The sequence below is a fragment of the Mustelus asterias genome, chromosome 4, assembly GCF_964213995.1.
Source record: "Mustelus asterias chromosome 4, sMusAst1.hap1.1, whole genome shotgun sequence".
Lineage (NCBI taxonomy): Eukaryota > Metazoa > Chordata > Chondrichthyes > Carcharhiniformes > Triakidae > Mustelus > Mustelus asterias.
In genome coordinates, this window is record NC_135804.1 from 89,986,479 (window position 1) to 90,130,657 (window position 144,179).

The window sequence follows — 144,179 nt, forward strand, 5'->3', positions numbered from 1 at the left end:
TTGTTTGATTTCAAGAAGAAATTAGATATAGCTCTTGGGGCTAAAGGGTCAAAGGATATGGGAGGAAGGCAGCATCAGGATATTGAATTTGATGATCAGCCATGATCAAAATGAATAGCGGAGCAGGCTTGAGGGGCCAAATGGCCGACACTTGCTCTATTTTCTATGCTAGCTGGCTGAAGCCGATGCAGAGTAATCCACTTTTCCAGTAGCCCTGACTTCCACGATGGGACATTAGTTTTTCAGCGGCATTGCTACAGAAATTCAGACATTCCAATAGAGAACAGTATAGACATGAGGAGCAGACAACTTAAACCTAGACAGAGCTCTGATTCTGCTGTGCTTTTGATGGAAGATGACAGACCGCCTTTACTCAGCTCCACAAGGCAATATTACAAGTGTGTGTGTGTATGTGTGGGAGGTGGGGAGGTTCTTGAGACATAACTCCTACTTCTTCCCCATGGTTTGGGAAAATAATGTATATACCTGGTCTGGATTCTTGAGATAGCTATTGTTGCATCCATTAATACATTCCAGAGGTTTCAAGGCCCCTTCGTCCTCACACATATATCAGGTGATATCTTACCAAAAAATGGCAGAATGGGGTGGTCACCTCATGTACACATGTACACAGCAGGAGGAGGCAGTGATAGCCAAGGTCTCTGGCACTAGGAAGATTACTAGTGACTACTAGAGAAGAGACTTCTGCTAAATCAATGTTAGATAACAGGCTTCTGGAAGTGGCCACAGAAAACATGTTGGAGATTCAGACAGGTGCACAGGAACGTGAGTCTGAGGTATCAGAGGTCATCAACAGAGCATCACAAGAGATTGAGGAGTCCATCCACGTCCTCTCTGATGTTGTGGCTCAGGCATGCAAACACGTAGATGTCTCCACTGGGATGATAGTGGACGCCATGGAAATCCAGGTCCAGCAGGACGCACAGTTTCTTTTGGATACGTGCTCAGACCTGCACTCCATTGCCATAGCCAAGGGTGCATTTCAGCAGAGGCTAGGCGAGAGGGGAATGAGACCCTCAATTTCCCTCCAGGTGCCTCTTCCCCTAACGGATGCAGAGAGGGCCCCTGGGCATCCAAAGGAAGGAGAAGCATCAGGCAGACACCCCGGGCATATCCACCTGTCATGGAAGTCAGGAGAACATTCTGGATTGACCTCCTGACATCAGGGGACTGATTTTTGGACTCTGGCCACATCCTCCATGATTTCCGTCATTGGCAGAAGGGCAAGATTCCACCCAATGACTTCAGTCTTCCGAATATTTTATTTGAGGAAATCACTGTTTAACCTATACAGAAGATTAGACAAGTAGTGCGCCACATTATAACCACATGCTGGTATCCAGAAAGGTGGTGCTAAGATAGGGATTTCTGTGTTACCACATCTAAAATCTGATGGGCTAATCCGATCACTGAGGACTAAGATTCTTCTTACTGAACTCTCCATAACACTTACATAAGTTTCATAGTAGTTAGGGTTGATCTGGTTGCAGGGATGGACAAAAAATGCTGGCATGGTCAGTGATGTCCACTCCCCATGGAATAATGATTTAAAAAAGGAAGCTCCATTGATCTGGAGTAGACCAATGGCTTAATTAGATTTGTTCTGCTATTTGTGAACAAGATACACCTGGACAATTTTCCACACTATTGGAATAACCAATGTTGTAGCTGAACAGGAATGGCTGGTCTCAGGGCATGATCTGAAGTTCAAGTCTTCAGCACTGTAGCTGAGATGTGGCCAGAGGCCCATCACCTTGGCAGTATCCAGTGCCTTCAGCCATTTCTTAATATCAAGCGGAGTGAATTGAATTGGCTGAGGACTGGCATCTACGGTCCCAGGGACCTCTGGGGGAGACCGAGATGGATCATCCACTGGGCAGTTCTCCCTGAAGATGGATACAAATACTTTAGCTTTTTGATTTTCCACTGTCTTGTCAGACTCCCCCATCACTGAGGATGGGGAAGTTTGTGGAGTCTGCCACCATTCACAACTGGATATGGCAGGAGTGCAGAGTTTTGATCTGATCCGTTGATAATGGGATCACCTGGTTCTATCTGCAGCTTGCTGTTTCAGCAGATTGGGATGGATACAGTCCTGTGTTGTAACTCCACAAGGTTGGCGCCTCATTTTTAGATACAGCTGCCCCTGTCATGCCCTCCAGGACTCTTTATTGAACAGGGATTGATCCCTGGCTTGGTGGTAACATTAGAATTAGAGTTGGGGATATGCCAGGCCATAAGGTTACAGGTTGTGGTTTATTACAATTCTGCTGCTGCTGATAGCCACAGCACCTCATGGATGCTCAATTTTGAACTGATTCACCCCTTATGAATCTATTCCATTCAGCACGGTGTTACTGCCACACAACATGATGAACAGTATCCTCAGTGTTCAGAGCGGACTTCACCTCCAAAAGGACCGTGCGGTGGTCACTCCTACCAACACTGTCAGCACAAATACATCTATGCAGGTAGATTGCCAAGGGTTAGATAGTGTAGGTTTTTCCCTCTTGTTGGTTTCCTCACACCCAATGTTCTCAAGGACTTGGTCAGTAGTGGTGCTACCAAACTATACCTGGTGAGGGACACTGAAGTCCCCACGCAATGCTTCTTCCAAATGGTGATCAGGATGGAGGAACATTGATTCATTAGCTGAGGGAAGGTGGCAGATAGGAATCAGCAGGAGATTTCCTTATCCATGTTTGGCTTGATAGCTTGAGACTTCACGGGGTCCAAAGTCAACATTGAGGTCTTTCATGGCAACTTCCTCTTGACTGTAAGCTACTAGAGGAATAGGGAGAGAGAGCAGTTGAACACGTGGTTACAGGGATGGTGCAGGAGGGAGGGTTTCAGATACCTGGACAATTGGGGCTCTTTCTGGGGTAGGTGGGACCTCTACAAACAGGATGGACTGCACCTGAACCAGAGGGGTACCAATATCTTGGGGGGGAAATTTGCTAATGCTCTTCGGGAGGGTTTAAACTAATTCAGCAGGGGGGTGGGTACCTGAATTGTAGCTCTGGTGTACAGGAGGTTGAGAGTAGTGAGGTCATGGATGAGGTTTCAGGGTCGCAGGAGTGTACTGGCAGGCAGGAAGGTGGTTTGAAGTGTGTCTACTTCAACGCCAGGAGCATCCGGAATAAGGTGGGTGAACTTGCAGCATGGGTTGGTACATGGGATTTCGATGTTGTGGCCATCTCGGAGACATAGAGCAGGGACAGGAATGGTTGTTGCAGGTTCCAGGGTTTAGGTGTTTCAGTAAGTGCAGGGAAGGTGGTAAAAAAGGGGGAGGTGTGGCATTGTTAGGCAAGGACAGCATTACGGTGGCAGAAAGGACATTTGATGAGGACTCGTCTACTGAGGTTGTTAGGGCTGAGGTTAGAAACAGGAAAGGAGAGGTCACCCTGTTGGGAGTTTTTTATAGACCTCTGAAAAGTTCCAGAGATGTAGAGGAAAAGATTGCAAAGATGATTCTGGATAGGAGCGAAAGTAACAGGGTAGTTGTTCTGGGGGACTTTAACTTTACAAATATTGACTGGAAAAGCTATCGTTCGAGTACTTTGGAGGGGTCAGTTTTTGTCCAATGTGTGCAGGAAGGCTTCCTGATGCAGTATGTAGATAGACCAACAAGAGGCGAGGCCACATTGGATTTGGTACTGGGTAATGAACCAGGCCAGGTGTTAGATTTGGAGGTAGGTGAGCACTTTGGTGACAGTGACCACAATTCGATTATGTTTACCTTAGCAAAGGAAAGGGAGAGGTATATACCAAAGGGCAAGAGTTATAGCTGGGGGAAAGGAAATTATGATGCGATTAGGCGAGATTTAGCTGGCATAGGTTGGGGAAGGAAACTGCAGGGGATGGGCACAATTGTAATGTGGAACTTGTTCAAGGAACAGCTACTACGCGTCCTTGATAAATATGTACCTGTCAGGCAGGGAGGAAGCAGACGTGTGAGGGAACCGTGGTTTACTAAGGAGGTTGAATCTCTTGTGAAGAGGATGAAGGAGATTTATGTTAAGATGAGACGTGAAGGCTCAGTTAGGACACTTGAGAGTTACAAGTTAGCCAGGAAGGACCTAAAGAAAGAGTTAAGAAGAGCCAGGAGGGGACATGAGAAGTCTTTGGCAGGTAGGATCAAGGAAAACCCCAAAGCTTTCTATAGGTATGTCAGGAGTAAAAGAATGACGAGGGTAAGATTAGGGCCAGTCAAGGACAGTAGTGGGAAGTTGTGCGTGGAGTCTGAAGAGATAGGAGAGGCACTAAATGAATATTTTTCATCGGTATTCACACAGGAGAGGGATAGTGTTGTCGAAGGGAGTACTGAGATGCAGGCTGTTGGACTGGACGGGATTGAGGTTCATAAGGAGGAGGTGTTAGCAATTCTGGAAAGGGTAAAAATAGATAAGTCCCCTGGGCCGGATGGGATTTATCCTAGGATTCTCTGGGAGGCTAGAGAGGAGATTGCAGAGCCTTTGGCTTTGATCTTTGTGTCGTCATTGTCTACAGGAACAGTGCCAGAAGACTGGAGGATAGCAAATGTTGTCCCCTTGTTCAAGAAGGGGAGTAGGGACAACCCTGGTAATTATAGACCGGTGAGCCTTACTTCTGTTGTGGACAAAGTTTTGGAAAGGATTATAAGAGATAGGATTTATAATCACCTAGAAAGGAATAATTTGATTAGGGATAGTCAGCATGGTTTTGTGGAGGGTAGGTCATGCCTCACAAACCTTATTGAGTTCTTTGAGAAGGTGACCAAAGAGGTGGATGATGGTAAAGCGGTTGATGTGGTGTATATGGATTTCAGCAAAGCATTTGATAAGGTTCCTCATGGTAAGCTTTTGCAGAAAATACGGACCATGGGATTGAGGGTGATTTAGTGGTTTGGATCAGGAATTGGCTAGCTGTAAGAAAACAGAGGGTGGTGGTTGATGGGAAATATTCATCCTGGAGTTCAGTTACTAGTGGTGTACCGTAAGGATCTGTTTTGGGGCCATTGCTGTTTGTCATTTTTATTAATGACCTGGATGAGGGCATAGAAGGATGGATTAGTAAATTTGCGGATGACACTAAAGTCGGTGGAGTTGTAGACAGTGCGGAGGGAAATGGCAGGTTACAGAGGGACATAGATAAGCTGCAGAGCTGGGCTGAGAGGTGGCAAATGGAGTTTAATGCGGAAAAGTGTGAGGTGATTCACTTTGGAAGGAGTAACAGGAATACAGAGTACTGGGCTAATTGTAAGATACTTGGCAGTGTGGATAAACAGAGGGATCTGGGTGTCCATGTGCATAGATCCCTGAAAGTTGGCACCCAGGTTGATAGGGTTGTTAAGAAGGCGTACGGTATGTTAGCTTTTATTGGTAGAGGGATTGAGTTTCGGAGCCAGGAGGTCATGCTGCAACTGTACAAAACTCTGGTGCGGCCGCACTTGGAGTATTGCGTACCGTTCTGGTCGCCGCATTCTAGGAAAGATGTGGAAGTGTTGGAAAGGGTACAGAGGAGATTTACCAGGATGTTGCCTGGTATGGTGGGAAGATCGTATGAGGAAAGGCTGAGGGACTTGAGGTTGTTTTCGTTAGAGAGAAGAAGGTTAAGAGGTGACTTAATAGAGGCATACAAGATGATCAGAGGATTAGATAGGGTGGATAGTGAGAGCCTTTTTCCTCGGATGGTGATGGCTAACACGAGGAGACATGGCTTTAAATTGAGGGGTAATAGATATAGGACAGATGTTAGAGGTAGGTTCTTTACACAGAGAGTAGTAAGGGCGTGGAATGCCCTGCCTGCAGCAGTAGTGGACTCGCCAACATTAAGTGCATTCAAATGGTTATTGGATAAACATATGGATGATATTGGAATAGTGTCGGTTAGAGGGGCTTTAGATTGGTTTCATTGGTCGGCGCAACATCGAGGGACGAAGGGCCGGTACTGCGCTGTAATGTTCTATGTTCTATGTTCTACCTCTGGTGTCTGTAACATTGTCTGTAAGATATGGGCCGGGATTCTCCCAAAAAAATTCTAACTCCCCAATTCGTGTGAAAATGGGAGTAACTCCCGCTGGTTTTTATTAGCAGGATTTTCAGAATGAACCTCCCACACTCTGAGCACTGCAGAGAGCCCTAGCATGATTCCCTCTGAAAATCCGTGTGTGGGGCTTATTCCCTCCTGACAGGCCGGCAGCGCAGCGTTGAGCGGGCCACTGAGTGTGCGCCGATCTGTCATCGCCCGCATTGCCGGCCTCCCGATCGCTGGCCAGCTGATCACAGGCCTCCTGGACGTCCCTGGGCCAGCCCCGATGTCTCCCCACCAGCCAGACCTTATCTCCCCGACAACCCCCCACCCCCACCCCCAGCTGTCCTGAACCCCACCACCAGCAGGCCCTCCACCCTACCCCCACTGACAGCCTCGACCTTTCCCAGCAGCCCCGACAGCCCTGGCAACCCCAACTTGCACCCACCGCCACCCGGATGGCCAGCTCTATCCTCTTCATCCTCCCTTCCTCTGTCACGATCCCTGTGCAGAGTGGCAGCCCCCACCAATCGCCCCCTAAAGGCCCCGCCATCAATAGTCCCCATCCCAATTGGCCCCACCCCTTGGCACTGCCCAATGCCCAGTGGGCAGTGCCAAGGTGCCCCTTGGGCATTGCCAGTTTGTGCCCATGAACAGTGCCAGAGGGCCAGGCTGGCACTGCCTGGCTGACACTATATAGGGGACACCCCTCCTTACCCCCGACATCCTGGGGGCCTCCCTGGCCTCTGTTCCCTCCAGCAGGGTCAGGCCGCCTGTTCCCCATTGTAAACCCCACTGGGGAACCAGTCCTGGCAGTGTGGTGAGGTGCGGGGGAGGGGGGGGGTGTTGGTACGGGAGAAACGGACGCTCCGATGCTAATCCGCATTTAAATATTGAAATTAGCTTCGCACCAATTACTGACATGGAGCTGATGACTCTAAAAATATTTTCCCCCGAGCCACGTGAAAGCCGAGTCGCCCAGTGGGGGCTAGCGAAATGGCCTCTCCTGATGTCTCCTGGCTCTCAGCGCGACAGGCTGGGAGAAATGCCCCCCATAATTTGGTGAGTGCGATTATGTCAGGTTGTTCTCGGCTAGTGTGTATAGCAGCTTTTCCAATGTTGGCGCAATCATCATAGAAATCATAGAAACCCTACAGTACAGAAAGAGGCCATTCGGCCCATCGAGTCTGCACCGACCACAATCCCACCCAGGCCCTACCCCCATATCCCTACATATTTTACCCACTAATCCCTCTAATCTACGCATCCCAGGAAACTAAGGGGCAATTTTAGCATGGCCAATCAGCCTAACCCGCACATCTTTGGACTGTGGGAGGAAACCGGAGCACCCGGAGGAAACCCACGCAGACACGAGGAGAATGTGCAAACTCCACACAGACAGTGACCCAAGCTGGGAATCGAACCCAGGTCCCTGGAGCTGTGAAGCAGCAGTGCTAACCACTGTGTTACCGTGCCGCCCAATCCCCAAATGTGATTGAGGAGGAATTTTGAGGGTTTACTAGGCATGGTGTGTCAGCGTAGTTTTTGGTGCCTAGGTTGAGGTTGGATGCTCTGTCTGGTTTTATCCCTTTTTCACTCTTCTGCGATGGCTTGCTACAGCTGAGTGGCATTCAGAGGGCAGGTAAGGGCCAATCACATTGCGTGGGCCCTGACTCAAGTAGGCCAGACCAGAAAAGGATGGCAGATATCCTCCCTGAAAGACTAATAGTGAGGCAGAAGGGATTTTACAACAATTCAATAGTTTTGTAGTCAACTATTATAGAGACTGGCTTTTAATTACAGATATATTAACAAATTCAACTGAAGTTTCACCCAAATGCCATGGTGGGATTTAAACCCATAACAGCAGAGCACTAGCCTAGGTCACTGAAATACTGATCCATTAGCATTACCACTAAACCACCCTTTGTCCTCATTGCTATTGACAGAATCAAAGAAGCCAGTATCAAGGTAAAATGCTTCATATTTGTCAAACTTGTTATATCATAGATTGTACTATCAAAACAATCTCAAGTTCAGACAGTTTTTGCTCGTCACTTAACACTTCATGTATACAGATATAGATATCTTATTTTAGATTTGCTACCTCATTTAACTTGGAGTCTGCCTGCTGCGAGCAGTGGTTAGCACTGTTGCCTCACAGCACCAAGGACCCGGATTTGATTCCTGTCTTGGGTCACTGTGTGTGTGGAATCCATAAGTTCTCCCCGTGTCTGCATGGGTTTCCTCCGGGGGCACCGGTTTCCTCCCACAGTCTGAAAGACGTGCTGGTTAGGTGCATTGACCTTGCTAATTTCTCCCTCAGTGTACCCAAACAGGCGACAGAGTGTGGTGACTGGGGGATTTTCACAGTAACTTCATTGCAGTGTTAATGTAAGCCTACTTGTGACCAATAAATAAATCAACTAATAAACAAACTAAGCTTTACACTCCCGAGGAAGAAGGTTTCATTTAATGGATGCAAGTAAATTGCATTGTTTCAATAAATTCAAGGAAAAACAAAAAACATGAATCTTTCAAACATGTTGCCAAACCACAGCATCCTGGTTTTGTTTTTTTCTACCTCTGCTGCAGAGAAAAATGAATTCAACCACAATGGTTTTATGTACATGAAGTTATCAACATCATCTGACCTGTTGAGTGACATTTAAGCTGAATCAACTGTTTAAACATTTGTGCAAAAAGTAAATATTTAGCCTGCAAATAGTGGTTCATATATATATTATATAGACATACATGAAATCAAATCTATTTAACTTTAAAATAAATCTTGTTATATTTTACGTAGACTCCAATATAACCTAAAAGCTTGGTTAATCAAAATAAAAAGGTTGTTCTTTGATTTGATAATTGAGTTCGGTTGCTGATTTGAATTGATGGGATTGTTGGGTCTGGGATATGTATTTGTGGAGGGATTGCTTGTAGTAATGTGTCTAACTAGAAATAGATCCCAAACTTGACAAGAGAGCATGTTAGAGTCCTACCAAATGTTGAAATGAATTAGTTCAGTGAATATTACTTTTAAATTACATGCCCAAAGCAACTACAGCATTCCATAGCTTATTCTACTGTCACTGTACGAATGGAGATTGCAGACAAATGGCATTGCCATTACTGAATCTGCCACGATCAACATCGTGGACATTACCATTGACCAAAAACTGAATAAGGCTGGCTACACGAGCAGTCATGATGTGGAGATGCCAGCGTTGGACTGGGGTAAACACAGTAAGGAGTCTAACAACACCAGGTTAAAGTCCAACAGGTTTATTTGGTAGCAAATGCCACTAGCTTTCGGAGCGCTGCTCCTTCATCAGGTGAGTGGAAGATCTGCTCATAAACAGCAAACAGGGCATATAAAGACACAAACTCAATTTACCGAATAATGAATAATGATTGGAATGCGAGTGAAGACTCGCATTCCAGTCATTATTCATTATTCTGTAAACCTGGGTCCTTCGCCGCTGTTCACCCTAATCTTTGTACAATGTCATGTCTCTTCTTCTTCATTGCATGCACCAGGTGAATACCTAACATTCATTCGCTCACTCACTATTTTTTTTTTCACCCCTTGTTGGTGAAAAGTGCACACAATGGAAGGCAGAGAGACAGGACTAGAGGCCAACAACCACAAATAATCCAGCTAACAATGCACAAGAGGATGCTGCAAAGATAAATGGCACAGTCAGAGATGGAGAAACAAGAAGTGCAAGGTTAGCTGCCGACAGAATTGTGCACAAGCTGGCTTTATTTGCAGCAACAAACTATGAGAAGACTGAATGTGCTGATTTTTACGATTGTGACTTTGCCACAACCAAACCATATCAGGTGGAATTCTCTCAGAAAAATTCTAAGGGCAGAATTTTAGGACCTCATCACGCCCGCTTTGCGATGGGAAAATGGTAAAATCGGGCATGATGCGACAAGCGGGGATGGCGCCCATTTTCATGCCACTTCCCATTTTACCAATAACAAAAAATTGGCACGATTGGGAGCTCGCCCAAAATGGGTGAAACGTCATTTGTATTTTTTTGCATTACCGCAATGTTATTAATGAGCTTCACTTCCAATCACCGCCCAATTTTTCCCACTAAGCTAGTCCCAATTTCCTGCATTTGGCCCATATCCCCCTATATCCATTTCACCCATGTAACTGTCTAACTGCTTTTTAAAAGACAAAATTGTACCAGTGTCTACTACTGCCTCTGGCATCTTGTTCCAGACACTCACCACCCTCGGAATGAAAAAATTGCTCCTCTGGACCCTTTTGTATCTCTCCCCTCTCACCTTAAACCTATGCCCTTTAGTTTTAGACTCCTCTACCTTTGGGAAAAGATGCTGACTATCTACCTTGACATATTCTCCTATTTTAGATTTTACTTGTAAACTGGGAAGCTAGATATGAGAGATAGAGGAATAAATGATACGTTGATATGGTTCAATGAAGTAGGGAAGAGGAGGATCATGTGGAGCACAACACTGGCATGGACCAGTTGGATCAAATAATCTATTCTTCATTGTACAATCTAAATAATTCTATGTAATATAGAATTCTCAAGCTATTGAGTTCATGAGGTACAAATGTCCAGTCCTGGACTGATAAGAACAACAGATCCATTTGTCTATGAATCCTAGTTTAAAAATCGACTTTGTATAAATAATGCTAATTATAGGACCTCGGGAATAAGAATTTATTTTACACCTGTGATTGAATTAGACAACATAAATTTTATAAATAACAGATAATAACAGTCTAGATTCTTTGGTATATCCTACTTATTTTCTCAGCATTTATGATGTTGAAACACGCAAAACGCACAGGGGCACATCACCAGCAAGTCTGCAAATTCACCAGCAAAACCAGCAAATTCACTGTAGTTCCTGAGGAAATGTAGAATAACCAAATACAGAATTGAACAGTCAGCCCAAAGAAAATTGAAATCGGAAGTGTAATGAGTCATAGAGTTGTAGAGTCATAGGGGTTTTCAGCATGGAAACAGGCCCTTTGGCCAAACATGTCCATGCCGCCCTTTTATCAACCCTTGTCAGCTTAAACCTATGCCCTCTAGTTTTAGACTCCCCTACCTTTGGGAAAAGATATTGACTAGTTAGCTGATCTATGATCATTATTTTATAGACCTCTATAAGATCAACCTTAAGCCTCCTATGCTCCAGCGAAAAAAGTCCCAGTCTATCCAGCCTCTCCTTATAACTCAAACCATTAAGTCCCGGTAGCATCTTGGTAATTTTTTTCTGCACTCTTTCTAGTTTAATAATAGGATGACCAGAACAGTGTTCCGAGTATAGCCTCACAAATGTCCTGTACAACTTCAACAAGACGTCCCAACTCCTATATTCAATGTTCTGACCAATGAAACTTCTTGTATAAAAGTTGGATTCAGGTGCTTGAGCAGGGAGAGTGAGAGAGAAGGTAAGTCTCTGCGTTAAAAGTGCTCCGTGCTGCTCAGAGGGGGTTGTTTCGTGGTGGCCATGTTGGGATTCGGACCAGGGGGGCTGCGAATATGTAGGGGGGTGGGGGCTGTTGTCGCTCATGGGGTCCAACCTCGGACTCTCAGCATGGACCCAGGTCAGAGCGGTGACCTCGGGTTTAAGCGCTGACTCTGGGTCCTAGTGCAGGAAGTAGCAAGCACAGTTGCACATGGGGGATGGGTTGGAAACACTCTGAAGTGACAGTGCTGCAGCCTCAGGACTTGTCAAGCAGCACTGTCTGTGGCCACTACTGCATGAGTTCTGGGTGTGTGTTTGTGAGAGTGGGGGGGGGCGAAATGGCGGGGGGCTGTGTTGTCATTCTGGGATCTGTGGGGTGGGTATGGGGAATGTGTGTTGCTGGGAGTCTGTGGGGGACTTTGGGGAGTGTGTGTTGCTGGGCTAGGGATGAGTAGAGCTCTTTAACCTCTCCTCTGTCTCTCCCCTTCCCCAAATTCCGCCCCCCCTCAGATTGACGAGATGGCTTTTGCAATGCAACCCATCAATCTTGCTGTTCATTTGGTTGCTGCTGGAGCTGAGGAGAAGGAGCAAGAGGAAGAATTGCGGGTACAGGAGGCCCAGGCCTTACCATTCGCAGGAGTACAGGCAGACAGCTTCGGAGGAAGGATGTGGCCACCATTCGCCTCGAAGGGGGGAGACAGCAGAAGGAGGGAGTAGAGACCCCGGCAGTTCTGCATGCAAGTGTCCTTCGAGCAACTGTCGGATATCGCGTGCTGTCAACATCTCCGGTTCCAGCTCCGAGAGGAGACAGTGCGATACCTGTGCCATTTGTTACAGGAGCTGACACCTCGGGGTATGGGGGAGGGTGGGGGGAGGGGGGCACCCACTCCCAGTGGCTGTCAAGGTGACAGCTGCCTTAAGCGCTTATGCCACCAGGTCCTGCCAGACTGCCAGTGGAGACCTTTCTGGCATTTGCCTACCATCCATCCATAAGTGTGTAAAGGAGGTTACAGATGCCCTGTATGCCCAGGCTGGTCAGTATATCAAATTTGGCCAGGACCATACGCAGGAAGCCTGGGCTGCAGGATTCGTGGCCATCGTGGGGATGCCAAATGTGCAGGGAGTTATAGACTGCACCCATGTCACCCTCAAGGTCCCAGTGAAGAATCCAGAGAGATTCATGAATGGAAAGGGCTTCCATTCAATAAATGTGATGCCCTATATGATGATGTCCTGGTGCAAACTAGTGACCATCAGCTAAACATCATGCATGTCTGCGCCAGACATCCCAGCAGCATGCATGACAGCTTCATATTGAGGAGTTCTGATGTCCTGGAGGTCTTTGAGGAGGAGCCCAGGGTGCAAGAATGGCTCGTGGGGGACATGGGGTACCCATGGACTTGGCTGATGATACCTGTGCGGAGACCCAATATAAAGAGGCCCACGTTGCCACCTATCCAATAGTGGAGTGGTGCATAGGGCTTCTCAAAATGTGGTTCAGGTGCCTGGGCCACTCTGGCGGGGCCCTCCAATATCGTCTGATATTGTCCTGCATTGTGGTGGTGTGCTGTGCCCTACATAACCCGGCGCAGCAGTGAGGAGAACTTTTTGAGGAGGAGGATGTTTGAGCCAACCAACCGGGCTTCGCTGGGTAGGAGGCTGCCCAGCAGGAGGAGGACATGGAAGAGGAAGAGGAAGAGGAGGATGATGACGATGAGCAACACCATCCAGGGGTTGATGGGTTGGCAGTAGCAAGGATCAGGCATGCGAGGACGGTGAGGGAGGCCCTGATCACCATGTGCTTTGGTCACTAGAGGCCTGTGTTGCTGCACTTGGGCTGCATCTCTGCGCTCCCCCCCCGGCTCCTCCCACCTTAGAGTCCTACAATCTCCTGCAACATCAGAGTGGTGGGCCTAGGTACGCTGTGTTAGTGAGTTTCTGTGGCTTGCAGGAGGGTGATGATGACTCGCTATGTGATGCCCGATGTGATGATGTCCTGGTGCAAACTAGTCTTGACTCCTACCTGTAATGTTGGGGACGGGGTCTCCAATGTCTGGGGGGAGGGCGGGGGGTGGGGGTGGGGGGAGGCTGTATCTGGCTCGGGGGAGGGTTCTGCCAGGAGAACTGCTTCATTTTTCGTTTTTTCTGCAATTTGTGGCTCCAATCTGAGTTGCTGGAATAGCAAATTGCTGCGAGGGACTGCCCACTGTGAAAGCTGCCAGTGCACACATGGCATGCCCACACTAGCGACCTACCCAACATGAGGAGCTGCACGGGCCACACCACATGTGGCGAGGCATGTTGCACGCTGTATGTACCATTTTCTCACTTCAGAACTTGCAGAGCACCAGAATCCAATTTTGTAGCCTTCACAGGAAGACAGAAAAAAGGTGACACACAAAAATAATTGCAGAGATTTTACTCAAAATAATTGTCATCATTTTACCAAAAATAGACTATTTCTATCATGAACCAAAAATAGATTATTCCTAACCTGAACCAGTAAGTTTACTAAAACTGTGCAAGAACACTGGAAAATAAAGAACCTTACAGCAGCAGGATTCCACAACACGCTCGCATACCAGGCTTCTTGGTTATGTGGTTTGACCTAACGTTCACCATCCTTTCTCGATTTACTTTCATAGAAGAAAGTGAAGATAATTTGACGTGGGCTTCAATCACAGTTTTCAGTGCGCTGAGCATTGTTTAGACATTCCAGGTAAAATAAGAGGACCCTTTAGTCTTTATACACATTCATTCAAATGTGAACCTATCACATCCAAATGATGTTGACACAGACACACTGTGCAGAGTGACCTACTTTAATTGCTCTTTTTCCTTTGCCAAAAACATATGCAGTCGTACCAACCTCAGAAAAGTGCTCCTGTCTGCACTATTTAAGTATTTCAATTTCTCCTAACAACCATGCTTGTGGCAAGTCTGATTTCCAGATTATTCCAAAATAATGCCTAATTATGGACTAAAAACACAATCCAGGAGTTCAAACTCATTTCAGTTTGGAAGGTTGACCAACAATTTATTTTGGCATAGAACGGTTCCCTAAGCATTCAATATGATGGCGCGCATGTGCATGTGTATTCTCCATTGGAATTGAGCCACCTGCTTTCTTGTATCGAGCTCCTTCAACAGCTTCCAGAGCTGGACGTACATTAAATGGTAGTTAAAATATTTAAATAAGGAAGGGGTCCGATGATTTTTGTAGGACCCTTTTGTAATGTTGGGTTGACATAATTCCTGAGTCGTTACATAAGTCGTTCAGTGACTGATGGCAACAGTAGCAAGGATCCTTCGACAGTGCTATTTGAAGGGTCAACTCACCATATACAGACTATTGGCTAGTTCATCGATCTTCGCTGCTAGTTAATGTCTGGGCAGCTTTCTTACTTCCAACGTTTATTTTGGATGCTTTAGTCTATTTCCCAAACAGTTTTGTGTAGTTATAGTGGTCCTATAGGGCCACCTCTGGGCTGGAGGGCAAGGCAGAGTAATTAAAGGATAAGAGAAGACAAGAGCAACTGGAAGGATACAGAAAGGAGGTTCTAGCTCAGCAGGCACTGAAGACATAAAGACATTTTAGAACAAAGGACAATCTATCTTCTTTAATTACTGTTAAGGACTAGATCAGAGTATAATAAATCAATTCAATTCAATTCAACAAGACCACTAAGCTGAAACTGCTTCCCTGCACTGCTCCAATTCTGTGCAATTACTGATTGCTGGAGTAAAATAACACTCTGGAAACCTTTGTAAATAAGGCCTCCAGAACCAAGAGGGAAGCAATGTGAGCTTCCATGGCAACAGTGTGAGCTCACTTGTCAGAGGTGTAAGGGAGAGGTGGGTGCTATGCTGCCATTGACATGTCATGGATCTGACCCCTTATTTCATTTTTGACACATTGGCCCCCTTGCTCTGCTCAAAGCCATGGCACAAATTGGAGTTGGACTTCTAGAGGCCCTGAGCCACTGTCTGCAAGTTCATTGGCATGCTGCTGAGTGCAGGTGGGAATTCCTTTTTATACGCCCCTTAGCCTTCTTTAGCCTGGATCCTCGAAGCTATCATCTGAGGAATTTGAGGCAGTACTGCAGAAGGGAAGCTGTTGCAGCAGCAGAAGAGAAAGTGAAGGGTGCTTAATGTGGGGAAGAGCCTTGAAGAAGGCCAAAAATGGAGCTCGATCAATCTCAGCAGAGAGGAGGGATAACAAAAGTAAATGGATGGCAGCAAGACTGGACCCAAAGGAGGCCTCTCCGAGGCTTGCTTTTTCCATTCGCATATCAGTACCTTCCATCAAAATCGGGTAAAATGAGAGAAATGACAATGTGGAGGCACAATTTCTCGAAACACATTTCAGGATGTTTCTCAAAAAGGAAGAGACAAAAAGACATTGCCAAACTTAGAATCATAGAATCATAGAAACCCGACAATGCAGAAGCAGACCATTCAGTCCATCAAGTCTACACCGACTCTCTGACGGAGCATCCATCCTACTCCTGTAACCCCACGTATTTACCCCGATAATCCCTCCTAACCTACACATCTTGGGACCCTAAGGGGCAATTTAATTTGATTTGATTGTCACATGTATTAACGTACAGTGAAAAGTATTGTTTTTGCGCATTATACATAGAGAAGGAAAAGAGAGAATGCAGAATTTAGTGTTAAAATCATAGCTAGGGTCTAGAGAAAGATCAACTTAATGTAAGGTAAGTCCATTCAAAAGTCTGACGGCAGCAGGGAAGAAACTGTTCTTGAGTCTGGTGCAGAAGGTGAAGTCGCATGGGATCAGAGGTGAGCTGGCAAGGTGGATACAAAACTGGCTGGGTCAAAGAAGACAGAGGGTAGCAGTGGAAGGGTGCATTTCTGAATGGAGGGCTGTGACAAGTGGCGTTCCTCAGGGATCAGTGCTGGGACCTTTGCTGCTTGTAATATATATAAATGATTTGGAGGAAAATGTAACTGGTTTGATTAGTAAGTTTGCGGATGACACAAAGGTTGGTGGATTTGCGGACAGTGATGAGGGCCTTCAGAGGATACAGCAGGATATAGATCGGTTGGAGACTTGGGCAGAAAGATGGCAGATGGAGTTTAATCCGGACAAATGTGAGATAATGCATTTTGGAAGGTCTAATACAGATAGGAAATATACAGTAAATGGCAGAACCCATAAGAGTATTGATAGGCAGAGGGATTTGGGAGTACAGGTACACAGGTCACTGAAAGTGGCAATGCAGGTGGAGAAGGTAGTCCAGAAGGCATACGGCATACTTGCCTTCATCGGCCGGGGCATTGAGTTTAAAAATTGGCAAGTCATGTTGCAGTTTTATAGAACCTTAGTTAGGCTGCACTTGGAATATAGTGTTCAATTCTGATCGCCATACTACCAGAAGGATGTGGAGGCTTTGGAGAGGGTACAGAAAAGATTTACCAGAATGTTGCCTGGTATGGAGGCATTAGCTATGAGGAGAGGTTGGAGAAACTTGGTTTGTTCTCACTGGAACAACAGAGGTTGAGGGGAGACCTGAGAGAAGTCTACAAGATTATGAGAGGCATGGGCAGAGTGGATAGTCAGAAGGTTTTTCCCAGAGTGGAAGAGTCAATTACTAGGGGACACAGGTTTAAGGTGCAAAGGAAAAGATTTAAAGGAGATGTATGAGGCAGATTATTTATACAGAGGGTGGTGGGTGCCTGGAACTTGTTGCTGGGGGAGGTAATGGAAGCGGATATGGTAGTGACTTTTAAGGGGCATCTTGACAAATGCATGAATAGGATGGGAATAGAGGGATATGGTCCCCAGAAGGGTAGGGGGTTTTATTTAAGTCAGGCAGCATGGTTGGTGCAGGCTTGGAGGGCTAAAGGGCCTCAAAATTTTGTATCTTTTTCTCAAAGGAAGAAGGTGGGAGAGGGAATGTCTGGCGTGCGTGGGGTCCTTAATTATGCTGGCTGCTTTGCCGAGGCAGCGGGAAGTGTAAACAGAGTCAATGGATGGAGGCTGTTTTGTGTGATGGATTGGGCTACATTCACAACCTTTTGTAGTTCCTTGCGGTCTTGGGCAGAGCAGGAGCCATACCAAGCTGTGATACAACCAGAAAGAATGCTTTCTATGATGCATCTGTAAAGTTGGCAAGGGTTTTAGCTGACATACCAAATTTCCTTCGTTTACTGAGAAAATAGAGGTGTTGGTGGGCTTTCTTAACTATAGTGTCGGCATGGAGGGGGGGGGGGGCTTGTGCAGGACAGGTTGTTGGTGATCTGAACACCTAGAAACTTGAAGCTTTCTACTTTGTCCCCGTTTAAGTCAACAGAGGCATGTTCTCCTTTACGCTTCCTGAAGTCAAAGACAATGTCCTTCGTTTTGTTGACATTGAGGGAGAGATTATTGTTGCCGCAACAGTTCACCAGATTCTCTCTCTCATTCCTGTACTCTGTCTCATCATTGTTTGAGATCCGACCCACTATGGTGGTGTCGTCAGCAAACTTGAAATCGAATTGGAAGGGAATTTGGCCACACAGTCAGAGGTGTATATGGTGTGTAGGGGGCTGAGAACACAGCCTTGTGAGGCAACGGTGTTGAGAAGGTGTTGTTGCCTATCCTTAATGATTGTGGTCTGTGAGTTAGGAAGTTCAGGATCCAGACGCAGAGGGAAGTGCTGAGGCCCAGGCCACGGAATTTAGAGATGAGCTTCGTGGGGATATTGGTGTTGAAGGCTGAGCTGTAGTCAATAAATAGAAGTCTGACATAGGTGTTCTTGTTATCTAGGTGTTCCAGGGTTGAGTGCAGGGCCAGGGAAATGGTGTCTGCTGTGGACCTGTTGCAGTGTTAGGCAAATTGTAGTGGATCCAGGTAGCCCGGGAGGCTGGAATTGACTCGTGCCATGACTAGCCTTTCGAAGCACTTCACAATGATGGATGTCAGAACCACTGGATGATAGTCATTAAGGCACGCTGCTTGGCTTTTCTTAGGTACCGGGATGATGGTCATCTTCTTGAAGCAGATAGGGACCTCAGATTGTTGTAAAGATAGGTTGGACATGTCTGTGAATACCTCCGCCAACTGATACCACGCGCAGGATCAATTTTAACATGACCAATCAACTCAACCTGCACATTTTTGGACTGTGGACTTTAAAATTAATGGTATCCCTTTAAAATAATGCTGAGTTTTTCATTTATTGTAACTGACAGTTTTGTCAAATTTAGTCAGATAGTATGAAAGTGGTAATATGCTGGTTACAGGAAAGAAGGAAAAAATTATATATGCTTTATAACCAGTGAAATATTTTTGAAGTCGAATCACTGTTGTAATGTAGTGACACTGAAGTGGCAGCCAATATGCACACAGCAAGCTCCCATAACCAGCAATGTGATAATGACCAGACACTCTGCTTGTTGTGCTGTTGAATGTCTAGGCCATTGGGAATAACTCCTCCACTCTTTGAAATAGTGCCATTGGTTCTTTTATATCCACTCCAGCTGACAGAGGAAGCTTTAGTTTCATGCCTCATCTGAAAGAGAGCACCTCCCACATTGCAGAACTCCCTCAGTACTGACATTTTATTAGACATTTTTACCAACAGCTTCAGAGATTTGTTGGGCTAACACCTCCCCACCCATTAGAAATGACATTGTCCAGCGTTCAATTGCATGAAACCTTCAAACTATAATTAAAAGCTAATTACTGCGGATGCTGGATATCTAAAATGCAAACAAAAATTACTAGATAAACTAAGCAGGTCTGGCAGCATCTGTGGATGGTTTCATGCATAGCCTCTCCATAGGTTCAGGCCTGATCATCTGGACTGCAAAGGATTTTCCTTGAAAGGGGCCATGTTACCAATACAGAGATGATAGTGAATGGTGCTTGGCGCAAATTGTGGTCACTCCTTCAGCAAGACAATGTCCTAGACACCTCCATCACCATCCCAAGGTATGTCCTGTACAACCAGAAGAAGAGAGCCATCAGAGGTGGCAGCACAGCGGTATACAGTCAGAGTTTTGCTGGGATTACTCAACATTAACTCCAGACCCCATGGCATCAGCTCAAACATGGGTAAGTAAATGTCCTGCTGATTATCCCCCCCTCACCTTATGAATCCATACTCCTCCATGTTAAATATTAATTAGAAAAAACACCGAGGGTGGCAAGGGCACAGAATGTACTCAAGAGTTTGGTAGCACCAGTGTTGACTGAGCCGGCTGAGTGCTAAAGGAGATAATTACTCGACTGCGTTGGTGAGGGTATCAACAAAAGGGAAGAACCTACTTGACCTCATCCTCACCAATCTACTTGTTGCAGATTAATCTGCCCACGACAGTTTCGGTAGAAGCGACAACCACACAGTCCCATCTTCAATACCAGCCTCCCAGACTACCTGGATCCACGACAGTTTGTCTACCGCCACAAGAGGTCCACAGCAGGCACCAGCTCCCTGACCCTGCACTCAACCCTGGAACATCTAGATAACAAGGACACCTATGTCAGGCTCCTATTTATTGACTGTAGCTCAGCCTTCAACACCATAATTCCCACGAAACTCATCTGCAAACTCCGTGATCGGAGCGTAGGCTTCTCCCTCTGCGACTGGATCCTGAACTTCCTAACTCACAGACCACAATAAGTAAGGATAGGCAACAACACCTCCTCCACGATCATCCTCAACACCGGTGCCCCTCAAGGCTGTGTTCTCAGCCCCCTACTATAGTCCTTACACACCTATGACTGTGTGGCCAAATTCCCCTCCAATTCGACTTCCAAGTTTGCTGATGACACCACCGTAGTGGGTTGGATCTCAAACGATGATGAGACAGGTACAGGAATGAGATAGAGAATATGGTGAACCAGTGCGGCAACAATAATTTGTCCCTCAATGTCAACAAAATGAAGGAGATTATCATCGACTTCAGGAAGCATAGAGGAGAACATGCCCCTGTCTACATCAACGGGGACGAAGTAGAAAGGGTCGAGAGCTTCAGGTTTTTAGGTGTCCAGATCACCAACAACCTGTCCTGGTCCCCCGATGCTGACACTATAGTTAAGAAAACCCACCAATCCCTCTACTTTTTCAGAAGACTAAGGAAATTTGCCATGTCATCTACGACTCTCACCAACTTTTACAGATGCACCATAGAAAGCATTCTTTCTGGTTGTATCACAGCTTGGTATGGCTCCTGCTCTGCGCAATACCGCAAGAAACTACAAAAGGTCATGAATGTAGCCCAATCCATCACGCAAACCAGCCTCCCATCCATTGACTCTGTCTACACTTCATGCTGCCTCGGCAAAGCAGCCAGCATAATTAAGGACCCCACGCATCCTGGACATTCTCTCTTCCACCTCTTCCATTGGGAAAACGATACAGAAGTCTGAGGTCATGTACCAACTGACACAAGAACAGCTTCTTCCCTGCTGCCATCAGACTTTTGAATGGACCTACCTTGCATTAAGTTGATCTTTCTCTACACCCCAGCTATAACTGTGATATTACATTCTGCACTGTTTCATTTCCTTCTCTGTTAACAGTATGCTTTGGCTGTATAGCGAGCAAGAAACAATACTTTTCACTGTATGCTAATACTAGACAATAATAAATTAAATCAAATCAAATCACTCCACATGATTTTAAGAAATGGTTGAAGGCACTAGATACTGCAAAGGGGAGTGGCTTGGTGGTAATGTCACTGGGTGAGTGATCCAGAGGCCCAGGCTCATACCCTGGGGTTCAATTTCTACCATGGCAGCTGATGGAATTTAAATTCAATAAAATCTGGAATAACGTTAGTCTTAGAAATGGTGAAACTATTATCATGATGAGGTGAGAGTGATTGCCCTTGATACGAAGGCAACATTTGGCCGATTGTAGCATCAAGCAGCCCGAGCAAAACTGATGTCAATGGGAATTGGGGGAAGCTCTACACTGATAGGGGTCATAACTAGCACAATGGAAGATGGTTGTGGTTGTTAGAGGTCAATCATCTCAATGCCAGGACATCCTTCCAGGAGTTCATCAGGGTAGTGTCCTAAGCCCAACCATCTTTTACAGTCAGAAGCTTTTACAGTCAGTTTTTATGTCCCCGCATGCTTATTCTTGTACACTCTTAACCAATCCCTTTGTCCTCCTTTGTTGAATTCTAAACTGCTCCCAATCCTCACATCTACTGTTTTTCTGCCCAATGTGTATGCCTTTTCCTTGGATCTTATACTACCTCTAATTTCCCTTGTAAGACGTGGTTTGGCCACTTTTCCCAATTTATTTTTGCGTCAGATAGGAATGAACAATTGTTGCAGTTCACCCAGGCGCTATTGCCAATTGCCTATCCACTGTCATCCCTTTAAGTAACATTTCCTAATCCATCATAGGACGGCACGGTAGCACAGTGGTTAGCACTGCTGCTTCACAGCTCCAGGGTCCTGGGTTCGATTCCCGGCTCGGGTCACTGTCTGTGTGGAGTTTGCACATTCTCCTCGTGTCTGCGTGGGTTTCCTCCGGGTGCTCCGGTTTCCTCCCACAGTCCAAAGATGTGCGGGTTAGGTTGATTGGCCAGGTTAAAAATTGCCCCTTAGAGTCCTGAGATGCGTAGGTTAGAGGGACTAGCGGGTAAATATGTGGGGGTAGGGCCTGGGTGGGATTGTGGTTGGTGCAGACTCGATGGGCTGAATGGCCTCCTTCTGCACTGTAGGGTTTCTATGGTTTCTATCGCCAGCTCACTAAAGTTTCCTTTATTTAGATTCAGGGCCCTTGTTTCAGAATCAACGAGTCACTCTCCACATTTATGAAGAATTCTAGCATATTATGATTGCTCATCCTAGCGGGCCTCACACAACTAGATTGTTTTCTCATTACATAATATCCAATCTAGGTGGCTTGTCCTCTAGTTGGTTCCTCAATGCATTGGCCCAGAAAACCACCCCGTATACACTCCAGGAATTCCACCTCTCTGGTATTGTTACCAATTTGATTTGCTCGATCTATCTGCAGATTAAAGTCACCCATAATTACAGATGTTCCTTTATTGCATTGGTCTCTAATTTCCTGTTTAATGTCATGCCAACATCGCCACTACAGTTTGGGGGTCTATATTCAACCCCACCAATGTTTTTTGCCCCTTGGTTTCAGCTCTACCCATACAGATTCCACATCGTCAGAGCTAATATCTTTCCTCACTATTGTGTTCACTTCCCCTTTAACCAGCAATGCAACCCCATTGTCTTTTTCTTTTCATCTGTTCTTCCGACATAATGAATACCCCTTGACACCCTGCAACCATGTCTCCGTAAGCCCAGTTAAATCATACCCTATTGCATCTATCTGTGCAACTAATTTAACCACTTTATTGCAAATGCTCCGTGTATTAAGGTACAAAGCCTTAAGGATTGTCTTTTTAACATTCCTTGTCCCATTCCCATTATTTTTCACCATGGCCCTGTTTGATTACAGCAACTCACCAAGGCTCCTTTGACAGAATCTTTCAAATACCTGACCCATACCACCTAGAAGGACAAGGGCAGTAGATGCATGGAAACACCATCACCTGTGTTATATATTTGAGGTTGTTGCGTTGTTGCATATTCACTTTGTGGTGAACCATTGTTGGTTACCACCAGGAGTGCTGAGCCATGGTCTGGCCAGTACTATGAGTCTGTAGATATGTTACTGTTAGGGTTAGGGTTGGGCTGTTCTACCTGTTAATATAGTCCTATGGTAAACCCCAGTTGGCTCCGCCTCCTGGGAGAGGTATAAAGGTCACTGCTCTGCCTGGTGACCCTTTAGTCTGGGATTGTATATTGTATATAGTAGCTCCGTTATTGTTGGCAATAAAAGCCTTTATTTCCTGGGTACATCCTGCCTCCCGTGTGATTTATCGCGCATCAATTATATTGCCAACAAGTAAATTCTTTTTTTTGGAAAAAAACCCAAAAGAAAACATGGAGCAAATGCTTAAACCCAAACGGCTTACGTTGGACCCACGTGCGGTGGGAGCATCAAACACTTTCGACCACTGGTTGAAGTGTTTCCAAGATTACCTCGACGCCTCCACAGCGGTCACCGACGACGCCGACAGACTCCGGGTCCTCCACGCGAGGGTAAGCGACGCTGTATACTTAACGATCCGTGAGGCCCCCGACTACAAAGGGGCCCTCGAGCTTCTCAAAAAGCGATACAACAAACCGCCGAATGAGATCCATGCTCGACACCTTCTAGCCACTCGACGGCGGCAGCCCGGCGAAACGACGGAACAGTACGCGTGTGAACTTCAGCAGCTAGCCAGAGCCTGCAACTGCAAGTCAGTGTCGACAGCCCAGTACATGAGCGACTTAGTTCGAGATGCGTTTGTGGCGGGAATCGGCTCGTCGTACATCCGCCTTCGGCTGTTGGAGCAAGGTAACCTCGATCTCACTAAAACCATAGAGTTAGCTGACGCTCTAGAAACGGCCTCCAAAAGTCTGGAGATGTACCCCGACGACCGCGTGGAGACATTGTGGCAGGGGCAGCCGCAGACTCCACTTTATTCAGCGGGACTGAAAAACTGCGCGATTGCGTTTCCAGCCTCGGACCTGACGACGGCAGCAGCTCCAGGTGGCCCGCGGTGTTACTTCTGTGGGGGGGGTGAAACACCCTCGGCAGCGATGTCCAGCTAAAGCGGTGTTGTGCTCCGCCTGCGGCAAGAAGGGACATTATTCCAAAGTATGCCGGACCAAACCTCCATCCAAAAACAGCAGTGCGGCGTGTGACTCCCCGGAGCCAGCCTCCTTGTCTTCTGCGTCTTCAAGGTCTTCCACCACGTGCGATTCCAGGACGTCACCATTCCGAACGATGGAGTCGCAAGACACGTGCGACCTGCAGGGGCCGCAGGTTTTGGCGCCATCGTCCACGTGCGACCTATGGGGGCAGCCATTTTGGTCAGCACCGACCGCGAATGACCAGCAGGGGTCATCATCAACCATCTCAGCTGCCTGCAGTTGCACCCATGAACCAACGGTGGCGTCGATCATCCTGGACCAGGCCAAGCCTCACAGACTCGACAAGTCCCTGATGGACATACAGGCAAACAGACGCCAGATTTATTGTTTGTTCGACAGCGGGAGCACGGAGAGCTTCATTCACTCTGACACCATGAAGCGGTGTGGTCTCCAGATTAGGACTGTCAAGCAGACAATTTCGATGGCGTCAAGGTCCTGATCTGTCACCGTGCTAGGGAGCTGCGTGGTAAATCTGACGGTGCAGGGCACGGTTTACGAGAACTTCAGGCTCCTTGTGTTACCGCACCTTTGCGCGCCGATACTCCTAGGACTAGATTTTATGATCCACCTGAAGAGTGTAACCCTGCAGTACGATGGGCCACTCCCTCCGCTTTCAGTGGGAGATCCGCAGCCTCTAAATTGCCCAACGCGCTCCACATGTAGTCTCTCAACGCTCAGGATTACCACACCCTCCCTATTCCAGAATCTCGTGCCAGGCTGCAAGCCCATCGCAACAAAGAGCAGGCGTTACAGCGCTGAGGATCGGATCTTCATTCGATCTGAAGTTCAGCGGCTCCTCAAGGAAGGGATCATCCAACCTAGCGCTAGTCCTTGGAGAGCGCAAGTCGTGGTGGTTAAGAATGGGAACAAACCCCGGATGGTCATAGACTATAGTCAGACCATTAACAGATACACGCAGCTGGATGCGTATCCCCTCCCGCGCATATCTGACATGGTCAACCAGATTGCGCAGTACCGGGTGTTCTCCACCATCGACTTAAAATCTGCTTACCACCAGCTCCCCATTCGCCCAGAGGACCGACAATACACGGCCTTTGAGGCGGATGGTCGCTTGTACCATTTTTTAAGGGTTCGTTTTGGTGTCACAAATGGGATCACGGTCTTCCAGCGTGCTATGGACCGAATGGTGGACCAGAACGGGCTGCGGGCTACCTTCCCGTACCTGGATAACGTCACCATCTGCGGCCATGACCAGCAGGACCACGATGCCAACCTTCTTAGATTCTTACGCACTGCATCTCGCCTGAATCTGACCTACAACAGGGAGAAGTGTGTATTTCGCACGCGCCGCCTAGCTATCCTCGGATACGTGGTGGAAAACGGGGTCCTTGGCCCTGATTCAGACCGTATGCATCCTCTCCTCGAACTCCCCCTGCCCACTAGCATCAAAGCACTGAGAAGATGTTTAGGCTTCTTCTCATATTATGCACAGTGTGTTCCCAATTACGCGGACAAAGCCCGTCCGCTCATCAAGTCTACCTCCTTTCCCCTAACAACAGAGGCTCGCTTAGCCTTTGCAAGAATAAAAGCTGACATCGCGAAAGCCACGATGCACGCTATCGATGAGTCCATCCCCTTCCAGGTGGAGAGTGATGCATCTGATTTCGCCCTGGCCACCACACTTAACCAGGCGGGCAGGTCCGTCGCCTTTTTCTCTCGCACCCTCCAAGGCCCTGAAATTCGACATTCGGCGGTGGAAAAGGAGGCCCAGGCCATTGTGGAGGCCGTTCGGCATTGGCGCCATTACTTGGCGGGAAAACGGTTCACTCTGCTCACGGACCAGCGGTCCGTGGCGTTCATGTTCAATAACACGTTACGGGGTAAGATCAAGAATGATAAAATTTTGAGGTGGAGAATCAAACTCTCCACCTACAATTATGATATCATGTACCGTCCAGGGAAGCTCAACGAGCCCTCGGATGCCCTGTCGCGTGGAACATGCGCTAGTGTGCAGGAGAATCGATTACAGGCTCTCCACAATGACCTCTGCCATCCGGGGGTCACTCGGCTCTTCCACTTCATAAAGGCCCGGAATCTACCCTACTCGGTGGAGGATGTCAGGTCCATAACCAGAAGCTGCCGGGTATGCGCGGAATGCAAACCGCACTTCTACCGACCTGACAGGGCACACCTCATTAAGGCCACTCGTCCTTTCGAAAGACTGAGTGTGGACTTTAAGGGCCCCCTTCCCTCGACAGGTCGGAACGTGTACTTCCTCAATGTGATTGATGAGTACTCACGATTCCCTTTTGTCATTCCCTGTTCTGATATGACCGCTGCCACGGTTATCAAGGCATTACGTGATCTTTTCACCCTGTTCGGTTACCCCTGTTATATCCACAGCGATAGGGGCTCGTCGTTCATGAGCGACGACTTGAGGCAATACCTGCTCTCATATGGGATTGCCTCGAGTAGAACCACGAGCTACAACCCAAGGGGTAACGGACAGGTTGAACGAGAGAATGCTACAGTCTGGAAGGCTGTCTTACTGGCGTTGCGGTCTAAAGGTCTTCCAGTCTCCCGTTGGCAAGAGGTACTCCCTGATGCGCTCCACTCCATACGCTCACTCCTGTGTACGGCAACCAACGCTACTCCTCATGAGAGAATGTTTTCATTCCCTAGGAAGTCCTCTGGGACCTCATTACCGTCTTGGTTGACGTACTCAGGACCTGTCCTCCTGCGGCGGCATGTTAGGACCCGCAAGTCCGACCCTTTGGTTGAACAGGTCCATCTCCTCCACGCCAACCCTCAGTATGCCTACGTGGCATATCCTGACGGGCGAGAGGACACGGTCTCGATTCGAGATCTGGCGCCAGCAGGGGGCTTGGAAACCCCTGTCGCGCCCACACCCCCAGTTAGGGACCCCCCAACCATTATCTCCCCTCCTGACACGGCGCGGGCAGTATCGGGACCACCACTTAACCCTCTTACTCCCGTGTACAGCTTGCCTGAGTCCAGGATATTGTCGCCACTTCGAGGCGTGCCCGAGTCCAGCGGATTGTCACCACCTCGGGGTCTACCGGCCCGTGAGAAACTGGAGGAGTCACTGGTCACCGCCTTGGAGAGAAGGTCACCGCGATTGCCTGAACCGGTGTCATCGCCGGTGTTGAGGAGGTCACAGCGACGGTGCGGTCCCCCAGACCGTTTGAACTTATAGACAGATGAACAATTGTTCTGTGTTTTGTACCCCGCCGGCCTTTGTTTTCAAAGGAGGGGTGAATGTGGTGAACCATTGTTGGTTACCACCAGGAGTGCTGAGCCATGGTCTGGCCAGTACTATGAGTCTGTAGATATGTTACTGTTGGGGTTAGGGTTGGGCTGTTCTACCTGTTAATATAGTCCTATGGTACACCCCAGTTGGCTCCGCCTCCTGGGAGAGGTATAAAGGCCACTGCTCTGCCTGGTGACCCTTTAGTCTGGGATTGTATATTGTATATGGTAGCTCCGTTATTGTTGGCAATAAAAGCCTTTATTTCCCGGGTACATCCTGCCTCCCGTGTGATTTATCGCGCATCACACTTGAAGAATCTAATCACATGTATAGTCATCAGCTGCTTTTTGGGCTTTGCCTCAGTCGAGATAGAACATAGAACATAGAACAGTACAGCACAGAACAGGCCCTTCGGCCTACGATGTTGTGCCGAGCTTTATCTGAAACCAAGATCAAGCTATCCCACTCCCTATCATCCTGGTGTGCTCCATGTGCCTATCCAATAACCACTTAAATGTTCCTAAAGTGTCTGACTCCACTATCACTGCAGGCAGTCCATTCCACACCCCAACCACTCTCTGCGTAAAGAACCTACCTCTGATATCCTTCCTGTATCTCCCATCACGAACCCTATAGTTATGCCCCCTTGTAATAGCTCCATCCACCCGAGGAAATAGTCTTTGAACGTTCACTCTATCTATCCCCTTCATCATTTTATAAACCTCTATTAAATCTCCCCGCAGCCTCCTCCGCTCCAGAGAGAACAGCCCTAGCTCCCGCAACCTTTCCTCATAAGACCTACCCTCCAAACCAGGCAGCATCCTGGTAAATCTCCTCTGCACTCTTTCCAGCGCTTCCACATCCTTCCTATAGTGAGGTGACCAGAACTGCACACAATACTCCAAATGTGGTCTCACCAAGGTCCTGTACAGTTGCAGCATAACCCCACGGCTCTTAAACTCCAACCCCCTGTTAATAAAAGCTAACACACGATAGGCCTTCTTCACAGCTCTATCCACTTGAGTGGCAACCTTTAGAGATCTGTGGATTTGAACCCCACGATCTCTCTGTTCCTCCACGGTCTTCAGAACCCTACCTTTGACCCTGTAATCCACATTTAAATTAGTCCTACCAAAATGAATCACCTTACATTTATCAGGGTTAAACGCCATTTGCCATTTTTCAGCCCAGCTTTGCATCCTATCTATGTCTCTTTGCAGCCTACAACAGCCCTCCACCTCATCCACTACTCCACCAATCTTGGTGTCATCAGCAAATTTACTGATCCACCCTTCAGCCCCCTCCTCTAAGTCATTAATAAAAATCACAAAGAGCAGAGGACCAAGCACTGATCCCTGCGGCACTCCGCTAGCAACCTGCCTCCAACCCGAAAATTTTCCATCGACCACCACCCTCTGTCTTCGATCAGACAGCCAGTTACCTATCCAATCGGCCAACTTTCCCTCTATCCCACACCTCCTCACTTTCATCATAAGCCGACCATGGGGGACCTTATCAAACGCCTTACTAAAATCCATGCATATGACATCAACTGCCCTATCTTCATCAACGCACTTAGTTACCTCCTCAAAAAATTCTATCAAATTTGTGAGGCACGACTTGCCCTTCACGAATCCGTGCTGACTATCCCGGATTAATCCGCATCTTTCTAAATGGTCGTGAATCCCATCTCTAAGGACCTTTTCCATCAATTTACCAACCACCGAAGTAAGACTAACCGGTCTATAATTACCAGGGTCATTTCTATTCCCTTTCTTAAACAGAGGAACAACATTCGCCATTCTCCAGTCCTCTGGCACCATCCCCGTGGACAGCGAGGACCCAAAGATCAAAGCCAAAGGCTCTGCAATCTCATCCCTTGCCTCCCAAAGAATCCTAGGATACATTTCATCAGGCCCAGGGGACTTATCGACCTTCAGTTTATTCAAAACTGCCAGGACATCCTCCCTCCGAACATCTATTTCCTCCAGCCTATTAGCCTGTAACACCTTCTCTTCCTCAAAAACATGGCCCCTCTCCTTGGTGAACACTGAAGAAAAGTACTCATTCATCACCTCGCCTATCTCTACTGACTCCATACACAAGTTCCCACTACTGTCCTTGACCGGCCCTAACCTCACCCTGGTCATTCTTTTATTCCTCACATAAGAGTAAAAAGCCTTGGGGTTTTCCTTGATCCGACCCGCCAAGGACTTCTCGTGTCCCCTCCTAGCTCTCCTAAGCCCCTTTTTCAGCTCATTCCTTGCTAACTTGTAACCCTCAATCGAGCCATCTGAACCTTGTTTCCTCATCCCTACATAAGCTTCCCTCTTCCTTTTCACAAGACATTCCACCTCTTTCGTGAACCATGGTTCCCTCACTCGGCCATTTCCTCCCTGCCTGACAGGGACATACCTATCAAGGACATCCAGTATTTTTTCCTTGAAAAAGTTCCACTTTTCATTAGTTCCTTTCCCTGACAGTTTCTGTTCCCAACCTATGCCCCCTAATTCTTGCCTAATCGCATCATAATTACCTCTCCCCCAATTGTAAACCTTGCCCTGCCATACAGCCCTATCCCTCTCCATTGCAATAACAAAAGACACCGAATTGTGGTCACTATCTCCAAAGTGCTCTCCCGCAACCAAATCTAACACTTGGCCCAGTTCATTTCCCAGTACCAAATCCAATGTGGCCTCACCTCTTGTCGGCCTATCCACATATTGTGTCAGGAAACCCTCCTGCACATACTGCACAAAAACTGCCCCATCCGAACTATTTGACCTACAAAGGTTCCAATCAATATTTGGAAAGTTAAAGTCCCCCATGACAACTACCCTGTGACCCCCACACACATCCATAATCTGCTTAGCAATTTCTTCCTCCACATCTCTATTACTATTTGGGGGCCTATAGTAAACTCCTAACAACGTGACCGCTCCTTTCCTATTTCTAACCTCAGCCCATATTACCTCAGTGTGCAGATCCCCCTCGAAGTGCCTTTCCGCAGCCGTTAAACTATCCTTGATTAACAATGCCACTCCTCCACCTCTTTTACCAGCTTCCCTACACTTAGTGAAACATCTGTACCCCGGAACGTCCAACAACCATTCCTGTCCTTGTTCTACCCACGTCTCCGTAATGGCCACAACATCGTAGTCCCAAGCACCAATCCACGCCCCAAGTTCATCTACCTTGTTCCGGATGCTCCTTGCATTGAAGTAGACACACTTCAACCCACCTTCCTGTCTACCGGTACCCACCCTTGACCCTGATACCTTCCCCAATACCTCACCACCCTCACTGACTTCTGGACTACAACTCCTTTTCCCACTCCCCTGACAAATTAGTTTAAACCCCCCAGAAGAGCCGTAACAAATTTCCCTCCTAAGATATTGGTGCCCCTCTGGTTCAGGTGCACTCCGTCCTGTTTGTACAGGTCCCACCTTCCCCAGAATGTGTTCCAATTATCCACGTATCTGAAACCCTCCCTCCTACACCATCCCTGCAACCATATGTTTAACTGCACTCTCTCCCTGTTTCTCAACTCGCTATCACGTGGCACCGGCAACGTACCAGAGATGACCACATTTTTTGTCTTGGCTCTCAGCTTCCAGCCCAGCTCCAGAAATTCCTGCTTTAAATCCCCATCCCTTCTCTTACCTATGTTATTGGTACCAATGTGTACCACGACTTGTGACTGTTTCCCCTCCCCCTTCAGAATCCGGAAAACACGGTCTGAGACGTCACGAACCTTGGCATCCGGTAGGCAACATACCATCCGTGAGTCTCTTTTGCTGCCACAGAACCTCCTATCTATCCCTCTAACTAACGAGTCCCCAATTACTATTGCCCTCCCGCTCTGCCCCTTACCCTCCCGAGCCACAGAGACAGACACAGTGCTGGAGATCCTCTCACTGCGGCTCACCACTGGTATGTCATCCCCCTCAACCGTATCCAAAGCGGAATACTTGTTGCTAAGGGGAACGACCACTGGGGATCCCTGCACGGACTGCTTCCTCCCAGCCCCTCTCACCGTCACCCATCTGTTTTCATTCCTCGGAGTAACTGTATCCCTAAAGCTTCTGTCTATGGCCACCTCTGCGTCCCTAATGATCCTAAGTTCATCCAACTCCAGCTCCAGTTCCCTAACACGGTTTTGGAGGAGCTGCAGATGGGTGCACTTCCCACATATGTAATCAGCAGGGACACTGTCGTCGTCCCTCACATCAAACATAGTGCAAGAGGAACATAGCACTGCCTGCACACCCATCCCCTCTAGATACCTTGCCAGTACCAGGTAGAAACAGCAAAAATGAATTTAAACTCACCCCTGCTCGCCCTTACTGCCTAAGCCCTGTGAGCCAAAGCCTTATAGCTCACACTCTGCTTCCCACACACTCCACTGCCCGCTCCCGACGCTGCCCGCTGTATACTGCAGCCTACCTTTTATACTTCACGCGCTTAAAAAACCCTTCCCAGACTCCTCAGCAGCCCACTACCAGTTTTCACTTTAAACTTAAAGTACAACTGCAAAAGTAAAGGCGAAAAAAAAAACACACACTAGCTGACTAATTAAATAAATAAACAATTCAATTAATCTCTCACCAGCACTGCTGCCTCCAATCACTCCCTCTCAGCTTGCTCCAGTGGAACAATCTACTGGAGCAGTGGAACTGCTCCAGTAGATCAAGAGGCTTTGTAGAGTTACCAGTTATAAACTTGCATTGTTGTTTGCATCCAACCCCATGTACTCCAACTTCACATTCTATTGTCCTGAGAGTACAGTCCATTAAAAGCTGCAAGTTCCCTTTCATGTCCCACACCATCCTGACATTGCTATTCCTTCACTGCTGTTGGCTCAAAATCCTCAAACTCCCTTCAAAGCAGCACTCTGGGTGAACTTACACTATATAGTCTGCAGCGGCTCAAGAAGACGGCTCACCATAACCTTGACAAGTGGAATTAGGAATGGGCAGGCCTAACAAGCAACGGCCACATCCTGTGAAGTAATTTTAAAAATGCATTAAATTTAAAGTGAGCCAACCTTGAAGGTCAAGTATGGTAAAGGGATTCTGTCAGTAGTCAAGTGTCATAAACGGACCAAATTTCATATCCCAGGACCAAAGACACTTTTAACTGAATTTAAACAAAAATAAGCTGGGAGCTGAAATTACATTATTTTAAATAGAGACACAAAGATGATGAAATTACTTCATGAATATGTTAACCACAAAATAGTTGTTGCAATTGGACCACAAAATGACACATCTTTGTCCAGACGTGGCTGTCTTGACCCATGCACCCTCATGGCCAAGCTATAAACAGCATTTACAAGGTGACGTCAGTGATTCCATTACATTCAAGTATGCACCAAGATCCCTTGTACATGCTAATTCCAAAATGTATTCACCAATCTGATGATGCTGACAAACCCAGAATATGGCCCACTGAAACATCTATAAATGTTAACAGGATATTCACAAACCCATGGTGTGGATTTGATGCAAGGTTTAAGTTGTTCGAATCAAAAATAGGGGTTTGTGCCAAGTGTTAAGACAGAGTATGATGTTTTTTTGTACTCTAAGAAGTATGTGTTTAGGGACAAGTGAATAATTTGCAACTGCGGATGGGTTTGATCATTTGCACTTGTGATCGTCAGGATGGGGTGAGCACAGTTCAATCATGAGAAGGGTGAAAGAGAACAGTGGGTTTTGATTGAAATTGAAGAGAGTAGGGTACTGACTTTTGTATGTTATCAGTGATACAGTAAACAATTAAAAAGAGTATCGAGCTGTACTGATTTGTGAGATTTAACAATTTTGTGCCATCCAGACAGATTCAGGCTGGATTCTGGAACTGGGCTCTGGAAGAGGAGAGGTGCTGGTTTACCTACTGACAGATTTAAGACACAGGTTGCAGAGTGTTGGATGACCTCAAATTTATAAATGGTTGAATGTGGATGGCCAACCATGACTGTCTTGAAGTAGTCAAGCCAACAAAGGCATGAATGAGGGTTTCCATAGCAGATGAACTGAGATGAGACAAAGTTAGGCAATGTTATGGACGTAGAAATAGGCAGTCATAGCGATTCTGAGTCCAAACCTTATCTTGGGGTCAAATGTTGTGAACAGACTGGCTTAAGCACAGACTTTTGCCAAGGAGAGGTGAAATCAGTAACAAGGCAATGGCGTTTGGACTGGGGACTGAAATCAATGACTTTAGATTTCATGATACTTAATTGGACGTAACTTCTGCTCATCCAGTGCTGGGTGGATAAGCAGTCTGACAGTTTAGCAACAGTGAGGGAATTGAGGGATGTTGTACTGAGGTAGAACTGGGTGTTGCCATCGTACATGTGAAAACTAATTTGGATGGTGTCACCAAGGAATAGTGCCAGGGTGGCCAACTCTTGAGGAAATAAGGAACATTTTGACCTGAAAATGGGGCTGTTGTTGGTGCTGATGAGTTCAGATATCCCAGATACCTGGGGCGAATGGGTTGCTGGCCGGTGAGAGGAGACCTGGCTTGGGGGGAATTCATAAAATGCTCAACTACAAAACCATGGCTGGAATCTTACCACAGTTCACGCTGGTGGGATTTTCCCCCTGCCACAGTGAACGGAGATGTGGCTGGCCACCAAATTCTCCAACATCGTTGCAGCAGGAGCATGGCGTGAACGGCAGGTAAAATCGCACCTTATGCCCTTGTAACATTCCACATAAAATATGCTTTACTATTAATCGGTCTCCTCAACCCCATGGCACGCTGCACACTGCTCCCTCGATGCTCCACACTCGAAATTTCTCCCCACCACACAACTCCACTCCCTTGACAGGCTCACAAAACAGCCCCTCTCCCCAACACCCATCCCACATGCAGCAGCTCTGCTTCCCAAACCTCCTTCCTCCCTCTCACTCATTAGTCTGCAGCCACCTAGCTACTGCGCCTTCTACTGCCATCCCTCTCCATAGAATAGAATAATAGAATCCCTACAGTGCAGAAGGAGGCCATCTGGCCCATCAAGTCTGCACCGACCACAATCCCACACAGGCCCTATTCCCGTAACCTCACATATTTACCCTGTTAGTCCCCCTGAAACTAGGGTTAATTTAGCATGGCCAATCAACCTAACCCAGTCTTTGGACTGTGGGAGGAAACTGGAGCACCAGGAGGAAACCCATGTAGACACGGGGAGAATGTGCAAACTCCACACAGACAGTGACCGAGGTTGGAGTTGAATCCGGGTCCCTGGCACTGTGCCACCGGGCCGCCCCCTCCCCCACCCATCCACCTGCGGGGGCTGCTACTTTGTATACAAGCCCAGAGCATCAGCATGCTAATTGAATGAATGAGCATCATAACTGACTCAACCCTAACCAAAACAAGTTTTTGCACAAAAAGAATCAGAACTTTGGTGATTTTTCTCTTCCTTTTCAGAGGCTTGTTGAAGCTAACTGTGGCTCAACAGCTTGCGTCATTGTTGAGATCAGATAATGTAACCCAAGCTGGTGATAGAACCTGAAATCATCAAGTGTATGTATCAGAGTCTTGGCAAAACAGACTGCACTTCAGTGTGTTACATATAACCACTCTGACATAAGAGGGCACATACAATGGTAATAATGTACCATATCTCTTTCCTTACTGTGATACACTTGTGGTCATCCAGGCCCCTTTATGCAAGTCTTCCTTCTACTGTTTCAGTGTTTCACTGCCTCTATACTTAACTTCCCAGTGTATTTTTAGGTGAAAATTGAGCAGCCTTAGAATCATAGAGTCTGAGAATTATGCAGTGCAGAAGAGGCCCTTCTGCCCATCAAGTCTGCTTTGGCATGCTAGAAACACCTGAACTCCCACCTAATCCCATTTACCAGCACTTGGCCCATAGTCCTGAGTGTTATCATGTGCTCATCCAGGTACTTTTTAAAGGATGTGAGGCAACGCACCTCTACTACCCTCCCAGGCAGTGCATTCCAGATCCTCACCACCCTCTGGGTAGAAGAATTTTTCCTCACATCTGCCCTAAACCTCCTGCCCCTCACCTTGAACCTATGTCCCTTTATGATTGACCCTTCAACTAAGGGGAACAGCTGCTCCCTATCCACTCTGTCCGTACCCTATTGGATCCCATCCGGATGCTCGGGCCTCCTCACACCCCAACCACTCCAGGCAGCCAGAGGCACTGCCTTAGGACAGCTGGAACCCCACCCTAGCACTGCAGGAAATGTCACCTAAGCATGTTGAGTCCCCCTCTGGGTCTCCTGGAAAACCCCTTCAACCCCACTGACCTTATCCTAGTCCCCCCACCCCCCCCCCCCCCCCCCGTGCTGGACCTGCCTGAACCACCTCCTCAGGGCCTCTGGCCTCACACCCTGGGATGCTGGATCCACAAGTGAGACTTTAATCTGCTGCACTCCCGTCTGAGACTCGTGCCTGCCAGTCCCACCTGTCCCTGGATCCTGTCAAACATCTCAACCTCCTCTCCACCACCTCCCCCAACCCCCCACCTTGTCTGCTGATCCCTCCTCCCAACCCCAGACCTGCAGGACAACATTACCCCCCCCTCCCCCCCCCCCACCCTCCTAAACTTTCGGGCCTGTCAAACCTCCTGGCTTTCTGGATCTCCCCAACCCCCACCTGGTGGGCCCCCGCTGGCCTGCTGGTCTGGTTCCCCAAGGCTAGTGCACAACTTCACCACCCCCCCACCGCCCCCCCCCCCCGCCCCCCCATCCCCTCTCTATTCGGCCATTCACTTGTAGATGAGAAGAGAAATGGGGGGGTGGAGGAAGCAAGGATTGATTGTTGGAGGTGGGGGGGGGAGAAGATGGGGATGCACTAGAAGTAATGGTACGAGAGCAAGGAGGAGAGTCATAGCAGATAATTCTCTGGCTACAGTGATAGAGGGGCCTGGGTTCGAATCACGCCATGGTAGATGGCGGAATCTGAGTTCATTAAAAAATGTGGAATTAAGAATTTACTGATGACCATGAAACCATTGTCAATTGTTAGAAAAAAACCATCTGGTTCGCTAATGTCCTTTAGGGAAGGAAATCTGCTGTCCTTACCTGGTCTAGCCTACATGTGACTCCAGTGCCACAGAAATGTGGGTGACTCTTAAATGTCCTCTGAAATGGATGAATGAACCACTCAGTTCAAGAGCAACCAGGGATGGGCAATAAATTTGATTTGAATTATTATTGTCACATACATTGGGATACAGGGAAAAGTATCGTTTCTTGCACCCTATACAAACAAAGCATACCATTCATAGAGGATAGAGGGTGCAGAATGTAGTGTTGCAGTTACAGATAGGGTGAATGCTGGCCAGTATTTGAATAATAATAGAAAAAGGTAAGGATGGAACAAGGCGTGAGGCAGTCCCACCCAGCTGGGGAGTGGAGAGGCTTTGTAGGAGAGTGAGGGGATATGGTCAACAGTGTGTGAAAGACAGGGCCATGATGTGGAGATGCCGGCGTTGGACTGGGATAAATACAGTAAGAAGTTTAACAACACCAGGTTAAAGTCCAACAGGTTTATTTGGTAGCAAACGCCACAAGCCTTAAGGCTCCGAAAGCTTGTGGCTTTTGCTACCAAATAAACCTGTTGGACTTTAACCTGGTGTTGTTAAACTTCTTACTGTGAAAGACAGGGTGACAGGGAGTAGGACTCTGTGTGTGTGTGTATGTGTTCCAGCGACATGCAGGAGATTCTGAACGTGATTCATGTCATTTTCGCCTTCAACGTCACTTCTTGTTGTGAGCTGTCAACTCAAAACCCGAGCTTCTCGCTTCGATCGCAGAGGGAGCCTCGCAAAAGCCAGGCTGAATCCAGCCAAAACCTAAACCGAATCCAGTCACCTTGGAGGGAAAGGAAATGGACCATCCGATTTATCACGGGAAAATCAACCGGGAGCTGGGGGAGAAGCTGCTGTGCAGGAACGGCAAAGACGGCAGCTACTTGATCCGAGACAGCGAGTCTCTGCCGGGGGTTTACTGCCTGTGTGTTCTGTAAGTAGCAGCGCCCTGAAAGCGGGGATGCTCTCTCTCGCTCACTTAAACGTGGCCACTCACCAGACAACATTCCCACTGTCTGAATCCCCATCGTGTCAACTCAACTCGCTCTCCAACACCACCCAGTGCTCTCTCCCACGGGATTCTCTCCTTAGATCAACGCGTGACAATTTAATGCAATATGTTTCTTTTGCTAATTTGTTTTCTTCAATAAGAGGAATAGGCTGCCGAATCACCGCATTATGCCAGAGTTGAGCGGTGTGTTCCTTACACTTCTGCACTTACTGATTTGATTTGATTTATTATTTTCACCATGTATTAGTATACAATGAAAAGTATTGTTTCTTGCACTCTATTGAGACAAAGCATACCGTACATAGAAAGAGGAAGGAGCCGGTGCAGAATGTAGTGCTATAGTCATAGCTAGGGTGCAGAAAAAGGTCAACTTAACATAAGGTACAGTATGAAGTCTCACAACACCAGGTTAAAGTCCAAGGAGTTTATTTGGAATCAAGACCGCTGCTCCTTCATCAGGTGGGTCACTCACTTGGACTTTACCTGGTGTTGTGAGACTTCTTACTGTGCCCACCCCAGTCTACGCCGGCACCTCCACATCATAATATAAGGTAGGTCCATTTAAAAGTCTGATGGCAGCAGGGAAGAAGCTGTTCTTGAGTCGGTTGGTGTGTGACCTCAGACTTCTGTATCACCTTCATAGAAATCATAGAAATCATAGAAACCCTACAGTGCAGAAGGAGGCCATTCGGCCCATCGAGTCTGCACCGACCACAATCCCACCCAGGCCCTACCCTCACATATTTTACCCGCTAATTCCTCTAACCTACTCATCCCAGGACTCTAAGGGGCAATTTTTTTTTTTTTTTTAGCATAGCCAATCTACCTAACCCGCACATCTTTGGACTGTGGGAGGAAACCGGAGCACCCGGAGGAAACCCACGCAGACACGAGGAGAATGTGCAAACTCCACACAGACAGTGACCCGAGCCGGGAATCGAACCCGGGACCCTGGAGCTGTGAAGCAGCAGTGCTCACCACTGTGCTACCGTGCCGCCCTTCCTGACGGTAGAAGGTGGAAGAGAGAATGTCCAGGGTGTGCGGGGTCCTTAATTATACTGGCTGCTTTTCCGAAGCAGCGGGAAGTGTAGACAGTGACAATGGATGGGAGGCTGGTTTGCATGTTGGACTAGGCTTCATTCACAACCCTTTGTAGTTTCTTGCACTCCTGGACAGAGCAGGGGCCATACCAAGCTGTGATACAACCAGAAAGAATGCTTTCTATGGTGCATCTGTAAAAGTTGATGAGAGTCGTAGTGCAAATGCCAAATTTTCTTGGCCTCCTGATTTATTATTGTCACATGTATTGGGATACAGTGAAAAGTATTGTTTCTTGTGTGCTATAAAGATAAAACATACAGTTTGGAGAGTATACAGGGAGAAGGAACAGATCGGGTGCAGAATAATGGGTGCGATCTTACCAGCCATTCATGCCACACTACAGCTGCAGCAAGGTCGGAGAATTTGGCGGCCAGGCAAGTCTCCGTTCAGCGAGATGGGATCGGAAAATCCTCTGGCATGAATGGTAGTAAGACTCCGGCCCAAGTGTTGCAGTTACAGATAGGGCAAAGAGAAAGATCAACTTTCTGCTGCTGCTCTGTGTTTGATCACACCGGCGTAGTTAGATGGACCACTTTGACTCTGCTCTTGCTAGACTGTGCAATCCAACCTGTGCAGGGATGCACTTTGTCATGTGGGATTTGTCCCTTGTGCTAAATTTAAGGTTTTTTTTGCTTCTTTTCAAAGTTATTCCTCAGAACAGCTGCCATTCAAATGTGTTTCAAAAAAACAATAGCAAACTGTTTTTTGGTGTTGCCCACCGGGGTGCCCCCCCCCACTCTTGTTGGGGGATTGGGTATTCTATGCATACGCTGAGAAGATCCTCATAGGCAATCGGAACTGAGCAGACATAGCATGACAAGAGATGAAATGCTGAAAAACTGAAACTAAACAGCCAGTGTTTTTGACTTTGGAGTATGCAGTAAAAAGTAGTTAAGAGGGAATTGGATTACTCTCTGAAAAGAAAGAATGCGCAAGTTACGGGGATAAGACAGGGGAGTGGGACTAGGTAGTTGGCTCGTTCAGTGAGCCAGAGCAGACTTGATGGGCTGAATGGCCTCCATCTGGACTGTAACGATTCTGTAATCGATTTTGTGAACCCAGCAGAATTTTCCTTGCAGGATTTATTATTTAAACTAACAGTTTAAACATTGAAATTGCCATTAAAACTAATGCGGGGGGAAACTCTGCATTGGCCAAACTCTTAAGCGCCCAAACACCCAGTAGGTGAAATTCTGTGGTAGAAGGGCAATTTCATAGCATCCATCCACAAAGCAGCTTATGCTTTTTGAAATGTATCGAAATAGGTCACATTTTAAATCACTGTGAATAACCTATGCCTCAAAACCATAAAAATGATTATTGCTACTTCTCACAGGTAGGGAGAGTGAAGGAAAAGAAAACTTGCTAGTTAAATTGCTGACTATTGGTGGGATTTAATAACTTGGTTAATCATTGCACAGCAAAGCATTTTTTGGAATACAGAGTAATGTTTTCTCAGATTGTGAACAACTGCTGATTTTGGTGGATGCTGGCTGAACCCCACCCCCCGCTTGTATTTTCCCCAACGATACGAGTAAATTTGCACAATCATGAATATGAATTTTGAAAGTGGGCCAGAGGTTCACTTCTCATTGTTTAAAGAAGTATTGTAGTTCACTTCATGTCAAGGACAAACATAATACTACTCCACCATCAAAATAATTTTACTGTCAGAAACTGCATGGGAGCGCGATTCATACAAATCCCACAAATGCTTCTAATAGAATGAAACATGTCAGTTGGTTGTATTGGGTTTTTTCCTACTGAAGAAATGCAATGTCTGATTTTTTTTTTCTGTCATGTGAAATACTAATCATGTTAAAGCTCAAGATGATGAATTGTGGCAATTGATGAAAAGAGAAACCATTTTAGTTTCACTTCTGCCAACAATAAAGGAATATTTTGTCTGTTTTGATTGCGTTCCTCTGGCCCACTTTCAAAATTCATATTCATGATTGTGCAAATTTACTCGTATCGTTGGGGAAAATACAAGGGGGGGGTGGGGGGTGTCAGCCAGCATCCAGCAAAATCAGCAGATGTTCACAATTTGAGAAAACATTACTCTGTATTCCAAAAAATGCTTTGCTGTGCAATGATTAACCAAGTTATTAAATCCTACCAATAGTCAGCAGCTTTCTGCCGCATCCCTGTATATGGAATTGATAATTTAATGGTTTAATTGATTATAAAAAATTACTCAACTACCTATTTATTAAAGATGTACATCTGTACCGCCACAGAGCAGCCCTCTGAGAAATGAGGATATAAACCATTATGATTGATTTTGTGGAACAGAAATGACCCAATCTCAAACTGGTGAAACAGAAAAATTGTGAATTTAATCCTCCCCTATGAAACACAACTGTTCTGCTATGCACCAAAATACCCTATTAATGGAGGTGGCAGCAAGCATTTGCTCGGTTTACAAATCAATCCGTAGTTTCACTAATTAAAGCCTACCTTTTTTCTATTAAGTTGAAAGCACACTGATGGTTCAAATCTATTTCAATCATTGCTTTCTTTCCCCCATTCAATTGCTCACATAGCTACCATAATGAACAATTTCAAATATTACCCTATAATCACTATGGACTGAATAGTTGTAAAGGAAAGATTATCGTAGAAAACGCTGAACAGAACAAAAGAAAGCCAGAGATCAGCACTCACTACGCTAGAAAAATCAGTAGACTTTCGGCATTTTGTAGGGACTTTTTCGTGTTGAACATCAAAAGAATGTTTTCCACTTTCGTTTGCAAGCTTCAATCTCGTTGCTTTGCCTGAAGTTATCCTTTTATGTGTAACATTCTACATATCCCCCCAAACATAAACCTGACCATTTTCAAATTTTGTTCTTAAAATTTATCTCGATATAAATATCAGACAGGCAATTATTTTCAAAGCAGTTTGCTTATACTTTTGATGTATTTTCAATCACATGATTGTTTCCATTATAAATGTACTTCATCTTTCGTCAGACTGGTTAAAACATACAACTTGCCCTGAAATTTACAGAAAGCTTCATATTTAATACTAGTCAGCCCACCTGAAACTGTAATTTCTGATTGAGCATCGTTTACGCCAGATTTAGCTTTGTATTTGTATCCCTTCCAACTGATCGATGGATGGATGGTACTTGGCTTTTTCAGAGCTTTGGAGAATTAATCTACAATATTTGTTTGTTGTGGCAGTTGAGTTGGAGGCGTCCATCATTAGAGAAATCCACCTCAGGAAAACATTAGGATTGCGAAAGATGTATGATGCAAAATAGTAAGAGTATGCCGAGCCATGTTTATTAGTAGAAGTGACATATATTTTAAAGTAACTTAAGTTTTAAGGCAAAAATGAAAAAAAAACATCAGCTATTTGTAGAGGAACGGAGTTTCATTGTGAATCTAACTCAACTCCAAATGGGAAGCAAATATACTCTGATACATACAGTTTTGGTGCATATACCTTCTAAGATTGGAGAAAGATTCGGTTTTATAAAATTGTAAAATTTAGCAACCCATGTTCTCTTGCCATATCTCAAATTACATAAGTAACATTTTAATGTTAAATTAATAATTTTTGAATTCTAGGCAGTAGTAGATTGTATGATGGGTTTGAGTTACATTTGTTTACAGTTACTTAATCAACAACTTAAATTTATAAGTGTTTCACAGGAGCATTATCAAACAAAATTTGAACCACATCAGGAGAGATTAAGACATGTGACTTGATCAAAGAGGGAGTTTCTAAGTATTGTCTTAAAGGAGGAGTGAGAGACCTAGAGAGGCGGGAAGATTTAGGGAGGGAATTCAAGAACTTTGGGGCTAGACATGTGAAGGCATGGAGGCATGGTCACCAACGGGTGTATCAATTAAAAGTAGCTACACACAATTGGCCAGAATTGCTAAAATTGCATTAAAGAAATGAGAAACTTACGTAAGCAGAAAAGCACTAATCTCACAAGGTAAGATGGGGAGAAAATCAATAAATTGCATAAGTCAGTCAGGCTATTTAACAGTGATAACTATTGAATAGTTCTTGCTGCAGAGTGCGTGTGTTTAATGTCCAGTGAAAACTGGACTGGGCTCATAGACTACTCCTATGGGGAGTAGTCTTAGCCTCACAAATGAAGATTGGCCACTTGGATCAATCATTAGTGAGTTGTTGTTGTCCATCTTGCACTAGGAATTAGTATTTTAAGGAGAGAGAAAATTGTTCAAAGAGTCAGCAGAGCAACTCTTTTAAAAGAACTCTGAAATCTCTGTTTTAGAGGAGTACAGGCTACTGAGGCTTTGACCCACTTTCAGATTTTATTAGCATTTATTTAGCTGTGCCCATTGATTATACTGCAGTGTTTCTTGTGCCTTTTCCTATTTTATTTTGTTCCCAAATTTTCTGCTGGCTATTTTAGGTTGGATTGCAATTCCATTGTCATTAGTGATCCTCTCGTACCTTATCGAATTGGTCATTTTGCATATGGTCACCAAGATAATTGGTTGACCAGTGGAATATGAATGCATCACAACCAGGCCTGTTCCTGTCCTTGTTTGATCAGACAGATGCACGATGCTGCAAGAGTCGCTGAATAGTGATCACAGAATCACAGAATTGTTCCAGCGCAGAAGGAGGCCATTTGGCCCGTCATATCTGCATCAGCTTTATGCCATTTCCCTGTCTTTTCCCTGACCCCCTGCATATTCTTTCTATTTAAGAGGGGAAACAGCTTCTCCCTATCTATTCTGTCCAGCCCCCTCATGACTTTGAACATCTCTATCAAATCTGCTCTCAATCTTCTCCTCTCCAAGGAGAACAGTCTGGAACTTGTAGTCTCAGAACATGTTCAATTTGCAGTTAGTCTGGAACCATTCTTGTGTATCTCTCCCAATGCGTTTATATCCTTCCAATAGCGTGGTGCCCAGAACTATACACAATACTCCAGTTGTGATCTATGATTTATTAACTGCTCTCTCCACTGTTCCGCCACCTTCAATCATCTATGCACATATACACCCAGGCCCCTCTGCTCCTGCACCCCTTTTAGAATTTTACCCCTTATTTTTTATTGTCTCTCCTCATTCTTCCTGCTAAAATGCATCATCTCACACTTCTTTGCATTGAACTTCATCTGCCACCTGCCTGCTCACTCCACCAACTTGTCTATGTCCTTTTGAAGTCCGACACTGTCCTTTTCACACTTTACAATACTTCCAAATTCTGCAAACTTTGAAACTGTCCTCTACACACAGGGGCCACATCAATAATATATATTAGGAAAAGCAAGGGTTCCAAAACTTCCTCCTGGGGAATACACTACAAACTTTTCTCCAGCCTGAAAAATATCCAGTGGCCGTTACTGTCAGCTTCCTATTATTCAGCCAATTTTGCATCCACAAATTCAAAGATAGGCACCCTGACTACTTTTCCCGTTGCCTATTATATATTGAGGCTAATTGAGTTTCTGCCACTATTAATCTGGCTCAGCTCGGCTGCTAAGAGTAGAGCACAAGTTCATTTTGGGACTTTTACAGTCTATTTCTTACACTTCTCAATCTGCCCTTTTCTTTTCTATATTGCTCTTTGTTTCTCTCTTTCCTTGTAGTCTCAGAACCTGTTCAATTTGCAGTTAGTGGTCTCCATAGCCCAGTTATTGCCTTCATGATTGCCTGAGACTTAATTCTTGGGAGAATAATGGCTCTGCAACCATTTGAGTATTACACCTTTCCTGTGAGAAGGTGTTGTCTCATTCATATATAAAAAGATTTTCAGACGTGTCAAGAGACAGAGAATTGCTGCTTTTACGTAGTTCATCTCCCAAAGTATTAGTAAAATTAAATTTAGCTTAGACCTACAATTTACATGTTGCTGGAGATGTATGGAAGTACTATTTGCTTAATACCTAGGATTGCCAATGTTTTTTTCTTAAAACAGAGAGCGGAGGTAGAGCTTTTTAACACAGCGATTTGCTCATCTGTGGATAAGGCAAAGTAGGTGTCAGGCTTTAAGGTGAGTATTGTTGAAGGGAGATACACACCCCAGCAAATAATTTCTAATTTAAATATTTGAAAAATTGAAGTGTCAACTGTTTTTGAGGACTGTGTTAAAAGTTCAGCTGGAAAATTTAAAAAATAACCAAGGTCTTACAGTAAAAAAATGTTCTATGGATAATTACTTTTCTCTTAAGAAATTCACACACTTTAGAGGTATTTTTAATCTAATTAGTCTAGTGGGTTCAGTGCTGGTTTTATGGAGAGTAAACTCGGCTGATGGTGGTGTATAACCAGTATTGAACTGAATTTTGTCAGTTTTCTGATGAACAAATTAACTTAAAATTGTCCCCTTAATATTTATTAACTTAGACAATGTCACAAGGATTCTGCATTCATGTAAAAATAATATTTCATGATAAATAATGAATTCAAATTCACTGATTGATAAAATGCAACAAACCTATTTAGATAAGACGCTTCCTCAAGATATTTTCTTATCATACTTAATCTCTAGTTTGGTATTATTGTACTTTAATTATCTTTAACACATAAAAGGCACACATCCGAATTCTATCAATGTGCGACAAATATGGAGATATTCTCTAGAAATTGGAAAATCTGTTAGTACAGACCTATTTATTATAATATTATATTTGAGTTGTAGGTCAGATTTGTAAACAATAAAAAAGGAGCAATAAAGACTATAGCAAAACCTCAATAAAAGTTTAAGCAGTATTCCATGGCGAGTAGAACTTAGGATGCATGATAGGAGTATTTGTGGAAATATCAATTTTTTAAACAAAATAAAACTAGTGAACATGCTTTAAAACAAATGTATAGAAATTATGCACCTAATTTCACAATCTTGTATGTTTTATCTTGAGAATGGTAGCAATGCTGATTTAGGAGATAATGGCATTTAGTGACATAGTAAAGGAATAATGAATTTTAGTCCTGGAGCACTGTTAATGGCTGCATCTAATGGTTCAAAATCTTGCTCTGCAATATTAGCACACAGCACTTTAACTCGCTCCTCTGAAATGTTTGTCCGCTGTTTCATGGGTGACATTCTTCTTCACGTGCTATGTTTTGCAACATTGGTGATCGTGTCTCTCCAACTTTCGCAGTCTTTGAGAATGCAAACAGCTTGGTGTTGTTCTCGAATCTTGTAGGAAAGGCGATATTAGCTCATGTATTTTCAACAAGGTAGCACCTCAGTTCAAGTGGAATTCACATGAATACTTGAAACATTGGTCTGCTACTATTCAAAATTTCAAGACATTTAAACTTTGTGTCCGGACAAAGTACTTTGTGCTATCTATATAGAAATGGACCAGCAAGTCACTAGCGTGTGGCGGATATGAAGAACAATTTTGGAAGACACGTTAAAAGTGTTACAGACAACATACAAGCACATTGTCATACCAAGTGCGAATTTTTCACTTGTGTAATGGTACATGCAAAATAAGTTGAGTCGTGGCACCATCAAGTCTCTATCAACGTTGCTACTCAATGGTTTCACTGCACTTTAAGAAGGGAGTAATTAATCATTTGGCTCTTCACTAAGTATATTTTACAATTTTTTTGACTCAGGAACCAGACCTTTCGGAAGGGTTGTGTGAAGAAATCCTTTAAAACTACAGAAAAAAGAATTTTCATTATGACCTCCGGATGCGTCAAAACATTTGGGAGAGGGGACAGCCTCATAGTATTATTGCGAAACTATTAATCCAGAAAATCAGCTCATGTTCTGGGGGTTCAAATCCCACCATGGAAGATGGTGGAATTTGAATTCAATAAAAAATATCTGGAATTAACTGATTGTCAGAAAAACTGATCTGTTTCATCTGTAAAAGTTGATGAGAGTCATAGCGGACAAATTAGCCTTCTGAGAAAGTAGAGGCGTTGGTGGGCTTTCTTAACTATAGCGTCGGCATAGAGGGACCACGACAGGTTGATGGCGATCTGGACACCTAGAAACTTGAAGATCTCAACCACTTCCACTTCATCTCCATTGATGCAAACATGATGTAGCATGTCCTCCACTATGCTTCCTGAAGTCAATGACTATCTCCTTCATTTTGTTGACATTGAAAGAGATATTATTGTCGTCGCACCAGTGCACCAGATTCTCCATCTCTTTTTTGTACTCTGTCTCATCATTGTTTGAGATCCGACCCACTATGTTGGTGTCATCAGCAAACTTGAAAATCGAGTTGGAGGGGAATTTGGTCACACAGTCATAGGTGTATAAGGAGTATAGTAAGAGGCGGAGGACACAGCCTTGTGGGGCACCAATGTTGAGGATGAGTGTGGAGGAGGTATTGTTGCCTATTCTTACTGATTGCTGTCTGTGGCTTCGGAAGTTCAGGAGCCAGTCGCAGAGGGAGGAGCTGAGCCCCAGGCCAAGGAGTTTGGAGATGAGTTTCGTGGGAATAATGGTGTTGAAGGCTGAGCTGTAGTCAATAAATAGGAGTCTGACATGGGTGTTTTTATATCTAGGTGTTCCAGGATTGAGTGTAGAGTCAGAGAGATGGTGTCTGCTGTGCAGCTGTTGCGGTGGTAGGCAAACTGTAGTGGATCCAGGCAATCTGGGAGCCTCGTTGATTCATGCGAAGACCTTTCGAAGCGCTTCATAATAATGTATGCCAGAGCCACTGGGTGATAATCATTAAGGCACGCTGCTTGGCTTTTCTTTGGTACCGGGATGATGGTCATCTTGTTAAAGCAGATAGGGACCTCAGATTATTGTAAAGAGAGGTTGACGATGTCTGCGAATACCCCGCCAGCTGCTCCGCGCAGGATCTGAGTGCTCATCCGGGTACCCCATCCAGGTCAGTCGCTTTCCATGGGTTGACCTTTGTTCTAACATCTGCAAATGGTGACCTCGGATACAGGTTCATCAGAGACTTCCGGGGTGGAGGGAGTGCTCTTGCTGACCTCTTGCTCAAAACAGGCATAGAATGCATTGAGTTCATCAGGGAGGGGTGCATTGGAGCCGGCAATTTTACATGCCTTCATTTTCTAGCCTGTTATGTCCTGCAGACCTTGCCATTGTCGGCGGGGTCCGTGTGGCTAGCCTGGGACTCTAGCTTGGTCTGGTGCTGCCTTTTGGCATTTTTGATGGATCTCCTTTGATCATATCTGGCTTTCTTTGATAACCATGATGTGGAGATGCCGGCATTGGACTGGAGTAAGCACAGTAAGAAGTCTCACAACACCAGGTTAAAGTCCAACAGGTTTATTTGGTAGCACAAGCTTTCGGAGTCTCGCTCCTTCTTCACCTGAAGAAGGAGCGAGACTCAGAAAGCTTGTGCTACCAAATAAACCTGTTGGACTTTAACCTGGTGTTGTGAGACTTCTTACTTTCTTTTATAGGTCAGGGTCACCTGACTTGGACGCCTCAGACCTAGACTTCAGCAAGCAGTGGATGTCCCTGTCCATGCATGGTTTCTGGTTGGGAATCATGCGTATTTGATTCTTTGACACACAGACTTCTACACACTTACAAATGAAGTCTGTTACTGTAGTGGCATACATGTTCAGGCTGGTCACAGAGTTTTTAAATACTGACCAGTCTACTGACCCTGTGCAGTCCCGTAGGAGGTCATCTGATTCCTCAGACCAACATTGAATGACTTTCTTTGACAGATTCTCCTGTTTTGGTTTTTACTTGTAAACGGGGAAGCTAGATGTGAGAGACAGAGGAATAAATGATATGTTGACATGATTCAATGAAATAGGGTAAGAAGAGGCTCATGTGGATCACAACATTGGCATGGACCAGTTGGATCAAATAATCTATTCTTCATTGTACAATCTAAATAATTCTATGTAATATAGAATTCTCAAGCTATTGAATTCATGAGATACAAATGCCCAGTCCTGGACTGATAAAAACAACAGATCCATTTGTCTATGAATCCTAGTTTAAAAATCGACTTTGTATGAATTATGCTAATTATAGGACCTCGGGAATAAGAATTTATTTTACACCTGTGATTGAATTAGACAGCATAAATTTTATAAATAACAGATAATAGCAATCTAGACTCTTTGGTATTTCCTACTTGACTTATTTTCTCAGCATTTATGATGTTGAAACACGCAAAACGCACAGGGGCACATCACCAGCAAATCTGCAAATTCACCAGCAAAACCAGCAAATTCATTGCAGTTCTTGAGGTAATGTTGAATAACCAAATACAGAATTGAACAGTCTGCCCAAAGAAAATTGAAACAGAAGGTGTGAATAAGTCACAGAGTCATAGAGTCATAGAGGTTTACCGTATGGAAACAGGCCCTTCGGCCCAACTTGTCCATGCTTCCCTTTTTTTAACCACTAAGCTTGTCCCAATTGCCCGCATTTGGCCCATATCCCTCTATAGCCATCTTACCCATGTAACTCTCTAAACGTTTTTTGAAAGACAAAATTATTCCCGCCTCTACTACTATCTCTGGCAGCTTGTTCCAGACACGCACCACCTTCTGTGTGAAAAAATTGCCCCTCTGGACCCTTTTATATCTCTCCCCTCTCACCTTAAACCTACGCCCTCTAGTTTTAGACTCCCCTACCTTTAGGAAAAGATATTGACTATCTAGCTGATCTATGTCCCTCATTATTTTATAGACCTCTATAAGATCACTCCTAAGTCTCCTATGCTCCAGGGAAAATAGTCCCAGTCTATCCAGCCTGTCCTTATATCTCAAACCATCAAGTCCCGGTAGCATCTCTTGTGATGCTTGTAAATCTTGTAAATCTCTTGTGCACTCTTTCTAGTTTAATAATATCCTTTCTATAATAGGGTGACCAGAACTGTACACAGTATTCCAAGTGTGGCCTCAGCAACTTCTTGTACAACTTCAACAAGACGTCCCAACTCCTGTTTTCAATGTTCTGATCAATGAAACCAAGCATGCCGAATGCCTTCTTCACCACTCTGTCCTCCTGTGACTCCACTTTCAAGGAGCTATGAACCTGTACGCCTTGATCGCTTTGTTCTCTAACTCTCCCCAATGCCCTACCATTAACTGAATAGGTCCTGCCCTGGTTCAATCTACCGAATTGCATCACCTCGCATTTGTCTAAATTAAACTCCATCTGTCCTTCATCGGTCCACTGGCCCAGTTGATCAAGATCCCTTGCAATCCTAAATAAGCTTCTTCACTCTCCACTGTGCCACCAATCTTGGTGTCATCTGCAAACTTACTAACAATGGGCCTGATTTTACCATCACGTTGCGCCTGTTTTCAGGTGCGCAAACTTGGTAAAGTTGGGCGTGAGATGAGTAGCGCGATCTGCGCCTGCTTCCATGCTGTTACTCCCTTTAAGAAGTTTAACAACACCAGGTTAAAGTCCAACAGGTTTATTTGGTAGCAAAAGCCACACAAGCTTTCGAGGCTCTGAGCCCCTTCTTCAGGTGAGTGGGAATTCTGTTCACAAACAGAACTTATAAGACACAGACTCAATTTACATGAATAATGGTTGGAATGCGAATACTTACAACTAATCCAGTCTTTAAGAAACAAAACAATGGGAGTGGAGAGAGCATCAAGACAGGCTAAAAAGATGTGTATTGTCTCCAGACAAGACAGCCAGTGAAACTCTGCAGGTCCACGCAACTGTGGGAGTTAAAAATAGTGTGACAAATAGTGTGATGCTCTCTCCACTCCCATTGTTTTGTTTCTTAAAGACTGGATTAGTTGTAAGTATTCGCATTCCAACCATTATTCATGTAAATTGAGTCTGTGTCTTATAAGTTCTGTTTGTGAACAGAATTCCCACTCACCTGAAGAAGGGGCTCAGAGCCTCGAAAGCTTGTGTGGCTTTTGCTACCAAATAAACCTGTTGGACTTTAACCTGGTGTTGTTAAACTTCTTACTGTGTTTACCCCAGTCCAACGCCGGCATCTCCACATCATGGTTACTCCCTTTACCAAGGCCCGAAAATGGCTGCGATTGGAGCCACGCTTGAAACGGACGCGACGGCCATTTAAATGCTTTTGCATGCATTTAAATTGACTTAATGGGCTGCACGCCCAACCTTACCAACACTTACCCCTTTACCACCTTGCTTGCCCATCCAGAATTGGCACAAAACAGACATGCTCCATAAAAGTCTGATTTGGGTGCTACAGTTAGTGAGGAGGTAGGTGCTGAGCGTCCGATGGCTCTCTGCTTGAGATTGGTGGAGGGGGAAGGGGTGTCCGCTGCCACTCTGCCTGAGATTAATGGGAGGGAAGGGGGTGAAGGACCGTGATTGGTCTGAGAAGAGGGGGAGGTGGGGGATAAGGGGGTCAGTAATGTTGGGGGGGGGTGGGGCAATGTCTGTGGGGATCAGGAGGAGACATTAGCGGACCCGGGAGGGATGTGGCAGCGGAGTTGCATTCTATCATATTTTTGAGGCACCGATCGGAGCTACAGGAGTTCGGTCGCGTTAAGCACCGCCCACAGGTTCTGTAGCGCGATTCGGAATTGCTGATATTTTTTCAGGCACAGTGCGTATGGGGACACCGGAGAACGGGTCTAAAAGTCAGGTCTGAAACACTCCCAGTTTTACGTCCACCCAGCACATAGAATCAAAGGGCCCGATTTTACCATTGCGTCATGCCCATTTTCGGGCGCGAAAACTTGGTAAAGTCGGGCGTGAGGCCATTAACGCGATCTGCGCCCGCGTCGGGGAAGATGCCCACTTTACCAAGACCCGAAAATGGCCACGATCCGAATCACGCCCGAAATGGGCGCAACGGTGATTTAAATGCATTTGCGTGCATTTAAATTGAATTAATGGGCTGCCTGCCCAACTTTACCAGCATTTCCCCCTTTACCATCGCGTTCGCCCGTCCAGAATCGGCGCAAAATAGACATGTTCAATATAAGTCTGATTCGGGCGCTCCATCAGTGAGGGTTAGTGAGGAGGTAAATGCCAAGTGTCCGATGGCTCTCTGCTACTCACGGGTGTCCTGTTGTTGCGGCCATTTTCTTTCTCGGGTCGGTGGTGGCTCGGCGAGTGTGTGGGGGGGAGTGGGGGGCTGTTGCTTTGCAGGGTCTCCAATGTCTGTCTTGCAGCACTGACCCGGGTCTCAGCACTGACCTTAGGTCTTGCGGTGCTGCTGGGTCCTAGTGCACTCAGTTCACTTCCAGCTGAAGGATGTGCACAAAGCCCTGCAAATAGCACTGCTGCAGCCTCTCAACTTTGCAAGGAGCTGTGATTATGGGGAGCATGTGGCTGGGGGAATTGGGGGGCAGGGGGCAGGGGCTGTGCTTGTAGGGAGCATCTGGTTGGGGGAATTGGGGGGTATGGGGGAGACTGTGATTGTGGGGAGCATGTGGCTGGGGAATGGGGGGGCTGCGATTGTGGGGAGCATGTGGCTGGGGGAATTAGGGGGCAGGGGCTATGATTGTGGGGAGCATTTGGCTGGGGGAATTGGGGGGCATGGGGGTGCTGTGATTGTGGAGAGCATGTGGATGGGGGCATGCGGGGGGCTGTGATTGTGGGGAACATGTGGCTGGGGGAATTGGGGGGCAATGGGGGGTGGTGTGATTGTGAGAGCATGTGGTTGGGGGAATTGGGGGGCAGGGGCTGTGATTGTGTGGAGCACGTGGCTGGGGGGATTGAGGGGCATGGGGGGACTGTGATTGTTGATGTGCAAGGGGCAAGCAGCGTTGCATGACTTCCACATTTGTTCATCTCCACCTCCCACCCCTCCTTCAGAATGATGAGATGGCTTTTGCAATGCAACCGATCGATCTTGCTGTTCTTTTGGTTGCTACTGGAGCTGAGGTGGAGGAACTGGAGGAAGAATTCTGGGCACAGGAGGCCCAGGCCTTACCACTTGCAGGACCAGAGGGCGATGACCACCAGAGGCAGGAGGTGGCCGCCATTCACCCAGAGTGGGGGCATAAGAGAAGGAGGGAGCAGAGACCCCGGCAGTTCCGTGCACGAGTGTCCTTCGAGGAGATGTTGGACACTGGATGCTGCCGACGTCTCTGACTCCGAAAGGATACCGTGCGACACCTGTGCAACCTGTTGCAGGAACTGGCACCTAGAGGTGGGGGGGACACCCATTTCCGGTGGCTGTCAAATTGACGGCCGCTCTGAACTTCTATGTGGCGTTCTTTCCAGAGCCCGAGCAGAGATGTCTGTGGCATCTCCAAGTCTTCAGTGCACACCTGTGTCAAACAGATCACTGAAGCCCTGTATGCCCGGGCTGGGGAGTACATCAAATCTAACCTGGACCAGGCCCATCAGGAAGCCTGGGCTGCAGGGTTCACAGCCATTGTGGGGATGCCTAACATACAGGGGGCCATCGACTGCACCCACATCGCCCTCAGGGCCCCCCTACAGAATCCACGATGATTTGTTAATAGAAAGGGGTTCCACTCCCTGAATGTACAAATCGTGTGTGACCACAATATGACCATCATGCACATCTGCGCCAGACATCCAGGCAGCGAGCCTGACAGCTTCATTGTAAGGAGGTCGGACATCCCGCAAGCATTTGAGGAGGAGTCCAGGCTGCGGGGGTGGCTCTTGGGTGATATGGGTTACCCGCTTCGGACATGGCTGATGACACCTTTGTGGAGGCCTGTGTTTGGGGCAGAGACCTGCTTTAATGGGGCCCAGGTAGCCACCCGCGCGACAGTAGAGAGGTGCATTGGGCTCCTCAAGATGTGATTCCGGTGCCTGGACCAATCTGGAGGGGTCCTACAGTATAGCCCCCAATCTCCTCCTGCGTAGTGGTGGTGTGCTGTGCCTTGCACAACCTGGCTCTGCAGCGAGGTGACCTCTTGGAGGAGGAAGAGGACCAGTCGGCTGTCACTGGAGAGGATGACCAGCAGGAGGAGGAGGAAGAGGAGGAGGAGGAAGAGGAGGAGGAGGCCTTGGAACACCAGCCTGGTGGTGGAGGGCTGACATCTCAACTGAGGCATGCAAGGGCAGCAAGGGAGGCTCTGATAACCAGGCGGTTCAGTCGCTAGGGTATGGTGATTGTGGGTTCCATTCCCCCCTCCCCCAAATGCCTTCTATATATCCTGCGCGTTGTCACACTGGAGTGGTGGGCCTGGGTACTCTGTGTTAGCGAGCTTTTTGGCAGGCAGGAGAGTGATGACGACTCACTAAACATCATTATGATGATGCCCTGGTGCAAACTAGCCTGACTTCTACCTGAGCTCCGCATGCACGCTGGCACCTGGGCCCACGTCTGTCTAGTGGGTAAGGGATCTGAAACCCACATACAGGGCCCTAGGGCGGGTGGGGTGGGGGACGGGAGGGAATTGCTCGTGGGGTATGAGAATCCAATGGCTTCCTTTTCTCGGTGACACCGCATTGAGGGGCCTCCCCAACTGATATCACCATGAGGCATCCATCGGGTGATCGTCAATGGGGCAGGAATCATGTTTGAGGCAACTTGTTCGCAGGTAGGTGTTGAAAAAAACATTTATTTACAATAAAGGCATTTAGATAAGCTGTTGTAACATAAAAACTTGTGAAAAGAAAATGTTACGGTGCTTACATTTCTTTCTAACTAGTGCAGCCCTTCACCTGTGCCATCTCAGTGCAACTACAACTTCCTAACCTTATGTGGCCTACCACTACGTCTCAGTGACTCCCCAGAATGTACATCGGAGGTGGAGGGGGCCAGCTGCCTATCTCGCCCTGTGGTCTGTGATGTGTGTGGTGGGCGTCCTCTGGAGGCTCTGGACCATGAGGGCCTGCCCTGCTTCCAGGTGTCTGGGATGTTTCCATGACATCCTCTTCATCCCATTGCCGCTGAGATGCCCCGGTGTCAGGAAGGGGGGAGTCAGAAGGTGTTGCCACAGCCACAGTCTCCTGGCTGGAAGGCCCCGGCGTGGGTTCGAGCCCTTCTTCCTCCCTTGGGGTCCTCTTGACCCCTGGGTCACTCCATGGGACACTGGTGCTTCTGCAGTGAGCTCCAGAAGTTCCAGTGTCACTTGGCACTGCCAGTCCTGGAGGACCACTGCGTCCTACTCATGGTAGTCGACCCTGAGTCGTGGGCCATCTCTCAATGGCTGCAGCAAGTGCCTTCTGGGACTGGGCCATGCTCTGCAAGCCCTCAGCTGTGGTCATCTGAGACTGGGCCACCTTCTCAAGGGTTGCTGCCATTGCCCGCTGTGTCTCGGTACTGTCCCGCTGAGTCTCCTGCAAGCTCTCGAGCCTGTCAGCCATGGAATCTCGAGAATCCTGTTCAGTCCCTCCACTGTGGCCTGCTGTGACTTGGCCATCACTTGGAGCCTGCTACCCATGGTGAGGATTCCCTGCCCCAGGCTTTCCACTGCAGACGCCATCCTTGAAGTGTTGGCCTGGGAAGCACGCAAAACAGACAATAGCTGGTCCACCTGAAACATAGAAACCCTACAGTGCAGAAGGAGGCCATTCGGCCCATCGAGTCTGCACCGACCACAATCCCACCCAGGCCCTACCCCCACATATTTACCCGCTAATCCCTCTAACTACGCATCTCAGGGACAATTTTTAACCTGGCCAATCAACCTAACCCGCACATCTTTGGACTGTGGGAGGAAACTGAAGCACCCGGAGGAAACCCACGCAGACACGAGGAGAATGTGCGAACTCCACACAGACAGTGACCCGAGCCGAGAATCGAACCCAGGACCCTGGAGCTGTGAAGCAGCAGTGCTAACCACTGCGCTACCGTGCGGTTCAGAAAGCTCTAAGACTCCTCCCAGCAGCCACGCAGTTGGTCTAGCGTGGCCGTCAGCTCCTCCTGCATTCCCTGGCTCTGTTGCTGCATCTCCAGCAGCTGAGGGAGAAGTGATCTCAGAGGCCCAGCATGTAGCCTGGGGCCAGCTGAGTCCTCGCCTCTGGCAGGCCCCCGCTCACCAGAGGCCTCGGACATTCCCTCCTCCATCTGATGTACATCAGCAGATGACCCAGAAGCCTCAACACTAACTGGATCCACTGACGTGTCAGTTTCTGGGATGGTGAGTTGTGAGGTACAAGCTGATGGATAAACGGTGCCACCCTCGGAGGTCCCTTCACCCATATCCTCCGAGGACTTGTTCGAGCTATCGTTATCAGGATGGATGGGAGCTGTAGCCGGGGCCTGCAGTTCAGAAAGCCCCGGAACGTCCGGATCTGTCCCTGCAACACAGGACACAAGGTTAAGTGCAAGGGAGGGAGAGGAATCCGGGATGCCAAACACCTGAATCACATTTCTCCATTGAACAAAGAACAAAGAAACCAGAAAATTACATCACAGGAACAGAACCTTCGGCCCTCCAAGCCTGTAGTGACCAGGTACCCATCTGATTTGTAACCCCCTACCCTTCCGGGGGCCATATGCATCTATTCCCATTCCATTCACATAGCTGTAGAGATGCCCCTTAAAGGTCCCTATTGTTTCTGCATCCACGACCTCCCCGGGCAGTGAGTTCCAGGCACCCACTATCCTCTCAATTCAAATAAAATGCCTCATACATCTCCTTTACACCTTGCCCCTTGCACCTGAAACTCGTGCCCCCAAGAAGTTGCCTCAAAGTGAGTGTAGGAATGACAGGTGCTCACGTCTGGATGGCAGCCCGACCATGCTGTCGCTGACAGCCCGCGTCTCCCCTTCTCTGGAGAGCTCCAGCGCCCGCTCCTCAAAGTGGGTGAGGACCCGGAGGTCTAGCTCACCACTCCCTGTCTTTGTCCTCTCACGGGTGTTGTGCTCGGTCTTCTTCTGTGGAGACAGAAGGAGCCATGAAAGAAATGGTGGCGTGACTCCTGCAGAGAATCAGGTGGTGACCCTTAGAGGGCAAACACAGTGGGGCTCATTGGGGGGAAAGGAAGGAGGTGCTTGGGGGTCAGGAGCTGGAAGCATGCAGGGTGCTGGGGATGGGAGGATCTGGGGGAGATATGGGGGAACATGCTGAATGGGGTTCAGCACTCACCCTTGCTGCATGGATGAGGTCATTAAGTTTTTTCCGGCACTGCTTCCCGGTTCAGGAGGCCAGTGCCCTGGCACTGACAGAGGCGGCAACTTCCTCCCAGGGTGCATTTCCATCAGCCCCTGGGTCTGTGTCCTCCTGGGAGGAAGAGGGTGTCCTGCCTCACCTCTGCTGCATCCAGCAGCCTCCCGAGATCGCCCTCAGAAAATCGGGGAACTAGTTGTGTGCTCATTTTGTTCCTGCACTGCCTGTCTGCCTGTCCGTTCTTGAGTTTTTTACGGAGCTGCCCCTCGTTAGGGCAGATCAGCTGCAGGCAGTTTGGTAGAGTGTTCCAGCAAGTTCCATGCAGGTTGCTTGTTAGCATTGAGGGGAAGGCAAGTGAGCACTTGCAGGTGTGCTGATGGGGACGGGGAGTGGGGGTGGTGGATCAGTGCCTCAATGATTGGGGACAGGGGAGAGAGAGGGAGGTGTCATACAGCCATTGGAGTCTGGAGGAGATGGGGCCTTGTGCAAGAGGGTCCGGGGCAGGGGTGAGGGGGATCACGCTGCCTGATATCTGTAGGGTGGAGGGTGAATCATTCTGCCTGAGATGAGTGAGGGGAAAGGGGGGTCCGCTGCCACTCTGCCTGAGATCGGTGGAGGGGAAAGGCGGAGGGGGCCGCGATTGGTCTGGGTTGCGGAGGGTGGGGGGATAAGTGGGTCTGTTATGTTGTGGGGGTGGGGCAATGTCTGCAGGGGCTAGGGGGAGGCATTAACCGGCCTGGGCGCGATGTGGCAGGGGTGCGTTTTTCATTTATTTTTATTGCGCATGCGCAGTTGAAGGCTCCGATCGGAGCAGCAGCGTTCCGGGTGCGATAAGCCCCGTCCACAGCGCAATTCAGACTTGCGATTTTTTTTTCAGGCTACGTGCGTATGGGGGCGCCTGAGAGCAGGTTTCCAAGTCAGATCTGAATTGCGCCCAGATTCAGCACTTAGAATCAAAATGGTAAAATCGGGCCTAATGCCTTCTAAATTCTCATCTAAATCATTAATATAAATGACAAATAATGGTGGACACAGCACCGATCCCTGAGGTACACCACTGGTCACAGGCCTCCAGTTTGAAAAACAACCCTCTACAACACCTCCTGTCTTCTGTCATCAAGCCAATTTTGTATCTATTTGGCTATCTCAATCTGGATCCCGTGAGATTTAACCTTATGCAACAACATACCATGCGGTACCTTGACAAAGGCCTTGCTAGGTGCATGCAGACAACATCAACCACACTGTCCTCATCTACCTTCTTGGTTATCCCTTTCGAGAAAACTCAATCAAATTTGTGAGACATGATTTTCCACTCACAAAGCCATGCTGACTGTCCCTAATCAGTCCTTGCCTCTCTATTCTGTCTCTCAGAATACTTTCTGACAACTTATCCACTACAGAAGTTAGGCTCACTGGCCTGTAGTTCCTAGGCTTTTCCCTGCAGCCCTCCTGAAAAAAGGCACAACATTGGGAATGACTTGTAGGATATATCATATCTGGACACAAGTGAAAGCTAACAGTGAGCGCATGTTGAATTTAAATTGTATTTGGTATTTGATAGATCTTTTCTATCTTAACCATTTGCCTAAGAAACCTAATGCATCCATCTGCATTATCTGCCAATCTATACTGAGGCAAGTAAAAAGCCATGAGTATAGCTGTATTGTATTTGTAGATGCATAAACACTGTTTATTTGTGAATAAATCAGTGAAAGGATGCATGGTGAGTGGGTGACAAATGGAACAAAAAGTCCATCCTGTGAGTGCGTAAAAAATGTTAATTTCAGAAGTTTCCAGGATTGTTTCTGTGTTAGCTCTGTTAGGACCGTCATTGGGTTGCTGCCACCTACTACCCCTGGAACAACAGGGTGTTACATCAACCAGGGTATTGGATTGCAGTTACCAAGTGGAAAAACACAAGTAAAGATTGACATTAGTACTCTCTGTATCAGAGATTCAGAAATTCTGTTTATTCATTAAGTAGGCTAGTTGGCTGAGACATCAGGAAGTGGTCAATACCCGTGCAATGGCAACTCATTCAGCAATCAGTGCCCTCAGGAGTAGAGGTGAAAACTGGTGGTAGGGAGGGAATGAGTTATGCAGTAGGGTGAAGAATAAATTAATAAAAGTCATTTGTATATAAAATGTGCAAATTTGTGATAAGTTCTAATTACAGTATTATTGTTGATTCCGATTGGGATGAGCACTGTGAATTTGACTTTCTGCCACTTTACATTTATTTGCGTTTATCCAAATTTTCCACTTGGAGCACTGATATGTCTTTGCAACACCTGGTGCCAACACAGTGCCCCACAGAATAGAATCCAAAAAATCCTTACAGTGCAGAGGGAGGTTACTTGGCCCATCGAGTCTGCATAAACTCTCCAAAAGAGCATCTTACCGAGGCCCAACCCTGGCCCTATTCCCAGAACACCTGTACGTTTAGCATGGCTAATCCACCTAATCTGCACATCTTTGGATTGTGGGAGGAAACTGGAGCATTTGGAAGAAATCCACACAGACACGGGGAGAACATGCAAACTCCACATACACAATCACCCATATTTGTGACCTTGAATTGGCAAATGATGGATTAATGGGTATTTTGTAGATGTGCTCTGCTGGTATCAGTTATTCACATGGAGGCACCAACTTCATTAAAAAAATGCTCATATCTCTTTTGTGCATATAACATATTTGACTGAGCATGCTCAGTGGTACTTAACTTACGAATGTAGTTGGAGCGGACTTTTGAATGTGGCCAATGTCTTGAATTTGGCATTATTCAATGTCATGTCGGAGGACATGCTACAACAAAAGCAGAAACTCAACTTTACTCTGATATAGACGAGAAACTGAAAATTATTTTGGAACTCTGGTTGGCCATAAGGGTAAGACTGCCTTTCTTAAACCTAGGATCAGTGCAGTATCAAACTTAAAACTTTTACAAGTAACCTCTTACTGATGACTTAACATAACAAGAAATAAACCAGTTTGAAAGAGAACAATTTCAATATTGCTGAAAAAAGAGACATGACGAAGCTGTTGTTACTGTCAGATCAAAAACCACGAGCAAGAGGTGAAAGTAATCATTTCATGCTGCGACTAGTGTTCACTACTATCAGGACACTGCCATCAAGCCAAAAAGCCATTTGAGTGAAGTGATGCTAACCAGCCTGTGCTTGCAAAACTCAAAACCTGGGCCGGAATTTTACCCTCACGCCTGTCCCGATTCCGGGCACGGGTGAGGCTCGGCGAATGGCATTCTCCGTTGGCCTCGGACGGGATCGTACGTACCTTGGGCGGACATGCCGGTAAAATCTCACCCTTAGAGTCCAACCTTAGATGTGATTCCGTGATTGGAGAGTATTGGCTAAGCAATCCTAAGTGTTGTAAGAACTATGCTGACAATCAATTTAAGATTATAAATTGGGCTCGCAGTGTGGCTCAGTCAGAGGCTATATATGTTAATACACAGCGTCCTGTTCTTTGAAGACAGAAAGAATATGTCCACATATTGCGTCTGTTTCAACTGACGAAAATAAGTGACAGCAATGCTCTGATGCATTCCCCAGGGCAATGCCTTGACTGATCAAAGTCAACATGCCTAGTCGAATTTAAACGAATCTTGGCAGTTAACTGTCAGTCATTAGTTAACTGATGCATTCTCAATGGTAACACCTCTACCAATCAGAGTCCACCTTTCAAACAATCAGCAATCTCTTTTCGTGAAGTACAAATTGTTGCTCCCTTTACATCTGGCATTCTTGCAAATGTCCTGATGAATGCAAGATGAAAAGCTTCTGTATGTCTCTTTCTTCAGTGATATTCAAGCTCTGTACTACCAAGAGAAAACTTTCCTCATGTAGCTTCTAAAAATGAAGAGAGATTTTATGAATTTGTGCTGCTGAGCACACTTCCTCTTCTTGCCTGAATTTTCTAAAGTGCACTCCCAATGGGAAAGTTCACACTAGGGAGTAATTTTCATTTTTATTGCTGATTATGTTTTACAGTTCTCGGATTTTCATTTAGCAAACATATAGGAACAATTAGAAAGCAGGTCGCTGGATCACTATCACCAAATTTTCAAATTACATTAATAGTGAAAATTACTCCAAGAGTGTAAATTTATAATATCCAACTTATAGTTTACTGTTCCCAATTCACACCCACAAAGCACATGTTAATAACAAGCCTTTCATTGAAGTGATAATTGTTCCACATTTCAAAAGTTTCCTGCCTAACTTTTTTTTAAAATGTAAATATATTGTTTGTTAATTCCTTCCAAGGGCATTGTTTGTGAAATTATTTCAAAACCGTGCATTTATTTTCTGCATTAAGTCTATCGTAGGCATTCAGTCATTCCTCCATCCTTTATTTGAGTCAGCTGGAATGCCAAGTTTGAGGGACATTGTCACATTCGTAGCAGGTCATAGGCTAACTGAGAAACTGCATCAGACTGCAAGGGACCTGAAATAGGCATCTTAGTAAATGCATGTTCCAAATTATGGCTCTGATGGAGTAACAGGAGTATGTGTTGTCTTTTAATTTGAATACATATTGATTTTTCAACCCACATAATTTACAGAGCAGAACGAAGGATTGCATTAACAATGTTGTTCCTGTCTGGGTGCCCTGCTCATTTAAATGTTATTGTAAAATGAAAATACTATTTTTTGCCATCAATGTATTATTTCATTAATTGTATTATATGCATTGCCTGATTAGCTTATCACCAGTGGAGTGGTCGGTTTAACAAGAAGCAAGAACATCAACTGAAGTAAAATATGAAGGTGTAAGGATAGAAGTCTCAATTTGAATGTTATTGGGTCAAAATCACACTGCGGGATATGAGTAACAAAAACGTTGATGTGCATGCAATTCACCTGTGTACTGAAAGCATTAACCCATTAAAAGCTGATTTACAAACAGATTTTAATCTGTTGCTCAGGCATAGAATTGGTATAAAGGATTGTATGCCCAATATAATGCCTGGCCATAAGTTTAAAACAATCTTAGGGAGAAAATTGTTTAAAAATTGGATAATTATAGCTGTAATGAAAGACTTGTTAAAGTGTGTTTTATAAGTGAAAGTTGGAAATGGTAACCTATAAGACAGCAAAAGATCCCTTTTTCAAATGATGGAGAATCAAGATTCATTTGAATATATTAGTTTTGATTATTTCTAATATTTAACAGCATAATGTCACCATTAATGGTGTGGTACGAGACTTGGTTTACAAAATGTAAAACGTAAGCTCTTATGAAACAGAGTTCTTCATGCCTTAATAAGCTATAACATCTTAGCATACAGACTGCATTCTAAAAGTAATTCATAATGTGAGGAACATTAAACCGTGTAATGTGATAGGGTGTCAAATAAAAGCAAGCATCATTATTTATTATGATATTTTAATGCCATGGTGTCTTTTTAGTGATGTGGAAGTCAATGTTGTCTCGTTGGAGATTGTAACCCACATTTTGATGATTATTGGCTATCATTACTGAGAAAGAAAAACATTTTAAGTGAGCCTTTATTGCTTTTTGATGTCATTCCAAAACAAAAAAAGCTGACAGCTCCCTCAATGGCTGGTGATTGGGTGTAGTATTCAGTAATGAACTGAATCAGCCAAGCGCATAGGTTTAGTGTGAACCTATTCAACTATCTCAGAGTGACAGTAGGAATGTCACAATTCACCCCAGTATACTAAGGGTAGGGAGGAGAAAAAAAAAGAAGATAAATGAGGGATATCTTCAAAAAAGGAGAATAATTGCACATGATGATTTCTATTTGTAAATCAAGGTAAATTTTTGACAGAAGTCCAAAAATAACCTAACTGAATTACACTAATAAACTGTTGGTTGTGTATGATTAGTGATAGTTGTCTAAGTTAGTGGTTTAAATATACAAAATATAACCTTGACCTTGGGATCAGTGATAAAAGAACAACATTCATTACGTTTACCACTGCTGACAAACATTTGCTCAGCTTTTGAGGGGCAACCAGTGATCCTTCATGGTGTGGTGCCTTTGTGAAGGGTGTATGAGCTGTGTAAACAACAGCATGCCTCTTCAACAAATCAGATTGATAAATACTTTGGATAGTTTAAATTTTTCATTTATGAAGTCATGTACAGAAAGCAAAATAAGGTGAGAAAAACAACAAGACTCAGAAGGAAAGAAGTATTTTCCCAATTCTCCAACATCAGTTCATTTTTGATGGAACATACCTGCAAAAATAAATTTTCAGGATGCAGCAGATGTGAGGTTTATGAGATTGTTATGTTTCAGACTGTACCTTCAATTTAGGGTAGAATGAAAAGGGTCATGTGGCCTGTTCTGAAGTTTGCCTAACAACAGACCTGGTGGCTGAAGGGAGTTCTGGGTTGTTTGCTGCAAAGAAGGTGAGGTGTTTACACTTGGAAACAATGGCAGCGACATCTGTGTCTGCAGTGGTTGTAGACTGTGTGAGTCTGTAAAGTCCCAAGAAGGTGTTGCGAATGGCAGTTGGAAACAGTTATGCTTTAAACTGTCTAATTGCAAGATTGAACAGATTTGGAGTGTAAAGGGGTGGCACGGTGGCACAGTGGTTAGCACTACTGCCTCAAAACACCAGGGACCTGGGTTCGATTCCCGGCTTAGGTCATTGTCATGTACAGAAAGTAATTTGCACATTCTCCCTGTGTCTGCATGGGTTTCCTCCGGGTGCTCCCGTTTCCTCCCACAGTCCGAAAGACATGCTAGTTATGTGCATTGGCCATGCTAAATTCTCCCTCAGTGTACTCAAACAGGCGCCGGAGTGTAGAGACTAGGGAATTTTCACAGTAACTTCATTGCAGTGTGAATGTAAGCCTACTTGTGACTAATAAATAAATAAACTAAAGAATAGATAATCAGGTTTTCCACCTGGACACAAAGCCCATATGATTTACATTGCCATAGAGATAGGTTTTGAGAAAGGTGAGTCCTTAGGATTGTACGATTAGGTTTTCTTAAAGATAGTCTTAAAACTTACAAACGAGGTTGTTTGTCAGGATCTTGGGAGAGAGGGAACAGCAAGAGGCCAAAAGCCTCTGTGGTTCACTGTGCAGGAATATAGGTGGAAGCTTGGGTTTGAATTGAAAAGACCAACTTCCTGAGGATTTGAAATGAGACTGGAAGATTTGCCTATCTTGTGTTAGAGGGAGAATCACCAGGAAAACTATTCTTGCGAAAGGCAGTCTGGGATTAAAAGTTACCAGGCTGTAAAGAAAAGTAATAGCACCCTGAGGTGCTAAGAATCACTTTGAGCTGGCTCTGGAGAATCAAACTACTACATCAGGGACAATGTGAAGTATACCTGTGAAATGGGTTTTGCAGTTGTGTTAACAGCAAAAGGAGAAAGTTCTGTTCTATATAAGTTGCCTACAAAAATGGTGCTTTTAACCTGTTCGTTACAGTAAAAATCTTAAAATGTGAATTATTGATATATCATCCTTTCAGGTGAAAGGATTTAAAAAAAGCTACCAGGTACCATGGAGATATTGACGTGGGCCAGTTTGTTTGGTAATTAAAACTTAATGCACTTTAAAACTTCTGAAGGCATTGGTCCTAATTTTCTCTGGTGTATTTAGTGGTTGAGAACAACAATTTCACACCCGTAATGTATTTCACCATGGAACCAACTGGTGTGTTTCAATTGTAATGAGGTTTGTGGAGGATCAGAGTAAACTGTGCAGTAATTATGAGAAATTCTGTTTAAATGCACAAGTTGCAGTCTGGTTTATTCTATAATAATGGTCAGTGCTGATAGCCTCCTCATTAGTCCAACTGCAAAATTTGGGTCTTAATGTTCCCCAGGATAATTTCAATACTAAATTATTTTGAAGTGCAGCAATTCTAGGCTAGGCCAGCGAATGATAACAGGATAACTTACCAGCTCTCTGTTTCAGTGTATTGAGATAGAAATGTTGGTGGGAAAACTCTCTCCTCTTTTCCAAATCATTCCTCCCTGTCTTTAACCTAACCACTGGCACTGGCAAACAAGACCTCAGTTTAGCATGCAAAAAAGAGTCAGCCTAGGTTACCATCTATAGTGCACATGTCAACCTATCATCCTTCTGACACTGGTATGGTATTGTTATCATATTTATTCTTAAAAATTCATTCATGAGACGTGAGGGCAGCTGGCAAGGTCAGTATTTATTTCCCTTGAGCAAGTGGTGGTGAGCCGCCTACCTGAATACACCGAGTGGCTTGCTAGGCTGTTTCGCAGCGCGGATAAGAGTCAGCCATTTTGCTATGGGACTGGAGTCACATATAGCACTGGATTTTCAATTGGGTGTTGGCAATTCAAAATGGGGGCTAGTCCCATGAGTTATTAGTCTCACCAAATCTTCAGTTAAATCAGCTACCCTGTAACCTCAAGAGAATTATGAAATGCCAGTGTGATTGGTATCATTTATGAACTCCAAAACAAGACATTGGGCAAGAAGATGGCAGCAAGTATCATCATAGGTTGGGCTCTGATGTTTTCTTTGGTGTCATTGAAAAGGTAAGCACACCACCAATTGGTCTTCATTTTCTTCATTAATATATAGTGTATTGAGACATCCTCATATGCATCAAAAGCTTTGGCGAAGTACACTTTATGTTATTTTCGCATATATTAGGATATTATTATATCTATTTCAAAAATTCAATGTTATAAGTAGGCCTATTGTTATGTGTAATGATTATATATGTATACACGCAGATTTGCTTTCGCTATAGTGGAGAAATCAATTGTAGCCTATAACAGCAAGTTATGATCATATTCATAGTATTTGCAATCTTTCCTGAAAAAAAACAATTTTGACTTTAAAGCAAAATTAAAATCAAGTCCAGAATTCTGAAAAGTGACTCAAATAATTGTAGTATGATGGTGAACTGGCCAAGATAATTTCTCCATGCTGGGTAAGCCAGGGGTAAGCCACGAGGACCAGATCGCCTCCACGGAGACAGGCTCAGGGGTCCGGAAGGGAAAGAAGGGGTTTAGGAGAGCGATAGTTGTGGGGGACGCAATGGTTAGAGGCACGGACAGGCGGTTCTGTGGGAGTGAACGAGAATCCAGGATGGTAGTCTGCCTCCCTGGTGCCGGGGTACTGGATGTCTCCGAGAGGGTAGGAAGCATATTTAAAAAGGAAGGTAGTCAAACGGATGTGATTGTACACATTGGTGAAAATGATGTAGGTAGGAAGAGCAGGGGGGTCATACGAGAGAAATTCAGGGAGTTGGGTGCTAGGCTAAAAAGTAAGACCTCCAGGGTAGCAATCTCTGGACTGCTCCCGGTGTCTAGTGCAAGTGAGGCTCGGAACAGGGAGATTCTACAGTTGAACGCGTGGCTAAAGGACTGGTGCAAGAGGGAGGGTTTTAAATTCATAGATAACTGGGAAATCTTCAAGTCAGGATGGCAACTGTACAGAAAGGATGGGTTACATCTCAACTGGAAGGGAGCAAATATCCTGGCTAGGAGTTTTGCGAGAGTGTTTCGGCAGGATTTAAACTAGTGTGGCAGGGGGGTGGGGAACAAAACAGGAGGTCAGTAAATACTGAGGCTGGGGTTGAGCTGGAGGCCAGGGCAAGGCTAGCTAAGAAGAGGAGCACACTGGAGGAGGAAGACCTGACTGGGCCTGGAGGTCTGGAGTGCATCTGCTTCAATGCGAGGAGCGTAACGGGTAAAACAGACGAACTTAGGGCCTTAATACTTATGCGGAATTTGGATGTGGTTGCGGTGACGGAAACTTGGTTAAAAGAAGGACAGGACTGGCAGCTGAATATTCCGGGGTATAAGTGTTTTAGGCGAGACAGAGGAGGGGCTAAAAAAGGTGGGGGAGTAGCGATATTAGTTAAGGAGCATATTACCGCGGTGCAGAGGGTAGACAACTTAGAGGGGTCATGTACTGAGTCGCTGTGGGTGGAACTCAGAAACAGGAAGGGTGCAGTCACTATGCTGGGGGTGCACTACAGACCACCCAACAGCCCACGGGAAGTGGAGGAAAGGATATGTCAGGAGATTCTGGATAGGTGCAGAAAAAATAGGGTTGTTGTAGTGGGGGACTTTAATTTCCCTGGCACAGACTGGAAAGTGCTTAGAGCTGGGGGTCCGGACGGGGAGGAATTTGTAAAATGCATACTGGAAGGTTCTTTGGAACAGTATGTAGATAGCCCGACTAGAGAGGGGGCTATACTGGACCTAGTTCTGGGAAATGAGCCCGGTCAGGTCGTCAAAGTTTCGGTTGGGGAACATGTGGCAAATAGTGACCACAACTCTGTTAACTTTAGGATAGTAATGGACAAGGATGAGTGCTGTCCTACGGGCAGGGTGCTAAATTGGGGGAAGGCTGACTATAGCCGGATTAGGCAGGAATTGGTGGATGTTGATTGGGAGAGGATGTTCGAGGGTAAGTCCGTGTCTGGCATGTGGGAGTCTTTTAAGGAACTATTGATAAGGCTGCAGGATAGGCATGTGCCTGTAAAAAGGAAAGATAGGAAAGGTAGGATTCGAGAGCCGTGGATAACCAGGGAAATTGAGGATCTGATTAAAATGAAAAGGGAGGCGTATGTTAAGTCCAGGCAACTGAAAACAGATGGAGCTCTGGAGGAATACAGAGAGAGTAGGAAAGAACTCAAACGGGGAGTTAGAAGGGCAAAAAGAGGTCACGAGATGTTCTTGGCAGGCAGGATTAAGGAGAATCCTAAGGCATTCTATTCATACGTTAGGAACAAAAGAGTTGTCAGGGAGAAAATCGGACCTCTCAGGGACAAAGGAGGGGAATTATGCTTAGAACCCGAGGGAATAGGGGAGATCCTAAATGAATACTTTGCATCGGTATTCACGAAGGAGAGGGGCGTGTTAACCGGGAGTGTCTCAGAGGGAGGTGTTGACCCGTTAGAGAAAATCTCCATTACAAGAGAGGAAGTGTTAGGTTTTTTAGGGAACATTAAAACTGACAAAGCCCCAGGGCCTGATGGCATCTATCCTCGACTGCTCAGGAGACGAGAGATGAAATTGCTGGGCCTCTGACGGAAATCTTTGTTGCTTCTTTGGACACGGGTGAGGTCCCTGAGGATTGGAGGATAGCGAATGTGGTCCCGTTGTTTAAGAAGGGTAGCAGGGATAACCCAGGAAATTATAGGCCGGTGAGCTTGACGTCCGTGGTAGGGAAGTTGTTGGAGAGGATTCTTAGAGACAGGATGTATGTGCATTTAGAACGGAACAATCTCATTAGTGACAGACAGCATGGTTTTGTAAGAGGGAGGTTGTGCCTTACAAATTTGGTGGAGTTTTTTGAGGAAGTGACAAAAACGGTTGATGAAGGAAGGGCCGTGGATGTCGTCTATATGGATTTCAGTAAGGCATTTGACAAAGTCCCACATGGCAGGTTGGTTAAGAAGGTTAAGGCTCATGGGATACAAGGAGAAGTGGCTAGATGGGTAGAGAACTGGCTTGGCCATAGGAGACAGAGGGTAGTGGTCGAAGGGTCTTTTTCCGGCTGGAGGTCTGTGACCAGTGGTGTTCCGCAGGGCTCTGTACTGGGACCTCTGCTATTTGTGATATATATAAATGATTTGGAAGAAGGTGTAACTGGTGTAATCAGCAAGTTTGCGGATGACACGAAGATGGCTGGACTTGCGGATAGCGAAGAGCATTGTCGGGCAATACAGCAGGATATAGATAGGCTGGAAAATTGGGCGGAGAGGTGGCAGATGGAGTTTAATCCGGATAAATGCGAAGTGATGCATTTTGGAAGAAATAATGTAGGGAGGAGTTATACAATAAATGGCAGAGTCATCAGGAGTATAGAAACACAGAGGGACCTAGGTGTGCAAGTCCACAAATCCTTGAAGGTGGCAACACAGGTGGAGAAGGTGGTGAAGAAGGCATATGGTGTGCTTGCCTTTATAGGACGGGGTATAGAGTATAAAAGCTGGAGTCTGATGATGCAGCTGTATAGAACGCTGGTTAGGCCACATTTGGAGTACTGCGTCCAGTTCTGGTCACCGCACTACCAGAAGGACGTGGAGGCGTTAGAGAGAGTGCAGAGAAGGTTTACCGGGATGTTGCCTGGTATGGAGGGTCTTCGCTATGAGGAGAGATTGGGTAGACTGGGGTTGTTCTCCTTGGAAAGACGGAGAATGAGGGGAGATCTAATAGAGGTGTACAAGATTATGAAGGGCATAGATAGGGTGAACAGTGGGAAGCTTTTTCCCAGGTCGGAGGTGACGATCACGAGGGGTCACGGGCTCAAGCTGAGAGGGGCGAAGTATAACTCAGATATCAGAGGGACGTTTTTTACACAGAGGGTGGTGGGGGCCTGGAATGCGCTGCCAAGTAGGGTGGTGGAGGCAGGCACGCTGACATCGTTTAAGACTTACCTGGATAGTCACATGAGCAGCCTGGGAATGGAGGGATACAAACGATTGGTCTAGTTGGACCAAGGAGCGGCACAGGCTCGGAGGGCCGAAGGGCCTGTTTCCTGTGCTGTACTGTTCTTTGTTCTTTGTTCTTTGCTGCACTGTCCTATGCTTTCCTCCTCATTTGCTCATAAGAGCCTTACATTTCCCCTTCATTGAGAAATGAGTAGGTAAACAATACATATGAGCTGGTTTTCACTTCCATTCTTCATATTTGCATTAAGGTTTAAGTTCATTTATGAGTGTCACATGGCTTACATTAACACTGCAATGAAGCTACTGTGAAAATCTCCTTGTCAACACACAACGGCACCTGTTCGGATACACTGAGGGAGAACCTGGCATGACCTGTGCATCTAACCAGCACGTCTTTCAGACTGTGGGAGGAAACTGAAGCATCCGGAGGAAACCCACGCAGAGGCAGGGAAAACATGCCAGACTCTGCACAGACAGTGACCCAAGCCGGGAATCAAATCCCAGTCCCTAATGCTGTGAGGCAGCAGTGATAACCACTGTGCCACCGTGCTGCCCATAAAGGAATCACAAGTCTGCTTCCGCAAGGATCCTCTCCACTTGGAAACAGCAATCGTTCCTTGAGAATCGAGCACTTCCACCACCACCACAAAAGATCTGCTGGTTCCGCCTTTGGCGACTCAGCATGGGACTCTTATCAGGGTGACTTGGAAAAGGACAGGGACGATCGACCGCTCCGCGCCGCCCACCCCCCACCCCACCCCAGGTCTCAAATGATCTTGCTAACATATGGTGTAATAAGTGTATGGAAGAAAAGTCCCCAAGGGACATACCCCAAAGTTTCCTGTGGGGAAATACACCTTGTGCCCTCATTTAGCACATACATTTTCAGAAAACTCAGAAATTTCTAAATCTGAAACTGTAAAAATGCAATGTTGTATCTTTTAGGACTTTTTTCCTGCAATATGGGGAATAAACTAGAGGGTATGCCAGTAAATTACCACAAGCTTGTCCCACTAATTTTTTTCATGTGCCAAAGGCACATTTTAGTAATCAAGGAAAATTTAACCAAATTGCACTATGTGCTCCCCCAAATACAAAACCTTTGTATCCAGTGCAATAGAAACACAATTGAACTTATTCACCCACAGAAAAGTAGTATGTTAGTAGCAGAGCTAGCAGCGCTCAGAAAGCTCGTGATTCCAAATAAACCTGTTGGACTTTAACCTGTTGTGAGACTTCTTACTGTGCCCACCCTAGTCCAACGCCGGCATCTCCACATCATAGCAATTCATTGGCATCTCAATTGTTTTAGTCCTACACATGTTCTTTCTATACTCTGAAATGTGTCACCCACCATATTGGAGTGGGCTGCTCATGGCTGACTAAAATATTTAATAAAGGCTTCAACACTGGACGTAGGACCTTTTTGTGATATTGATCTGTTTTACCACATAACTTGCTGCAAGATAAACTCTCTCAGAAGCACGCGACACACTTGGGCAGGAATGATCCATCAGCAAACCTATTTAAAGGATTGGTCCACCAGCTAATGCTAGTTTGACCTTTTTGGCTTCAGGAGGTCCCGTGAGGCTGTTTTCTGATCTCTAAAACTTTATTCTGACTTCTCAGAAGAAGTTTTACTGGCGCTGCACTTTGACTGCTCCCAAAACAATTTTGTGATTGATTTTATGAAATTAAACATTAATGTTCTGGTAGGGCTGGCTCAGGCAGAGGGGAGCACCAAAAACTCAGGATCTGGCAGGAGCAGCTGGGAGAAGAGGGATGAAAAGGACGGCACTGTGTAAAATAAACTTACAGTGAGTCTTCAGAAAGCAGATCCTACTTGAGATTGAGGAGGACGGTCTCTGGTGCTTTTGCTTCATAAGGGAGGCTTTCATCAAGCAATGTCACCCGTTACAGCCACAACTCAAACCTCCAATCATGGAGTGGCTAGAAATAGCTGCGGTTGTCAAGGCCAGCGTGGCCTTTAACTTAATTTTTCCATGGGGGAGGGGGCAGAGTGTGGGCTCCTCCTCCAGTCGTAGCCTGCTGTCTCAACTTGTCTGTGTTCTTCTCTAAGACAGGAGGACCTATGAGGGCTTGAAGACTTTAGCAAATGTGTTTGTCATGGTTAACTATTCGATATACAAGGTGCAAGATTCGAGGTGTTAGGAAATGTGGGTTGTTATTAGTGGCGCTTGTGTGACTATGAGGAAATGGAGATGGAGTAAAGTGAGATGTCGGTTAGTGGCGGGGCTAGTTTAGGGTGGGAAGGTAGCACAGTAGTTAGCACTGTTGCCTCACAGCGCTAGGGACCCAAATTTGATTCTCGACTAGGGTGACCGTCTGTGTGGAGTTTGCACATTGTCTGCATGGGTTTCCTCTGGCTGCTCTGGTTTCTTCCCACAATCCCAAGATGTGTGGGTTAGGTTGATTGGACATGCTAAATTGCCCCTCAGTGTCAGGGGGACTACCTAGGATAACTGCATGGGGTTATGGAGATAGGGCTTAGGTAAGATTGTGGTTGGTTTAGGCTCGATGGGCTGAATGGCCTCCTTCTGCATTGTAGGATTCTATGATTCTATGGGGTGGAGGAGGGGAGTGTTTTGAGCAGCCAGTGCCCAGGTAGTTAAACATTTGGCACGGACCTTCTCTACAGCCTCTTTCCACTGGCAGCAGAGAGGTTGCCTGTGGTCTTTCTGCTTCCTGGCAGAGTGGAAACAGCATTTTCCTTCTATCGTCTGGAGCATGGCTTCCAGTGTGATACAAGTAATCTGTCTTGACCTCTGCCACTCACCTTTCAGAATCTGTGCATTTCCCCTGCTGTCTGAAATGAGAATGCACCTCCCCTTGAAGAAGCCCCACCAAAAACTGGCTTTACACCATGAATCACTCCGATTGGGATCCCTGCATGAATTTTGAATCATGCAAACTAATGCTGCCCTGCATTCAGGTAAGTCAGATTTGTAGGCGATGAATTTTAATATGTCAACTGTTTTGACGCTATTTTTTGCTGGTGTTCTAAGTTGCAGTACTGGGATGAAAATTCTCAAAAGCTGGCATGGAAAAAAAAAACCTCTCGAAAGGAGCCCAAATCCTATTTCAACTAATTGAAAGCAGTGGCTAGCAAATTCATCTGGGTAGCACCTGTAATATTAGCGCTGCAGGTGCCATTTCGGAACCACAATCACGTTTTGTGCTGTGTGTGCACAGAATTCAGTTGCGGACTGCATTATTTTGGGTGGGTTGGTAGCATCGGCACCAGGACCCTGCAACGCAAGAATGCAGAGTAGGCAGCTCTCAATCTCAGTGAGCGATGAACGCTGAGCTGACCCTCCTTCCACACTGGAACGAGGACACTGCCAACATTTCTCCTTTCGTCCTCCATTGCTTTATGTGGGAGGTGACTGATGGGCTGTACGCAAGAAGAGATGAATACATTGTCTCCCCTCTTTCCAGAGTGGAGCAGTTGCTTTGACAGGATAGCAGAGCTCCCATGGTGCAGAGTGCCATTGATTGAACATTGATTACTTTGTGCACACCCTGGGCGGAATTTTCTCAGAAACATTTTAAGCGTTGAACGGGCGAGAAAATGGGAAGTTGTCTCACCCATTTTTGTCAGCGAAGTAGGTGATGGTAACTTACGGCACTCTGTGCATTGCAGAGGCCGTAATTTGATTCCCAGCAGTAGGGGGAGGTTGGAGTCTCAGCTCACCGAGAAGCTGGCTGATGAACTCCAGGGGCGCCATTGTGCATGGGAGATCAGTTACTCGCCACTCCACAGCACAGACATCATGCCCCACCACTCCCCCCCCCCCCCCCCCCCCCCACCCCCTCGATTGCCACCCCAGCCAGTTTTGATTTTGCTGGTAGAAAGGGGCCGGCAAGATCGTGAGAGGTGAGAAATTGGGTATGAACCTGATATTTCATCCCTCGCCCTATCTTACCGGTTCGCAAACTGATAAGATCCCACCCCACATATAAATGCAGAGATGTACTGCGATCATGGACAGTTTCACTTTCTTAGTGTTCAGCTAATGTGCACAGTCCATCACCCTTATGAATGCTCGCTATCCTGGCAGTGGTCATGATGCCTTCATTCTGCACCAGCCTGCTTTACCATCTGAACTTGAGCCACCTTGGGAGACCATGCATGAGAAGGGCTACCCACTTACCACTCATCTCATGAATCTGGTGCACAACCCCTGCAGACTCGGGCAGCATTCACATGAGAGCCATGCTACAACACAGAATGTCATTGGAGTGCTTCACCAAGGTTCTACTACTGGATCTCTCTGGAGGAAGCCTGCATTACTTGCCTGAGCACATGCCAAGATTCATTGTGTTCTGTTGCAGCTTGTGCCACTTCACCATCATGAGATGAGTGGCACGGTGGCACAATGGTTAGCAGTGCTGCTTCGCAGCACCAGGGACCTGGGTTCAATTCTAGCCTCAGGTCACTGTCTGTGTGGAGTTTGCCACATTCTCCCCATGTCTGCGAGGGTTTCCTTTGGGTGCTCCGGTTTCGTCTTGCAGTCCAAAGTTGTGCGGGTTAAGTTGATTGGCCATGATAAATTGGTCCTTAGTGTCGGGGGGATTAGCAACATAAATTCATGGGGTTGTGGAGATGGGGCCTGGGTGGGATCGTTGTCGGTGCAGGCTCAATGGGCTGACTGGCCTCCTTCTGCACTGTGGGGATTCTATGACTAGAGGTCACTGCCCTTTCACCAGGTATACGGGCAGTAGGAGGAGGAGGAAGAGCAAGAAGGTGAAGAGGAGGAGAGGGAAGGGAGGAGGTGGCCCAATATCCCTGTTTCTTATTGGGCGGTCTGTGATTGATTTATCTGACTGCAGTACTAGTGAATGCCACTCAATTTTCCCAGTGAAGAACGGTCATGCTTATCTTCCCTCTATTACTGACCGTCATTACATTAATGATAACTAAACCAATTATCCCTGAGCCCACATTGTCAATTCTTGATCTTTGCTAAGTTAGCTGTTTTCATCTGGGGCAACAGTTAGGGAATTACAATCAGCACGTTGGCAGCAATGGGCATCTTGGGATAAATGTTACAATAAGGCACAGGTTCTTTATCAGGGATAGAAAATGATCAGGTAGGGTTCTTGCTCCCTTTTGCTGAATAGGTACAGTCCTTGCTTGACTATGATACCCGGTGTAATTGAATAGCTGTCAGGTTCATCCACAGGGAATGGATTCTTAACCAGCATATCAACCCACTCAGAGTGGCAAAAGAAGGGAAGGAAATTGGGAAAAATAATTTCATATTATATCACTGACGATTCACAGTGTCACTGGCACCACAAATATATACCTTTAAACTTGTTTCATAGATGGTTCTGTTCATTTTTGAGCAAACTCTAAGCCACCTTCAGTTCATCTGCAGGTTAATTCATTAAATATCTATGCAATACGTTTTGTTCTGAGCAAGGGCAACTTTTAGGCAGCAATATAAAAAATATTTAGGTCGGGCATTCGCAGTATTCTCATGCTACGTGAGTACTCTTCAAATCAGTTTGTGATACTAAAGATATTAACTAGAATTGAATAAAAGCTCAGGCATTTTGAAATAACTTGTAAAATGGAACATACTTTTCTACAGATGGTACTCAACTCAGCGATCACACAGCAGCTGTGTTGCAATCTTAGTAATTGGCTTGGTAGAGCAGCAGTCAGGTTTTGCAGATGGGCTGATCTCAATGTTGCTACTCAAATTCTGTCTCTTCCATGCGCTACAGTGGGACAATGGAGGGAGAAGGGAAGATTTTTGCCGAGCCGAGGCTCTCCCATCGTAACAGTCACTAACAGTGAATCCCTTGTTAGTTCCTGCACACCATTGTGCACTCTGGGATTTCAGTTTATTTGTGTAAGTTTGCTCGTGGGCTAATTATCATTAAATGGAAGATTTCCTTGGTGCACTACACCCTGTGAAATCAGAGACCCATTAATAAAGAACATTTTGTTATGAATAATACATAATGACTCTTTTCTGTGGCAGTTTTCAACACATATATGAATAGAGTTTAGTTTTTAAACATTGTTTTGAAGAGCTTAATTCCTTATAATAACATTGCCTTCCCCCTCAAACCACAGAAACAGCAAAAGTGTTGAGATGAAAAAGATTGAGTGGGTGCAGACACCCCTTAAGATTCAAAATAAAAGGAGTGAGTGGGTGCAGAGACTGCAGACATATTGTGTTGAAGAAATGGGAGAAACGATTACAAGGAAAGCAATTAGTGAGAATAGGAAATGAGAGGGACAAATTGAACCTAGTTGGGGGCGGGGGAAGGGTGCAATGGGACTGCAGGTGCTGGTACAGAGTTAGAATCTTAGAATTGCTACAGTGCAGAAGGAGACCATTTGGCCCATCGAGCCTGCACTGACTGACAACAATCCCACCCAGGCCCTATTCTTGTAACCCCATATATTGACCCTGCTAATCCCCCTGACACTAAGGGGCAATTTACCATGGCTAATCCACCTAACCTACACAGTTTTGGAGTGTGGGAGGAAACCAGAGCACTCGGAGAAAACCCACGCAGACACGGGGAGAATGTGCAAATTCCACACAGACAGTCACCCAAGCCGAGAATCGAACCCGGGTCCCTGTGAGGAGGCAGTGGGAACCACTGTGCCACCATACCATGACATAAAGAATATTGAGAATAATAGAAATTAAGTTGAAGCAAAAATCAAGATTAGGATCTGGAAAAACATGAGGCACTGGCTGAATATATCAGGAGCAAAATGTAGACGTTTGTGCATAGAATTTTGTTTAAAGTGGGGAAGTGAATAAAGCGAACCAGATTTCACTGTAACTTGTGACAAGTTAACTGTTGTATCTCTGACTAGAGCTCTATTCTGTGATCAGTTGGAGGGTTACAGCGTACTTTTCGTAGTTTCATTCGCTCAACAAATTTTTCACCGTTTTTTTCATTGCTTATGACTTGTTACCCTGATAGGCGGAGTACTGGAGGTGTGTGGGACCATTACTGTGTCTGCAGGTTGTCTGCTACAAGGGATGAGAGTAGTTAGAACACCATGAAATGATTATGTAGAGTGATCTGTAAATGAGTGTATAGGTTTCATTTCTGGGCAAATGCTTTCAAGTGGAAGTGTTTCCCCTGCAGACTGATATACTTGTCTGCCGGTTCCAGAATTAGTGGCACACCTCCATCTTGTGGTATCATCTCCTTCTTTGCTCAACTGAGCAACGCACACCATTCTTACCGGTCACATTCACCACATCATAATGGCGAATGCCCAAAGCTAGGAAGTGATGGCACTTTCTCTCTCTTACTGACCATGTTGGTAATTTTATGATCACTGTTTTTAGTGTCAGTCCACAAGTAACCAGATTTATTGAGAAGTTAACTCCAAAACTTGCTCTGATGGGATTTGAATTCTCAACCTCTGCCTCACTAGTCCATTACCACAATGGCTAGTCCACATAGCCTGAGCAGTTGTGTATATTTAAAGCACTGATTGTGTTGTGTATTCACATAGCTGCGTCAGCATTAACACCCGACAGTAGTCACAATGCATTCATTCTGTCAGCCCGCTGCTTCACTAATCGTCTAGCCATCATGTTGAGCCAGAAGGCGACTGCTATGAGACAATCCTACTTAAATCCACTCCACGAGCCAGCCACATGTGGTCAACACTCGTACAATGAGGGCAATACTACCATGAGGAATGAGGGCAATACTACCATGAGGAATGTCACCGTGTGGGTGGCCAGGCTTCTGAAGCAATGTTTCCACTGCCTTAGCTTTCTGATGGTACCTACGTGACCTGTCAATCATCAGGAGACAGAGGAAGAGGAAGGGGGAGGCAGCCACATCCATATTCTGGATGGTTGAAAGCCCCTTTGAACACCAGTATCCACAGCCATCTTAACAGCAGCGGAACTTGCACTGCAACAAACTGAGATTCCATGACCTTGGTCTGAGCTTCCACAGCAGCACTGTGACAATAGCTGGCTTTTGCTGGCGCTGCAGTGGAAACTGAGACATTGGCCTTCAGATGCAGCATGATGACTAGACCTGTAAGTGTTCTTCTGGAGTTGACCACAACTGGGAAGGATGGGCCTCGAGTTCTGGTGTGTCAAATCGGAGGCAACTCCTCTATGCTACCTGATAGTAACAGCAAGCTTTTTGGTAGGCCTGTCAATGCATCACGCACCTCTGTGTACATGCCCACCACGCTGTTTCTGCAAATGCTTCTATTCAAGTCCTCATCTGAATCCTCTGGTGCCAGCTCCCTTGAGGCTGAGGTTCGCTGCAATGTGATCCCTTCCCCCTGCCGTGGCTGCAGGCCTTTGTGCCTGGTGGCTCCTCCATGTGGAGGTTGTGTCTCAATCCTACCCTCTAACTTTCCCTAGTGTTCATATCTGGGCTGGAGACTGCAACCATCAGGTTGAGTAAGAGTGTTTCTTCCTCCCGAGTCTTCTTCATCGAGGCTTTTAGCCTCTCATTTCAAAAGTCAGCAAAGAAAGAGTTTATAGATCTTTGACAGCATGGAAAGCACAGTGGCAGGATTAGCATGAGGGAAGGGGAAGGAAGCAAGGGGTTCATAATTGTAGTAAAATATGTGCCTTGTCTCGCCACGCCACCACCACACCAAATGTTTAAGTTTATTTATTAGTGTCACAAGTAGGTTTACATTAATACTGATGTAGAGATGCTGGCGTTAGACTGGGATAGGCACAGTAGGAAGTCTCACAACACCAGGTTAAAGTCCAACAGGTTTATTTGGAATCATGAGCTTCCAGGGCGCTGCTCCTTCCTCAGGTGAGTAACCTGGTGTTGTGAGACTTCTTACTGTACATTAACACTGCAATGAAGTTACTGTGAAAATCCCCTAGTTGCCACACTCCATCACCTGTTCGGGTACACTGAGGGAGAATTTAGCATGGCCAATGAACCTAACCAGCCCGTCTTTTGGACTGTGGAAGGAAACTGGAGCACCCGGAGGAAACCCACGCAGACACGGGGAGAACGTGCAGATTCCGCACAGACAGTGACCCAAGCTGGGTCCCTGGTAATGTGAGGCAGCAATGCTAACCACTATGCCACCGTGCATTAATATGTAACAGATACTTTGTTCCAAGTCTAAGTAACAGTTGGTCACATTCACTGAAGCTTCATTTTCTTTTGCAGGTGTTCCGGATTAGTTTACACATACCGTGTTTTCAAGACTCCGACTGATTCATGGACCGTTGAAGTAAGTGATAAACTATAATCTTTAAATGAACGTAAATATGTTTATTTAAATGTTGAATCAATTGTGCGTCATATGCTGGTAACGTCATGCATGTTAAACCTTTGAGGTCTTCTCAGGTGGTTGCTGATGGTTCTGCAGGAAAGGCAAGGAGCTGCCGGGGAACAGTGGACTGGGTAACACTTGCTCTGGGTTTTGGAACAGGGTGATGCTCTCTTACTTCAGAGGTGTTTCTCCATTTATGGGGACATGGGGACGCTCCTGTCAGTGATCTTGTCAAGTGGATTTCCAAGAAGGGGCCTGATTTCCTGGTATTCCTGGAGTTGACATTGGAAGTTTTCTGTTTTTCTTTCATTTTGACATATTGAGCTATTTGCATAAGCTTCTTGTTGGAGTCAATGTACCTTTAACCAGCTGTCAGTTTCCATTATATCCTTTATAGAATCAGATAGTGGAAAATGATGGTATGTGCAACCAGGGTGCAATGCACGCAATGCAGGCATGGTAGTGCAGCATGAGGGCTGACCCTTGCCAAGGCAACACATTTTTTCCAGCTCCTATTCTAATCTAAATAATAATATCTGAAATAAAGTTACATACACCATAGCATGTTCCTTTAAGATCAGAGACATTTGCTGGGATTGACATTTCGATATTTTCAGCATGCTGATCAATGAAAAGGAAGGTAACCTTAATTTGGTTGGGTTCTTCCTGTCTATAAATCCTTCCAAGTCCAGAGTAGGATGGGCCTGCCTCCAGTTGCTGTGGATTGTCAACTGTGAGGTGCTCACCAGTGAGTGACCCAGAAGCCTGCCTACTTATTGGACTCACCGAGGGGTGAGCATCTGGTGGTGGGTGTGGGTGACAGCTGTGATGACTCTTCAATGGTGGGGTTGGAGAAGTCCCCCTCTGAACTGCTGGAGTCCAGTGGGTCCAGGGGCTGCAAAGATGGTCTGGCCTGTTCTGGTGGTCGGCTTGCAAGAGAAGGGATATGGCATCAGTGCATTACAGTGGATACAGAGGGAACATTGATTACTCACTTGAGACTTGAGGAATAACAGTATATGTGTTGAGGATTCTCATAATTCTTTGTTGCCTCCACTTCACCAGCAACGCAGCCATGTTCTCCCTCCTCCCCGGCCAGCTCTCTCCTCAAAGCTTGTGAGGGTTTGGTGCTCCAACATGATTCCAGCTGGCTGTGTCCAGTCATGCCTGTTATGCACTAGTTTGTCCTGTAAAGACACGGATAGAGAGGGCCTATGTGGGAATGTGGACATTTAAGCTGGTGATGAGGTGTGGCAGGCGTGTGGCTTGGGTGGGAGTTGGAGTGTGAGGAGCATGGCAGTTACTGGGGGAACATGGTGATTGTGGGAGGGAAGGAGAAACCTGTAGCCTTGTGTTGGCAAAGGCCAAGGTGGCTGAGTGAGGGAAAGGGTTGGGGATGCGAGGGATGTGCGAGGGGATTCAGTGGGAGACTGGGGCTGGTTCACTTCCCCTGGTTGAGTAAAGAAGGTCATTCATCTTCTTCCGACACTGCTGCCCCATCTTCATCTGCAGCGCACTTTCACTGACCAGGGCTGCCACTGCGTCCCAGGCAGGGGTGGTCACCCTGCTGGAAGACTGACTCCTGGAGCAGGGCTATAGAGTATCCTGCCTCTGCGCCACTCCATCAGGCAGTTTATGAGGGCCCCCTCTATAAAGCACGGTGCTGCCTGCTTGTCTACCATCCCCTGCAATCGTTGTGGAACAAGTGCTGGGGAGCCGTTTATATGGAGCTCCCCTGTGTTTGCAGCAGTTAAATTGTTACGCAGTGAGAATAAAAATTAACACTAATGAACCGCAAAAGTTGGACCAAAACACCAAAAATAAGCCGACGCCTTTGATGCAAAACACTCTGGTTTTTGCACCAGAACCAACACGCTGTCATTATTTGGTAAGATTTCACCATGTGTTTTCTAAAATTTTACTTATTTCTATATTTATCTGTAAAGACCCATTTCAGGTAATGGACCGAATTTATTTAGATGCATAGAATAGTATTTAACGGTCAATTTGCACTTTCTGGGCGGGGTTTTACTGGCCTGTCTGCCCGAGGTTCGTACAATCCCGCCCCAGGCCAACGGAGAATGCCATTCTCCGAGCCTCGCCCACCCCAGGAATCAGGGTGGGTGGGGCCGGTAAAATTCCAGCTTCTGTGTGGGTCGTAGAGCAGAACGGTCACTCACACATTTTACACCCCAATGGATTTAGCACTGACTTCAGAGGTGGGTCATTAACAGGTGGTTATGCCGACCTGCCGAGAGTTTAAATCTGCTGCTAGGTTTCATTCTGTGTTATGTAAAGTAATCAATTCATCAATTTCAAATTAAGATGGCACTGAACATGATTATGTTAACTCTTTCCTAACTGCCCATCTCTGAGCTATTCCTGTCCATTTTATTGATATGATGCTGATCAATTGTTCCTTTTAAGCTGTAAATGTTCTTCCTTCACTCCACATTGCCACTGTGTTGAAACTAAAATTGATCAACATAATCTCTGGAGGAACGATTTATTTCCAAATTTCTATAAGTTCAGTCCTTCATAACTCAAGTTTCGTGTCCCACAATTACACCTTTCCGATTTGCTCATACTTTCAGTTTGTTTCATCTGGGAACCTTGCAGCATGAGTCTTGGTTCCTCATTATGGAATCTCAGTAAGTAGAATTACATAAAATAAGAACTAAAGTAAAGTTAAAGTTTATTTATTAGTCACAAGTAGGCTTACATTAACACTGCAGTGAAGTTACTGTGATTTTCTGTGCAATTGATATTGAGGGATCCAAACAAATCAGGCCCGATTTTACCAACAATTTGCGCCCGTTTTCGGGCGTGAAATCGTGGTAAAGTCGAGTGTGAGGCCTTTATCGCGATCTGCACCCGCGTCCACACAGATCGCCACTTTACCGAGACCCGCGAATGGCGGGGATCCGTTCTGCGCCCAAATCAGGCGCAACGACGATTTAAATGCATTTGCATGCATTTAAATTGAATTAATGAACTGCCCGCCCAATTCTATCAGCATTTCCCCCTTTACCACCGCGTTTACCAATCCGGAACCGCGCTTTTAGGGACCCGCTGAATAAAAGTCTGAATCAGGCGCTTCCTCAGTGAGGGTTGGCGAGGAGGTAAGTGCATAGCATCCGAAAGCTCTCTGCTACTCACGGGTGTCCTTTTGTTGTGGCCATTTCGCTGTCTCGGGTCGGTGGCGGCTCTGCGAGTGTGTGGGGGGAGGGGGGCCTGTTGCTGTGCACGATCTCCGATGTTTGTCTGGAAGCACGGACCCGGGTCTCAGCACTGACCTCGGGTCCTGCACCGCAGCTCACTTCAGGCTGAAGGATGTGCACAAAAACACTTGCAGATAGCATTGCTGCAGCATCTCAATGTTACCAGGGGCTGTGACTGTGTGGAGCATGTGGCTGGGGGGATTGGGGGGCATGGGGGGGTTGTGACTGTGTGGAGCATGTGGCTGGGGGGATTGGGGGGCATGGGGGGTCTGTGACTGTGTGGAGCATGTGGCTGGGGGGATTGGGGGGCATGGGGGGTCTGTGACTGTGTGGAGCATGTGGCTGGGGGGATTGGGGGGCATGGGGGGTCTGTGACTGTGTGGAGCATGTGGCTGGGGGGATTGGGGGGCATGGGGGGTCTGTGACTGTGTGGAGCATGTGGCTGGGGGGATTGGGGGGCATGGGGGGTCTGTGACTGTGTGGAGCATGTGGCTGGGGGGATTGGGGGGCATGGGGGGGCTGTGATTGTTGGCGTGCGAGGGGCAAGCAGCGTTGCATGACTCCAACATTTGTGCATCTCCACCTCCCCCCACGACACGCCCCCCCACCCCCCCGCCGCCCCCCCCCGCCCCGCCCACCCCCCCCCCGCCCCCCCCCCCCCCCCCCCGCCCCCCCCCCCCCCCCCCCCCCCCCCGCCCACTGCCTTTCAGAGTGACGAGATGGCTTTTGCAAAGCAACCAATCAATCTTGCTGTTCTTCTGGTTGCTGCTGGAGCTGTGGAGGAGGACATGGAGGAAGAACTGCGGGCCCAGGAGGCCCGGGCCGTACCACTTGCAGGACTGGAGGGAGACGACCATCAGAGGCAGGAAGTGGCCGCCATTCACCCAGAGGGGGGGCTTCGGAGAAGGAGGGAGCAGAGACCCCGGCAGTTCCGTGCACGAGTGTCCTTCGAGTCAGAGGCTACAGAAGGATATAGATAGGCTGGAAATTTGGGCAAGGAAATGGCAGATGGAGTTCAATCCTGATAAATGCGAAGTGATGCATTTTGGTGGGAATAATGTAGGGAGGAGCTACACGATAAATGGAAGAACCATAAAGGGTGTAGAGACGCAGAGGGACCTGGGTGTGCAAGTCCACAGATCTTTGAAGGTGACGTCACAGGTGGAGAAGGTGGTGAAGAAGGCATATGGCATGCTTGCCTTTATAGGACGGGGCATAGAGTATAAAAGTTGGGGTCTGATGTTGCAGATGTATAGAACGTTGGTTCGGCCGCATTTGGAATACTGCGTCCAGTTCTGGTCGCCACACTACCAGAAGGACGTGGAGGCTTTGGAGAGAGTACAGAGGAGGTTTACCAGGATGTTGCCTGGTATGGAGGGGCTTGGTTATGAGGAGAGATTGGGGAAATTGGGGTTGTTCTCCTTGGAAAGACGGAGGATGAGGGGAGACTTAATAGAGGTGTATAAAATTATGAAAGGCATAGATAGGGTGAACGGTGGGAAGCTTTTCCCCGGGTCGGTGGTGACGTTCACGAGGGGTCATAGGTTCAAGGTGAAGGGGGGGAGGTTTAACACAGATATCAGAAGGACATATTTCACACAGAGGGTCGTGGGGGCCTGGAATGTGTTGCCGGGCAAGGTGGTGGAGGCGGACACACTGGGAACGTTTAAGACTTATCTAGACAGCTATATGAACGGAGTGGGAATGGAGGGATACAAAAGAGTGGTCTAGTTTGGACCAGGGAGCGGCGCGGGCTAATTGTTCCTGGTTTCTCGTTTCAAGGCTTCATTCTACGATCATCTTGCTGGTGCCAGTACAGAGTGAGACTGCGGATAGTTGGGAACCTGTCTCGGGGGCAGGGAATTCATATGGTGTTCGTGGAAGTGGAAATGACTAGGGTTGGGAAGCATTTTCCGATCGGGGCCATTGTGATCTCCTGGACTCGTTTCGATCGCCTCAGGGGGTCGGAGAGGAATTTCCCAGATTTTTTTTCCCCATATTGGCCCTGGGGTTTTTCACTCTGGGTTTTCGCCTCTCCCTGGGAGATCACATGGTCTGGAATGGGGGGGTGGGGGTAAGTTAATAGGTTGTAATGAACAAAGCATCGTAGCTGTGAGGGACAGCTCGGTGGATAGGATATTGGTATGTAGATAGGCTGGAAAATTGGGCGGGGATCCTGGATTCAGGATTCAATCCTGGACCGGGGAGCGGCGCGGGCTTGGAGGGCCGAAGGGCCTGTTCCTGTGCTGTATTGTTCTTTGTTTTGTTCTTTGTTTGAGATGTCGCACACCGTATGCCGCCGACGTCCCCGACTCCGAAAGGACACCGTGCGACACCTGTGTGACCTGTTGCAGGACCTGGTGCTGAGGGGCAGGGGGGGGGGTGCCACTCTTAGTGGCTGTCAGATTGACGGCTGCTCTGAACTTCTACGTGACTGGCTCCTTCCAGAGCCCGACCGGAGATGTCTGTGGCATCTCCCAGTCTGCAGTCCACACCTGTGTCAAGCAGGTCACTGAAGTCCTGTATGCCCGGGCTGGGCAGTACATCAAATTCAACCTGGACCAGGCCCATCAGGAAGCCTGGGCTGTGGGGTTCATTGCAATTGCGGGGATGCCGAATGTGCAGAGGGTGGTCGACTGCACCCATGTCGCCCTCAGGGCCCCCCTACAGGATCCACGACGATTCGTCAATAGGAAGGGGTTCCACTCCCTGAATGTACAAATCGTGTGTGACCACAATATGACCATCATTGCGCCAGACATCCAGGCAGCGTGCATGAAAGCTTCATTATCAGGAGCTCGGACATACCACAAGCATTTGAGGAGGAGCCCAGGCTGCGGGGGTTGCTCTTGGGTGATATGTGTTACCCGCTTTGGACATGGCTGATGAGGCCTGTGCGGAGCCTGTGACTGAGGTGGAGACCCGCTATAATGAGGCCCATGTAGCCCCCGCGTGACAGTAGAGAGGTGTATTGGGCTCCTCAAGCTGCGGTTCCGGTGCCTGGACCGATCCGGAGGGGCCCTTCAGTACAGCCCCCTGATCTCCTCCCGCATAGTGGTGGTGTGCTGTGCCTGCACAATCTGGCTCTGCAGCGAGGTGACCTCTTGGAGGAGGAAGAGGACGTGGTGAATGACCAGCCGGCCGTCACTGGGGAGGATGACCAGCAGGAGGAGGAGGAAGAGGAGGATGAGAACACCTTGGAACACCTGCCAGGTGGTGTAGGGCTGGCATCTCAGCTGAGGCATGCGAGGGTGGCTAGGGAGGCTCTGGTAACCAGGCGGTTCAGTTGCTCAGGGATGGTGATTGTGGGTTCCATTCCCCCCGCCACCCACCCCCGATAAATGCCTTCCAGTTACCCTGCACATTGTCACACCAGAGCGGTGGGCCTGGGTACTCTGTGCTCGCGATATTTTTTCCAGGCAGGAGGGTGATGACGACTCGCTAAGCACCATTCTGATGATGCCCTGGTACAAACCAGTCTGACTGCTGCCTGAGATCCACATGCACGCTGGCACCTGGGCCCACGCCTGTCTAGTGGGTAAGGGATCCGAAACCCCCGTACAGGGCCCTGGGGCGGGTGGGTTGGGGGACGAGAGGTCATCGCTCATGGGGTATGAGAGACCAATGGCTTCCTTTTCTCAGTGACACCGCATTGAGGGGCCTCCCCAACTGATATCACCATGAGGCATCCATCGGGTGATTGTCAATGGGGCAGGGATCCTATTCGAGACAACCTATTCGCAGGTGGTTGTGGAGAAAAAACATTTATTTACAATAAAGGCGCTCAGATAAGCTGGTAAAACACAGAAACTTGTGAAAAGAAAACACTGCGGTGCCTCCAGTCCTTTCTAACTAGTGCAGCCCTTCACCCGTGCCACCTCAGTGCAACTACAACTTCCTCACCTTACGCTGCCTCACACTGCGCCTCAGTGACTCCCCAGAATGTACATCGGAGGTGGAGGGGGCCAGCTGCCGACCTTGCCCCATGGCCTGTGATGCGCGTGGTGGGCGTCCTCTGGAGGCCCTGGACCTTGAGGGCCCTGGCCGGCTTCCAGGTGTCTGGATGTTTCCATGACACCCTCTTCATCCCGCTGCCCCTGAGATGCCCCAGTGTCAGGAAGGGGGGAGTCAGAAGGTGTTGCCATAGCCACAGTTTCCTGGCTCGAAGGCCCCGGCATGGGCTCGCGCCCTTCCTCCTCCCTTGGGGTCCCTTGTGGCCCCTGGGTCACTTCATGGGACACTGGTGCTTCTGCAGTGAGCTCCAGAAGTTCCAGTGTCACCTGGCACTGCCAGTCCTGGAGGACCACCTGCGTTCTACCCATGGTGGTCAACCCCTCTGCGATGGCCACTAGAGTCGTGGGCCATCTCTCAGTGGCCGCAGCAAGTGCCCTGTGAGACTGGGCCATGCTCTGCAAGCCCTCAACCGTGGCCCTCTGAGACTGGGCCACCTTCTCAAGCGTTGCTGCCATTGCCCGCTGTGTCTCAGTGCTGTAGCGGGATCTCCTTTTTAACTCCACTGGGCTTATTTTAGGTTTGGTTCTCCGTTACCCAAACCCCACCAATGCCCGAGTGATTCTCTCTCTCGCCGATGGAATAATGGCCACCTTGCGTCTACTTCACTAGAGTAGCGCTCCCAAGAGAGAGAAAAGGAAACTGCTGCCTATCCACTACCGGGCAGCCTTTCCTGAGTGGGCGGTTTTGAAGCGCCCAGAGTACCCTCAATTCTAGACTCCGGAATTATGGTAAGGGATACTTAATATTGTGACTTGGTCAGAGATCGTTGGTGAGAAATTGAAAAGATCAAAACGGACTCCAATGGAAGTCAAAGATATATATATATATATTTGTTAAAACATCAAGGTCAAGATCACCAAACACCAGGAAAACAACACACAATGCCTTATGCTCTATAAGACTATAGCTATGGAAGGAATACTAAAACGGGCACAACGGGAATGCTTACTTTACACAAGTTTACCAGTGTCTTAAACTATGAAAGGTGCATGCAAAAGCAACCCCCCCCCCCCCCCCCGCCCCCCCGCTGCTTTCCCCAAAGCCACATCCACTATGATGATCTCGGGAACTTCGCGAATTACCAGAGGATACTCACAATCCTAGTTTAAATTGCTCAGTGGGCTTCGGGCTGCGTGCTGGAGATGAATGAGAGACAGGCAGGAACAGGAGAAGAGAGTGGAGAGAGAGAGACCAGAGCTTGCTTATCCCTTTTTAAACCTGAACCAGTGATTCTCTCACACAAAACAGTTTCTGATCATTGGTAGTTTTGATTGACTGGAACAAAAGGGCCGGAACTGTCGGGACCGCCCTTAATTGATATTTTAATGTCTTTTAAATGTTCTCTGAGTCAGCCTGATTGGAATCCCATCAGCGAGCTGAGTCTTGATATTGTCTGTGGATGGAATGATTTCTGTTCTCATTGTCTTGCTGCTGGGCTATTTACTCCTCGTCTGCTGGCCATGGTTTCTCCTTTGTTTCCTGTTGATTAGATCATCCCTGTCTCAACCTTCTTGTTATTCCCAGCCTCTTGCATATTCATGTGGCCTGACAGCCAGCCGGCCATTTTCCTTATCCCTGGGTTCTTTAATCATGGAGGATTTACCTTAAAACTTACAATGCTGTCCCTCTGGGTCTCCTGCAAGCTCTCGAGCCTCTCAGCCATGGGCCGCAGAATCTCAAGAAGCCTGCTCAGTCCCTCCGCTGTGGCCTGCTGTGACTTGGCCATTGCTTGGAGCCTGCCACCCATGGTGAGGATCTCCTGCCCCAGGCTTTCCACTGCAGATGCCACCCTTGCAGTGTTGGCATTGGAAGCACGCATGACAGGCAATAGCTGGTCCACCTGAAAGCCTTGGGACTCTTCCCAGCAGCCTCGCAGTTGGTCCAGTGTGGCCGTCAGCCCCTCCTGCATTCCCTGGCTCTGTTGCTGCATCTCCAGCAGCTGAGGGAGAAGTGATCTCAGAGGCCCAGCATGTAGCCTGGGGCCAGCTGAGTCCTCGCCTCTGGCAGGCCCCCGCATGCCAGAGGACTCAGATGTTTCCTCCTCCACCCGATGTATATCAGCAGATGTGTCGTGCTCACCAGAGAGTGACCCAGAAGCCTCAACACTAACTGGACCCACCGACGTGTGTGTCTCTGTGATGGTGATTTGTGAGGTAGAAGCTGACAGATAAACGGTGCCACCCTCGGAGATCCCTTCACCCATATCCTCCGGGGACTTGTCTGAACTATCGTTCCCAGGATGGATGGGAGCTGTAGCCGGGGCTTGCGGTCCAGAAGGCCCCGGGGTGTCAGGATCTGTCCCTGAAACACAGGACACAAGGTTAAGTGTAAGGGAGGGAGAGGAATCCTTGAACATAGAACACTGAACCCAGACAATTACATCACAGGAACAGGCCCTTCGGACATCCAACCCTGTAGCGACCAGGCTGCCCATCTGATTTGTTTGCCCCCATATGCCTCTGTTCCCACCCCATTCAGATAGCTGTCGAGATGCCCCTTCAATGTCCCTATAGTTTCCACTTCCACGACCTCCCCGGGCAGTGAGTTCTAGGCACCCACTATCCTCTCAATGCAAATAAAATGCCTCATACATCTCCTTTATACCTTGCCCCTTGCACCTGAAACTCGTGCCCCCAAGAAGTTGCCTCAAAGTGAGTGTAGGAACGACAGGTGCTCACGTCTGGATGGCAGCCCGACCATGCTGTTGCTGACAGCCCACATCTCCCCTTCTCTGGTGAGCTCCAGCGTCCGCTCCTCAAAGTGGGTGAGGACCGGGAGGTCTGGCTCACCACCCCGTCTTCGCCCTCTCACGGGTTTTGTGCCGGTCTTCTTCTGTGGAGACAGAAGGAACCATGAAAGAAATGGTGGCGTGACTCATGCAGAGAATCAGGTGGTGACCCTTAGAGGGCAAACACAGTGGGGCTCATTGGGGGGAAAGGAAGGAGGTGCTTGGGGGTCAGGAGCTGGAAGCATGCAGGGTGCTGGGAATAGGAGGATCTGGGGGAAATATGGGGGAACATGCTGAATGGGGTTCAGCACTCACCCTTGCTGCACAGATGAGGTCACTGATTTTTTTTCCGGCACTGCCTCGCGGTTCGGGGAGCCAGTGCCCTGGCACTGACCGAGGGGGCGACTGCCTCCAAGGCCGCATGGCCATCAGCCCCCCTGGGTCTGCGTCCTCCTGGGAGGAAGAGGGTGGCCCACCTCGCCTCAACTGCATCCAGCAGCCTCCCCAAGTCGTCCTCAGAAAATCGGGGGGGCTGGTCGTGCGCACATTGTCCTGTACTGCCTGCCTGTCCATTCTGGAGTTTTTTATGGAGCTGCCCCTCGTTAGGGCAGATCAGCTGCAGGCAGTTTGACAGAACATTCCAGCAAGTTCCATGCAGTTTGCTTGTTAGCATTGAGGGGAAAGCAAGTGAGCACTTGCAGGTGTGCTGCTGGGGATGGGGGGGGGGAGGGGAGCGGGGCGGTGGTGGTGGATCAGTGCCTCAATGATTTGTGACAGGGGAGAGAGAGGGGGGTGTCACATAGCCATCGGAGTGTAAGTGGGATGGGGCCTTGTGCGGGATTATCCGGCCCGGCAGTGATGTGACGGGCGCACTTTTTCGATGTTTTGTCCAACTGCGCATGCGCGGTTCAGAGCTCCGATCGTTCTGGCCGCGCTAAGCCCCGCCCACAGCGCAAATCGGACTGGAGATGGTTGAGAGCGTATGGGGGCGCCTGAAAGCGGATTTCTAAGTCGGATCTGTACTACGCCCAGATTCGGCACTTAGAATGAAAATGGTAAAATCGGGCCCATGATGCCCGATTTTACCGTTGCATTGCCCCTGTTTTTGGGCGCGAAAACTTGGTAAAGTCGGGTGCGAGGCAATCCGTGCCCACCTCCACGCCGGTTCCCCCTTTACCAAGGCCCAAAAATGGCTGCAATCGGGATAGCGCCGAAATGGGCGCGACTGCCATTTAAATGCATTTGCATGCATTTAAATTAACTTACTGTGCTGCATGCTCAATTTAACTGGCACTTCTCCCTTTACCACCGCGTTCACTCATCCAGAATCGGCGGGAAACAGGCATGCTCTATAAAAGTCCAATTCGGGCGCTCCAATTCGCGAGGAGGTAAGTGCCTAGCATCCGATGGCTCTCTGTTTGAGATCGAGGGGGGCGGGCGGGGGAGTGGGATGGGGAAGATGGGTCTGCTGCCACTCTGCCTGAGATCATTGGAGGGGAAGGGGGTTCCGCTACCACTCTGCCTGAGATCGGGGGAGGGGCCCGCAATGGGTCTGGGTGGTGGAGGGGGTGAGGGGAATAAGGGGATCAGTAATGTTGTGGGCAATATCTGTGGTGGCCAAGGGGAGGCATTATTCGGCCCGGGAGGGATGTGGCAAGGGAGCAGCATTCTATCTTTTTTTGCACATGTGCCGATCGGAGCTGCAGGGCTTGGCCTGCATTCAGCCCCGCCCACAGGCTTGTGCAGCACAATTCAGACTCGCTGATATTTTTTCAGGCAAAGTGCGTATGGGGGTGCCTGAGAACAGGTCTAAATGTCGGATCTGAAACACTCCCAGTTTCAAGTCCGCTCAGCACCTCGAATCAAAATAGTAAAATAGGGCCCATCGTGTAAAAAATGCACTGAAGAGATGGTCTTTTAGAGGCCAATGAAAAATCCAACTGGATATGTACTCTGACCCTTTATGTGGATTACAATAGTAAAAATTAAGCATACAAGATAAGTTTATAAGTTTATTAATTAATTAATAAACTTAAAAAAACTTATATTTTAATTTCATATTTTATAACTTTACAACTGTAATCTACCTAAAGCATAAAAGTATTTTTTAATTAATACGATCTGTTTATCTTTGCACAAAGAATCATTCAAGGTGACGCGACTTGAAATCTTTCTTGGATGGGGACCAATGGCCATTAAGATGTTTCTGACCTTTAAGAATAACATGTCTTATTCTCATACAACTTGGCTATCACGGGCTGCATCTATGCACAACACATTGTAAATGCATGTTTGCTGAGGTCATGTATTGGGGAATTAATTCCATTTTTAATCTTTTGGTTTATTTTTGGTCCTGAAAATTGTGTGAACCAATAGGCCTTGCATATCTCAGCAACAGTTCCCTAATCTCATTATGGGCTATCAGTTGACTTAGTTGTTTATCATTTTCTGTCGATTAAGTTAAAAAAGAAAGACTGTCATTTATATAGCACCATTTACAACAACAAGATGTCGCGAAGTATTTTACAGCCTGCTCTAGTAAGTAGAATCATAGAATCGTAAAAGCCCTACAATGCAGAAGGGGGTCATTTGGCCCATCGAGTCTGCAATGATCACAATTGCACCCAGGCCCTATCCCTTAACCCCAAGTATTTACCCTTCTAGAATTTGCCCTGACACTAAGGGGCAGTTTACCATGACCAATCAACCTAACCCGCACATCTTTGGAGCAGTGTTCATATCCAACAAGAGACAATCTAACTATCTCCCCTTGACGTTGAAAAGTATTATCATCTACTTCCTCAAAGACCTTGAGTAAATTTGTCAGACATGACTTCCCTTCATCAAACCCTGTTGACTCTACTTGAACTTGGCTAGAAGTGGAAACCTTATGTGAGTGGATAGAATGCAATAAATCTTTTTTTTTAGCACTCCAGACATTTTGTTTCCAAAAATTTAGGGGAAGGACTTTAAAATTCCTTGAAGTTTGATACCTCCCCTTGACAGGGTCTTCTGACAGTTTTGATGGTTAATTTTGACAGGTCACTTGACAGTCCCAAAAGCTTGTCAGGAATGAATTCATGCAATTTTTGCACACATTTATACCAACTTTTAACAATTCCCAAGGGCCCCTGACCTCACCAAAGGGGTCCCAGGACCAGATCTTAAGAGATACTTTTTTTCTCCAAAGTGATATCCTGGCTATCTTAACTAAGTTCAGACCTGCCTCTACCAGGTCTATCGTGCACAGGATTTCACATTCCTGGCTTCCCAAAATCCCACTTCAGTGGAACCATAACTTAAATGGCAAGCTGTCCTCCAATCCTGCCCCTGCAAACATGGGAATTGCCATATTTCTTGGTGGGGCTTATGATTCTTGGCTATTTTTGCCGCAGTGGAGAGTCTCTCTCTGTCATGGCAAAAGTCTGGGCCAACTGTTTGTTCTTCTCTGTGGGTGCTGGCTAACCTGCTGTGTTTCCAGCATTTTCAGTTTTTATTTTAGCATTTCGCCATCTGTAGCATTTTGCTTTTAATATGCATGAAAGATGCCCTTGATCAGTGGATGAAGCCAAATGACAATAATGGCAAGGCTGTGTATAAAGACAGAGGACACTATTCTCTGTCTTTTCATCAAATAGAAATTGCTGAAGAAATAATTCTGAAGTGGGTTTTTCATAGGCCTTGTTGTCATGGAGATATACTCTCTATTGGAATGGCAACATGAGTTTGTGCTGCCAGCAGTTGGAATTCATTTTAATTCAAGCGAGTAACTATTGGTGATAAATCCTTTCTCTTTTGTCTTCACAACACCACCTAATTACATTGTTAGAAAAACAGTTGGGGTAAGTGGTTAAGTAATCTCAGTTATAACCAGATGTGTGATTTGAACTCTTTTCAAACTTCATCTTCTGAAATATTTTAATTTCTGTTTGAGCCATTAAATGCACAACTGGTTGCATCACCTGGAAAATGGCTGTGTTACTTCCAGCTCAGTGCGCGTTGCTCGACATGATTTCATTTTGAAGTAGCTATGTATGTTCATGAAGTCCCCCAAGGATCTATCCAAGACCTCCTTCTCTTCCTTATTAACATGTGATCCCTTAGCAATCTGAAGGCACAGTATCCTCTTTGACATGAATGTTGACAACACTTAACCTGTCTCCTTATCATTTTTCTTGACCCCTTAACTTCCTTGTACAAAGAGATAGGATTAATTGGTGACCTCATAAGGAAGCCTCCCCTTGGCAGCTGCTATCATAATGTGATTTAAATTTATATTCAGTTTGAGGGAGAGAGGAGTGGGTCCAAGACTAAAAACTTAAGCCAGGACAATAATGAGAGCTAGCTAATCTGACCGACAAATCAAGGGATAGGTCAGTTGACATGCAGAGACAGACATTTAAGGAGATATTTCAGAATACACAGAATAGATACTTTCCAATGAGTAAGTAAAATTCCAAGGAGAGGACCCACCATTAATAGTTAAAAGAATTAAAGGTAGTATCAAAAGGCATATAATTATGCAAGGATGGGTGGCAGGTCAGAAGATTGGACCAAATATAAAAAAACGACAAGTGAGGAAAAGAATGATAAGGAGGGAAATATTAGAGTACAAGAGAAGATTATCTAGAAATATAAAAACAGATAGTAAGAGTTTCTATAAGATATTTTAAAGAGAAAAGAGTTAATAAAGTGAGTGTTGGCCCTATAGGAAGTGAGTCTGGAGAATTAACATGGGAAGATAAGGAAATGACAGATGAATTGAACAGGTATTTTGCATTGGTCTTCACTGCAGAGGATTTGTGTAACATCCCAGGAATAGCTGTAAATCAGGAAGTGGAAGGGAGGCAGGATCTCAGGAAAATTACAATCATCAGGAAACTGGTACTGAACAAATTGTTGGGGGTTGCAGGCTGACAAGTCCCTAGGTTTTGACGGACTTCATGCTAGGATCTTAAAAGAAGTGGCTAGTGAGACAGTCGATGCATTTTTTCTAATTTTCCAAAATTCCCTAGATTTGGGGAAGGTTCTACTAGATTAGAATATAGCAATTATAATACCATCATTCAAAAATGAGGATGGGGCAGACTGAAAGCAGGAAACTATGGGGGAAATTTTCCCGTCCCGTCCTGTCCACCATGGGAATCTTTGATTTTGATTTGATTTGATTTATTATTGTCATATATTTTAGCACACAGTGAAAAGTATTGTTTCTTGCGCGCTAAACAGACAAAGCATACCGTTCATAGAGAAGGAAACGAGAGAGTGCAGAATGTAGTGTTCCAGTCACAGCTAGGGTGTAGAGAAAGATCAGATTAGTGCGAGGTAGGTCCATTCAAAAGTCTGATGGCAGCAGGGAAGAAGCTGTTCTTGAGTCGGTTGATACGTGACCTCAGACTTTTGTATCTTTTTCCCGACGGAAGAAGGTGGAAAAGAGAATGTCCAGGATGCGTGGGGTCCTTAATTATGCTGGCTGCTTTGCCAAGGCAGCAGGAAGTGTAGACAGAGCCAATGGATGGGAGGCTGGTTTGCGTAATGGATTGGGCTACATTCATGACATTTTGTAGTTTCTTGCGGTCTTGGGCAGAGCAGGAGCCATACCAAGCTGTGATACAACCAGAAAGAGTGCTTTCTATGGTGCATCTGTAAAGGTTGGTGAGAGTCGTTGCTGACGTGTCAAATTTCCTTAGTCTTCTGAGAAAGTAGAGGCATTGGTGGGCTTTCTTAACTATAGTGCCGGCATGGAGGGACCAGTTTGTTGGCGATCTGGACACCTAAAAACTTGAAACTCTCGACCCTTTCTACTTCGTCCCTGTTGATGTAGACAGGCGCATGTCCTCCTTTATGCTTCCTGTAGTCGATGACAATCTCCTTCGTTTTGTTGACATTGAGGGAGAGATTATTGTTGCCACACCAGTTCACCAGATTCTCTATCTCATTCCTGTAATCTTTCTCGTCATTGTTTGAGATCCGACCCACTACGGTGGTGTTGTCAGCAAACTTGAAAATTGAATTGGATGGGAATTTGGCCACACAGTCATAGGTGTATAAGGAGTATAATAGGGGGCTGAGATCGCAGCCTTGTGGGGCACTGGTGTTGAGGATGATCGTAGAGGAGGTGCTGTTGCCTATCCTTACTAGTTGTGGTCTGTGAGTTAGGAAGTTCAGGATCCAGTTGCAGAGGGAGGAGCCGAGGCCCAGGCCACGGAGTTTGGAGATGAGTTTTGTGGGAATAATGATGTTGAAGGCTGAACTGCAGTTAATAAATAGATTACAGGAATGAGATAGAGAATCTGGTGAACTGGTGTTCCGGGGTTGAGTGCACGACCAGGGAGATGGCATCTGCTGTGGACCTGTTGCGACGGTAGGCAAACTGTAGTGGATCCAGGTATTCTGAGAGGCTAGAATTGATTTGTACCATGACTAGCCTTTCGAAGCACTTCATAATGATGAATGTCTGAGCCACCGGCCGATAGCTTGGTTTTCCTTAGGTACTGGGATGATGGTCGTCTTCTTGAAGCAGACAGGGACCTCAGATTGTTGTAAAGAGAGGTTGAAGATGTCTGCGAATACCCCCGCCAGTTGATCTGCGCAGGATCTGAGTGCTCATCCGGGTATCCCATCTGGGCCAGTCGCTTTCTGTAGGTTGACCTTCGAGAAAGCTGCTCTGACATCTGCAATGGTGACCCCAGATACAGGTTCATCCAGGGCTTTCAAGATGGAGGGCATGCGCTTGCTGACTTCTTGCTCAAAACGGGCGTAGAATGCATTGAGCTCATCAGGGAGGGATGCATTGGAGCCGGTGATTTTTCATGCCTTCATCTTGTAACCTGTTATGTCTTGCACATCTTGTCATAGTCAGCGGAGGTCTGTGTGGCTAGCCTGGGACTCTAGCTTGGTCCGGTGCTGTCTTTTAGCATCTTTTATTGATCTCTTTAGATCGTATCTGGCTTTCTTGTAAAGGTCAGGGTCACCTGACTTGAACTCCTCAGACCTGGACTTCAGCAAGCAGTGGATATCCCTGTTCATCCATGGTTTCCAGTTGGGGAACACACAGATTTGCTTCTTTGGCACACAGTCTTCTACACACTTACTAATGAAGTCAGTTACTGTAATGGCGTACTCGTTCAGGATGGTTGCAGAGTTTTTAAATACTGCCCAGTCCACTGACTCCAAGCAGCCCCGTAGGAGATCATCCGATTCCTCAGATCAACATTGCACAACTTTCTTTGATGGATTCTCCCGCTTCAGTTTTTGCTTGTAAGCTAGGAGCATAGCCTTATGGTCTGATTTGCCAAAGTGTGGGCAGGCGATAGAGCGGTAGGCATGTTTGATATTTGTGTAGCAGTGGTCTAGGATGTTTGGGCCTCTGGTGGAGCAGGAGACGTGTTGGTGGTAACTTGGTAGTACGCTCTTGAACTTGGCCTGATTGAAGTCCCCGGCCACGATGAACAAGGCCTCGGGATGTTTCATCTCAAGGCTATTCGTAGTGCTGTATATTTCATCCAGCGCAATCTTCATTGCCATCAGGATAATGGAAGTGAACTCCCGTGGAAGGTAGTAGGGGTGGTATTTTGGCGTCAGGTATTCTAGGTCAGGGGAGCAGAAAGTTGCCAGTGTTGTTACATCTAGGCACCATTGATTAGGAAGCAGACCCCACCTCCCGTAGCCTTGCCTGAGGCCGCTGTACGGTCCATTCGATGGATTGCGAAACCCTCTGGTTGTAGGGCACAGTCCGGTGAAGCAGGAGTGAGCCATGTCTCCGTGAAACAGAGTGCACAGCAGTCCCTCAGTTCTCATTGGAAAGTGAGTCTGGCTCTAAGTTCGTCTAGCTTGTTTTCCAGAGATTGGACATTTGCAAGGAGTAAACAGGGGGGGGGGGGGGGGGGGAGGGGGGGGTGGCTTTGGGACCACATTGTTTCACTCTCAGCTGCAGGCTTGCACATTTTCCACGCTATGTGGAGTGTCTGCTTCTTTTCGAGCCTGGCAGACGGTGAGAGTAGTTTGCAGTATTAAGGGTATGGTTGTGTCCAATGAGGTTCTTCACTCTGGTCGGTGTGTGGATGGAGGATTTGTTGCTTAGTATCATGGTGGACGGGGGCATGAGTGGACCATACATAGGTCCGTCGACCTCGAGAGGGATTTTTTGATTTTGGGGCCAGCGTGGCTGGAAAATCCCACCCGATTAGATCAGTTAGCTTGAACACTGTCCGAGGGAAAATACAGAATCTATAATCAAGGACGTTACAACAGGGCACTTGGAGAAATTTTAGGAAATTGGGCAGAGTCAGCATGATTTTGTGAAAGATAAATCACATTTAACCAATTTATTAAGAGCTCTTTGAAGAAGCAACATGTGCTGTGGATGAAGGGGAACCAATGGATGTACTGTATTTAGATTTCCAGAAAGCATTTGATCAGGTTCGATATCAAAGGTTATTGTGGAAAATAAAAACTCATGGTGTAGGGGGTAACATATTGGCATGAGTATAGAATTGCCTAGCTAACAGGAATCAGAGAGTAGACAAAATGGGACATTCTCATTTTGGCAAGATGAAATGAGTGGTGTACCACGGGCATCAGGGCTGGCCCTCAACGTTTTACAATTTATGTAAGTGATTTGGATGAAGGGAGCAAAGGAATGGTTGTAAAATTTCCTGATGACACAAAGATAGGTAAGGGAGCAAGATGCAAAGAGGACATAATGAGACTCCAAAGGGATACAGATAGGTTACGTGAATGAGCAAAGCTCTGACAAATGGAATATAATGTGGGAATTGTGAACCTTCATTTTGGCAGGAAGAATAAAAGAAGTAGTAAATTATCTAAATGCTGACAGATTGCAGAGCTCTGAGATGCAGAGGGATTTGAGTTTCCTCGTACATGAATCACAGAAGATGAGTATGCAAGAATTTAGTATCATAGTGGACAGGGGCAAGAATTTAAGAAAACTAGTAATATGGTGTTGTTTATTGTGAGGGGAACAGAATACAGAAGTAGGGATGTTATATTTCAGTTATACAGGGCATTGGTGAAACCACATCTGGAGTAGCGTGTACAGTATTGGTCTTGTTATTTAAGGAAGGATGTAAATGCATTGGAAGCAGTGCAGAGAAGGTTTACTAGGTTAATACCTGGGATGAGATGTTCCAGTCACGGCCACCCAAAGGCTGAAAGTTTCCGCCCCAGGTCAATGGACCTTTAAATGTTACATCAAATTGTCCACCTCTCCCCTGCAACGGTTCCCGCAGTGCATGGGACCACAAAATTTACCCCTGGAATGGGTGGATTGTCTTATGATGAAAGGTTGATCAGTCCAGGCTTGTATCCACTGGAGTTTAGAAGTGTACGAGGTGACTTGATTGAAATATGAAATACCTTCAGGGGCAATGACAGGGCGAATGTGAATGTGGAAAGGACGTTTCCCCTTGTGGAGAATCTAGGAAGAGTGGTCACAGTTTAAAAATAAAGGGTAGCCCACTTAAGGCAGAGATGAGGAGAATATTTTTCTCTCAGAGGGTGATGAGCCTTTTGAACTCAGTTCCTCAAAAGTTGGTGGAAGCAGAGTATTTGAATATTTTTAAAGCAGAGGTAGATGGACTCTTGATAAGCAATGGGGTGAAAGGTTATCGGGGTGGGTGGGAATGTGGAGTTGAGGTTACAATCAAATCAGCCATGATCTTATTGAATGGCGGAGCAGGTTTGAGGACTAGTGTGGCCTTCTGCTGCTCCTAATTTGCATGTTTGCATGTTAGTGTAGTCTTTAAAAGGACTACCCAGTTAGTCTCATTCCTGTATTCATTTCCCATGGCCCTATATTTTTTTAAGCATTTATTCTTTTTGAAAGGCCCTTTTGAATCTGTTTCCTCATCCCTTTTGTCAGGGAGTTCAAGATCACAACTCGATGTAAACAGATGTCTCTTATGTTGCCTTTGGTTGTTTTGCCAACAAACTTAAAACTGTGCCCCATGGTTTCTGACTTTTCTTTTGATTTGATTTGATTTATTATTGTCTCATATATCAGTATACAGGGAAAAGTATTGTTTCTTGTGCACTACACAGACAAAGCATACCATACATAGAGAAGGAAAGGAGAGAGTGAAGAATGTAGTGTTACAATCATAGCTAGGGAGTCAAGAAAGATCAACTTAATGAAAGTTTTAGAAGCACAGAACAAGAATAAAAGATAGAATTAGAAGGTATGCCGGGCACCGCTTACAAGAAGTCGCCACACTCCCGCGTCATCTTGGAACAGGAAGATTCTATCACTGTTATTTCTATTATTATTATTTCCATGACTGGAAATCCTTTCTCCATAGTTACTCCTGTCAAAACCCTTCCATGCTTTGAACTCCATCAAATCGCTTTTTAGCCTTCTTTGCCCTCCAGCTCCACCAGCCTTTCCACATAACCAAAGTCCTCATCCCTGGTACCATTCTAGTAAATCTTTTCACATCCATCTCAAAAGGTGGCACCTAGAATTGAACACAAAAAATATTCCCACCAAGATTTAATCAATGTTCTAACAAAGGTTTAGCAAACTGCCTTGTTTTTGTACTCTATTCCATGAAGCCAAGGATCCAGCTACTTTTTTGCAGCCGTTCAGTGTTTGTGCCACTTTCAAAGATTTGTGTGCATACAACCCCAAGTTTCTTCATTCATTTAGTGCTTTCTCAGGAGAAAAATCATCAGCCTGTTCTGTCCTTCCAGATAGTTATAACCTCTGAGTTTTGGTATCATCCTTGTAAATCTTTCTTGCAGCTTATCTGAAGACTTGAATTTTGCATAGTAGTGTGTTCTAACCAAGGTCTATACATGTTTAACTTAATGCACAATGAAATTACTCTCAACCCGATTTGTGCTCATTTCACATTATAATACCCTTGATGCACACATACAGGGGTGAATTTTCCCGTTCCGCCTACCAGGGGAATCGTAGCGGGTGTGGGGTGGACCATGGAATGGTTTGTTGACCTTGTGCGGGATTTTCTGGTTTCGGGGCGATTGCGGCCGGAAACCAGAAAATCACGCACAAGGTCAACAAACCATTCCATGGTCCACCCCACACCCGCTACGAATTTCAACTGTGTCCCTTGCATGATTTTGCTTCCTGTTCATTATCATTAACCATCATTCTCTCTAATCTTTGTACTGCTACATTGTTCCACCACGTTCAGTTTTTCTTTCTTAAATAAAAAAATGTATTAGTTCACTTCTCATTTTCTCTATATCCACACATTGTTAACACCCAGATGCAGCACTTCATCCTGTATTTAAATTTTAAATATTTCTAGTGACTCGAAACTGGAATTAGCCTTTCTCCTTTCTACAGTTTCGACAGCTAAGCATTATTTTTTTGATTCGTTATGTCATTTTCTGCTACTCCTTTTACCTCAGCGGGATCCTACGTTCTCCGCAATGGACTGGATACTGTTCATGAGATAACAATAAAGCATTTGCTGTCCACAGTGGATTATTTATTGAATTATTTCTTTTTGGCACAATTATCACTCACTGCTTTTTCAAGTTGCAAGGAATGTACATCGCAGTCTGGCTCACACTCATGGCTCAAGATGAGGCAGAAACATGTGCAGTTAAGGAAAGTGAAGCAGTCAGCAAACCAAATACACCATCTGTTGGGAGACATGACAAGTTGATGTTTCAGGCTTTACCTCCTCTTCAGTCCAATGGATACAGTTTTTTCACTCCTTTGCGCCTTGACAAAAAAAATCTGCTGACAGGCTACGAAGCCCTTTAGCTGCTTCTTTGTAATAGAAGGCGGGGTATTTGTACTCTGGGAAGTATCTTTATGTGTTTCTACTTCTGCTTTACCTACACTCATACCCTTTATTCATTGTTTTGGATTTCTTGTCATCTCTATTTTTTGCCGGTTCTGGTGTATCTTTTTCTTTCCCACTTTCTCCCCTTTTTCTCTCACAAAATCATAGAATAGAATCACAGAATCCCTACAGTGCAGAAGGAGGCCAATTATGAGGGTTGCATTCAAAGTTGATGTTGCTATCTGGCAGAAAATCCTTGGCATGTCACTGACAATATTCTATCTGTTAATTCAAACTTGGAACAGTTGACCACATACTTTCTCCTCCATCAACCTTGCCTATTAACGTATTCCACACCCTATCACATTTGGAATGAAATAATATAGCCAATTGTTCCAAGTTTGAGTTAACAGAGAGAATATTGTCAGCGACATGCCAAGGATTTTCTGCCAGATGGCAACATCAACTTTGAATGCAACCGTCATGATTTTGGGAGGGAGAAGGAAATAAATCAATGGGTCCTTGTCTGATTCACAGGGAACCAGCTCGTTTTGCCAGATTGACTTTATGTTGCTAAATATTCTTTTGTTCTTATGTGTTTACAGACTGCACCTGGAGTCCATAAGAGGTTGTTTCGTAAAGTGAAGAACTTAATTACTGCATATCAGAAGGAGGATCAAGGCTTAGCAATGCCTTTGCTATACCCTGTGTACAAACAGAAAGGTATTTGTGGTGATTGTTCCTTTAAGGGTAATACAGCAGGTTAAGGGTCACCTGGCCTGGGGGAACCAATGGGAACTCAGAATAGGGAATCACCCCAGAGTGGGTAGCACTGCTGCCTCTTGGTGCCAGGGACCCGGGTTCGATTCCCGCTTGGGTCACTGTCTGTGCAGAATCTGCACGTTCACCCCGTGTCTGTGTGGGCTTTCTCCGGATGCTCTGATTTCCCCCCACAGTCTGAAAGATGTGCTGGTTAGGTGTGTTGGCCATGCTAAGTTTTCGCTCAGTGTACCCAAACAGACACCTGAGTGTGGCGACCAGAGGATTTTCACAGTAACTTAATTGCAGTGTTAATGTAAACATACTTGTGACACTAATAAATAAACTTTAAACCACTTGAAAGACATGTAGGGAGCTAGTTACAGCCATTTGGCAGCTAAACAATCCTTATTAATAAATCATTAGTGTGTCCATTAATGAAGTTTGTGAAAGTATAGTATTTAAACTCACCTTACTGTTATCTGAACCATCTGTAATTGGAAATACAGCTCTTCTTACCCATTCAACAGTGGTTTAATTCCTTAAAATAGTGCCTTATTTTTATCATTTTCCCAATAATCATATTTTTCCAAACTTGATTGCTTGTGCACATAAAAACAGTTGTTAATTTTTTTAAAAACTTACAAATTTTACATTAATTTTATACTATTCCTTATTTTTCAGTGCTGTAAATATTGTGCATGAGTATGTGTTTGTGTACAGAACAGGCTGAGAGAGGTTATAACCTGTGGCTCCTGGATCTTCATATTATTTCATGAAGACCAATGTGCACTGGGAACTGGCATCTGTTGCTGAATGCAGATAAGGGGCAAAACAGAAAACAGAGATTCCAAGACAGGAGCAAGAAGCTTAATTCTCCTCACCTTTATGCCACCCTAGACCTCATCTCACTTGTTGTAAGAACCTCCAGAACTACAATAATTATTGAGTGAGCAACAAAAGCTGGAACTCGCAGCACTGAGAGTCCTCTTACTTCATTGCCCTTTGGTGACATTTGGTTGTAAAGAGTGGGCAGGGGTTTTGCTTCTTCACAGATAAGGCAGACAATCTTGGAAAGAGCAGAAAGCTTGCACCATGGCCCGGTTATCTATTGGGTTCAAGGTTCCATCAACTCTGCCCATTTATAAGTGCAAAAGTCTCTACATTCCACATTTGGCTTCTGCGTATTCAGCAATCTAGACAGCAAAACTATAGAATTCCCACCCTCAACCTCTCTGTTACTACATCTCTTTTTTAGTCCTTTAGGACCTTTCTTAAAATGTATTTCTTTGATCAAGCTTTTAATTTCCCCTCTTCATCCTTCCCTCTTTAACTCATTGTGAATTTATACCTGCCTATCCATTTTTGGAGTGTCTTGGGGTGTTTTCCAATGTTAAAATCACAGATTGAATGTATTATTGTTCTAATTGACCCTGGGAGGGATTGCAACTGAGTTCCCAGTGGTCCACACATGACACACACTTGGTTGCGGATGCCCCTGGATAGTGATCAGGATTGGAATCTCTTATTGAGTGAGAGGATTGGCACTGCAGCACGGTGGCACAGTGGTTAGCACTGCTGCCTCACAGCGTCAGAGGCTCGGGTTTGATTCCCGGCTTGGGTCACCGTCTATGTGGAGTCTGCATGTCCTCCCTGTGTCTGCATGGGTTTCCTCCAGGTGCTCCTGTTTCCTCCCACAATCTGAAAGACAGGCTGGTTAAGTGCATTGGCCATGCCAAATTCTCCCTCAGTGCACCCAAACAGGCACCGGAGTGTGGCGACCAGGGAATTTTCAAATTAACTTCATTGCAGTGTTAATGTAAGCCTATTTGTGACACTAATAAATAAACTTTAAACTTTAAACACTGAAACTGGATGCACACCTCAAATTGGCACAGACAGAACTTGAATTGGAAACCCTCTGCTCTACTCTGCTTAGTGCAAGATTGAGGCATGACTTTTAGCCCACGAAGCAATCATAGAAACATAGAAAATAGGTGCAGGAATAGGCCATTCAGTCCTTCAAGCCTGCGCCATCATTCAATATGATCATGGCTGATCATGCACTTTCAGTATCCCACTCCCACTTTCTCTCCATACCCCTTGATCCCTTTAGCCTGAAGGGCCATGTCCAGTTCCCTCTTGAACATATCTAATGAACTAGCCCCAACAGCTTTCTGTGGTAGAGAATGTCACAGGTTCACAACTCTCTGAGTGAAGAAATTCTTCCTTATCTCAGTCCTGAATGCCTTACCCTTTATTCTTAGACTGTGACCCCTAGTTCCGGACTTCCCAACATTGGGAACATTCTTCCCGCATCTAGCCTGTCCAGTCCCATCAAGATTTTGTATGTTTCTATGAGACCCCTCTCATTCTTTTAAATTCCAGTGAGCACATGCCCAGTCAATCCAGTCTCTCAATCATACAGCTCAAGTATAAGCTTGTTTAATGATAACACATTTAATTCTCATTCAGTTTTATTAACTGAAATTCATCAGGGTAACAGTGAATATTTACTTGTTTTACAGGTGATGAAACAGGAGAAGATTATCTCATGATGCAACCAGCTAAATGATTGCAAACACTTCTTAAAAATTTCCAACAAGATGTTGGGCTGAACTTACCATCAATGCTTTTGATTGAAATGGGCTGCAGCAGTCAACCTGAATATATCTTCATTGATCTTTTGATGGTCTGGGATACTTTGACATTCTAAACATTATTTTCTTTTTTCTAGAGTACCAGATGCTTGATCAGCAATTACTATTCTTGACATATACATGTTTGAATCATAAGTTCTGACATACTTCAGTACTCAAGTTCTTGATGAAGCTCTTAATAATTCATTTATTTATTTACATTTTTCTCAACCTTGTATGAGAAGGGGATCTCTGTACCCTTCATTTTGCTCCAAAACAGCTACTGGTGTTCAACTAAAGAAAGGAACCAAAAAAGTTTATTTTTTTTAACAACTTGACTGATTTAATTTTAAAAGATTTTTTTTGTTGCAGAAACTACAGTATTGTTATTTGTTAATAATTTCATACCAGCAAGACAAAAATGAGAACAGATTTCTATTGTAAGGATGGAGATTCTGGGTTTCTGCAGAGGTTGCCCTGATCTTTCATCATGGTGACAGATTGGATGCCAAGGTTTTGAAGGTTGTGGCAGGAGATGGAACAACTCCTGCAGAAACCCATGACGAGTGTTTTCCCAGAACTTAGTGAAGAACCAATTTCTCTGAACAGAAAATGCTGGAAAATCTCAGCAGGTCTGACAGCATCTGTGGAGAGAGACTAGAGCTAACGTTTCGAGCCTGAATGACTCTTCGTCAGAGATCGTCAACAGCTCTGACGAAGAGTTATCCAGTCTCGAAATGTTGGCTGTATTTTCTCTGCACAGATGCTGCCTGGCCTGCTGAGATTTTCTAGCTTTTTCTGTTTTTGTTTCAGATTCCAGCATCCGCAGTATTTTGCCTTCGTCTTAGTTTTTCTCAAAAACTGCGTATGGATGCAAAATGTCCTGCTGAACAAACATTCCTTAGCTAAATAACAGTCTTATCACTTACAAGGCTTGATGAGCTGGCTCTTCATTGGCAGTGGTGGCCACATAAATTATTACATTTTCTACATGGATAACACTGCATCACTTCATTATGAACCACAGAAATCCACCACCACTTTCAATCTCACCATTGTCCAAAGTTATTTCCCCCTGAATTTTCTTGAGACATGTTTGTAGCCAGATGAAATTATTTCATGTATCTTAGAGCCTTTTGGCAAAGGTACATATAAAATTAAAAGATAAATTTATCTCAATTGGATTGAATTGGCAGACAGACATGAGATATGAGCATGTCAGTATGTGGTTAGGAGACAAATGTTCCTGGTAGCTGCTGTAATGGACTGCTGGTTAATGCTTTTGAAAAACTGTTTCTGTGAAACATATTGGATTTAATAACTGGCTTTTCTTTTAATTGATAGACATTTGAATCAATTTCTTTTAAAGGAATGTAATGATAAAGCAATAGTCATGTTCCCTTCAACTTTTTTTGTTTCTCATTCAAAGTACATTTTATTTTCAGTCCAAGCTGTGAAATATATGTTTTTTGATTTGATTTATTATTGTCACATGTATTAGTATGCAGTGAAAAGTATTGTTTCTTGTGCTATACAGACAAAGCATACCGTTCATAGGGAAGGAAAGGAGAGAGTGCAGAATGTAATGCAATACTTGTTCCAGTCAATTCATCCTTTTATTTGATGAGATGCTTGGAGATTTGCCAACTTGTTTTGCGTTTGTACTTCTCATTTTCTTAAAAACTTTCAACAGAGTGGCATTGAAAAAAAACACATGAAAAGTGGAAAAATTAAAAGCTGAAATTGCAGTAAGGCATGGTAATCATTTTTACTTTGGATTTCCCCAGTTGTCTCCCTCCGTATGTGGGGTACATAAAGTGCCTTGATCTTTGTTCAGGGGCAACCTTGAGTGTCTGTAGGTCATTTAGAATTAAAGAATCCCTACAGTGCAGAAGGAGGCCTTTCGGCTCATCAAGCCTGCACCGACAACAATCTCACCCAGGCCCTATCCCCGTAACCCCACATATTTACCCTTCTAATCCCCTTACACTAAGGGGCAATTTAACATAGCCAATTAACCTAACCCACAAATCTTTGGAGTGTGGTAGGTAACTGGAGCAGCCGGAGGAAACCCACACAGACATGGGGAGAATGTGCAAACGCCACACAGTCACTTGAGGCCAGAATTGAACCCAGGTCCCTGGCACTGTGTGGCAGCAGTGCTAACCACTGTGCCACCCATTAAATTGCTTAGAGGAGCACAACTCAGCACAACTCTCACTTAATGCCCTCAGACCCACTTTCTAGCAGCTGTCTCCAGATAGTCATGAAGAGCAGGAAGCCCAGATAATATTATTCCTCCCACTCTCCAGCATGGGACGTTAAGACAAAATGCTGTGGGCCAACCGCTACCATGGTTGAAAGCCATTAACTTAAAAATAACTGATAATCCAGCCTGGTTCTGGCCTCTGTAGTTCATTCTTACCCTAGGCATAGCCTTCATCCACTGGTTTATTTTGTATTTAAATAATGGTTTGCTGTTCGCTCATGTGACTTTTGTTATTAAAACCAAATAATTTGGGGATCTTTGTATGTAAGATATAAATAAATATATCTTTAGTACTTTAGGTTGATGCATTATTTTTCAACATCACTTCACCCCACATTTATCAAGTCTTTCTAATGTAAGTATCAGCAATTCAGCCAAGAGGAACATCATCATCTCTGATGGTGCACTCTTTAATATATTCACATACAATTCATTTGTCATTTGTCCAATGCCCATTTTTTAGTAGTTTATTGACCACATTGAGGTAGTATTAAAAAGTAAGTTTTATGTGAATGCACAAATATGGGATGAGATTTTCCCAGAAATCGGCAAAGGCGATTGTGGGCAGAAAAAGAGGCGTTGAAGCTGTCAGCAGCAACAGCAGATTTCTCCAACATATAATCCAGCACATAGAAGAAAACACCAAGGGACACGTGCCATGACGTACTGTTGGCAGGGTGGCCTTTGATTTGCCTGCCCTGCCAACAACTTAGTCTCTTGTGGATCAGACTGCCATTTTTAATGGCCACCTCAGTGCAAAGGAGTTGACACTGGAACCCCTCAGCACTGCTCCCTGGCATTGCCCTCTGGGGGCAGTGCCCAGCCAGTGCCAGCACAGTGTCAGAGGGCAGTGCCTGGGCATGGATCCTCTCCCCCCCCCCCTCCCAAGCATTGCACTCACCTGGGAGTCTGCATTGCAGGTGCACCCCTTTGGGAGACCAGTGGTCTCACACTATTCTGCAGTCACACCGATGTAGATGGATTTTCTGACGGGGGTGGGGGGGATTATTCAGGTCTACGGACCTGATTACATGTTAATTAATTCCAATGACGTTCTCAATGTTTCAACGCCAGGAAACGTGCCCTGTTACCGATGGGGGAGGGAACAATCGCGTCATGCATTTACATCCATGTAAAACTCAATTTCTCTGCTCTCATGAAATTTTCCGCTCCTATCGCCGAACCCACGCAACACAATTGGGAATGGAAAATCCCAGCCATTGTGAATTGCCAGACGCAATGGGGTGGATTTTCAAAGGTTGCAGGGTGTTGGTTCAGGGGTGGGTGGTGCAAGACCAGCAAGTTTTAAATTCATCTGGGGTGCTAGGAGTTGGAAGAGTGATCCTGCCCAGCATATTAAATTGGCCACTGAACATCCTTACCTAGTTGTTGCTTAGTGTGCTGTGAACTGCCTGCATGTCAAAACACTGACGGTATACTCACTCTGAATGATGCTGCATATAATTGTCCATAGGAGCAGGACTAAGCCATTCGGCCCCTTGAACCTGCTCCACCATTTAACAAGATCATGGCTGATTTTCCACCTCAACACTATCTTTGCACATTATCCCTATATCCCTTCATGTTATTAGTATCTAGAAATCTATTCACCTCTGCTTTGAACATACTCAATGACTAAGTATCCACAGCCATCTGATCAGAATGTCAAAGATTTACCACACTCTGAAGAAATTCCTTCTTATCTTGGTCCTAAATTGCCTACCTTTTATTCTGAGACTTCCGCTGGTTCTAGACTCCACGACCAGGTGAAACATCCTCCCTGCATCTACTCTATCAAGCCCTGTAAGAGTTTTGTTTACTTCATAGAATCCCTACAGTACAGAAGGAGGCCATTTGGCCCATCGAGTCTGCACTGACTCTCTGACAGAGCATCTCATCCAGACCCACCCCCACCCTATCCCTGTAACCCTACACATTTATCCACTAATCCCCTAACCTACACATCTTTGGACACTAAAGGGCAATTTACTATGGCCAATCCACTTAACCTGTCCTTCTTTGAACTGTGGGAGGAAACTAAATCACCTGGAGGAAACCCACGCAAAACAATCCTGCCATCCCAGGGATTAATCTGGTGAACCTTTGTTGTACTCCTTTTATGGCCAGTAAAATCTTCCTTAGATAAGGAGACCAAAATTGCACCAAGGCTGAATACAGCCTCAGCAAGACTTCCTTATTCCTGTACTCAAATCCCTCTGTAATCAAGGCTAATTTTCATTCTTAATTGCTTGTAATACTTACATGTTAGCTTTCAGTAATTTGTGAACAGGAGCACCTGGGTCTCTATGGACATCAGTCTTTCCCAATCTCTCCTCATTTAAGAAAAACTCTGCACTTCTGTTTTTCTGACCAAGGTAGATATCTTTCCATTTTGCACATTATATTCCCTATGCCATGTTATTGCTAATTTATTTCATTTGTCTAATTCTCTTCGAAGCCTCTTTGCATCCTCCTCACAACTCACATTCCCACCAAGTTTTGAGTCCACAGCAAACATCAGCATTCCATCTGGTGTACGTACACCCATAGTGCTGATAGAAACTGAGTTCCAAAATTTTGACCTAGACACGATTCTCTGATTCCCATTGACTTCAATTTTGCTCGTGCTTCTTTGTGCCACACTTAGTCAAACATTGCCTTGATGTCAAGGGCAGTCATATCCACATCATCTCTGGATTCAGCTCTTTTGATCATGTGTAGACTAAGACTGCAATGAGACCTGGAACTGGCAAAACCCAAACAGAATATCAGTTAGCAGATTATTGCTCTGCAAGTGCCACGTGATAGCACTGTTGATGATACCTTCCATCACTTTGCTGATGATTTGGAGTAGATTGATGAAGTGGTGTTTATCTGGATTGGATTTGTCATACTTTATGTGAAATGGACATATCTGGACAATTTCCATATTATTGGGTAGATGTCAGTGTTGTAGCTGGACTGGTACAGCATAACTGGGGGTGCAGCATATTCTGAAGCACAAGTCTTCTGTACTACAGTTGGGATGTTATCAGGATCCATAGAGTCATAGAATACCTACAGTGCAGAAGGACACCATTTGGCCCATTGTGCCTGCACCGACAACAATTTCACCCAGGCCCTATCTCTGTAATCCCACGTATTTACCCTGCTAGTCCCCCTGACATGAAGGGGCAATTTAGCATGGCCAATCAACCTAACCTGCACATCTTTGGATTATGGGAGGAAACCGGAGCATCCGGAGGAAACCCACGCAGACACAGGGAGAACGTGCAAACTCCACACAGACAGTTACCCGAGGCTGGAATTGAACCCAGATCCCTGGTACAGTGAGGCAGCAGTGCTAATCACTGTGCCACGGTGTCGGCCCCTTTGACTTAGCCTTTGCTGAATTCAGCTCTTCCTTGATATAAATTGGCTGAGACTGACTTCTCTAATATTCGGGATCTTCAAAGGAGGCCAAGATGGCTAACCCCTACCCCCTCCCCTCTCCACCCCAACACTAGCCTCAGGTGCTTACAAGTCTTTTTCACTCGCAGAATGATCTCTACCATCATTGAGGATGGGGATATCCTCCCATTAGTTGTAAAGTTATCCATCACAATTCATAACTGGGTGTGACAGGCCGGTAGAGCTTTGATCTGATGCAATGCTTGTGGGATTGATACATCAGTCCACAGTATGTTGCATCCACTGTTTAGCATGCATGTAGTCTTCAGTTGCAACTTCACCAGATGGTGTCTTATTTTTAGAAATGCCTGTTCTTGTTGCTGGCATGCTCATCGACATTTCTCATTGAAGCTGGGGAAACGCTCTGGCTTGATGGTAATTGTGGGTTGAGGGATGATGAAGATTTCCAATCAGCAATCAGAGTATGGAGTCAGATTTAGAAAACTAAACGCAAACCAGTAAAAGTGTAATATGTGCCATATGCCCCAGACTGGAAGGAGAAGGAATCGTCATACCTCTCAGCTAGGAGTTGGTACAGTCTGGTTAGTGACATAGCAGAGGCAGCTTAGAAGGAAGCAAAGAAAGAAATTGAGAAAACTCACAGCAAAAGTTAAAATGCTGTGAGAAAGGAAAAGGCAACTAGACCTTATGTCTGTGTGGGTTTCCTCCGGGTGCTCCGGTTTTCTCCCACAGTCCAAAGATGTGCAGGTTAGGTGAATTGGCCATGTTAAATTGCCCCTCAGTGTACCCGAACAGGCGCCGAAGTGTGACAACTAGGGGATTTTCACAGTAACGTCTTGACATTGTTAATGTATGCTTACTTGTGACTAATAAACTTTTTAACTTTGTTTTCAGTTTCTATGAATCAGAATTGTAGGAAACTTCTTGATCTGTGAATGTTGTGTGAAGGTGTGTGAGATTTATGGTGCTATGTATCAGTGACTAATGGGTGGATTGCATTACTAGCCGTTATTCTTACTACACCTAGAAAGATGTTAGTGTTTATGGGTTTTGAGTGTTGTCTCATTACCTCTTATAAGAGCCGAAATGTAAAAAAACCTTTCAAAGGTAGAAGGTAGATGGACTGTCTGATGACTGTAGAATAGATAAATACTAAGGATACGAAGGAAAGCAGCAAACTTTACAATCTCTCAAGTTATATCAAAATACCAAATGTATGAAATGGTTACTCATTTATGATGTTATCAAACATTATCTTAGAGTTAAATTAGCTTAAATGCACTGGCCTTGAGATAGGCACAACCAGTTGTAGACAGACCCCAAATTCCAAGGTTCTTACAGGCAATGAAGTGTTCTTCAAAGAACTACAATCGTTCTCCTTTCCATAGGCCACAGACATAGCTGCCAATCAAACAGCAATATTTTGATACCTTGACTTGTGTGACAGCATTTTGCCAATCTGTTAAGATGTGTGAAGACATTTTAGAACATAAAACAATCTATCTTACACAGATTATTGAGTATATCAAAGCTTTGAAACAGAACGCTTGAGAGCAAGCCTAGAAACACATATTTTGAAGGCTTTGAAATAAAAAAGGAATTAACATACTCAGCTCTCTCTTCACTGACATGAATTGGAACTCAGGATCCAAGTATGCACAATAATACAGTAAATGTCGATACTTCACTTTGATATCCTATGATTGCATAAATAAATTAAAACTGACTGCCCCTGACAGTATGAGTCATAAATTACCCTTTCAGCTGAAAGATGTTGAGCTTGTAGACGACTGCAGTAGACAATGTCTGACATTTATGCAAGCAGGTTTGTAAATAGAGAAACAGAATGCTTTCTTGATTGATTCCACAAAAGCTCAGAACTTCATTTCACACATGTCCCCGATACAAAGCGAATGGCCATCTAGACTGCATACCCAAAATCTGAAGCTAAAGGCTTGTTTTACATTGGGTCTTTTCATAAAGCCTACCAAGCTGTGGGGGCCAATTGATGTGGAGATGCCGGCGTTGGACTGGGGTAAATACAGTAAGAGTTTTAACAACACCAGGTTAAAGTCCAACAGGTTTATTTGGTAGCAAATGCCTTTAGCTTTCGGAGCGCTGCTCCTTCGTCAGATGGAGTGGAAATCTGCTCTCAAACAGACTGGTCTCTGTGCCCTGTTTGAGAGCAGATTTCCACTCCATCTGACGAAGGAGCAGCGCTCCAAAAGCTAATGGCATTTGCTACCAAATAAACCTGTTGGACTTTAACCTGGTGTTGTTAAAACTCTTACGGGGCTAATTGATCCAGCTCACCATCCGGAACTTCTCAACATAATTTGGTATGGATGTCAAGCAGCCCACAGGAACGGAGGACATTCAACTCCTCAAGCCTGCACCAGCATTCAGTCAGCACCTCAAATTCTTTCACCCTCCCTTGCTCCATATCCTTTGATATCCTTACTTAATATTTAACCTTGACTAAAATCCACACTGTGACTGCTCCTTTTATTCCATAGCTATAACTTTCCTCACAAGTCTGTTGTGTGTCACTGTATCGAATGCCTTCTGAAAGTCTATATACACCACACCAGCAGAATTACCCTCATTGGCACTTCCTGTTACCTCCTCAGAAAACTCCAATAAGTTTGTTAAACATGGTTTTCCCATTAGAAATCCATGCTGGCTCTTCATAATCAACTCACATTTTCTTATGTGACAATTAATTCTATCCTGAATAATTGTTTCCAGGAGCTTTCCCACTACTGATGTTAAACTGACTGGCCTTTAATTGTTGGGGCTCTCCTTACAATCTTCTTTGAACAAAGGCATAACTTTACATTTCTCAACTTCTCTGGCACCTCCCCTGAGTCTAGAAAAGACTGAACGATTATGGCCAGAGTCCCTGGAATTTCCATTCTCACTTCCTTCAAGTTTCTGGGATGCATCTCATCTGGTCCCGATATCTTGTCAACTTTCAGTACTGACAGTCTATTCAACACTTCCACCTTATCAATTTTGAACCGTTCAAGGGACAGTTTTCTCATCGATCACCATGTTCTAGGTAACATCTACTTCCTTGTTAAAGACGGATACAAAGTATTCATTTCATGCCTCAGCCATGCTCCATGCGTGACTCATATCTGACTTAGAGAACTGGACTTGGATTTTGGCAACCACAAGGAAAGGGATAGATGTATTACTGTACTGGAAACAAAAAGATAGGTTATTATTTTGGGGAAGAACTGTCAATAGAAACAATTTTGATTCAAATCCAGATTTGGTTACCCTCATATGTTCATCATCAAAACAATATACAATCACATAGTGATTGCCATTTTAAAACATGTCCAAAAACTTGCTATCATTGCTAGTATGGTACCTTCAGTCAAGAGCTGCACAATAATACCAGGGGCGGAATTCCCCGGCCGCACTGCTCTAAAAGCCAGAAATTCCCGCCTGACCTTCAATGGTGTTTCATATTCTCCGCAACCCTCTTGCTAAACTTCCAGTGGTGGGCAGGATGGGAGAGTCCGGCCCAGAACTTCAAAAGATTGAGCTATATCGAGCAATTGCGTACCATGGGTGTGTTCATTCTTGCTGAGAATAGACCAGGGAAATTTTATAAAAACTTTAATAATTATTTGAAGCGATTTAATAATTTGGATACTGTTTTCAGAATTTCTAAACCGTGTGCATTGATTGAAGATGAGGAGAGCAAAACTAAAATATGCAACTCAGTCCAAATTTCTTTTGCAAAATAATAATGTAGCAGTGGAACTGGCTGCCAGTGCAAATGGTTGGACAGGAAGCTTCAGAAGGAAGTGGACAGGCTGATGACATCTGATGGTATTCATGGTTATTATATCTAAATTAATTATTCATAAAATGCATCATGAAATGAAGTCATTATTAGATGAGGAAAGTTGATGGATGTGGTCTTCTGCAGCCAGAGAAATGTTACTATGTAGAATCCTTTATCAATTCTAATATCCAAATTAAATTCGTCATTCTAATTCTTAAAAAGTTCTAAAAAAAGATGAACTTGTGGCAGTGTTGTAATTAGAATATAAATAATTTGATTTTTCAGATTCAGAGACAATGGGGGAATTTTAAGCCACAGAAATCAATGGGTTTTGGTCAGGTGAGATTTTAAAATGTTAACTATCTTAAACCAGCAACAACTTGCCCACTTGCAGCTTTAGCAGAGGTGGGGCTAGGAGTGGGCAACCAACCTGATTCCAGGAGGCAGATTGTCAGTTTAAATATTATGAGCTGGCTGGTGCTTACCCCAGTCCAACGCCGGCATCTCCACATCAGCGTTAAACCTGGCCAGCCCAGTTTCCCATGCCTTGGGAAATCTGGCAGCTAAGAGAGGCGAGAACTGCTTCACAAAACAGGCAAAGGCTCATGGGCAAGGTTGAGGTGGAGGGCTTCCCCTGACAACCCAAGCTTGTTCTCTTACCCTCAATTCAAATCGGCCCCATCAAAATCTCCGTCCATACAAAGACTTCCCAGGGTCAGGGACCAGAGGCCACATTCCCATTAGCTGCAGGTTCATGACCTAGGCTGTTGCTGGCGAGCCGCACTCAGGTTGTCTTGCCTCAGCCAGCACTCTGTGTAATGATCGGAAAATTCCGACCGATGGGCATGAATGACGACGGGAACAAAAATTCCAGCTGGAGTCCCAAAATTGGTCGGCAGGATTTCCCGGCTGATTGTCCCCCGCCCCCTGCCAATGATGTAACGGGGTACCACCATGCAAAATCAGAAACCCCATTTAAATACATTTTAATATCATTAATAGGCTTCCCCTCTCTATTATCCTCTCACCTTTGGATTTCCCACCTCCAATGCGATGTCACATTGGCAGGGTTTACAACAGCTTTCGTAAAACAGGAACCCGGTGAACAGTCTCCGCTGGAGGTACACAGGTAGGTACAACCCCCAGGGGAAATGGGTGAAGCTCAGGCAGTACCCTGGCACTACCCAGCACTGTCCTCTGGCATCATCCGCCTTGTGCCAAGGGGCAGTAACAGGGGGCAGTGTAAGGTGTAAGATGGATGGGGCGGGACTTTCTTTGGGAGGTCTATGGGGGGGGTGCATGTGGTGGGCTCCCTGTGTCTGTGAAGGGAGGGATTTCACTGTGTCCTTGGGTGTGGGGAGAGGGTTTCCCAGGGTGTGTGGGGTGCGTATCTCCATGTCTGTGTGGGGAAGGTGGGGGGGGTAAAGTCCTTGTTTTTATTTTTATTTCTGTCAGATCAGGCTTTTTTAAGGGCATCCCAATCTCATGTGGGACCTGCTTGCAGTTTCTACTAAGTTTCAAAGATATGGCGGGAAAAGCCGTCAGTGGAGCTAACGGGCTCTCTACCCACCCAAAACCACGCTTCGTTGATAAAATGGAAAATCCTGCCCAGAGAGAGGGCAATTAGGAAGGACACAGATCGCCAATGGAAACAAAGCTCATTGATGCTGTCAGCAGAGGAGTGGAACAAATCTGGGAAGCATTAGCTTAAAAAAACACACAAACTGATGTAATTGATTAATGCACAGATTGTTAACAATACCATTTTGCAGCCATTCATTATGTTCAATTTGCTCGAATATTGGCCAGGCTTCTCACAAAGAATACATGGAGAAAAAAAAACCTTGATAATTCAGGATAAGGGAATACTTTTATTTCTTCCAGAAGAATTAGCCACCTAAGAGTAGACAAAATGGATGGAGGTTTTACGGCCTCGCTCGTCCCGAAACCGTAAAATCCCATCTGCGGTCATCGGACTTTCCTATTGTCCGCCACTTGCCTGCTCTGATTCCCGAGGCGGAAAGGACAGTAAAATTCCAGTCCCTTCTATGTATGTCTTTGCTTCCAAGTACGTCATCAAGTTAACAAAGTTACATATAAACATTTAATATTATGAAGTTCTGCTTTTATAATACATTTGCACGTAATACAATTATAAAATTATAAATAAAATTTTCATAAAGATCATAGAGTGATTCTCCCAGCCCGTTGCGCTGCTCTAGCAGTCCAACGGGCTAGGAGACATCAGCAGAGGCCGTTTAGCGGGCTCCCCGCTGGGCGCCATGGCCTCCACGCATCTCCGCGTTCCGGATTTCTGGCATTGTCAGCTCCACACCGGAAATCGGCGCAGAGCTGATTTAAATATCATAATTGCCATTTCAATATCATTAACAGACCCGGGTTGGCCAAGGGGCAAAGTGGCAGTGCCAAGATCCACCTGGCATTGGGCAGTGTCAAGGGGGTGGGGCCTATGGGGGGCGGAGCCTATAGGGGGATTGGGTGTCCATCCACTCTGCAGTCAGGATCAGTGGCAGAGGAGCTGATTGCAACTGACATTCGGGGTGGGGGGGGGTCGGATGGGGTCGGGGAGATCAGGGCTGACAGGGAGGGTTGTAATCAAGAGACGTGCGGAGGCCAGTGATTGCGTTGGGGGTGGGGGGGGGGGAGGTAGGGTCACACGGCCCACAGATTTTCAGCGTGAATCTCCCTGAGGCACTCTGTGATGCAGAGTATGGGAGATTCATTTTGAAAATCCAGCAGGAGTTACTCCAGTTTTTACTCAAATTCGGCACTTAGAATTTTTTTGGGAGAATTCGGTCCAAATATTTTTGAAATTATGGTTTTGACGATTTTTTGTCAGAGGAATGAAACCGAAATCTTGTGGGCAAAACGTGTATAGTTATAGACATAACTAAGAGGTTGATCAAACGATTTATTTAAAATGGGCTGTTGACAGAGTTAAAACAGTAGAATAAATTTTATGTAACTGTGTTGAACAAAGGGGTTAATCGTCGTAGCATACTCACTAAATGGCTTGAAAATTTCCAACCACGAGATCTCACAAAAGTCATTTAAAAATTACAATACCACTCAGTTCCTGCTGATGGCAGTGCAGAACCTCCAAGTTGGGAACTAGTTGTCACAAGTGTAATGTTTCCACATGTTTTAGGTCATTATAATCATAAGGCCTTTCAGTCTGCTGCTGCAATATTCAGGAATACACTGAAAATCGTCAGCTCACAAACACATTTGAGTGCCAGCCATGGTAGCACTCTCACTCATGAGCTGCAAGGTTCCAGGTACAAGTTGCGCATCAGGATTTGAGCCTATAATCAACACTGATGCTCTAATGCAGTGCTGAGAGAGTACTGCACTGTTGCGAGGTATCATCTTTCAGATGAGATGTTAAATCATGACCCTGTCTACCTACTAGGGTAAATGTAAATAATCCCATGGTACTATTTCAAAGATGTGGAGATATCCATTCCATCTGATGAAGGAGCAGTGCTCCAAAAGCTTATGGTATTTGCTACCAAATAAACCTGTTGGACTTTAACCTGGTGTTGTGAGACTTCTTACTATTTCAAAGAACAGGAGGTGTGTCCTGGCCAATACTTATTCTTCAGTTAAGATCACAATAAAAAGATTATCTGATCATTATTGCATTACCATTTATGGGAGTTTGCTATGTGCAAATTGGTTGCTTCATTTTCGATATTTAAGCCATGACTACAATTCAAACGGAGACATTTAGTAGTCATGAAAAGCACTATATAAATGCAATCGTTTTAACATTGCAAAATGCATAAACTTCCTATAATGTAATTTCCCATAATTTTTCCATTTCTTAATTGATTTTTGTAAATCGCCTTACAAACAGCAACTCACTGCTGGTTTACCACTCCTACCCAACAAACTAACTGACCTGTCCACTCTGGATCTAACCAGTTACTACATAGCTAAAATAGTAATAATTAAGAGAACAGCTCAAAATATTCATATTCAACCTGATGTGTTATGGTTCAGGTCAGAAACTCCAAAGTGTTCTATGGAGTCCGCCTGGATCATAAGTTTTGCATCTTGAATTTGGCTAGGATAAGTATGATATGTTTCACTTCAGGTATGATTCAAATGACCCACTAAGGAGCTTTTATCAAACAAAGTTTATTTAAGAATATAGTTAACATGTATAGTAAGAAAATTAGCAAAAGACTTTTATCAATTACAAACAAGAAATAAAACAACCACTATAATGTATAACCCCTAACAAATATATCTAATGTGTTCCAATCAAACCAATCCTGATGACAAAAGACCCTTTTCACAGGTTTAGCACAGCAAAGACTAATGCTCACGTGATACTGGGCTTGAGCCTTTTGGATGAAGTCTGCAGTTCTCTGGATAGACTCAGAACAGTTTGAAGTCAGAACAGCTTCCCAAAACACCAGGGACTCCAGTCAAACCACCAACAGCCAATTCCCCCTTCAGAAAGGCAAGACCTTGCTTTCAGATCACCAGCAGAATTTCCAAAACCAGGGACAGAGAGAGAGAGAAAGACTTCCTTTCAGCTTGCTGTTCCCTCTAAAGCTCAACTCTAACTGTGGCCAAACAGAAGATGAAGTCTTGAACTCACTGGAAAGGAAAAAACCTGTCCAAAACCACATGATTGCCCTCCTAACAATGCAGGATCATAATACAACCTAGAGTTGAAATAAACAGACTCCATTTAAGGTGTTGAAGTAACAAAAGAAGGACCCCTCATAGACAACTAGGCAGCAATGAAACCAAACTGAAAAATGTCTGCTTATAACTGCAGAGAACAGAATTTAAAAAAACCTTCCTAAAAGGTACACTAGCGACACAGATGTTAAAGAAATATTTATGAATGATTAAATGGTTGCAATAAAAAATTGCAGGAACAGGAAATGCAATTAGGCATCACCAGCCCACTCCTTTTTATAGATAAAATTCACAGAGGTATGTATTTTCATTACATTCCTTAATCCGTAGACTCAAGAAATGCTAAGGCAAACTGATTCATATTACCTACTGTTCTGGTCAGTTACTCTATTCCTTCTATTAAAGGAAGAAATTCCGTATGAGTTCCCCTCTTACCACAAACTTGTGTCCCTTGGTGAATGACTTGTAGTTGTGTAGGATCTTATGTTTCTAAAAGATGTCTCAAAGAGTTTTGCTTACAGTTAGTTAAGTGTAGTGACTACCATCATGTAAGAAAAATATGACAACCATTTTGCAGAAACAAGATGCACTAGTTACAATCTTTTAATATATTCCTGAATATTTGAAAACTCATGTATTTGTGGCTAAAAATGAATAAGAATGAATCATTATTATGAATCTGCATACCTGCAGGAGTTTCATTAACTTATGCAAATTGAGGCCATGGGATGCCATTTTAATTGCATACTGAGCAGAACATTTGCCATATAACATCTGGTAGTTCAACAGAAGAGGCCTGAAAGGATAAGCTTGAGAGTTAGTTTGGCAATCCCAGGAAGAGCAAGAACAATGCAGACTCTTCCCACATTCCCACCCCTCCACAGTTGCAAGCATACATCCCTCCAGCATCCCTGCCCCCCCTCCCACCCCCCACATTGTTTTCCCAGCTGGATTGGTCTTTGGGTGGTCAGTAATGGAATAGGGTCTGGTGAGCTACAACAGGATGGCTGTTTGGTCGTGCACTCCTCTCATCTATGGTAATGAGGCTCAGCACTTGAAATGGAGCAGCATAAAGCAATCACTGATAGTTACACATCTACCCAGTATCTTTTCTGGTGACTTTTATGGTTGCCCTTCCTGGAATGGAACAAGGGGTTCAGGTTCAGTTATGTGCAGAGACTGGAGAGGCTGTGGTTGTCCTACTTACAGCAGAGAATACTGCAATATTTAATAGACGCATTCAAAAATAATCAGAGGGTTTTGATAGAATAAATTGTGAGAAGTTGTTTCCAGGGGTTGGAAGGTTGGTAACCAGAGCAGAGTTGACAAGCAAACCAGAGGAGAGATGAGGAGAATTTTTTTATGCAGTGAGTTGTTGCGATCTGGAATTCACTGGCTGAAAGTTTGCTGGAAACAGATTTAACAATAAGTTTCAAAAGAGAATTGGATAAATACGAAGGGAACATTTGCAGGGTTGTGGGGAAAGAACAGAAGAGGGGAACTAATTGCATAGTTCGGACGAATGACTTCCTTCTGTGGTGTATAATTTTATTTTTTTGATCTTATACCACTTGTCAATGCACAGTCAATTTTCCCTCATATTACATAGTATTAAACAGTATTTACAGCATAGAAACAGGCCTATCAGACTTTGCAAGAGCTATCCAACTGATTCCATTCACCTGTTTCTTCCCCAGTACCTCAGTATTAATCCAATTCCCTTTTTAAGATAATTACTCAATCTGCTTCCCCCACTCTCACAAACAGTGAATTCCAGTTAAACAGACCATTCAACCCAATAGTCAAAAATTGCTGTTTATTCTCCTCAAATACCTCTCTGACCTTTCTTCATCTAACTCAATCAATACATCCTTTTATTTCTTTCTCCCTTATGCGTTTATGTATCTTCCCCTTAAATGCATCAATCCTCGTTACATTAACTACTACTTGTAGTGAGTTTCATATTCTAACTCTTGTCTCGTTTCTCCTGAATTCCCTGTTGGATTTAACAGTGGCTACTTTATATTAATGGTTTCCTTGCATGTGGAAACATCTTCTCTGGATTTACCATATCAAACTCTTTCACATCCTTCTAGAACTCTCACAGTTTTTCCTTTTCCAGAGAAAATTGCCCCAGTTTGTTCAACCTTTCCTGATAGGCATTACCTCATTGTTCTAGTATCAAGCAAATAAACCATTTTTGTTTGCATCTTCTCCAGTGACTCTGTAAGGGCAGTGTAACTGTGGAGTACCCCAAAGATGCACTGAGGAAATCCACCCCCCTCCTCTCCCCCCAGAAGTTTCCAGGTAGGGTTTGCATGACGTTTGCCTGGGAAGCTCAAACGTCCGATGGGAAACCGCCCTGTGCTGGGAACCGTCCAAAACTTGCAACTTCAATTGCAAACTTTGGATGGTTCTGACTGTCATAGAGTGAAAGTTACCTAGGAAAAATGAAAAGAATTAAAACCACTTGTAGCTTCTGGGTAATTATTGTTCTGTCTAATGTAACTGGTTCAATGTAACTTCTCTGCTTCTCCATTCTCTGGTCAGGATTTTCCAGCACCCCCCCCCCCCCAACTTCACAGCATATTTCTGGCAGCAGAGGCAATTCGCCATTGGCTGCAGGTGGGATTTTCCAGTCCCGCTGAAAGCAATGGCCATTTGTATTGCTCGTGGCTGTTCCACTAGGGAGAACTCTGTGAACTCACTTTCGGCGGAACCAGAAGATCACACCAGTGGAAAGGGCTGGAAAATCTGGTCCTTTCCCTTTATAAATGGACCCCAGCATTTTGTTTGATATGTATATGGCATTGTGAAGCTTGGTTGACACTTTTAATGATTTGTGCAACAAGGTTATATGGAGATGTATCTGAGAATCGTGGTGTAGCCTTTGCAAGTTGACCTTTCATTTGTTCTGTTGCTGGTTGAGTTTTGTGTCTCTGCTGGGATGCTTCCATTCAGACCCAGGCATGGTGCCTTTACAAAGTGGAACTGAAACGGAATGCAGTGGGTCGTCATCACCTCCACTTGATCCAGTTGGTCAGGAAACCCAGAAGTCAAATGCAATTGTCACAACTGAATTAAAAAGTGAGTGATAAGCACACTACTGGAACCTCTGGCTTCCTCTGCATGCTGGTGGACTCCCCTGCCTCTGCAGGAGTCGGGTCATTGACATTCAGCCTTATATTTCGTTCTGTTGAAGTTATTTTAATGCTGTCCTCCTGTCTTTGCTTGTTATTTTGATTATTTGTCTTCAGACTGATATTCTATTCTGCTCACCACCAAATATTATTGAGATGGAATTACATTTCATTAATTCCTTTGACCTTTATTAAAAAAATATTTTGTCTTCTTTCTTTTCCTCAAGCAGAATAATTTTGGCCGATCCTAATGCCAGTCAAAATCCACAGCCTTTGTTAGTACATTGATTGCCTTCATTTCATCTTTCATAATAAACATGCATTTTACTCTTTGCTCCAGTTTGGTTTTGTAAGTGGGAAATCAGCAGTACAATCCATCCAATAACTCTTGTCCTGAATTATAATCCATTCATTCTTTTATCTTGCATAAATTTACTTCTAACAGCAACAAAATCTGTTGTCGTTTCACCAGGTTTGTTGTTAAATTGACATAAACATGTCGCGGCTTCAACAAAGAAATCACACCTTAATCTCAAGTGATGTGCTGCGTCACCCCCTCTACCTGGACGATACATCACAAATAATATCAGGTCAGTCAGGGTCTGTCAGCCTTTGAATAAGTGATCAATATTTTAAAAATAAATTGGGAAAAAAAGAACAGCAATACACTGTCAAGAGAGAAATTTCCTCTATCAATAAATATCTCCATAAATGTTTATCGTAACTGGCAGAGTGGAAAATGTTGGGCAGTGAGCCTCAATTACCTGATTTTATTCTACTGCTGAAGACCAATTTCCTCCCCTATTTACCTTCTCCTGTCTCCACATTGTCTTCAACATGTTCTTGGTCCTCTGACTGATCTCCTTCCTGCCTTCCCCAAGGCTGCAATATGAGGCCTCACCATCAGATGTTGTTCAACAGCAAGCAGCACAACATCACAATCCTTAAAGGCTCTAGTTAAGCTAATGTGCAGAGTGTCTCCAGACTGCTCAGAAATGCATCTCCAGAATTTTCATTGCGAGCTCTATGGTGATTGAGGTAAAAGAACGGACATCATTACGGTCATGTTCATTTAATGTCATGAGAAAACGTCATCAGCAACTTTGATTTACCAGGAACCACTTGATGACAAGAATGCAGGCATAAAGAGCTGCCCTAAAATGTATACTGCGCTGCTGCTATTTGAAGACAAGCCGTACATTGGGAATTGGAATCCCATGTGGCTGACAACGATGTAGGAACTGATCAAGGCAACATGTGTGGCCACATTTGTTCATTTTATGATCTTTGGATTCTGGGACATCTAAGTGCTCACTTTGCTCTTAGCAATACCTGGGGCTACTGTTGGTTTGAGCTCATCTCCTGTTCACCTTTTCCCTCAACCCAGGATCTACCTGAAGGCCACTGCTAGAAACTGAAGCAAACCCGTGAGCTGACAATGGATGCCCAACTGGCACATGCCACCATTATTTAGATGAGGCTTAAGTACAATTTTGGATGAACCCTGGGGTTAGGCTTCTTGCATTCACCCTGACTACTTTGTGCCCCAAAAAAAGTCCACAGTGAATTTATCCCGCATTCTGTCTGCTTTACTTGTCTTCTCTGACGATTTAAAGAACAAAGAAAAGCACAGCACAGGAACAGGCCCTTTGGCCCTCCAAGCCCCTGCTGATCACAATGACCTAACTGAACTGGAAAAAAGCTTTCTGCCCTTACTCGGTCCTTATCCCTCTAATCCCTCCCTATTCATGTACCCATCCAGATGCCTCTTAAATGTTGCTAATGTGGCTGCTTCCACCACCTCCTGTGGCAGCACGTTCCAGGACCAACACTTTCTGTGTGAAAAACTTCCCCTGCACATTTCCCTTAAACTTTCCCCCTCTCACCTTGAACCTGTGCTCCCTTCTAATTGACATTTCCACCCTGGTAAAAAGGCCTCTGACTATGCAACCTGTCTAAGACTCTCATAATTTTGTAGACCACTATCAGATTTGCCCTCAACCTCTGTCTTTCCAGGGAAAGAAATCCTAGTTCATTCAACCTCTCCTCATAGCCAACGCCCTTTACAGCGCAGCTTTGTTACCCTCAAGCTAAAATTTTGTACTAGTCCAGCCAGCGACGTCCATATCCCATGAACGAACATAAACAAATAAGTCTTCCTTCCTTGTTCCTAACTTTCTCATTTGAAATGCATCTACCTGATATGTGAACCATTCTCTCCAGAGAATTCAACCCCAGCTCACTGTTAGATGCTGTCCCTTTCAGAGCCAAAGGAATTGCAGTGTGAAACCAGTAAAAGAAAATCATGCTTTTGCAATAGCCTGCATGAATCCACTCAGGAATTGGCAAATGAATAAAAGTTAATGCCCAGCCCAATTGTGCTACTTTTATTTATAAACTTTCACACAGAATCAGTTGTTTCCACAAATCCAGAACTGACTTCCATTATATCTTGCTTGAATGCAGACTGCATACTCAGTACATGAAAACACGTAACAATTAGCAGGTCGCAATGGCTGGCAATAATAATGTTTACCAGTAACTTCACAACATAATTAAAAAGACTAACAGCTTGTCTGGCTTGTCCTTCTCATACTTCAAGTGTTTGATGACATTTTGCCAAGACTACATTTTAAAATTAGTTACACAAAATTTAGTAAAGAAGTTACAATTCTGTGCGTAACTCGTGATACTGTTATACCTGAAAAAGGAAACCAAATTGCTTATTAACCTAGCAAATACACCATCAAATAATTTAAATGAGGCAAGAACTGGTATAAATGGTGAACAATAAAGGTATGTTTTACTGGGAAAATAATGCACATCAGGCATTCACCACACCCACCACTATAAGCAGTTTATAATCGGTGTGCTGTGCTTTATACACCAACCGTCCATACTCTCCTTGTTCACAGTATTATAGACCATTCATGATTAAATAAAAAAAGAATATTAAAATTAAATAGCTTTAGCTAATATATGTAGCCCAATAATGCCACACACTCTTAGACAATCATTTTGTGACAGAAAATACGTGAGTCTGAGCCGTTATGAAGAACACAGTTGGCATTTTTTCTAGTGGTACATTAGAGACAAAATACAGTATTTAAAGAATGCACTCAACCCCTACTAGTGCATTCTGGAACTATAATATAGAGTTATGTCTGATCTGGACTGGCCACTATTTTCCAATATTACTGATAATGGACCAGAGCTGTGGTCCAACCACTAAAAGGAATGCTAAACAGGGGTATTATTAAAATACCATATTTTATCACATTTGAAGGCAGCTTGAAAATTGACTTGTTTTCTCCATCACAATATTTACAGGATATCATTCTAGAAAAGAGTACAGCAAATCAACAAATGTCTTAAAAACAGGCAGTCTTTGGTGACTGAAAGGCAGGTGTTTCTTCACCGTTACCTCTTCCCTATTTCACTCTGTCTCATAAACTGGATGTTGTTGGCACTGTCGGAAAGATCCGGATACTGTTCCACAAACAATACAAAAAACCCATCATAGCCTTGTACGCTTCCACTGCTGAGCAGCTGCTGCTTTTCTCCCTCAGTCCAAGACCTGATACCCTCCTCCCCCTCTTGCACCCTGCGCTGTTCCTTTGCCCAGGCTTGGGCTACAGCTCTCTGCCTGGCCATCTCCAACACGTGGATTTTTTCTTCTTCAATGGTGGCACCATATCGAATGTTGAAGCTTAGAGCTCCGTACTGCAACTGAATGTCTGCAAACCTTCTAGTCCTTCTATTCACCACAGAGGTCATCTGAGAGACAGTCACATTGACACCATTTTCCAGTACACGACCTCCTCCGGTATTCCCTATTATGGCTAGGTCTTCTTCTAGAGGTCCTGACTTGACAAAGTAATGTGTATCGCGACCATCAATTGTAAAATGGAGATTTTCCAGATAATCAGCCCCGTTGAGGACAGCAGCTATTCGTCGGCTGTCGTCACTGGCGACTCCAATGATGTCAGCGGTCACCTTGCCATCTTGAATTGCGAACTTTACTCCTTTACCAAACATGGAAGGAACCGCGGCAAATTTTGGTCGATTATCTTGGCAATGTTTGCGGTTCCTTATGTAAGCCTGGGGCAGACGTTCCAGAGAAATGAAGCTTTTGAGCTGCTTCTGTAGTTCACACTGCACACCCAAAACAACCTGCAAAGAGAAGAGAAAGAGCTCCTGATGAAGTGCAAACAAACGACAATAGGGTATTATTTCCTCTGACCATTGTGAGAATGAGATTGTGAAGAGAGCAGGAAGATTTCTTGTTACTAATTCTGCAGGAATTTTAAGTGTTCTCTTCTGGAATTCATTTGAAATAGTGACAATAAGAAATATTCTTTCCATACATACAATGGGTGGGATTTTCCGGCCACGCTCGACCCCAAAACTGGAATATCCTGCCTGAGGTCAATGGACCATTGCATGGTCCGCCCCCCAACCTGCTACGATTCCTGATATGGACGGGATGGGAAAATTCCCCCCCATGTCACCGACACAAAGACAAGAAAAAAAATAATCTCCCAATATCCCTGTAACATTCGATTTCTGAGATTTGTTATGACTACTAAAGGTATATTTAGAAGGAGATCTATTGTATTAGGTAGGTCACAACAATATTTTAATAAATCCAAACAGAAAATTCTCTTAATGTTTCAAGTTTGATGAGTTTTCATCCAAACTGGAAAAGTTATAAAGATATCAGGGTTTAAGCAAATGCAGAACATGGGGAATAGGAATGAGCAAAAGGGAAGGTCAGTGACAAGCGGGAGGCAAGAGAGATTAAATTACAAATGAATGCTGGTATAGGGTCAAAGAAGATGGTCATGGCACAAGCAGAGAAATCAGTTATGGATTCTGAGGAGGTTGGAATGGGTGTAGGAGAATCATCAATAGCTGTCATCCAAAAACAAAAAAAAATACAAAATGTCACAAGAGAATAAAAATAAATAAAAATAAATAAAATGGAGGTGGCATATGTGAACACGATATTTAGTCTGGAAGACTGTAAAATGCCCAATTAAAACATGAGGTGTGGCGAAATGTACAGAGGTCAGAGTGAGAGTGCGGCAGAGAATTAAAATGACAGGCAGCAGGAAGCACACACACACGCTTATGTTTGCAAACTGGAGGGAAATGTCCCATTAAGCAGTCACCCAATCTGCAGTTGTTGTCCCCATGTAAAATAAACCACTTCATACAATCATAGAATCCCTACAGTGCAGAAGAGGCACTGACTCTCTGACAGAGTACCTTACCCAGTCCCTCTCTCCCACCTTTTCCTTGTAACCCCATACATTTTCCATGGCTAATCCATCTAACTAAAACATCTTGGGACACTAAGGGGTAATTCAGCATGGCTCCTAATCCACCTAACCTGCACATATTTGGAGTGCGGGAGGAAGCCGGAGCACCGGAGCTGTTTTTCAAACTGGACCAGGTCTGCCTCAGGGATCAGTGCTGGGTCCACTGTTATTTGTCATTTATATTAATGATTTGGATGAGAATATAGGAGGCATGGTTAGTAAGTTTGCAGATGACACTAAGATTGGTAGCATAGTGGACAGTGAAGAAAGTTATCTCCAATTGCAATGGGATCTTGATCAATTGGGCCAGTGGGCTGACAAATGGCAGATGGAGTTTAATTTAGATAAATGCGAGGTGATGCATTTTGGTAGATTGAACCAGGGCAGGATTTACTCAGTTAACGGTAGGGCATTGAGGAGAGTTACAGAACAAAGAGATCTAGGGGTACATGTTCATAGCTCCTTGAAAGTGGAGTCACAGGTGGACAGAGTGGTGAAGAAGGCATTCGGCATGCTTGGTTTCATCGGTCAGAACATTGAAGACAGGAGTTGGAATGTCCTTGTTGAAGTTGTACAAGACTTGGTAAGGCCACACTTGGAATACTGTGTGCAATTCTCGACACCCTATTATAGAAAGGATATTATTAAACTAGAAAGAGTGCAGAAAAGATTTACTAGGATGCAACCGGGACTTGATGGTTTGGGTTATAAGGAAAGGCTGGATAGACTGGGACTTTTTTCTCTGGAGCGTAGGAGGCTGAGGGGTGATCTTATAAAAGTCTATAAAATAATGAGGGGCATAGATCAGCTAGATAGTCAATATCTTTTCCCAAAGGTAGGGGAGTCTAAAACTAGAGGGCATAGGTTTAAGGTGAGAGGGGAGAGATACAAAAGTGTCCAGAGGGGCAATTTTTTCACACAGAAGGTGGTGAGTGTCTGGAACAAGCTGCCAGAGGTAGTAGTAGAGGGGGGAACAATTTTGTCTTTGAAAAAGCATTTAGACAGTTACATGGGTAAGATGGGTAAAGAGGGATATGGGCCAAATGTGGGCAATTGGAATTAGCTTAGGGGTTTTAAAAAAAAAAGGGCGGCATGGACAAGTTGGGCCGTAGGGCCTGTTTCCATGCTGTAAACCTCTATGACTCTGTGACACCTGGAGGAAATCCACGCAGACATGGGGAGAACGTGCAAACTCCACACAGACAGTCACCCAATGCCGGAATCGAACCCGGGGCCCTGGCATTGTGAAGCAGCAGTACTAACCACTGTGCCACCATGCTGCATTTTATGAATGAAGCACAACTGCTGATGATGGTTCTGGTTTTTCTATTTATACCTCCTCAAAACCTCTTTTGTTTATTTGTTTGTCTCATCACCATTTCCTTCTGCCTGACACCATCAACCTTTTTGTTATTTAATCTCTTCAGCTTTCCATTCTATCACAGACCCTTCAAAGAACAAAGAAAAGTACAGCTCAGGAATAGGCCCTTTGGCCCTCCAAGCCTGTACCGATCATGATGCCCTAACTAGAGTAAAAAAAACCTTCTGCCCTTACTCGGTCTGTATCTCTCTATTCCCTCCCTATTCATGTGCCCATCCAGATGCCTTTTAAATGTTGCTAATTTGTTTGTTTCCACCATCTCCTCTGGCAGCATGTTCCAGGCACCCACCACTCTCTGCGTGAAAAGCTTCCCCCGCTTAAATTTTCCCCTCTCACCTTGAACCTGTGTACCCATGTAATTGACACTATCACCCTTGGAACAAGCCTCTGACTATCCACCCTATCTATGCCTCTTTCCTTTGATTCTTTCCCCTTCCCTGATTCCTCTGCCTCTGTATTTGCTTCAACCCTGTTGCATTTCAACCTGAAACATTGACTCCTATCCCTCTCCAGGGATGCTGCCAGCTATGCTGAGTATTTCCTGCATTATCTGTTTGTATTTCATACTTTTTAGCAACTGCAATGTTTTGCTTTATGATGAATCCAAAAATGGTTCAACAGCGGAGACAATCATTCACTAATTAATCTGTATTAAAAATCTTAAAAATTGTGCCTGTGCTAGTGCTGCCTCTAGATTTGAGCTAGTTACTGAACTACTTTCTTTATACATGACAACAGATCATAGCCCTGAATTACTTATAGACATACGGAACTTTTAAGTAAGACACCTGTTTTTAAAAAAAGAGGACATACAAGCAAAAACTGGCTGAGACTGCAAAATAACCACTTGCTGCAAAATCCCAGTGTGGATTCCAACTGACTAACTAGTCCAGAGAGAATGGAATGCTGCACCTTTTCTGACAGAGACACTTCAAAAAAAGAGATGCAATGAAATAGCTGAACTGTCATCTCCTGTGGCATTCATAGAAGCTGATTACCATCTTGGTGGAAACCATCTTCTGTGAGTCATATCCCAGATTGTAATCATGATGTGAAGTTGAAAGAATGCACTTTCTGGTGAGAGACATGTTTGTATGTTTTGCCTTCCAGGAATACACAAGAAAAAGGGTTAAAAAGCAACTGTTATCCAGGTCTGGGTGTGCTAGTCTGCTGTTCTCGTCCTATTGTGTTAATGTGTGCTGTGAGGGTCACAGCTGAAGAACATACTGCAGGCAACACTGCACTTTCAGGTTAAAAAAAAGTCTCCCTCTCTCTGATCGCTGGAAGCAAGTTATAATTTGGCAAAGCCACAGCCAAAAAGGAAATAAGGCAATTTCTTTCAGCTAACATGCAGAATCAAGAATCTCCAAACCAACTGAGGAACTATCAAAGTCAATGCGAATGGAATCACCCAACCGAACAGCCACAACATTTCTCCATGGACAAGCCAAAGACTGATTTATATATTTTTTCTAACTTTTATTTTTGGACTCACTTCTCATTTTAAAGTCTGCCTTGCAGACCTACAGGTTTGTGTGCTGCATTTTATTATTTTTTTCCTTGTGTTTTAGCAACTAATATACTCACTCTTTTCTTTAACTCAAGAAAGCCTGGTTAAATTAGCTCTTTTTTAAACATAAATGCATTTGGACTGGGCATGATGTGGAGTTGCCGGCATTGAACTGGGGTAGGCACAGTAAGTAGTCTCACAACACCAGGTTAAAGTCCAACAGGTTTATTTGGTAGCACAAGCTTTCGGAGCACTGCTCCTTCATCAGGTGCGTGCAGGATTTGTTTCTCAAACAGGCATATATAGACACAAACTCAATTACAAGATAATGGTTGGAATCCGAGTCTTAACAGGTAATCAAGTCTTTACAGGTGCAGACAATGCAAGTGGAGAGAGGGTTAAGCACAGGTTAAAGAGGTGTGAATTGTCTAACTGTCCTGGCTTGAGACAATTCACATCTCTTTAACCTGTGCCTAACCCTCTCTCCCCTCACATTGTCTGCACCTGTAAAGACTTGATTACCTGTTAAGACTCGTATTCCAGCCATTATCTTGTAATTGAGTTTGTGTCTATATATGCCCCGTTTGTGAAACAAACCCTGCACTCACCTCATGAAGGAGCAGTGCTCGGAACTTTGGACTGGGAAAAGGGAAGGGATCTTTTTAAAAATTAATCTTGTTGCAATCAACCGAGGGGATTGAACAATGTTGGGGTGTCCATTCATTGTTTCTCACCTGGGGCATAACAATTTGGGGCACCTTATCTGGAATCGTAACAATTTGGTGGACCTTGCCTGGGGACCAATTGTAACAATACTGTTTGATTTTTGCTTTCGTGCTTATCCAATTCCTTTTTAATATTGTGCTGACTTCTTTTCAGTTTACTCTGGTAGTCTACTCCATATTCTAATTGTGTTCATGTGGAGAAACCTACACCTGTGCATTGCAAAATTCCATTGAACTGCATAACAATAACTTGACATCAAGCTATAGACCTTTCCGATCTTTAGTCCATTACTCTCATACCCGAGCTATACCAGGCATTGACCTTGTACGAAGAATAAACATTCGCACCATAAAATTCATTTAACATCAAAAGCTCATGTGTATAAATTTTAAAGTAATCTAATAGTACAAGGTTTTGTAAAAGATCACAAATGGCTATCACCATATTTCAATTCACCTTTTGCAGCAGATGGTCCATTCAGTGTCCTCTACCCATTGCTGGTCTTATACTTTCTTTCTCTGGCTAATGGCTGGAATTCCCCAGTTGTTCACGCTGGTGGGATTCTCTGATCCCACAGGCAGCGCACTCCTTTCCACGGATTTCCCAGTGACATCGATGGGAAATGCCATTGACAGCGGTGGGACCAGAGAATCCCGCCCCCAGTGAACAGTGTGCCGCCTCTGCTATGGAGAAACACGCAACTGGGATGCTGTAGAATCCTGCTCAAGGCCTACCTGAATTTGGTACAATTCCAACCAGAGACTGAGCGAAGTATGACTTGAAAGTTAATCACTGCACCAGAGGTATTAGCTATTAGGGATTTGTCAATCATGCTAACATGACTTCTAGAAATATAATGGATTTACAATGTTCAGCTTGACATTTTTCAGAGAATAAAATATTCCAGGCTTTTTTGTACAGTGCCAGTTTTATGGCTTAACCGATATTACTAGAATCCTCCACTTGGATAAAGGAGTCTTATTGTTGATCACAAAATAATATTAACATTTTATATGTAATTAAACCTTTGCCCAAAGGGAGGGATGAAGAATCCCAACTCTGCTTAGCAGTTAACCTTAGACTGCAGGAAACCTAGGAGAAGGCATTCTTGGTGGCTTTTTTGGCTGGGGAATTGTTCAAGAAGCTTTAAAGAAAAGGGGAAATATTGTTTTTGCGTGTATACTTGTGTATGCTTTTAGTGATGATGCAATAAGTACATCATAGAATGTCATCCTCGTTATCGATGAGCACCAAGAATGACCCTTCATAGAATCACAGAATCCCTACAGTGCAGAAGGAGGCTATTCGCTCCATCAAGTCTGCACTGACCACAATCCCACCAGGCCCTATTCCCGCAATTCCACATATTTACCCTGCTAATCCCCCAGCACTAGGGCCAATCAACCTAACATGTGCATTTTTGGACTGTGGGAGGAAACCGGAGCACCCGGAAGAAACCCACGCAGACACGGGGAGAATGTGCAAACTCCACACAGACAGTGACTTGAGGCCGGAATTGAACCCGGTTCCTCGGTGCTGTGAGGAAGCAGTGCTGACCAGTGTACCACCATGCTGCCCCAGGGTAACTTTACGATTTTTGTGTGCATAGGATTTTGACTTGCACAAATTAATTGCTGTTTCTTTCTATGATAGGGCGGTGTCTATACTTTAAAAGTGCCTAACTGGCTGTGAAGCACATTGGGATGTCTTGATTTGAAGGAAGTTGCCCATATAAATGCAAGTTAGTTGTAGCACAGCAACCCATTTGCAGACAGCTAGAACTCTCAAACAGTAATGAGATAAATTATGAATTTAAACTATTCTAGTGGGAGTAGTTAAGAAATAAATGTTGGCCAGGGAGTAGAAGAATGTCCCATCTCTCTTCAAGTATTGCCAAGGGTCTTTTATGACTGTCTAAGATTGCAGAATGAACCTGGTTTAGCATGATGTCCAAACAACCCATCTGGCCTCAGCCGCCCCTGGGATGCAATGGGGACTATGAGGCAAAGGATCCACTCCAAATGACAATCCAGTGACCTTTCTTTGAAAATACAAGTGTATGGAGGCTGGATGAGAGCAGGATTGGGTCCAAGCCTGAAGAAAATCAGCCTGCTGATGTGCTTTGCTTAGGTTCCTATATAAAGACTGACCACTTGGGTGAGGTTGATAGTGTCTCTTAAACATGAGTTTCCAGAAAAGGAGGGAAAAAAATTGGAAAAATATATTAAATAAAAAGACAGGGTAATGTGTTTTCTCATCATACCTTGCTGGGATCCCAGTTTTGTGTTCTGGATTGAGTTTTCAGAAGTTCATAGGTTGCTTCCATGACACTCATTTCTGGCTTTGGAAATCCGGGCACTACATTATGCAACTGGAAGCCAAATAGTTGCAGCCAACTTCCAATGTCTATAAACCCAGAAAAAAAAACATAAGTAATATATTTATACTTAGCACACTTTTGTAAATCATCACTCGGCTTCATACTATTCAACTATTAAAGCTATATTAGTTATGATTAAGCATTATAGTTATTCAGTTTACACTAGAGATCTTGATTGCAAATTCTGTCTGACATATTGTAAACAGTTGACTGCATTGGATAGAGTCAAAGAGGGAAGAACTATGTTTGATGAATGGAGGGAATGGGCTGAATGGGTCGGATGGCCTTTTCTCACTGCATACTTTAATTGTTTTTGAGAAATTTGCTCAATATTTATCCAGCAACAGATTGCAGGCCACTTACCTCCTGAGCCATTAAAGATCAGTCAGAAAGAATGGAGATTTGCTTGGGTTAGATTAAGATACACAAAAGAATTAAAAGGCCAGGGATCAGCAGAGATACAGAGTGAATGGTATGTCAGAAAGGATGGTCCACTAAAAAGAAAATAAACTATGAACAACAGAGACACAAGACAGAGAAGGAAGAATTATTATAAAGTGTTGCTCAGTCTGTGGATTTTATATGATAGATACTAAACCCAACCATAGTTTATATGTAAACATTTTTATGAACATGAATAATAGAAGCATTTCTTCATCTGTTCACATGTGACAAACATCTATTCCTGTGGATTGAAGCACTTAATATGACTGATCACACCTTTCATAGTGAAAACTCAATCCAAAGCACAGGACAGAGCCCTCAGTAAAGTATAATCAAAAAGATTCCCGGAAGCTGTGTTTTGTTCATTTACCATTCATTTCATTCTGCTCCTCAGTAACTAATAATTGGGTATGGTTAGCATCAGCCCACTAAAATCTTACCCAAACGGCCACTGCTCAGATAAGTTTCAGATTTAAGAAATGAAATGGTGAAGTAAGAAACCAGAAATCAATCTTTTTAGTTAATATTAGATCTATTTATAGAATGTAACATTACATAGGCCAACCTCCTTTCTAACCAACAGCGAGTGTCCTAGAAGTTTATCTTTATGTGCTTTTAAGAACCTAATAAAATCAACAAATTAAATGATAAAGAAATTAACAACCACTTAAGGGGGCATTGCAACAGAAAAGTCAAAACTTGCGGAAGAGCCTTATGTAATTAAATTAAAATAGTTTTCCTGGGAAGTCTTTCTTTATATGTGGTCAAGATACTTAATCAATCAATACTCTCTACCTGTATATCCTTAACATTATATATTCTTTTATATTCGGAGATTGGAGCACTCCGAACTTGAAAATCCCAGTGTTGCCAACTTTTTCCAGCCCTGCCTGCTAGCGTGATGAAGCGAGCCACGCCTATGAATCTTTTTGCACTCAATGTTGGATTGTCTGGTGAGAAAAACCAACTGTGAACTGCACACTGGTTTTCTCCCCTCAGCCAACACTGTGCAAAAATGAGAAAATTCCGCTCATAATTTTTAATATATATATACATATATTACATATAGTATGCTTATGGTCCTCAAAGTCCTTAAGAGGCTTAAAGAGACTGTATTGAATTTAGCCATCCATTGCCAAGATGGCACTGTGCTTTATCTGAACAGAAAGTATAAACTTTGCACAGTGCAAATTTTATCTTCCATCTGCGCAAGCACTTCCTAAAAGTGCTTTAAGTAGATAATAATATGAAGTTAGGAACAGAAGTAGACTCATTATTTCTTCAAGTCTGATCCATATTTCAATTAGATCATGGCTGATCTGTACCTCAATTGCCTTTTCTGTGTAACCCTTAATAGATTTACCCAACAACATCCTTATCATCTCAGTGTTGAAACTTTCAAAGCCTTTTGAGGGAATGATTTTCAGACCTCCATTACCGTTTATATGAACAAGTGCTTCTGATATCACTTCCAAATGTCTTCGCTTTATTTTTAAACTGTGCCCTCATATTTCACATCTACCACCAGCAATAAATCTTGTCCTTAATCTTTCCTCCTGAATTATTTTGAACAGCTTGATTATATCATCCCTCAATGTTCTAAAATCATTGGCATACAAGCCAAGTTTGTCCAAGTTTATTTGCTACAGAGGAAGTGCAGAGAACGTTTCCAAGACTGATTCCTGGGATGGCAGACTGACAAGTGAGGAGGGATTGAGCCGGTTAGGATAATATTCACTGGAGTTTTGAAAAAATGAGGGGATTTCATAGAAATCTATAAAATTTTAACAGATAGGGTAGAGGCAGGAAGGATATTCCTGATGGTGGAGTGCTCAGAAGCAGGGCTCATAGTCTAAGGATAAGGGGTAAACCTTTTGGGACTGAGATGAGGCACAATTTCTTCACCCAGAGAGTGGTAAGCCTGTTGAATTCATTACCAGAGAAAGCAATTGAGGCCAAAACTTTGTATGCTTTCAAGAAGCAGTTAGATATTGGGTGGGATTTTCCGGTCGTGATTGCCCCAATGTTGGAAAATCCCGCCCTAGGTCAAAGGACCTTTGCATCGTCTGTGTCCTGCCCGCTATGGTTCCCGTGGCTGGCTGGACAAGAAAATTCCACCCATTGTTCTTGGGGTGAAGGGGATCAAAAGATATTGGGGGGGTGGGGTGAGGGGAGGACGACAAGATCAAGCTACTGAGTTGGAAGGTCATCATGATCATTATGAATAATGAAGCAGGCTCTAAGGGCTGAATGGCCTACTCCTGCTCATATTTGCTATGTTTCAATGTTGATCTGTGTTTGTTATTTAACCATTAAACCCGAAACTCTGAGATCAAATGCTGTTGTTGAGAGAAGCGAGTATGTAACAGCAATGACTAACACTGCATGAGACTCAACAGAGGAGTAAGTTTCATTGGCCTCGAGATTGGCAGTTGCTTGTGAATCCTCAGTTCTTCCTCCAGGGTGAAGTTATCAAATCCAGCAAAACTCAACAGAGAAGATCAGCTCTCTCTGAGCTTTATGAAAAAAAAGATTCTTGTCGGTTTTTCAGTTGTAATTGGTTGCAATTTTGAAAAAACTATTTTGAGCCATTCAGATCTATTATGACACATGGTTTGCTGTGTTACACTTCCAAACATGACATTTTGAAGTGTTGCAGACATAAAGATTTATGAGATACTCATGGAATTCCTGTTGAGCTGCTCAGAAATCATGAAACCAATGGAGTTTCGAAATAAATTTAACATAAAAATATCAATGTGTGAATTTAGAAGAGAAATATATTTATTTAAGTATGGCTTGTTGGGTGAGTGGTGATAGTGGTTGAATAATTTATTTATGTTTGGAACATACAGAATATAAGAGGAATTGATTTGAATGTGGAGGATTGTGTGAATTAATTTGGAACAAGTATTAAATAGTTTAATTACTTAATTTTGCACAGAAAATAGAAATTATAAAAAAATTTTATTCATTCGTGGGACATGGGCGTCGCTGGCTGGCCAGCATTTGGTGCCCATCCCTGGTTGCCCTTGTTCAGACGGCAGTTGAGAGTCAACCACATTGCTGTGGCTCTGGAGTCACATGTAGGCCAAACCAGGTAAGGACGGCAGATTTCCTTCCCTAAAGGGCGTTAATGAACCAGATGGGTTTTTCCAACTATTGACAATGGTTTCATGGTCATCAGTAGATTCCTAATTCCAGATATTTGGAATTGAAAAAGAGATCAAATATTTAAATTGTGAGGTTGCATTTTTTTAAAGACGAGCAAATAGAAGAAAATAAATGGCATTTATTTAGCATTTAATAAGCAATTAAAATACACAGTTAGTGAATATAAAGCAATATTAATTAAAGTAAAATTGATCAAATAAAATTAGTTGTGTGTAACCTGGATTAAGGTTTGATATGGTTTGATTTATTATTGTCACATGTATTGGGTGACAGTGAAAAGTATTGGTTCTTGTGTGCTATACAGACAAAGCATACCATTCATAGAGTACTTAGGAGAGAAGGAAAGGCGAAGGTGCAGAATATAGTGTTGCAGTTACAGATAGGGTGTAGAGAAATGTCTGCTTATATATGGTAGGTCCATTCAAAAGTCTGATGGCAGCAGGGAAAGAGATGTTCTTGATTGATTTATTTGATCAATTTTACTTTAATTAATATTGCTTTATAATCACTTCAACATTAAGGTGAATTTGTTCATTGTTTAAATAGGGAGGATTTACACAGCAGACATGAATGCACAATGCGGGTGTTGAACATTGAGAGGAAGGAGAATGTGTATTATATTCAAAAGTGTGTGGTGCATGTTTATGGTACAAGCAAAGCCTGGTGGATAGGCTACAAAGATGAAATAAGAGTTCTAATGAAAGGTCATTAATCTGAACCATTGAGCTGAAATGTCTCACAAGGTGAGAAATGCCACCACTGGGACTGAAAGCATGAGCTGACCCCACTCTAGTGTGAAATTTTACTGGTTACCAATTAACTACCAGAACTGATGGCAGTGCTACAGTCCTCGGAGCCACTCCTAGTGGTGGCTACTACTCAGGCTGCAACATGAAGAAGTAGGTGCCTTAGTGCTGTGTCATTCTTGAGGAGAAGATGTGTCTTTGAACAAGCCAGGGACAGACAGGCCAGGGTCCTGGGTGATCTGGGGTGAGAATGGGTGAATGGGTGGTCTCACCTAATAAACAGCAGCTATTGCCTCTGCGGAACTCCTCCAAGGACCATAGAATGGCCATTAAGGAGCCATCCTAACCCCGCCACCCACACCCAGAAACCTGCTGGGAGGCTGCCATTGTCTGCCTGGCTGTCCTCCCATGTGGCAGTGGGCCATCCTGATGTAGGCAAAATATCAGCATGGGCAGGAAGTGGCCCTTAATTCTAGTGCTTACCCATGCTGCTGAAGTTCCTGCTGCTGGTAATAGGCTGTGGTGGTGGGAGGACACAGGCTCCCTTCCTGCTTCCCAATCTGTTGCCATTGGGCTGTCAAAATTCAGCCATTACCACTGTATCTTTCTCCGTGTATGCTCCCCGACCTGTTGCATATTTCCAGCCTTTTCCCACTGTCATTCCCGGTGCAATTAGACGGGACTCGGGCGGGGTGGGTGCCAGGGATACCAGGGGCTTGTCCTTTGGTCAAGGGGAGCCCTGTGCCCAATCGCGTTGGAATGAACACATGAGCACTGTGTGGATCTGGATCTGTGTTTGTTTGCTATGTAAAATTTTCAATAAACATATCCAAAAAAATGTGTACTGTGAGTATGACTACTTGATGCATTCATCGAAAACCTCTACATCTAGTATTTTAAATGAGATGCCAGCCTGGTTGTTAATAGGTTAATGGCTCTATCAAAGTGGCAAGGACCAGAATTGCAGACTGCATACCTTCAGGACCCATGTTTTAAAGTGCATTTATTAAAGTAATTTATTCAAATTTCTCACTTCACCTGGGTGTGATGTCATTGCGACATGTGATGAGGACAATTATATTTGTGCAGCACAACATCCTGTGACAAATCCTGAAAATGCTACACTCACCACATGCAGCATAGGTTTTTGCACCTAAGTCTCGGAGGCAGTGGCAATGCTAATTTCAGAGTGTATTTAAATCAATCACTGTAATGTGTCACCTGCACTGCAGGTACTGCATGAAGTTTCTCCCTCTTCTCAGTTTGGCCCTCACTTTTTTTGAACACCACATCCCTTTAAGAAGTATTCACCATGCAGATCATTTCAGGACAATTTTATTTCTATATTTAGAACATAGAACCATCTGTTAGCTACGCAAGGCACTATCTCAATCAGGGTCTTTTAATTATGCTATGAATTATGACAGCAAATCTCTTGTAGGTCAGCAGTCACCAGGCTATATTGTACTGTTTAATACATTCATTGGCAAATGTTCTGTTTGTTGGCCTTCAATTGCTCTTAGATGTAGCTTCACGATTTGTGGTAAGGCGAACAACAGGTACTCGCAATGACGTGGCCATCTCTCCCCTTCCATCATTCCCAAAAAGCATCAGTTCTGTATGCAACATTGCTGTTATTTAATACAATGGGTGGGATTTTCTGGCTGCACTTGCCCCAAAACCGGAAAATTCTGTCCGAGGTCAACGGACCTTTGCATGGCTCACCCCCCAACACCCCCCTCTGCCCACTGTGATTCCCCTGGTGGGTGGGATGGCAAAATTCCCCTAATATGTATACCATTATTGCTGCTCACCATTTTGTTCTATTCGGGTCCCTATTTCCCATGATATTCCTGTTTTTTTTCCCATCTGAATATTATCTGCAACCACCGTGCAACATTTCCCAATTTAAACAACCTACAACAGAACGAGAAGTGGCAGCAATAAATGCTCCATGACTAAAAAGTCAAAATTCTATGCTAATGCTATGTTGTGCAAGGGGATTTCTGGAAAGCAGCATCCTGAGGTTACCTTCACTTTGTACATCCAGAGCAAATTATCATTTACTGTCCCTGCAAGGGAAGGATGAATAGTTTACTGCTAAAATAGCACTTTTCTGTGAAGAAGATTAGTAATGGTACTTGCAACTGTCTGAGTGTAGCCGAATCCTTTTTAATTTCACACTGATTGAATTCAGTGCACCAAACTATGACACTGAATGAAATTACTTCATTATATGTCTGTACAGCCTTTTCGGTACAATTATCTGTCAGTCCGCCTTGTAGTTTTCAACAACCTTAACAGCTTTTAAAAATGAAATATTCATATATCTGACACATCTGAAATAAGAATGCCATTCAGCCATTAAAGCAATCAGTCAACCAGGAACGCTTGTCAGGAAGATGAAAAAAATCCTATAACTCAAAACTATCAATAACGTATTTAACTTTCTGTCTGCGTAACAGTTAAACAAAACCACATACTCACTCTAAAGCATCATAATTACTGAATCGACTCAGTGACCTAGATGTTTGGTAATACAAGCTCTGTTTTTTTGGGTGTTAAATAGCTTCCAATGCCTCCAACATGGGAAGTTCTGAGGCATACTGTGAACTGTGGGGCACCATTCACCCAACTGCATTCTAAGTATTCTAGCCAGGGGGAAAACTGAAATGTTTCACCACTGGCGTTAGCAGTGCACGTCAGGTAGGATTCACCCACCTTTAGCATTTTAAAATATGCATAATATGGGACATGCCAGCCAGCCCAGCTTTACAGAGATCGAGCCGCCCTGTTTTGATCTCAGCGCTGACGGACAGGTCCCCCTCCCACCCACAACGGACATGGTGACCCCCACTGACAAGCACCCCATCCTCTCAACAGCATGACGTTCTCCCCCCCACTACGGAAATTGTCACCTGACACCCCCTCACCCCCCCTCACCCGCTAGCTAGAGGCCCCACACCACCTCCCCAGAGGAGAGACACTCTGGGATGTGGTCCCCTCAGGTCCCACCTTCAGCTCCCGCCAATTCGAGTGCCAATGTTGCACTGCACCCTGACACTTACAACCAGACCTGCCTTAAAATCTGAGCAGGGGGTGGGGAGAGCAGAGAGGTAAATACTGGACTCTTGTGCCCCTCTGCTGCTGCCAGGCTGCGGAGAGAGGTCCTTCAAGGGACCTGGGGGTTGGGTGGGCTTGGGCTGGGAGGGAAGGGGTTGACCAAATGACTTTCCCCTGGGATAGTGGTCGAGTGGCTGCACTTGTCTGAGTTGCTCCAGAAAAAGTGATGTTCACTCTCGGGATGGTGATTTCTGATACAATTCTGGTTAAGATATTCATTATTGCCTCTGTCCTTTAAAAACTTTGAAGTGCCCTGGTCACTTTGATATCCATGCCCCATGGACACCTGAAGCCTTCAAACATTCCTGAGTAGGGATTGGTCCTGGTTAATGTCATAAGATCGAAGTGCTAAATTATGTCATTAAAGTGCTCATCGAAAAAATGCATCTCAAGTGCTGCCTTTATTCCTCACCACAACATTTATAAACATTCTGCCTTTGATTGACAGGTTAAATCAATTATCCACTAGCCATGAGGTTTCAGTTCCTCTTTACTAACCGCAATATTTACAACACACTTCGGATGCATCCAATCGTGAAGAGAAGGAAAAACAAACAAAGCTCCTGGTTAGTGGGTAGTTGATCAAACTTGTCAACCAAAGCACTTCACAGGAGCCAGAAACCAGATGCAGCTTCTTCAATTTCTAAGTCATCATTGTGCAGATGATCATATTTCAATAGCTAGTGACCTCAAATCTCAGTGAGCGTCAAATGTCATGTGTTGTGGGCTTAATATTTAGCTGGGAGATCCATATTTATCTATTGCCAATGGCCACGCGTGCTGAAACCCAGTTTATCTCCAGCACCACCTCCTCATCTGCTGCTGTCCAGGAGGCAATGAAGGGAGGGCCACCCATATGGTTCTTTGCTTTTCCTTGGTTCCTGTACTCACTCCTCCTGCAACAGGAGAAGGATGAGACCTATTAATGAGGAGTGGAGTGTGTTGAGGGCATGAGAGGGTAGCATTGTGGAGGGACACTATAAGGGATGGATGTGACATTGCAGTAAGACAAGGATGAGTGTCAGTGGTCAGATTCGGATGTGAGGAAGTGTTTCCGGAACATTCAACTGAGGAGTGATGTTCAGGAACAGGCTGGGTTTTGCACTTGAATGTGGAATGTTCCTCTCCTTTCCTGCCTCTTGCAGCAATGCCTCCAGGAGCAAGACACCAAACTCTGCTACTGACCTCCTCTGTCACTTCCAGTCATGCTTGCTATCTTCTCCCCACTCCTCATGGGGAACAGAACCTCCCAGTGGACATTTACAGGCTGTACTGGATGAACAGAAACTTCCTCCATTCAATCTTGGGAATATCAAATCTATTGTCTTCAGTCCTCGTTACAAACTCCATTCCCTAAGTTACCAATTTCATACTCTTCCTGATAACTGTCCAACACTGAACTCGGATGATTGCAATCACGCTGTCGTATTTGACCCTGGGAGGAGATTCCAAATTCATGCTCACATCATCACTAAGACTGCAGATTTTCACCTCTGTAATGTTGCCTAACTCCATCCCTGCCTTAGCTCATCTACTGCTCAAACCCTCATCCCTGACTTTGTGGCCTCGAGGCTTGTCGAGCTCCCACATTCTACCTTCAGTAAACTTGAGGTCATCCACACTCTGCTGTCGGTGTCCTAACTCACATCAAGCCCCTCACTCCTGTGCTCACTGACCTATCCTGGTTCATGGTTAAGCAGCACTTCAGTGTTAAATTCTCATTCTTTCTTTCCAATCCTTCAATGGCCCACCCCTTCCCTGTAATCTCCTCCAGCCTCACAACCAACATTTCCTTCGAATGTTTTCCATTCATGCACCAAAGAAATTTTATGATGTGCACCAACATCAAAGTGATGTGTAGATGTGCACCACCAGTTAAAACAAAATAAGTTTACGTATATTATATATTTTTAAGAAGATACCATAAGTATGGAAGAAAAAGAAAGAATACCACCCCAGCCATTGGCACAGTGGTAAGCTAGTTCACAAATTACCCAGATTTATTTACCATGCTGGCATTTCAACTCACGATCTCTAAGTTTTAAGTTCAGTACCATATCCACTACACTACCATACACTACACTACCATACACTACACTATACTACCATTTGCACATTCTCCTCGTGTCTGCGTGGGTTTCCTCCGGGTGCTCCGGTTTCCTCCCACAGTCCAAAGATGTGCGGGTTAGGTTGATTGGCCATGCTAAAAATTGCCCCTTAAGAGTCCTGAGATGCGTAGATTAGAGGGATTAGCGGGTAAATATGTAGGGATATGGGGGTAGGGCCTGGGTGGAATTGTGGTCGGTGCAGACTCGATGGGCCGAATGGCCTCCTTCTGCACTGTAGGGCTTCTATAATTCTATGATGATTCTATGATGTGTGAGAGGCATTTGTTAGTCTTTATATTGTAGCTTGTATTTTAGTCCTTTGATATAAGAAAGGTTGAATTAGTAGCAATGGTGGAATCTTTTGTTTCAACTTGGCAAACTCAACATTGAAAAAGCAGGGGAGGCCTGCCTGTTAAATTGATAGAAAATGTGAAAAAGACAACTTTTACTTTTCCAGCTTATTGAGTGCCTTCTTTACTGAAACCTACTATGAATAGTGTGGGAAACAGGGCTTGGGAGATTAATCATGTCAGGCTTAGCTTTCGTCCATTTATTTCCTGCTGTGGGGGAGTCTACCAGTTCCTTGCTTCTGGGCAAGTATGGCAGAAAACTTCATTTAACCAACAGGATGTGCGTGGCTGTAATAATTAAGTGCATGGCACTTGATGGATTGTTACGCTGCGGCATGTGTCTTGTGGGAATTTTTGACTGATGTGTTATTTTAGTATTCTCGAGAATATCATAAATTATGAATAAAGCCCACTTTGAGCACTGGCTAAATTCATTTTGATCCTACTAGAGTCAGTTTGTGAATTTTATAGTAATATCTGCTGAAGGCATTTTTTAGAGAAGGACTTTGCCATTACTTTATTCATAAAAATTGGGTGGGATTTTCTATGACACCCCCCCCCCCCCCCACCCATTGCATGTTTTTCCACGGTGGGGGTGGCCGGTGGTGGGAACTTTCGGTCCTGCCGATATCTACAGCATTTTGCGTGGTCTGTCCGCCCCACCGCTAGGGATTGTCATCAGCGGAACTGGAAGATTCCGCTGGCGGGAAGGGTCAGAAAATCCAGCCTAGTGCCTAACATGAAAGAAATATCTATACAATCCATCATGCCCAACATGAAAAACGAAATAGTTCCCTTTCTTGAAGTCTGCGTTTCAAAGCTTTTGATTTGAATATCCTTCAAAAGACATCAACCAAACTTACTGGTCAGGCTTTTAAATGGGACAGAGTTTCACGCAAATTGATATTTCATTCAATAAGCTAAGGTTCCGACAGTGTTAGAATGTAACCGGTGACCACTTTGTTTTGGATGTAATGTGACCAATGGTAACAAGTTGTAAAGGTCAGCTGACCCAGTAAACCATGGAATCAATTACAGAATGATGTGATGGTCAGCTGACCAGCTGACTCACTACAAATAAGAACGTGTTTGGAACTGTGGGGAGCTTGGAGTGGCCCAGGGCGAGGCCCAACGTTTGGAGTAATGAAGTTTCTTTATTGAACCCTTTCTTTGATTTATAAGTTGGAGTAAGTTTTGTTATATTTTCATTATCTGCATTTGAGAAATTCCTTCTGAAGAAACATACAGGACTGGAATTTGGACTTTTTAAAAACATTAATGCAATAATTTGAATTTGGATGCAGCTTATCTTTTTTTCTGATTCATGAATTATTTCAAAATTCCACACATTGGTATCTCAACACACAAACAAAATAAACATACAAGACTAGCACAGAGTATGATTGTGCAATATAGATTAACATTTAATTGACAATGCTTCACATTTAAAAAGCCATGGGATCAGATGCAAACATAAGAACTCAGGGCAGGAGTATGCTACTTAAAATATTCAAAGATTCTGTTTCCACTGCCTTTTGAAGAAGGGAGTTCCAAAGACTCATGACCCTCTGAGAGAACAAAATTCTCCTCATCTCTGTCTTAAATAAGTGACTCCTTATTTTTAAATAATGACACTTTGTTCAAGATTCTCCCACAAGAGGATACATCACAATGTTTAGCACTGCTCCCCCATAGCACCAGGGACCCGGGTTTGATTCCCAGTTTGAGTCACTGTCTGTGTGGAATCTGATGTGGAGATGCAGGCGTTGGACTGGGGTAAACACAGTAAGGAGCCTAACAACACCAGGTTAAAGTCCAACAGGTTTATTTGGTAGCAAACGCCACTAGCTTTCGGAGCGCTGCTCCTTCATCAGGTGAGTGGAAGATCTGCTCATAAGCAGCAAACAGGGCATATAAAGACACAAACTCAATTTACAGAATAATGAATAATGATTGGAATGTGAGTCTTTACAGCTAATGAAGTCTTAAAGGTACAGACAAGGTGAGTGGAGAGAGCATTAGCACAGGTTAAAGAGATGTGTATTGTCTCCAGACAGGACAGCCAGGCAAGTCCAGGCAAGTTGTGGGAGTTACAGATAGTGTGACATGAACCCAAGATCCTGGTTGAAGCCGTCCTCATGTGTGCGGAACCTGGCTATCAGTCTCTGCTCAGCGACTCTGCG

The 144,179-nt window shown here is 45.0% G+C and overlaps 2 protein-coding genes across 5 annotated transcripts in view; one reads left to right on the plus strand and one right to left on the minus strand.

Annotated features, from left to right (window-relative positions):
• Positions 1–37,265: 37,265 nt before the first annotated feature.
• sh2d1aa (SH2 domain containing 1A duplicate a) lies at positions 37,266–105,988 on the plus strand. The gene is made up of 4 exons (XM_078211360.1): positions 37,266–37,495; positions 78,182–78,245; positions 100,636–100,753; positions 103,318–105,988. Exons 1-4 carry the CDS (start codon positions 37,362–37,364, stop codon positions 103,362–103,364), a joined length of 363 nt encoding a protein of 120 aa, XP_078067486.1. The 5' UTR covers positions 37,266–37,361; the 3' UTR covers positions 103,365–105,988.
• Positions 105,989–123,095: 17,107 nt separating this feature from the next.
• The window catches only part of tenm1 (teneurin transmembrane protein 1), a 770,685-nt gene continuing 749,601 nt past the window's right edge, over positions 123,096–144,179 (minus strand). For all 4 annotated transcript variants that reach the window (XM_078211359.1, XM_078211358.1, XM_078211357.1 and 1 more), the window contains 2 exons: positions 131,935–132,077; positions 123,096–124,903 (listed from right to left, as the gene is read on the minus strand). In XM_078211359.1, coding sequence (XP_078067485.1) covers positions 124,151–124,903; positions 131,935–132,077 — 896 coding nt within the window. In that variant the 3' untranslated portion in view covers positions 123,096–124,150. The remainder of the gene's footprint in view (positions 124,904–131,934; positions 132,078–144,179) is intronic.

Coding starts and splice junctions, on each gene's coding strand:
- sh2d1aa (XM_078211360.1), top strand. CDS start 37,362: ATGGACCATCCGATTTATCACGGGAAAATCAACCGGGAGCTGGGGGAG. Junction 78,246..100,635: donor CTGATTCATGGACCGTTGAA/GTAAGTGATAAA, acceptor ATGTGTTTACAG/ACTGCACCTGGAGTCCATAA. Junction 100,754..103,317: donor CCCTGTGTACAAACAGAAAG/GTATTTGTGGTG, acceptor CTTGTTTTACAG/GTGATGAAACAGGAGAAGAT.